This window comes from Microtus oregoni, unplaced genomic scaffold (genome assembly GCF_018167655.1).
Source record: "Microtus oregoni isolate MIOR12 unplaced genomic scaffold, Mior012 000009F_ref0000495, whole genome shotgun sequence".
Lineage (NCBI taxonomy): Eukaryota > Metazoa > Chordata > Mammalia > Rodentia > Cricetidae > Microtus > Microtus oregoni.
The window spans coordinates 38,365,523-38,509,701 of NW_024543068.1; the positions used below are offsets into that span (position 1 = coordinate 38,365,523).

The 144,179-nt window shown below is 42.9% G+C and overlaps 2 protein-coding genes across 3 annotated transcripts; both read left to right on the top strand.

Annotated features, from left to right (window-relative positions):
• The first annotated feature begins 30,009 nt into the window (after positions 1-30,009).
• On the top strand, positions 30,010-104,905 carry Baz1a (bromodomain adjacent to zinc finger domain 1A). Of its 2 annotated transcripts, none has more exons than XM_041658598.1 (27): positions 30,010-30,135; positions 30,515-30,657; positions 41,596-41,874; positions 54,520-54,663; positions 60,861-60,962; positions 64,994-65,081; positions 67,383-67,517; positions 69,935-70,034; positions 70,654-70,820; positions 71,356-71,451; positions 72,375-72,513; positions 73,660-73,806; positions 78,926-79,021; positions 79,143-79,367; positions 79,740-79,905; positions 80,088-80,195; positions 81,370-81,503; positions 82,980-83,579; positions 85,721-85,884; positions 87,382-87,533; positions 88,396-88,532; positions 93,848-94,095; positions 94,175-94,392; positions 96,743-97,209; positions 99,078-99,220; positions 103,247-103,334; positions 103,949-104,905. In XM_041658598.1, exons 2-27 carry the CDS (start codon positions 30,545-30,547, stop codon positions 104,143-104,145), a joined length of 4,653 nt encoding a protein of 1,550 aa, XP_041514532.1. In that variant the 5' UTR covers positions 30,010-30,135; positions 30,515-30,544; the 3' UTR covers positions 104,146-104,905. The 2 variants fall into 2 exon arrangements, with proteins under 2 accessions (XP_041514532.1, XP_041514533.1); XM_041658599.1 differs by having other exon boundaries at positions 30,055-30,109.
• Positions 104,906-115,589: 10,684 nt separating this feature from the next.
• Cfl2 (cofilin 2) lies at positions 115,590-119,624 on the top strand. The gene is made up of 4 exons (XM_041658779.1): positions 115,590-115,734; positions 116,636-116,943; positions 117,055-117,131; positions 117,223-119,624. The coding sequence occupies exons 1-4, from the start codon at positions 115,732-115,734 to the stop codon at positions 117,318-117,320; spliced, it is 486 nt and encodes a 161-aa protein (XP_041514713.1). The 5' UTR covers positions 115,590-115,731; the 3' UTR covers positions 117,321-119,624.
• Positions 119,625-144,179: the final 24,555 nt, after the last annotated feature.

Genomic DNA, 144,179 nt, shown 5'->3' on the forward strand with positions numbered 1-144,179 from the left:
AAAATTTAAATAACAATCACGGCATAAGCCACAGGAAAACACAAGGGAATTGAAAATAACCTTGACAGCTTCTAACTTAAAATAGAATTCCTTAGAAACGTATGAAGCCGTGCTGGAGAGACGCTCGGCAGTGAGGAGCACTTACTCTTGCAGAGGGTGAGAATTTGGTCCCTGATACCCCACAAGAGGTGGCTTACACCCACCTGCGACTCCAGCTCCAGGGCATCCAACACCCTCTCCTGAAGGCACCTGCACACCTGTGCACAGACACGTGAATACTCATTAAGAAAGATATGGGAAGCTTTACTAGTGGACACGATCAGAGTAGAGCTGGAATAGTAAAAGTTCACTACTCAGTATTTGGGGGGCCAGTGAGACGGCTCAGCAGACAAAGGTGCTTGCCGCCTAACCCCATAGCCTGGGTTGGATCCCGGGACAGTGGGAGGAAAAGACTGAATCCTACAAGTTTTTCTCGGACCTCCACGGGTGCACATGGCACTGGCCTCCCTCACAGTAAGTTAATTGAAGTGCAGTAAAGATAATGTACACCTATGGAGGCTTACTGCTGGTCACATATTTGTCCTTGAGGATCTAGTGGTCTAATGAGAGAAGCCACCAAGGAAATACGCAATGCAAATACGAAGTGACAGGTGCTGCCAGGTGAGCGCTGATCTATGAGCGCGTGAAGACAATGGCAAGGCTGATGAGAATTAATTCCGATCACTCCCACGAGTGTGTTAGGAACACAAATCTTCCCAGAGCACAGGGCACGTGTCTGAGAAGCTATGAAACAGTCGTTTCTCTGGCAAGCTTCTAGTTTAAGCCTTGCTTTATGGATGCATTAACCCTACTACCAAGAAAGCAGGGCTACAAGCCTGGGCTTCTGTCTGTGCTCCTCTGGTTTCACCAGGAGGGCGTTACTCCATGATTCAGGACAGGTGAGGCCCAATTTCGTGACCCCCGTGAATTCTTATAAAGGAAATGAGAAAAGCAGCATTGTTATTTTCCCAAGCGTCTGTCCCTTTGCACCGGGTGGGCTGGTATAGGCCTGTGATCCCAGCATTCTGGAGGCAAGGACAGTATTGCCTCAAGTTCGAGGCCAGCCTGGTTGTCTTAGTTGGAGTTAACTATTGCTATGATGAAGCCCCCTGGCCAAAAACAACTTGGAGAGGAAGGGGTTTATTTGGCTTAATATCCTGAATCACGTGCATCAAAGTCAAACCTTCAGGAACCTGGAGGCGGAGCTGGTGCAGAAGAAGGGTGTCATGGAGGGGTGCTGTTTACTGGCTTGTTCAACCTGCTTTCTCACAGAACCCACGACCAACACTTCAGGGGTGTCTGCACCCACCCAATCTATCACTGATTAAGAAAATGACCGCCTACATCCAAATTTTTGGGTTCCCTCCTCTCAGGCCATTCTAGCTTGTGTCAGGTTGACATAAAACTAGCCAGCACGCTGGTGTGTGCAGCAAGCACACTGAAGGCTAACACAGTGAAGATCCATCTGGAACGAACAAAAGCACTGGTCTGTTCAGAATATATGTCTATTCAATAAGGAATGCAACTGTGTAAGTTGTTTCAGAGAGGGCCGTTGTTACTGCCTGCCTCAGAATGTATTTAAACAGGGTCTCACATATATATATATACCTGGCTGACCTGACTCACTATGTAGACCAGGTTGGCCTTGAAGTTACAGAGATGAGTCTGCCTCGGCTTGTCCAGTGCCACCTCACTTTTTGACATCTAAAAATCACATGATGAGGCTGGGAATGACTCTCCTGTTACCAGGTTAATTGCGGGGCTGGGGACGGAGTTCAGTGGCAGAGGACTTGCGTAGCACATGCAAGGCCCTGAGTTTGACCCACAGGACCATGAAAAGAAAAAGAAAGAAAATGTGTTACCTGTATTTCTAAATAGTGCTCGAAAGAAAGGGACCAGCCAGTATGCCTGGGACTGCCTCTCGCAGGTAACAATAAACTTTTTCCCTTAAAGTAAACAATTAGCTGCATCAATAAATAGGTACCATTTAAATAAAATAAATACATCAGATAGCTAGAAGATAGTCAAGAGTTTATTATGAATAGTTAGGGTTATCTGGAATTTATTTTAATAATTAATTTAGGAACCCAAAATGGCCTCAAACTTGTGGTGATCATTCTGTCTCAAACTGCTGAGTCAAGTTGGGATTACAAACATGGGCCACCATACCTGGCATGAACTTTATAGAGTTATGATAAAGTTAATTTACTGGACCCGTAATTTTTTTCTTTATTTCTTCCTTCCTTTTCTTTCTTCTTTTTTTTTTCCTTCCTGAAATTCACTTTGTAGATGAGACTGGCCTTGAACTCACAGAGGTCTGCCTGCCTCTGTCTCTTCCTAATTAAAGGTGTGCACCACTCAGTCTGACACGGAACTGTAGCGGCGTAAACGAATGCAGACAGAGTGTAAATATATATATATATATATAGCTTTAATGTAGAAATAGACTTACAGAACCACCGTTCCCGCAGAGACCAGGAAAGCAGAAGCAAGCAGCTCGGAGCTTGCTCGCCAAATTTATAGGCAGACATTAGCCCGAGGCGAACACGCCCCTTAAGGGGCGGGACTTATCCCTACATCTCCCCTTTTTGTCTAAATAAGACAGAACTAAACCAAATACAACTACATACAATAACAACAAATAATAAATACAACAAACAATATTGAGAACAAAAGCTTTGCTAAACATTCTATCTCAAGAAGTCCAAATAATGTAAAGAGTAACTACAATTATATAATCTTCAACTCAGTCAAAGATCTGAGAAGGGAATAAACACTACTCAACAAATGAGATATATCCAAAATGTGCAACAATTGACAGAGACAACTGACTACCTGGGCAATCACCCAAAGTCTCGTTTGCAACGTTGAGTCAACCAATTTTGGCTAAGGCCTAACATAACTGACATACCATTATTAAAGGCAAGGAACTTTTCAAAACTATCTTACCCTGTCTTGGCAGGATATGACAGTCCTGTTTTATCCATTGATGCACGCTCTGTATCTGTGTCAGTGGTTGAGGTATGGGCATTTCTTTGCCCAAAGGCCAGTTCTGCCAAATAGAAAGGCTCCAGATGGAGTGTTTTTGATGCTCAACATTCTCTCGGGAATAGAGCGGTGTTGCCAGGAGCAATTGTGTCTCACTATCACGAAACTCTGAGTTAGATTAAAGGCCATTTTCTACAGCTCTTTGAAGAGGTTGAAGATTATCTATCTATACTGAGTATAATCTCTATATATCTAAAGAACCTGCTTAGTCTAATTATAAATGACAAACTTAGATGACAATTAGTCTATATAATTCTCAATATCTATCTAACTTAAAGACTAAGACAATAAACGACTGTGAAACAAATGAGGACAATGACCTCCAAATATAAACAATGTACAAATATACATTGCAGTAGGTAAATATATATCAATACACAAATATTATATAAGTATCTTAATCAGAGGTAGAAATGTACACTGCAATATGGTAAATATATACAATATATATATCAATACAATATATGTCAATACATAAAAATGTTTTAAACAGAGGTAGAAACATGCATGCGTACAATAGTCCATATAATTTAACTTTGTTTCATTATACAAGAATTGATACCAATATATTTGTCTAAAAGCAGTAACTCACAATTATAAATCTATTATCCCATCATTCCCTCTTTTTTTTTTTTTTTCAAAATGATCCTTGAGCTTATAAAATTCCTCTCCCAACCCTCAATCATATACTAATTATAATCAACCCCTAAATGATGTCCCTAAACCCAATGGCAAACTTTACTGGGAGAGGGGACGTCGTTCTCTAGAATTACTTCCAGCTGTCATAGGGGCGACGTTCTTTCTGGGGGATCCTGTGAAAGTAAAATGATGGTTAAATTTCAAGATAATGTCTTTTAAAATTGCAAATAGTCTCTGAGTATTTTCGTGCAGGTCTGGCCAAAATGTTGTATAAGATGTGCACCATTTCAGCTAACCAAGTTGGAACTGTCTTGTGCAGCTGGTACCCAAAGCAGGTCTTGTAGTAGCGCTATCAGTATCATGACGTCATATCAACCAGGTGGAGTTGTTGTTATGGGGCCCCATCTTCTTCCTGGAAACTTCAAATGTCACTTCAGGAAAAACTCATTGTTCATTATGAAAAACTTAAACATTAATCATATAGACTATATATATATATTCAATGAAAGACATGATAGATATATTCAATGAAAAGTATGATAGATATGAAGAGAAGCAAAGATGTTTTCTAAACTCATATTTCTTTCTGTCCCATATCATGGCTCTTGACATGAGACAGAAACTCCAGAAACTCTGGGTTTTTCTCTTACTAACAGGCTTGGAATTGGAGAGGGACTGAGCCAGAGTCCAACTTCAAAACCAGCTTTATAAATTTAGAAATATGGTTTAATATTACTTACACAACCCATTCAGTTGTCTTGATATTTCCTATTGGGCAGGTATTTTTCCATCTGTCAGTATCCAAACATCCAGGGTCCCTTGAATTTCTCAAAGATGAGTGTTTTCCTGTGGAGATAAGAACAGAACCCTGCCCCCAGTCTATATGTTTTTCTTACCACCTGTATGAATATCATCGTTGTGGATGAGTTGTCATTTCTCCTTTCCAAGAGGTTTCTCCTCTTCAAATCGAAACTTTATTAATTTTGATGGTATCCACAATTTTTCTTCTCCTGTGGAAACAAGAGCAAAACCCCTTCCCCAACGTAGCACATCTCCTGGCTTCCACTGAGAGGTCAGCACATCTTTGAAATAAATCGGTTGATTTAGTTCAGCAGACTTTTCCATTATCCAATGTCTTTCTGCTGCTGTCGTTCCTTTCTCATTAGCGTTAAGAAAATTCAAGGTTAGTAAAGCATTATGTAATCTATTTCTGGGGGTATTTTCAGTCCCTTTCTGTTTGTTCAGCATATCCTTTATAGTACGATTTGATCTTTCTATAACTGCCTGACCTGTAGGATTATTTGGTATACCTGTAATGTGTTTTATATTATAATAATCAAAAAAGCGTTTCATTTTCTTAGATACATATGCTGGACCATTATCTGTCTTTATTTGCGCAGGTATACCCATGATGGCCATAACTTCCAATAAATGTGTGATTACTGAATCAGCCTTTTCTGAGCTCAGGGCAGTAGCCCATTGAAAACCTGAATATGTGTCTATGGTGTGGTGTACATATTTTAATTTGCCAAATTCTGCAAAGTGGAACACATCCATCTGCCAGATTTCATTCCTTTGGGTGCCCTTTGGATTAGCCCCTGCAGGCAGTGGCGTTTGGTTATAGAAAGAGCAAGTAGGGCATTTCTTTACAATCTCCTTAGCTTGTTGCCATGTAATTGAAAACTCTTTCTTCAAACCTTTGCTATTAACATGATGTTTTTTATGAAATTCAGAGGCTTGTAGCACACTACCAATCAATAATTGATCAATTTCTGCATTACCTTGTGCTAGAGGACCTGGCAGACCCGTATGGGATCGGATGTGTGTTATGTACATAGGGCAAAGCCTGTTCCTGATCAAATCTTGAACCTGGAGGAACAATGAGGTTAGTTCAGTATCATCAGGTATAAATTCAGCAGTTTCAATATGTAAAATAACTCTTTCTGCGTATTGTGAATCTGTAACTATATTAATAGGTTCTTTAAAATCCCTTAGCACCATAAGAATGGCATATAATTCCGCCTTCTGGACAGAAGTATATGGACTTTGTTCCACCTTATCCAAGTCTTCTGATTTGTAACCTGCCTTCCCTGATTTATTGGCATCAGTATAGAATGTACGGGCTCCAGTTATTGGAGCATCACGGACGATTCGAGGAAGAATCCAAGAAGTTCTCTTTATGAAGTTAAGCCGTTTGCTTTTTGGATAGTTGTTATTAATGTCTCCCAAAAAATTAGCACAAGCTCTTTGCCATGGTTCATTATCTTCCCATAATTTCTTTAGTTCATCAGCAGTGAAAGGCACTATAATTTCTGCTGGGTCTATACCTGCTAGTTGACGAAGTCTCAGCTTGCCTTTTATAATTAACTCAGAGACTTTTTCCACATAAGTTTTCAGTTTCTTACTTGGTTTATGTGGTAAAAAGATCCATTCCAAAATAATATCATCTCTCTGCATTAAAATTCCTGTAGGAGAAATTTTTGATGGTAGTATGACGAGAATACAATCGAGCTCTGGATTCACCCTGTCCACATGTGCCTGTTGTAATTTTTCCTCAATCATTGTCAGTTCCTTTTCTGCTTCAGCTGTTAATTCTCTGGGACTGTTTAAATCCTTATCACCATCCAAGGTTTTGTTCAAATGAATTATTAGATCAGGTGTTATTCCAATAGCTGGTCGTAGACTGGAAATGTCTCCTAACAGTCTTTGAAAGTCATTAAGAGTCCGTAGGCGATCTCTCCTAATTTGTGCTTTTTGTGTCTTAATTTTTTGCAAACCTATTTTATAACCTAAATAATTAACAGAATCTCCCTTCTGAATCTTTTCAGGAGCTATTTGCAATCCCCATTTAGGTAAAAGTATCTTTATTTCTTCAAACAGTCTGTTCAAGGTATCCATGTTTGAATCGGATAACAAGATGTCGTCCATGTAATGGTATACTATAGATTTGGGAAATTTCTTGCGTATTATTTGCAATGGTTGGTTCACAAAATATTGGCACAGGGAGGGGCTATTTAACATACCCTGGGGGAGAACGGTCCAGTGGTACCTCCTCGAAGGTTGAGAATTGTTGTAAGTAGGCACTGTGAAGGCAAATTTTTCTCTATCTTCTTTTTGCAAAGGTATAGTGAAAAAACAATCCTTTAAATCAATAACTATGAGAGGCCATCCTTTTGGTAATAAAGAGGGCAAAGGAATTCCAGATTGCAGAGGGCCCATAGGTTGAATAACCTTGTTGATGGCCCTGAGATCTGTCACCATTCTCCATTTACCTGATTTTTTCTTAACCACAAATACAGGAGAATTCCAAGGGCTGGTAGATTCTTCTATATGTCCAGCATCTAATTGTTCTTGTACCAGCTGTTCTAAAGCCTGTAACTTTTCCTCAGCTAAAGGCCATTGCTTTGTCCATATTGGTTTCTCAGTCAACCATTTTAGAGGCAAGGCTGTTGGTATCTCTGAAGGGACATCAATTGCTTGTTCTTTTACAGCCCGAATGGCCGGTTTTCTCAGTTTGTAATATCTTTTAATATTATTCTCAGAAATATAGGCTCTAGATTTAGCAGGGATGTTAATTTCAGTATTCCATTGTTGTAATAGGTCACGACCCCATAAATTCATTGCAATATTGGCTACATATGGCTTTAATTTTCCTATTTGTCCCTCTGGCCCTATACATTCAACCCATCTCGTGCTCTGCCTTACTCGAGATAGGGTTCCAATTCCCAGGAGCTGAACATTTACATTCTGAAGAGGCCAATACGGATGCCAAGATTCTGGGGTAATGATACTTACATCAGCACCTGTGTCCAGCAGGCCAGTAATAAAAATGCCATTTACACACACTCTCAGTTTAGGTCTTTGATCATTTATAGAAGTTTGCCAAAACACACGTAACTTATCTTTCTGATCATTATTGCTTGTAACAGTAGGCATGGGGCTTCCTAATTGTCCTGATGAGGCACGTTCTCTGCAGAAACTGGATATGACTGAACCATGTTTGCCATGGGGGCCTGTGAGGCCCCCCCTCTCACGTTTCCCGGCTGTATCAGGTTGCCTTGTCTATCTCTTGTAGACCTGCATTCATTCGTCCAATGTCTGCCCTTTCCACATCTTCTACATAAACCTGAAGGCTGAGTCCTCCTATTTCTGTTATTTCTAGAAGATGCATTATTATTATTATTTCTGAAAGATGCATTATTATTATTATTATTATTATTATTTCTGAAAACCCGTTGTTTACAATTCCTTTTAATATGACCCATTTTTCCACAATTAAAACATTTGGTATTCTGGTGTCTCCTTTTACCATTGGAAATTGCTTCTTCTACCCATGCTTCAGTGCCATAATCAAATGTATCAACATTGAGTGTATGCAAGACCCATTCTTCCAACGGCGCTGATCTGAGCTTTAAAGGACCCAAAATCCTTTTGCATTCCACATTTGCATTTTCATAAGCCAAAGACTCAATCATTATACGTCTTGCTTCTGGGTCAGATATTCCTATTTGTACAGCCTTAGTTAATCTTTGTAAAAAGTCACTAAAGGGTTCTCTCTGACCCTGTTTAACTCTGACAAATGATTCCATTCTCTGTCCTGGGTCTTGTACCCTGTCCCAAGCCCTTAAGGCTGCTGTAGTACACATGGAGAGTGTGTTTTCATCCAAATTAGCTTGTTCCTGAGGATCGGAAAAGGGCCCTTCACCTAGAATTTGATCTAGGGAAATGTCAATTCCCTTCGCTTTTTCCTGCTGTTCTAAGAGTCTAGCCTCTTGCCTGAATAAGCATTTCCATTTCAATTGCGGTCCACTCTCGAGTACCGCAGAGCTCAGCTGGAGCCAGTCTGAGGGGGTTGCTCTGCTTGTCGTGGCCCAAGATCTTAGCATCTCTTTAACAAAAGAGGCTTGCATCCCAAAAGTCATGACAGCCTGTTTTATTTCCTTGAGATCATTCATACGCACAGGCTCCCATGTATCCTCCTTGATGACCCTAGGGTTTTTGGAACCAATCACCTTCTCTGTTGTTATTACTGGAAAGGCAGGTAGAGCTGTAGGTAGAGCTTTGTGGAAATTGTCCCGGAGAGACTTACCCACAGATGTAGTTAAAATTTGCCTTTCTACCCTTTGCTCTTCTTCATCAGAATTTAGAAATTCCTCAATCTTTTCAATTCTGTTCACCATTGCCTTCTGCAATGTCTGAAACTCCTGTCCAGAATTATGTTCCAAAGCCTTCATTGAGGATTCTAATGTATGAAGTTTGTCCGTTAGAGATAACATCTCATCTTTGGACATAATTTTTATGGCATAAACCGTGCCTTCTTGTATTGACAATCTTTCCGTCAATCTGTCATAAGCTTTAGACAAAATCCGATTGTCACATTCAGCAGTTTTGATTCTCTCAGTTAATGTTTCCTTTCCAACAGAAAGGGACTGAATCTTATGGTCCAGATCAGCTGTTCCCTCTTCCATACTAATGAATTTCTCCTTAACATCAGCCTGAAGAACTTCAACCTGATTCTTGAGAAGATTGTTATCAGCCTGGAGAACTTCAAACTGATTCTTGATAAGATTGTTATCAGCCTGGAGAACTTCAAACTGATTCTTGAGAAGATTGTTGTCATTCTCAATTGTTTTTAAGCGTTCAATCTCTACCTTAAGAATCCTGGATTCGTCTCGTAAAGACTTTATCATATTTCTATTATCAAACCATTTGGTGCCAATGAAAACTACGACTCCCAGAAGGATCCATATATGTGGGGTGATAGACACCTCTTGTAAAATCTCCCACATGGTACAATTAAAAAAATCATTAAATTCTTGAACAGTAATGTGTTCAGACATTTTATTTATAAAAGAAAATTTTTTTACCTGCAAAGATCGGTTCCTGCCAGTGGTGGTCTCTGTGTTTTTGGAGCCTGTCCTAGAACTAGCTCTTGTAGACCAGGCTGGCCTTGAACTCACAGAGATCCGCCTGTCTCTGCCTCCCAAGTGCTGGGATTGAAGGCGTGCACTACCAAGGCCTGGCAGGCCTCAAACTCACAGAGATCTGCCTGCCTCTGCTTCCCAAGTGCTGGGATTAAAGGCGTGCTCTACCACTGCCTGGCAGGCCTCAAACTTGTGATCCTCCTGCCTCTGCCTCCTTCAGCAAATCCTACCGGCGTGCGCCACCACAACCGGCCAAGTCACTTTGTAACAGACCAAATCTGACACTGTGGCAGCTTTTGTTGCAAAACCGCAAGTACTTGAGCTTCTGCTAATTCAGGCAGTGGGGTTCCGCTGCAAAACTTAGCCAAGGCAGGCAGAATGGGCCTGTGTCGCCGAGTGTGTCTCGGACTCGGCACTGGGGCCGGAGTCACGAACTGAAAAACAGCACCCGGGAGGGTGCTGTGTTAGCTAGCGGGCTACCCGCTTGAGTCGGGGGCAAAATAGCCCGACGTTGGACGCCAAAATGTAGCGGCGTAAACGAATGCAGACAGAGTGTAAATATATATATATATATATAGCTTTAATGTAGAAATAGACTTACAGAACCACCGTTCCCGCGGAGACCAGGAAAGCAGAAGCAAGCAGCTCGGAGCTTGCTCGCCAAATTTATAGGCAGACATTAGCCCGAGGCGAACACGCCCCTTAAGGGGCGGGACTTATCCCTACACGGAACCATACTTTATCAGAGGCGTAAATTTGAGTTGTATGGGAAACTGCCAGTGTCAGCCATAGAACCATAAAGGAAAAAGCAAAATGATGCTCGGTTGTGTTTGTGTGACCTCCAGTAGAGCAGAGGTGACACAGTGGCTGGGATTAGTGGGGGAGGGCACACTGTGTGGTTTGAATGAGGATGGCCCCCACAGGCTCATATGTTTGAATGCTTGGTACCCAGTCGGTAGAACTGTTTGGGAAGGATTAGAAGGTGTGGTCTTGTTGGAAGAGGTGTGCCACTGGGAGTGGACTCTAAGGATACAAAAGCTTGGGTCATTCCCAGTTTTTCTCCCAGCCTCATGCTTCTTGATCAGTTGTGAACTCTCAGCTACTGCGCCAGCATCATGCCTGCTGCCATGCTCCCCACTATGATAGTCATGGGGACTCTAACCCTCTGGAAGCAGAGCCCCAAAGTAAATGCTTTCTTTTACGAGCTGCTTAGGTCATGGTGTTTTGCCACAGCAATAAAAAAGTAACTAAGACCATCACCCAGTGAAGTATTTTCTTGTTGTTGTTTGTTTGTTTGTTTTGGAAAGCCTGAGCTACACGGGATTCCATTGCCAAAAGGTGCATGTATTAGCCTCTCTACTTAGGTCTATCATTCTGTTCTATTTCTACCCATTACATCACACTTAAGCACTAACTTAAGGTTGAGGCCATGGTTCTCAACCTTCCTAATGCTGTGGCTCTTCAGTACAGTTCCTCATGATGTGGTGACCCCCAATCATAAATTATTTTCCTTGCTACTTCACAACTGTAGTTTTGCTACTGGTATGAATCATAACGTAAATATCTGTGTTTTCCGGTGTGAAAGGGTCGTGACACACAGGTTGAGAACCACTGAACTAAATGTGCTCCCTAACACACATTTTCTCCTAATCATACTTCTTATAATCTTCTTCAATCTGGACTCAAGTGCCCAGGCTGGTCTCAGACCATGCTCCTCAGCCTCTGTCTCCTGTGTGCCAGGACTATAGGCCTGGCCTAGCAGCAGACTTTAAGTCCCAATAATCTGCCTTATGCAGTGTTATTTATAATACAATAATGAAACTTCTATGGAAATGAGACAGACACAGAGATGTAAACGATTTTCCTCAAATAGTGCCCTGGTGGTTGAGTGGCATGACCAGTGAGTCACAGTCCCCTTTGCTTCACAGTGCTGCCTCTTTTGTTTTTATCCTGGTGCCATTTCTGGTCCTCCTCTTTTGTTGCCCTGACTCATCTGTTTCCCCTCCTCCTTTCTAAGGGAAACAGAGTTCCTTTACTCGTCAGGGAAGAGAAGATGCGCTAAGCTCTGGCTCAGATTTTAGCTCACTAATTCATTGGCGAGGAGGGCGGGGTGTTTGACGGTCTGTACTTGAGAACGGACACCCCTCAGTCCAGCATGGTGACACACGCTTGCCGTGCAAGCACTTGGCAAGCTCCGGAGGGAGGATCATGAGTTTGCAGCCACACTTGGGCCAACCTAAGCAGTGGGACCTTAAAAGGGAGCGACGGTGGGAAGGCAGGGGAAGCAGAGAGCTGGCCCAGAGGGTAAAGGCTCTGTGTTGTCAAGCCTGACAGCCTAAGTTCAAACCTCAGGACCCACATGAAGGGAGGAGAGAACTGACTCTTGCGAGTTGTCCTCGGACCTCCACATGTGTGTCGTGGCACGAGCGTGCATGCACGCAAATGCATGTAATAAAAATGACAAAGATAAAAAATTCAAAGTTTTCACCCCAGACAGAACAAGGAATCTAATGTCTCTCCATAATTTCTTTGTGCTTGCTTCTCGTTGTTTTTCTACTGTTCTTTGGAAAGAATATCAGTGGGATCCAATAAAGACCTACTATAGTCGGGACTCTAAAGGGTCTTGCTTGCTGTTTTGAGACTCAAGTAGTCCAGGGTCTCATGTAGTCCTCAAACTTGACACGTAGCCAAGAATGATCCTGAACTCCTGATCCATCTGCCTTAAGCTCTCAAGGGATATGAATTCAGGTCCATCTCCCCACACGTCAGCCAAGTTCATTGTTTCAGCTTCTTCAACATAAACTTTGTTGTAGTCACGTTAGGATCTAACCAGAGCTTCACACGTTCTAGGCAAGAACTCTAAAATTAAGCCACGTCCCTGGCCCTATGGTAACTTTTTATTTTGACATGACTGTCGACGTCAATTGTGCAGAGCAGAGCTACATACCCTTCACCCAGGTACCCCCAACGATAACAGCTTGTGTCTATGTATGATACAATATAAAACTCAGCAAACAGACATGAATACACTCCATACAGTTATGCAGTTTTAAAAAGCATAAGTGTGTCGTGTGCATAAAATACACAACAGGGCTGGAGAGATGGCCCAGAAGTTAGGGCACTAGCTGCTCTTCCAGAGGACCTAGGTTCAATTCCCAGCACCCACATGGAAGCTCACAACTGTCTGTAACCCCAGGTCCAGGGGATCTAGCAACCTCAGACACACATGCGGGCAAAACACCAATGCACATAAAACAAAAGTAAACAAAAACCTAAAAATTTGCACAGCTTTAGCAGAAACGTGGATCCAAGCACCACAGGCTGGCACTTGCCTCTCTATCTCCTAGCAAATCCTCAAATCCTGGAAGCCACCAAACTGCTCTTCATCTCCTTAGTTTTACTATTTTAAGATTGTTATGCTAATAGGGTCACACAGGATGTAAACTTTCGAAGGTTTTCTTAACATAAATTAAGAGCACTTAAAGTTACTCCAGGCTGTTGTATAGATAAGTTTGTTCCTTTTTATTGCTAAATATTGTTTAATGATATACATGCACCACCGTCTGTTTTAATGCTTCACATATGAATTATTTCTGTGCTGGGCACTTGTAGCTTGCCTTTCTGTTGGGGGAGGAAAGGGTTCATTTGCCCTGTGCTTCCAGGTTATAATCCATCACTGGGAGAAATCAGGGCTTCTCCCACTTCCCCTTATTTCTCTTGTTCAGATAGTTTTCTTATACAGCGCAGGCCCACTGCTTAGGCATGGTACAGCCCACGGTGGGCTGAGCCCTTCCACATCAATTAGCAGTTGAGAAAATGCCTCACCAGCGTGCCCACAGGCTAGTCTGATGGGGCAATGCCAACAACTGAGGCTCCCTCAGATAGCTCTCAGCTGTGTCAAGTTGAAGCCAAACTAGGCGAGGAATTGAGAACAAAACTATGAACACTCATACATGGGTTTTTGCTCAGAATCAGATTTTTTTTAAAATCTCTCTTTTATAAGGACCCAGAAGTAAAATTACTCGAGAATATTTTTTAAATAATTTATTTATTTTTATTTTGTGTGCATCAGTGTTTTGCCTGTATGTGTATCTGTGTGAAGGTGTCAGATCTTGGAGTTACCAACAGTTGTGTGCCGCCATGTGGGTGCCGGGAATTGAACCCGTGGAAGAGCAGTCAGTGTTCTTAATTAACCACTGAGCCATCTCTCCAGTCCCCGCTAGAGAACATTTTTAAATATATATATATAAAATTTATTTAATATATTTATTTCATGTATATATATTTAATTTATTTAATATATATTTAATATATTTATTTAATATCTATTTGATTTATTTAATATATATTTAATATATTTATTTAATATATATTTAATTTATTTAATATATATATAAAACCACCCTAAGGATACAGTTCAATTGGTAGAGCATACAGGAAGCCAAGTGTTGAATCTCCAGCACCCATAAACTGGCGAGGTGGCACAAGCCTAAAGGTAGAGACAGGAGAATCAGGAATTCAAGGTCATCCTCCTCTAAGGAGTCTGAGGTCAGCCTGGAATAGAGAGCCTGACACACAACAAACAAACAATAATCAAAACAAAAGAAAATGCCCAGTCCAGAACCACCTTATAGTCTTTTTTTTTTCTTATATCACCTTATAGTCTTATCAGTAGTGTTTGAGTTTGTAGTAGGTGGCATTCGTGCTGGGGTTGGGGGCCATCTCTATTTAGTATTTTATTTTGATAGGTGTACCGTGATATCAGGTGGTGGAGTTTGTTCTTAGGTCTTTTGTCGGTTTTATATGAATAGTTTTCCAGCCTGCCCCGGAACTTTGTGTTACCCTTAAAAAGTGCTTTTAATCCTCGCACTCAGGAGGCAGAGGCAGGTGGAATTTTGTGAGTCCCAGGACAGCCAGTGTTACACAGCCTGACCCTGTCTCAATAAATAAATAACGAAATAATAATAAACAACAAAACAAAGGAAAAGAAACGCGTAACTACGCTGGAAAACAGCAAACCCTAAAATTTCTTTTCCGAAAGAACTTGCTTCCTGTTCCTCCAACAAGGTAGCTTGGGCGTCTGGCAGCTGGACAGTTTTCTTCCCAGCTGTTACACCCGGACCTGGGCTCCTCAATTTTCTCTTAATCTTGTGCCGTTGTCCTCTAGGCTTGGGGGACCTTTTTAGTTCTTTGGCGGGAAAAGGAGAGGGGAGTGGAGGAGTGTTTGGGAAATGTCTCTAGCAGAGGCACCGCCCTCTCCCGCCGTCCACCGAGCTGAATTCACCCTGGAGGATCTGCCGGGAAAGCGAGGCAATGCGGTCTGTGTACCCAGGAGGAAAGCAAGCACGCAGGACAGCTGTCTGGCGAGAAATGCTGCGCAGTTCTGCGTCACCGCGGGGCCGAGACTAGGTGGCAGTCCTCACAGAACAGGATGACATGAGATGGAAGGGTTCAGGCAGCAGGAAGCTCACGGGGGTCAGGGCAGGTGTACCCAGCACAGAAAGAGACGCACTACCGCCTCCTCGGTCTGGGCTCATTTTGAAGGCACTGTTCTTCTCTCGGCTTTCCAAAAGGTGACTGCTCTGATACAGAAAACCCATCTTGTAGTGAAACCTTTTTCAGCCTCCATTAATAACAGTAATACATTTCTTGGTTGACTGTTGGGGTTCCAGTCAGATGAACAGACCATTTATTCCCAATGAAAAACCCCTCCTCCTGGGGCTGGGGAGGTGGGTAATGAGCGTCAGTGGGTGATGAGCTTGCTATGCAAATGCGAGGCTGTGGTCTCCAGGGTCCACTGCAAGGCCGGCGGGGTAGCACCCATCTGGGATTCCATGATTTTGCCGTGCGATGAGAGGCTAGTCTGGCTTAGGCAGCAGTGAAGAGACCTCTCCAAACAGGTGGAAGGTGAAGGCCAGCGATCCCTGAGGCTGTCGTCTGACCTGCACATGTGACCTCTGTCCTAACTCCCGCCACACTTTATGCCTGCACAGGAAGGTTCTCCTCTTCCTCCCGTGCGCAGGAGTGAACAGAGGCTTTGGCCAAGTTGCTCAGGCTAGCCTTGAACTTGGAGACTTGCTACTCCAGCATCCAAGCAGGCGAATTACAGGTGTGTGTCACTGCACCTTACCCAACTTCTTGGTCTGTTTTAAGTGGCTATATCTCTTGTCTTTGAATTGCTTATTAGCTGTGTCTTGAGTAGTTATGGAAATAGCACTAAGAGTGAGACCAGATGTGAGTAAAACGTAGGCAAAGTTTTACATAGTCTTGCTTGATGTAATAGGTTAATGCTTTATTGTCTCTGTTTTCTTACAAACCAGAAATGATTCATCCTGGAGTTTTAATCCTCCCCTCCCCCCTTTTTTTTGTTTATTTGTTTTTGTTTTTTTGTTGTGTGGGGTTTTTTTTTGTTTGTTTGTTTGGTTTTATTGGGGGGGTAGGGCCTCAATGTATTTTAGGTAGCTTAGGCCAGCCTTGAATTTGTGGTCCTCTTGTCTCGGTCCCCAAACACTGGAATTACAGGCAGACTACTTTCTAGGGGCTGGCTTGGATTTTCATTCATTTTTCTTTCTTTCCTGGAGACGGGTCTCTCTGTATAACCCTAGCTGTCCTGGTACTTGCTTTGTAGAGTTATTCAAGGCTTTCCTAGAACTCAGAGACCTGCCTGCCTCAGCCTCCTGAGTGCTGGGATTAAAGGCGTGCGCCACCACCGCCCGGCTGTTTGAATAAATGAAATTCATTTCATTTAAAACATTTTTTACAATAAAATTCTATTAGAATTAGTGTATAAAAACTTAGGAAATTCTGGTTTCAGAGGGTGAGGCAGGAGAATAGCTGCGATTTTGAAGGCAGCCTAGTTTACACAGCCAATTCTAATCCAGACTTCGTGTCAAAGTACAAAACACGAGTCTGAGCCAGGCTGTGGTGGTGCACACCTTTAATCCCAGCACTTGGGAAGCAGAGGCAGGTGGATCTCTGTAAATTTGAGGTCAGCCTGGTCTACAAGAGCTAGTTCCAGGACAGACTCCAAAGTTGCAGAGAAACCCTGTGTCGGAAAAAACCAAAACCAAAACCAAAAAACGATGAATCTGGAATCTGTCTCCACTCCATAGGTGGTAGACTTTGGTCTCCAACACTTTACACTGATGGAAACCTCAACCCTGTCCTGCAGACCAAGTATGAGAACTTTCGCAGCAGCCTGTGGTTTCTCTAGCACGATAGCATCCTTAACTACCGCAGAGAGAGCTGGCAAATACAGGAGACTGACTACTCTTGTCTGATAAAACAGAACTTACCCCAAGCATAGAGGGGAAATGAAACTCTTCTCTATTTTTGAATTTCCCAGCTATGATCACCTAATGGTCAGCTGTTCCCGCCTCCCAGCCAAAGTAAGCCCTCCCCTTATACGCCTTACTTTTCCAGTGTTAGGGAGTGAACTCGGAGCCTCAAACATGCCGAGCAAGTGTTCTATGGCAGAGGTATGCCTCAGCCTCACGGCACTCACTGGTAGCCTCTGGAGAAGCATCAGTTAGCCCTACAACTTTTGTAGATAATGTTCTTTCTGGCCATGGCACATCCTGCTGCTACCAAAGGTTATTAGAACCCCAAAAGGCAGCTAGTTCTTTGTGGTTGTTACCCATTTTCCCTTGGAACCAAAGAACATGGTTCTTCTGGCTGGAGCTCTCCTGGGGAAGAGAGTAGCCAAAGAGAAGGAATCTTCTGATTTCTTGATGTATCAGCCCTGGCTGTCTGTCCTGGAACTCACTCTGTTCTGGCCTCGAACTCACAGAGATCCTCCTGCCTCTGCCTCCCAAGTGCTGGGATTACAGGGATGTGTCAACAAGCATGGTGTATGCAGTGCTGAGAACCAAACCCCAGGTTTTGGGTATGCTAGACAAGCCAACTTCACAGCCCAATGCACTTTGCTACTATTCTACAAAATGAGGATAATAATAATAATAATACAAGATGTTCAAGATACCTTTCATTTGAGTCATTGTGACATTGTTGTTCTTAAAGTTAGTACTGGCAAAGTGCTAAGTGATTTTTACATTTAATTTTTGTACCTTTTTTTTTGTAGTGCTGGGGGTTAAACTTGGGGCCCTCAGTATGTTATGCATGTGCTCTGCACTGAATCTCATCCCAAGCCCTTTTTATTTTGATTAAGAAATTATCTTATGCCAGGCAGTGGTGCACACCTTTAATCCCAGCTTTCAGGAGGCAGAGGCAGACGGATCCCTGAGTTTGAGGTCAGCCGGCTCTACAGGGTGAGTTCCAGGACAGCCAGGGTTACAGAGAAACCCCATCTCGAAAAAAACAAAATATAAATAAAAATGAAAAAGAAACTATTGTTCTATTAATAATATTGTTGTGTGTGGATGCCACAGTATACCATAGAGGTCCAAGGTCTCTTCCAATTTTATGTGGGCTTCAGGCATTGAACTCAGGTTACTAGGCTTGCATAGCAAATACCTTCACCTACCGAGCCATTTCATAGGCCCAGCCCTTGGTGGAGGCAGGACCTTTGTAGGCTAGGTTAACTTCAAACTCATGATCTGCCTGCCCAGCTTCCCCGAGTGCAGAGAACGCACTACTATGGTTGGCCATAGTTTGTGGGTTTGTTGTTACTATTTGTGAGGGCGGTTTTTGTTTGGTTTTGTTTTGAGGCAGGGTGTCCTGTAGAGAATATATAGAGCAGGCTGACCTTGAGACATCATGCATGGCCAGACTTTTTTAAAAAATATATATAAAATTATTTTTTAGAACTTTTCCCAATTTTTGGTTTGTCTTAAATTTGATTCCTTAGTTCTTCAAACCAAATGCTTAGCGTCATTTTCTGTGCAAATTCTCTAACTTCAAGGATGACATCACCAGGCGTGATGGCTCACACCTTTGGTTCCAGTACTGGGAGGCATCTCCAGGGAGGTCTCTGTGAGTTTAAGGTCAGCCATGTCTACATAGTGAGTTCATCCTAACCAAGGCTCTCTGTACATAGTGAGACCATGTCTCAAAACAAACAAAAGGCATCAGGAAGGCAGTTAGTTTATTGCGGGATGGGGGGTTAAAGGTTACTCTTTTAGAATATAAGTAGAGAGGTAAGCATATTTGCTGAGCAGAAGCCAATACCACCGCTACCAGAAAGTTCTAGAACACTCAATGTATTCATGGAGGAAGACTGAATTTAAATAATGAGGAAAGGAGTGTTTTCATGGCACCTTCCACCTTTCCACCCTGTTTCGCACACTAGCATCTATGCCGGTGGCTGAAAGGATGGCTCAAGACTCAGTTACAGGCTCACGCGAGCAGAACTGCTGCTGTAGACATCAGGAACATCCTAGCTCTTATCTGGGCCTGGTGGCACCAGCCTGCTGATCCCAGCACTGGGAAATAGAAACAGAAGGAGCAGGAGTTCAAGGCCAGCATAGGCCACAGGAGACACGGTCTCAAGAGCTCATCACCACCTGACACCTCTGAGTGCGTTTACATTTGCAATTTTACCTGCTCGGCAACAGACGGCAGCAAAGCAGCATTGTAGCATCCTTTGTTCAGTTATAAATGATTGATGTATCCTTTATCAAATGACTTACAACCCATAGAAATCAACATTCTGGAGACTCTGACATGAATCCATAGAACAAACTGGTCTGGTGGTATACCCCCGTAACTCATCTTCTTAGGAGACTGAGGCAGGAGGATCACAGGTTGGCGCCAATAATCTTGTGCAAAATGAGATAGGACAAAAGGAACGTGGAATGTTGTTCAGGGATAACTCGCTTGGCATTTCTGAGGCCTTGGTTCAACCCTCAGTACCAAAATGAATAAGCAAATTAATCAATTACTTAATTAAGAACTCACAGCACACACACACACACACACACACACACACACACATTCTCTCTTTATATAAATGTATATGTGTGCCTGATACTAACACAAACAAAACATAGTAAAAATTCAAACCAAGACTGCAGGAACTTATAAAGTTTAGAATACTTAGCAACAAAAAAAGGAATAAAGGGAGGACGGCTCAGTGGCTAAAGGCACTGGCTGTCAAGGCTGATGGCCTGAGTTCGATTCCCAGGACCCATCTAGTGGAAGGAGAGACATGACAGCTGCAAGCTGTCCTCCGACCACACACATGCTGGAATAAGACACAAAAAAGTAATAAGATTCCTCTAAAGGAATCAAAGTGAAGGACAAAAAGTATGCAAGGATAGGGGAGGCTTGGCTATGTTAATAGGTCAGAGGAAAGCAACAATAATAAGGGGATTAGAAGAAAAGACATCCAGGCATAAAGAAGGACCTAGGGTGGACAAAACATGCCAAAGGCATGTGTTCTCGCTTGCTGCCTGTTGCTGTGATAAATGCTATGCCCAAAAGCTGTTTACCGCCTTGCTTCTCTTGAATTGCTCAGTTGCTTTTCTTATGCAGTCCAGGCCCACCTGCCCACAGTGAATGGAGCCTCTGACATCAGTTTGCAGTCAAGAACTTGCTCTACAGACATGCCCGTAGGTCAGTCCCGTGGAGGGGTTCCTTGACAGAGCTGCCTTATTCCCAGATGTGTCAGGCCGACAGTTGAAGATATAACTCTGACAGCACATCTGAAATTCTTGGGTAGGAATCTGCATTGAAATCAGAGGTCGTGCAGCACAGCCCAAGCCCTGCAAATGAATCAGGAAGCAGACGACTGTTGAAGGTGAAGGAACTCCGGTTAGAACCTTCAGAAAAGTGGGGAAGAGGTTGTCTAGGAAACCTGTTGTGGGACCTCAACAGAGTCAATGTGGGGTGCCTCCAAAGACAAGAACAGGCTCAGTGAAGACCCCTGACTACACAGTAGCTTTTTGGTAATTTCTAGAAGCGATTATGAAGTTGAAGGACCCCATAGTTCTGCCATGAGATGATGGGCACTTGGGGACAGGGGGCAGGTGCTTCTTGGAGAGAGGAGAGAGTAGAAACAGACTTGATTAATGGGCAAATATGTAAATCTATCAACTCTGGCACATTCTGATTTCCCATTTCTGGAGACAATTTCCTAATCTGTAGTCTCAATTTTAATTTCTCTTTTGACTTCACATTTCCAACAATCTATAGAGCACCTCTGCTTTGATGAAGCATATGTTTTAATTGTTAAAAATCAATTTATTTTGGGGCTGGAGAGATGGCTCAGTGGTTAAGAGCATTGCCTGCTCTTCCAAAGGTCCTGAGTTCAATTCCCGGCAACCACATGGTGACTCACAACCATCTGTATGTAATGAGGCCTGGTGCCCTCTTCTGGCCTGCAGATATGCACACAGACAGAATATTGTATACATAATAAATAAATACATATTTTTTTTAAAAAAAATCAATTTATTTTATTACATTTATCTATTTGTGTGCATGTGTTCACACACACACACACATACATACGTACACTCATTCATGGACACGGTACACACATACATGATACTCATGTGGAGATCCAAGCACTTGGTGGTTTCCAAATTCTTGCACCATGTGAGCCCAGGAGTTGAACACAAGTGCCTTTACCCACAGAGCCATCTCACCGGTGAGCTTCCTGTCTTTAAAAACACATTATTTTCTTAATATCTTTTACATTTTTCAGGCAGTCTTACTTTCTTGCTCTGAGGCAGGTGGATCTTATGAATTTCAAGACCTGGTCTCAGAGCGCTGGATTGTAGGCAGGAGCACAGATAGATAGTACAGTATTTCCAACCGCTCCCATCCCTATCCGATTCCTGGTCCCCTCACCACTGCTAAAGCTGTTACCTATCCTAGACTCTTAGGCTTGAAACCTTGCCATCATCTCTAACCTCTCCTCCTTCTTTCTTAGAGTGCCATCACCTACACAGAGGTACTAGGATAAAGTTCAATTTACAAATGAGGCATAATAATAGATAAACAATAATATTTAAGGCACTACGTATAGTATTACACCATGGTAAATGCTATGCTATCTCTCTCCTAGAAAGAGTCAAGACAAATGCTATTGTATTTCAGTTGACAGCAGGTAGCTGGAGTCTTCGGGGTGTGAGCACAGAAGAGGGGGGCTGCAGGAGGGTCTTTTAGTGATTATGCTTCTGCCTCCACTTTGCCCATCAGTTTCCTTGCCTGGAGGCTCTGCCCGGTTCAGTACCTACTGCCCCAGGCTCATTTCAATAATTTCGTAAGTCTTCAGGATGCTATAGCAGGGTCCCCAAGAAAACAAGAAGACCCTAGAGGAGCTCAGGTTCCAGTGAGAATGGGCATAGCTACTGTACTCAGGGTGAAGTGGGGTGGGGGACATGGGGGTAGCGTAGGAGGGGTGGGAAGATTTGGGGGCGGCTTCCCTGAGGAATGATAAGGGAGGGGGTGGCAAACACTAGGGCTTAATGATCGGGTTCATAACAAGCAGAGCCTTTCAGGGAAAGGACTGGATCACTGAGACCAAGGCAGAGAAATCCCCTTCTGAAAATATTGGTTGAGAAGGGAAAGAGGAAGATGAGAGGCAACATATTTAGTCCTCCCCTCCCTTGTGAAATAGACCCACACTAGTTAGAGCCTCGGGCATAGATCCCTGGGGTGGAGAAGCTGCTATTTAGAGGAAGATGATTGATGGGAGCGCAGTCCCCAAGGGGGTCTGCGGGGACAGCATCTCACCAGGAAGATGTCTGTTTATAATCACTCTCTTACTGTATACAAGCCAATTTGCATATGTGTATGATTGCACAGGCTGAAGATTCATACACTGCAAAGCTTCCAAATCTAGGACTTGAGTCTGGACATGACTGCACAAGGGAAGAAAAGATCCCGCACCTGAATTTGTGAGATGGGGGACAGTCAAAGGCATATAAAAATGCCAACTGCTTGAGAGCTGTTTGTGTGACTGCATGCACAATATAAATTGCAATGGAAATCAGTTGGATGTTAAGGCTTACCTCCAGACTGTGACCTGGACATTGTAATGTTATATTGCTATCCTAACAGACTACCATAAACTAAGTCAAGTCAGGCCCCATCAGGTTAAACTAAATAAAGGTGTAGCCGGGGTGTGTACCCTTTGGACCCTTCCAGGGGCTACTCTTGCTCCTTCTAGCTGCTCGAGACAACCATAAGGGCTGGGGATGTAGCCCAGTTGTGGAGACCTTGACTAGAGATAACCACATTCCATGGCTTGTGACCCAGTTTCTTCATCCAAAACCGGCAATGTCACATGCCTCTGACTTTTGTGCAATCTTACAATACTCTTTCTAACCATAGTCAGGGACCGGGGCTGTCGCTCAGGGATGGAGCCCTTACCTACCATGTGTGGCTCTGGGTTCCCCCAAGTAGGGCACCGAAAAAAGAAAGACAGGAAGGAAGGAAGGAAGGAAGAAAAAAAGGCAAGAAAAGAAAAAAAAAGATTAAGCATACTTAGGAAATGCTGTCTACGTTTAAGAAGGCCTGTAATTAGGTTGGGTGCAATTGGGGAACACAGGGTAATCTGCCCATTTTAAGATCCTTGACCTTAGCCAGGCATAGTGTGGAATGGCTTTAATCCCAGCACTCGGGAAGCAGAAGCAGGTGGATCTCTGAGTTTGAGGCGAGCCTGGTCTACAAAGCAAGTTCCAGGACAGCTATGACTGTTACTCAGAGAAACTCTGTCTCAAAGAACCAAACCAAACCAAAAACCTTAACCTTAATTCCATTTGTGACCTTTTGAGTTTCTTGGCTAGGTAAAATAACATACGAACATGGGCATCTCTGGGGGTCTTTACTCCGCCAACCATGCCAGGACTGATTATGAGGTTCTTATTTTAAGAGGGCGGTTTGAAACAGGAGAAAGTATTTCACATTGGAAAGTTGGGAGCTGGAGCGATTTAATCAAACACATCTTTGCATCATTAAACAAATGTTCCAGAGCATACATAAAAGGAACGCACCTTAAAATAATATTCTACAACATACATATTGCAGGTAAACACTCATACATGTAAAACAACATAAATACATTTTTAAGTTAAAAATATTGGGAGGTTTGATATTCATACTCGAGTTGGGAAAGATACGTGATTATACAGGTAAAGTAGGTTCTATGGGCCAGGCGTGTGGGTGTGGTGTGTAAAGGCTATAAAACTGTAGAAAAATGGCCCACTGGTAGCTTGGGGTAAAACTTTCCTTTTCAGTCTGTCAAGAGACTACATAGCTGAAAATATAGCTGAAAAAAATGAATTTCGGCTCTGCTAAGGAAGGAATAAATGAGCATTTTGAACCACACGTTAGGATAATAGAAAGCACGGTGGCATCCCAGCTCCAGGTTCTAGACAAAGCACTGGTAACCAACACAAGGGAGAAAATGTTTTCATTTTACAGGAGTTTGAGGAGTTAGCATGCTTCAGAGGGAATTCCTAGGTTAGAATTTACAAGACTGTATTCCGGACTGGGTTCTGAATGCAAGTGATTTGTGTCTCTCCGGTCAGCATGTTGTCTCTGGATTTACGCCTTACCACATGAGTGGGTCTCTTTGTAACTGGCATGGTAACCAGTTCATGGTGACAAAATACTATCTCTTGACAATCATATTTCCAATGACAAAAGACAATTTGTAAGAAATACTATTCTAGGGGCTGGCAAGAGGGCTTAACGATTAAGAGCACTGGCTGCTCTACCAGAGAACCTGGGTTCGATTCCCAGCACCCACATGGCAGCTCACACCTGTCTGTAACTCCAGCTCCAGGGGATCTGACACCTTCATTCAGACGTACATGCAAGCAAAACACCAATGCACATAAAATAAGAATAAATAAATCTTTTTTTTTTAAGGAATACTACTTTAACTCTAAGTACTTTCAGAAATGTGCTCGAAGACAGTATTCTCCCACGGTGGGTTTGAGTATCTGCTATGTTCCAGGCACTGTGCTGAATATTTTTTATTTAAAACTTTTAAAAATAAATAACAAATGAATAGTAAGACTTTAAATGGTCCTTGCTGGTCGGCTGTCGTCTGAGCATAAAGGGGAAAATAGAAGAGGAACAGATACATCCTGGTATTTTCTACTCCGGTAGCAGATTAGTGAGCAAATGACATGTCGGAGACCAGTGAAACTTTAGGAAGGTAGTTTTGCCCTTGATAAAAGGGAACCCTGTTATTCGTGTTTTAAAACCACTGATTTATTAGGTGTCTGTCTGAGTCTTTAAAAGAACAATAGATGTATTTGGCTGAACATGGTCATTTGTCCTATGAGCTAGAATCAGCACGGGCATTCTAGGTGGGTTTTGGATCTGAATTCTATTTCCACATTAAGATGAAAACAGTTGTACCTCTGACTCTATTTGTATCACTATAATCAAATTAAATTTCTGTTTTGTACACCTGTCTGTCTAACCACTGACCCAACCGACAAATAAGTGTCCGACTCTTGTCCCAGAGAGGTATCTTTCTCCACCTGCATTCCATCTTTCTGTGTGTATTCCTCTCTGCACTGAGGCTACCCTGCACCTCTGCTAGCCGCCTCTTATCTTCCCAGAGACACCAGCATCCTTTCTTTTCTTCCAGATGTATTTTATCTTTTTCAGGTTTATTTTGTGTGTATGAGTGTTTCGCCCGAGTGTATGTATGTGTATCGTGTGAGTGCCCATGAAGGTCAGAAGAAGACATCAGGTCCCCTGGAACTATAGCTACGGAGAGTTGTGGGTCACAATGCGGGTACTGAAGACTGAACCCGAGTCCCCCTCTGTAAGAGCAGCAGTTGCCGTCTCTCTAGCCCTTAGATTTATTTTAATATCAAGCAAATATATGACTACTAAGCCACTCCACATACATTTTTACGTACCTTTTGTTCTTTGACTTCCTCGTTTTTCTAGTGTGTGAATACCAGCCATTGTACAGAGAGAGCACAATTTATGCAGTTGTCGACATTTTCATTGGGTTTAATATGCTATTCCTAACATTACCAAAGTAAATACTCATACTGAGAGGCCTGTGGGGTGTCGGCCTACACACAGAATTTCTGGCATGTGTGTAATCTCTTTGTCTCTCGTCCTCTGTAGAAGCATGCTGGTTTCTCTACAGTCTTATCAACATGGTGGTGAGCTTTGCTAACACGGAAGATGAACACTGCTGGCTTAGTGGAGTCACAACCTGCGTTTAAAAAGTCAGTTGTATTTCTCTTCTGTTTCTCTCAGGCAATTGTGATTATAAGAATTTTTCATTTATTAGAGAAATTAGTTTCTGTTCACAAGTCGCAAGTATTTTTTTCCAAATTTGACTTTGTGGTAGCTGCTGTCGTGCAGAATTTTGAATATTACTTTATGGAAACATATATTGTGAATTCTGTGCTTTCCGTTTGGCTTTTTTTTGTTTTTTTTTAGATTTATTTTATGTATATATGTTCTTGTCTACATGTACATCTGCTCACCAGAAAGAGGGCATTGGATCTCATGACAGTGATGAGACGGCTGGGAGCCACCATGTGGGTGCTGGGAATTGAACTCAGGACCTCTGGAAGAGCAGCCTGTTCTTTTAACCACTGAGCCATCTCTCCAGCCCTTTTTTGTTTTGTTTTGTTTTTAAGACAGGGTTTCTCTGTGTAGCCCTGGGTGTCCTAGAACTCGCACTGTGGACCAGGCTGACCTTGAACTCACAGAGCTCTACCTGCCCCTGCCTCCCTAGCGCTGGAACCAAAGGCGTGCACCACCACTGGGCTGAATAACAACTCTTAAGTACACAATAGGAGTAGGGATCGAGGTTTTGGAGTTAAGAACAGAATCGTGGCTTTTATATTTCCAGATTCACAGAGTGGTGTCCTACTTACATAGCCCCTCTGTGCTTCATGGCTTCACAGGTAAAATCTAAAAGACAAACTGTACTGAGTTTGAGATGAAAATTGCATGATTTGTTTAAAGCCCACAGGGCAAGCATTCACTAAATGGGAACTATTACTGTGTCGATGGTGGCCATAGACAGTTCTCCAGCTTTTACTCACATCCCACGCTTCCTAGTTCCAAGTAGAAGGAACTGGGTAACAACAAGGACCAGTATGTCTCATACACCTCACGGGCAGCTCTAACTGGCCTTGGAGGTCTAGAGCCACGGTTCCCACACCAGACCAAGGACCTCAGACCAGAGAAAAGAGCAGTGTGGAGCATAGCATAATCTATGGGTCACGTGCTATGAATTTGTCAGAAAGCCATTTAAAGCAAGGATGGGGGAGCATCGAGAGGCCAGAGATGGGGAAGAAATCAACTACAGTGGTGAACATGTTTCTTATGTTTATGAGGAGCCGTACACCCATGTAACCTTGCTAAGGTAAAGGGCACCATGGTCCTACGTTAGTCAGGGATGTTGATGGACTGTGGAGACAGGACCGAGGCTAGCTGTTTAAGATTATTATTCCACATATTATTGCCTCCTTCTCATAGCTCCATCTCCGTCTTTTTCTGTGTGTGTACTGCGGGGTTGAAATCCTCAATAACTCTCAAAATCAACTATTATTTCTGAAAATCAGCAAGACAGTTCAATGCATTTTTGTAGTTTAGGGATTTTTGAAGTTATGAAGATTTGTAACAGTATTTTAAAGAAAGTATAGCTGGGCAGTGGTGATGCATGCCTTTAATCCAAGCACTCAAGAGGCAGAGGCAAAGGTGAGTCTTTGTGAGTTCGAGGCCAGCCTGGTCTACAGTGCAAGTTCCAGGACAGACAAGGCAAAAAAAAAAAAAAGTAGATAAGAAAATTAGATATTATCATTACCAAATCTCACTGAAAATCTGTGGTTTAAAAAGATTGTCCAGGGCCTGAACTCTACTCCATGAAAATCTGAAGATTCCAATGCTTTTTTTTTATAGTTAATAAGTTTCTCACAAAACTACTTTTAATTAGATATGACAATCATCCTAGCTCCAGCTTTTAAAACTTCTATTTTTGAAAGTCTTATTTTGTCATAACTTGTCTAAAGTAGCATAGCTTCTCAAAATTGACGATTTACCAAACTACACCTTGGGAATGTTAGATTAATACATACCGGTGTTACTAGCATATTTATATCTTACAATAGAGTCTTCACCCAGATGGGTAGCTAATGGAGATGGGGGTGGGGAGGGGGGCTGCATCTTGGATAAACTGGAGTATCCAAGTTCTGTGGCCTTTCAAATCACAGCCTACAGATCCTCGATGAACAGAGGACCAGCAAGATCCTGGGTCGTCCTTCTGCATCTTAATTTTTCTGCTCCTCTTTTTGAATTGCCCTTCTTGTGATTATTAGGACTCACATAATTCTTATTGTTGTACTTGGATCTCTTCCTCCCAAGATTGTACGACTTTTTGGAGGTTGGAATACACTTGCTTTTCTCTTTTTTTAAAGACTTATTTTATGTGCATCAGTATTTTGCCTATATGTATGTCTGTGTGAGGGTGTGAGATTCCCCTGAAACTGGAGTTAGCTGGAACAGTTAGGAGCTGCCATGTGGATGCTGAGAAATGAACCCATGTCCTCTGGAAGAGCAGTGCTCTTAGCCTCTGAGCGATCTCTCTAGGCCTGGAAGACTCTTGCCTCTTACGTGAGCTAGTATTTTGTCTTGGTACATGAAAGGAGCTTTAAAAATGTATAATTTAACTATATTTAAAATGGTAATGATTTTAATTGTTTTCTTTTTTCCTGTTATTTTAGCTTTCGTGGCTTATTTTACAATATCTATGAAATATACAAAGTCCCATTTCATGGCAATATATTTTGATTTCTGAATATAGTAATGAGCTTCTTATTTTCAAAAGCCAGGAATTAGTAAGTTAAAAAGCAAGGTAGTAGTCATGGTGTCAAAATAAATAAATAAGTAATAATAATTAAGTAAGCTTTAGCACTAATTGTGTAGAATAACTTTAAGAGAAACACTGAGCTGGGCATAGTGGCATGTGGACATAGTGGTATGTCTTAAGTAAGTATTCGCCACTGGGAGCACTTCTAAGCTTCCATGACTTTGTTCATATACGAGTGTGCATGCATACATATTATTAATTTTTTAAAATTTCTTTTGTTTTTGTTTTATCAAGACTGGGTTTCTCTGTGTAGCCCTGGCTGTGTTGGAGCTTGCTCTGTAGACCATGCTGGCCTCGAACTCAGAGATTGCCTCCCTTATTAATGATTTTTAAGTGCCCAAAGAATACATCTTTCACCAACTTTTGTTTTGCTATCCGTATAATCAGCTAAAAGTAGCTTAAGAGAAGTTCAAAAGTGGTAACTAGCCTGGTGGTGGTGGTGGCGCCAAGTTTGAGGCTAGCCTGATCTACAGAGTGAGTACCAGGACAACCAGGACTACACAGAGCAACCCTGTCTCGAAAAATAAAAAAAAAAAAAACCCTGGTTAAGTAGACTTAAACAGATTATTTTTCCCTCAAAGTTATAGTTATAGACATTATAGTTTATAGAAGATCCCAGTTTCTGAAGTCATTTCACAGTATTAGTTAAAAAAGTAAAGTAACATTCTATTGAATAACAATTCTTCAGAACCATTTTGAGACTTCTTCTTACATGCTAATTTGCAAATAAGCAAATAGCAGAGTGGTAACAAAAAGACTATTAAAAATCATTTTGGATGATTTCTAATTTAAAATATTCTTTTCAATTCAAAAGCCCTAAGTCTCATAAACATTAAAATTGTTTGCATTAGTGAAAATTACTGATATGGGAAAATCGTTTTATGGGATTTCTTTTCAGGAGTAAATTCAACATCGTTAAGATTCTAATTGAACTAAACATTGATCTTAAATTACTTAGAGGTGTATATATCGTTTTTTAAAGTATGTGTTTAGTTTTAAATATGTGGGGGATCCTGTGTGATGACATTTCAAACTTTTGCCTTTTCCCTGAGCTATCGAAATCTTTGAACTGTTTTAAGTATTAAGACGAACTGGTGTCAAGAAAGGTACTTTCTTCAAGATGGATGTTTACGCATGCAAAATACTTGAAGAGTTTTAGCAATTTCGTTCCTTAATTCTTTTCCTTCGCTTCTTTTCTTCAAAAAGCACTTTAAATCGGAATTGGAATCCCTTTGAAGAGCTGAGCGCCGGTAGCACACTGGCAGAGAAGAGGGCTTTACTTTGTCAGCCATGTGTTTCGGGAGCGCTGGCGCTTTCCCTAGATCTTCTGGCTGATAATCTCAAACATGGAGGATGCTTCTGATTCTTCACGAGGGGTTGCTCCATTAATTAATAATGTAGCTCTCCCAGGCTCTCCGCCGTCTCTTCCTGTATCAGTGACAGGCTGTAAAAGTCATCCAGTAGCCAATAAAAAGGTAGAAGCGAGAAGCGCAAAGCTCCTCCCCGCGGCTCTTCCTCCTTCGGAGCCGAAAGTAGCTCAGAAACTTCCCAGGAGCGCGGAGAGGCGGGGAAGCGCCGGCGGGACGCGATCCCCCCTGCGCCGAGCCGGCCAGTGGCAGTGCGAGCGGCGGCGGCCGGGAGAGACTCCGGGGCGGGGCGGCCGGGCCCTCGTGGCGTTCCTCGTGGGAAGGTGCGGCGGCGGGCGGGCGCTCGCAGGTGAGGGGCACGCCGGCCGGGGTCCCGGGCACCCGGGAACAAAGCGCCGCGGCGCCCGGGGGGAATCCGTGGCCGCCCTGCTGCGGGGGTCGGCGCGGCGTCTAGCACATTGCGAGTCCCGGTGCGGCGGCGGCGGCCCGGAGCGGCGCTGGGGGAGGGGGCAGCCGCCCCATTGTGAGGCGCCCGCGGGGCGCGCCGGGGCCGCCCGGCTGACTGACTGACTGACTGACTCGGCACCCCGGCGGTGGCCGTGTTGGTGGTGGCGGCGGCGGCGGCGGCGGCTGGGAGGACCGGGGCGCGTCAGTCACACAAAAGGCAGCTCAGCTCACCCCGGCGCTCCCCACCTTACCGGCTTTCCTTTCCCTCCAATTTGCTCTAGGGACGCGGGGCGGACGCGCGCAGCCGGGAGATGCCGCTGCTCCACCGAAAGCCGTTCGTTAGGCAGAAGCCGCCGGGGGACCTGCGGCCGGACGAGGAAGTTTTCTACTGTAAAGTCACCAACGAGATCTTCCGCCACTACGAGTAAGGCCGGCGGCGGTGGCGGGGGCAGTGGGAGCTGGGCGCCGGGGCAGCGGGGACAGCCGCCCCCGCGCCCTTTTGTCTGTCTGTCTCTCCTCTCGTCTCTCCCGGAGGCTCGCGACCGGGTGACCGGGCCGCCCCTCCCCCGCGCGCCGTGACCGCGTGGGGCGGCGGGCGGCGGGGCCCGCGGAGGCCCGGGGACCGCTCGCAGTCGCCGCGTTCGCCGGGCGGGCGGGCGGGCGGAAACTCCCCGGCTCGCCCCTCCCCGCCCGCCGCGCTCGGCCGGCCGCACGCGCTCGCCGGTTCCGGGATCCCCGCCGGGTCAGCCGCTCTCCGCCGCCGTCCCGCAGCCGGGAGAGGGAATCCCTGACCCCGAGGGCAGGAAACAGCCGGCCCCGGGGACTGGCTACTCGCGGTCGCGCGTGGCTTCTGACATTTTTGGGGGGGAGGGGGAGTGGGGGCTGCCAGGGCGAAGGTGAGGGACCGGGGCCGGAGTGGAGGCTCGCTCCGCTGAGCAGCGAGGGACTCCTCAGCTGGCCGGGAGAACCGGGACCGGGGCTGGGGGCGTTGGGGCCACGGGTGTCCCGAGCGGCGGCCTCGCGTTCCGCGCCGCCTAGGCCTGGGAGTGTGCGACGCGAGCCGCGCTCTGTCACCGCCTCTTCTGGGTGACTAACTCCCGTCCCCGGGGAACTCGGCGTCTCCGCCCCCGGGAGACCGGCGAGGAAGAAGTCGGGCCGAGCGTGGGGGAAAGGAGTGGGAGGCTACTGGGGCCCCCCGGACGCCCCTCATTTTTTGCTTTCGTGTAGGCGAGCGCACGGCCGTGGGAGTTGGGGGGGTGGGGTTAGACAGACAAGTTCAACTCCAGCTCCACAGTCTGTCGCCTCTTTATCCCCCCCCCACTTCCCCGCGCATGTGGGCCGCCTGACGTGTGCCACTGCTTTTGTTTTGATAAGAACCCGAAGCTGCTGCTTGCAGATGTAGCTTCAGCTCCCGAATTTTCAGTTCGTTGCCGGGTAGAGCCAAGAGCTCCGCTCGCTCAGTGACACGAAGCCTTAAAGAAGTTGGTCTCAGCGATCCGGTTTCAAACAGGGACCCGAATTGATCAGTCACAGGAACAGTCTTATCCTCCACGCAGCCTCTCTTTGTGGCTTAGAAACCGTGTGTTAATAGCAACCAAATACGTGGTGTGTAGGAGGATTTCAGAGTGTGTGTGTGGGGGGGGGGGGTCTGGGGGGAGGAAGGCTTGATCCAGGGAGGTCTTCAGGCAAACCCTGCGGCTGCCTGAGAAAGTAGAGCGATAGGGAAAAGTCAGTTCCAAGTTACACCCCCTCCCTTCAGCTCCCTAGAAGGGGTTACAGGTAAAGGTGTTATCTGGAGGACTAGATGGTACTTTTCACCAAACAGTACCTTAAGTAGGAGTGCACATCTCCCTGAGCTCCTGTACGGACTTGTTTTATTACTTTGAGTGCACTCTTGTAACTTCGTAAGTGGATTTGAGTTGGCTAACTGTACAAGGTTATGTCTTCATATTTTCTTCTAAAGTCTAAGCTAAAGTCCTTAGTAGCATTTCTGATTGTTTTTTAACTTAAGAGTACCGGGAAACAACTTACATCCCAAACTCTTCTTCCCTCTGATATAAGCAGTCTTTCAAAAACGCCCTTTATGCAGTACCCAGGAGGCTGAACAGAAGGTTTGCAGGTCCAAGGCTAGCTTGGGCCACAGAGTGACTCCTGGGCCAGTCAGTCTGGGTTACAAAATTAGACCCAGACAACAAAAGAGGCAGCCCTCACTGTAGAGCACAAGGTAACTTTGACTTTTCTCATCTGTGAATTAAGCCCTCTTGGTGTACTTTTGGTTCCCGAAATGAATTATTCTAATCACGGAGAAATCTGAAATGCTGGAATGAAAATATTTGGCATCCCAACACAGAAAGTGAGCAATTGTATGTTTTGTAATCTTAGGATATTAAAATATTTAAAGATAGCTTAAAGCAAAGCAAACAAAAACAAAAATCTTTTCTCCTCTAGTGCTGAAGTATTTGAGGCTTTGGGAGTTACACTTTAAGAGAGATTATTAATTTGGTAGCAGAGATACTTGATCATTTGTCCTAAACAAAATTGCATCATCTCCTTAGATATCTAATCATTATTTTTAAATTGACTAAAATGGAAAGCTGCCGTTGTGTGGCGTATGCCTTTAATCCTAGTACTCAGGAGACAGAGGCAGGTGGATCTCTATGAGTTTGAGGCCAGCCTGGGTTACAAATCAAGTTCCCGGACAGCCGGGGTTGTTATACAGAGAAACCTAGTCTCGAAAAACCAAGAATATTTTTCAAGGAAAAAAAAATCATCTCTTACCCTCAAATGGTAAAAAGTCACCTTTCGTGAAATGCATTTAGTTTGGATGGTATATGACCTGGAGAAACTGAAGGAAGCCTGTTTGAACTAACATCTCAGATTAGTTTGTGTGGATTTGAAGGTTATCTTTTATAGTTTGAAAAAAACCTTGTATTTGTCTGAATATTTATCTATGCTCACCCAGTTCCTTCAGTTTTCTTCTTATTTCTTGAATGTAAATTTCTGCTGCACTTAGAGAGGTTTTTTTTTTTTTAAGAGCTTCCAGCCTTTCTCATTTCCTAACAAACGTTTTACTCGTTAGTAGTTTGTCAGGAACTTTTCATTGCTAAATAGTGTTCCGCTGGGTTGTTGTAGTCCACTTCCTCTTTTCTTTCCAAGCAGCTGTGGTCACCACCTCCTCCTGTATCCTGTGCTTGATTCCTTTAGTCTCCAAGACCCCATGTGTTCTCTAGGACAGACCATGACCAGAATGGGTCGTTTACAGTATAAATTCCTTTGTTGAAGTGGTTTGAACTGCGTGTTTCTGAACTAATTGCTAACTCTTGTTTGACCTGCTTTCTGGAAACCTATTACAAATAGCACATTAACTGTAGGCAAATATACACGTTAAAGTGCAAAATTTAGTTTCAAGTCAGGGAAAGATTTATACTGTAATTTTGATGGGAACACAATTTTTGCTTTGTGTTTTTTGTTTTTCGAGACAGGGTTTCTCTGTAGCTTTGGAGCCTGTTCTGGCACTGCCCCGTAGATCAGGCTGGCCTTGAACTCACAGAGATCCACCTGTCTCTGCCTCCCAAGTGCTGGAATTAAAGGCGGAGCCACTACTACCTGGTTAGTTGCTAAAAATAGTTGAATATTAGAAATTATACATCATATAATTTCCTAATGATTTGTTCTATTATCTACTGACTTAATGTCTTGAACTCTTTTTTTTTGGCTGCTTAGAATTGAAAGTTTACATTTAGAATGTAAAGTTTACTATTCTTTTCCACCTCAAACTAGTAGACAGTTCAGCTTGTTTCAGCCAGTGAAAAGGATTTGATAGCTTATAATACGTTTTGCTTTTGTTGTTCATCAATTCTTTGTTGTTAATTCAGCCCTTTTGTAAATGAGGAAAGGTGTCAGAGTATTGATTGCAGTTGTAATCACATATTCAGCCACTGATGGCACCAGAATTTTAGTTCATATTTTATGTGAGGAACTCTAGCTGTTGTCAGAGGCTGTAGACATATGCACAAAGAAGCTAGAATTACAAGCCGTGTTTCTGTAGATGGCACCACTTTCTTGTCTGTTCAGCACTGACCTTTCCTATGCCCCTCCGCGATTAAGCTCTTGGTAGTAGTGGGCAAATCAGAAGAATGCTGTCTGTTTATGAATGACAAGCTGGCCAGGAACTTGAGATCCTCTTGCGCTTGCGTGCTGAGATTACAGGCATGTGCCACCACACCTGGTGCCATCAGTTTACCGTGGGGTAAAATGCTTGTCATACCAGCCAGTTCTCACACCGATGACGGGACACGGGAAATCTAGCTGTAGTCGGTCTGGTGAGCACTCACTTTTCAAGGGAATGTGGATAATCTTTCGAGCCAGTGTCTTTAAATTAGGTGTATTTAGCTCCTGTTTAGGAATATGTTGGTTACATGTCGCTGACTGCTGAGTTCACGGGTCCTTTTTTCCTAGGGTACAGCAGAGATTCCTAAATGGTTCATATTTTTTCTTACTTTTTATTTATTTTATTTTTATTTATTTTGGTTTTTCTATGTAACAGGCTTGACTGCCCTGGAACTCTCTTTGTAGACCAGACTAGGCCTCCAAAAACTCACTGAGATCTGTCAGCCTCTGTCTCCTGGAGTGCTGGGATTAAAGGTTTGCCCCACTCCTCCTGGCTCCTCTGCCTCCTGGAGTGCTGGGATTAAAGGGCGCCCCACTACTGTTTTCAGCTTTCTTTCTTATGCTTAACACATCATGCTTTTTAATGTTAACACAGTTTTCTTCATTCAAAACATGTATATCAGTAGTACCCCAGAGCTTCATGGATTGAAATAATAATCCATTTTGTTGGTCTCTCTATTGTATGGATTCTCAGTTTGGTTTTGCTAGTTTCCTTTGGGCTCATGCACTTAACTCTGTCCAGTTAGAGGCAAAACTGATCTTAAATAGAATAAGAAATGAGCGCTGACACAAGTGTGGTACTCTGAAGAGATGTCTTTTCTCACCTGAAGAGGGTGTTCTGAGCTGCTCCAGAACAGAAAGAGAGAGAGAGACAGACCTGGGAGGTGGGGAATAGGAAGGAGAGGAGAGGCGGTCTCAATATATTCTTTGGCAACTCCTTGAAGGCAAGCACGGGGACAACAGAAATTTTAAAAAGAAAGAGCTTAAATCACTATAGTTAAGACAAGGGCAAGCAATAAAGTATGCCCACAAGTTCTTTAGGATGAATTTTAAAAAGTTTGAGAGTGGCCGGGCTGTGGTGCCCTTTACAGAGGCAGGCGGATCTCTGGGAATTCAAGGTCAGCCTGGTCTAGGGGAGCTAGTTCCAGGACAGACTATGGAGAAAACCTGTCTGGGGTGGGGGGGGGGGGGAGAGAGAGAGAGAGAGAGAGAGAGAGAGCGAGAGAGAGAGCACGTGTGTGTGTGTGTGTGTGTGTGTGTGTGTGTGTGTGTGTGTGTGTGTTGAGAGTGTAAGTATGTGTGATGAAAACAGTGGCCACCCTGGATTCAAGGTCTGATAAAACTTAGACTCCCTGTCTAAGAAAATCAGCAATCAGTGTTGGGCCTGAAGAGATTAGCAGTTAAGAGCATTGGCTCTTCTTCCGGAAGACCTGGGTGCAGTTCCCAGCACTCATGGTTGTTGGGAATCCAGTGCCCTCTTTTGGGCTTTGTGAGCACCAGAAACATACACAGTGCACCAACATACATGCAAGCAAAATATCCACACACATCCTAATAAATAAAGTCATATTTCAAAGGAGTCTGAGCACCTTTAGCTTTCTTCGCAAACAAATTGGGTTTAGGATATTTATTATAATCTGATGTTATCAATCAAAATACAGACAAAATTGGGCCAGCGAGATGGCTCAGCACTTGCAATGCAAACCAGACGACCTGAGTTGAATTTGATCCCCAGAACCCACAGTAGAAAGAGCTGACCTCTGCACATACTCACTGTGACACACTCGTGTGATTATACTCTCAACACATAACACACACAACCAAAACAGGGTTTCTCCGTAGCTTTGGAGTCTGTCCTGCAACTAGTTCTTGTAGACCATGCTGACATTGAACTCCCAGAGATCCGCCTGTCTCCATAAAGGCCTGCGCCACCACTGCCCAGCCACTCTCAAACTTTTTAAAATTCATCCTAAAGAACTTTATTGCTTGTCTTAACTATAGTGATTTCAGCTTTCTCTTTAAAATTTCTGTTGTTCCTGTGCTTGCCTTCAAGGAGCTGCCAGGAAGAACTTCCTCAGATTCTTAAGCTAGTTAAGTCCCGTTCCTCAATGCTGAACTTTGTTTAGGTGCTCCTCTGACACCGTCTTTTTTGCTGTTTTGGTGAACCTCTTAGGACAGAGGTTCTCAACCTGTGGGTCACGATGTGACCCCCATTGGGGTCAAACAACCCTTTCACAGGGGTAGCCTAAGACCATCAGAAAACACAGATATTTACATTACATTTGTAGTAGGATGATCAAAATGCACAAGCAAATGAATGTGGACCATTCGCTGAGAGTGTCTACTCGCGACAGTTTTCTTTGGGGACGCTTCAAAGATGCTGAGACCATTTGTCTCCCTAGTGAGAAGTGTGTAAGTCACATGTGTCTTAGGAAGCCAGCAGAGTGGAAACATCCTAGAGGAGGCTAATAAATGTTTGCTGGGAGTTGGGGAAGCCCTCAAGTAGGAGAATATCTAAATTGGACCCTGAGAGATGGAGCTCACAGGACATGAAGTGGAGCAGAAAGAGATTCTAGATAGAAGATACTGTAAAGAACACGTTTAAAGCGAGGGAAACTATTAAAAATCAACACTGAAGTATGAGTTCTGAGTTTCACTTAAAATTGGTCTTTGGTTTTTTGAGACGGGGTTTCTCTGTGTAGCCCTAGATGTCTTGGAACTAGCTCTCTAGACCAGGCAGGTCTTGAACTCACAGAGATCCTCCTGTCTCTGCCTCCTGAGTGCTGGGATTAAAGGCATATGTCACCACCTGGCTCACATCCAACATTTTAAGTAAGGACTTTGACCTCCAGCACCAGTCCGGGCATGTCTCATCTTTGTCAATTTCTCCTGAAGATTTTGATCTCTGATTTTGAAGCTCATGGCTATTTCTCAGCCTGTGCATATCATGGTCTATTTCAGGTTAGGAATTCCGTTTTTTAGTATATGGCTAATTATTTTTGTTTGGGCAAGGCAATTCTTGAGATCTTTGCTGTTGTCCTGGAGCTCACCACATTTTGTATCTGGCTAGAAGACTTTCAGCCCTTAAGTAAAGTGCGCTTTGTGTTCATCTGAATTGTATGTGATGTTCCCTAATTTTTAAATCCACCAGGCTTTCCATTTTCCTAATCCCTAACAAATTAAAAGCCTGTTGTTTCTTAGCACATTCACCAGAGCTGTAGATTTTAGAAACAAATTTTACCTTGTAGCCCAGAGTTTCTCCTTATGAAATGATGATGAAGAGGAAAAAATATGTTTTTGTGTGTGAGCAACCAGATAATGAATATTTTAGACTGTGTTGGTCATGGTGTCTCCCACACTCTATACCAATGAAGTGAGAAAGAAAGTGAATACCTCGGAGTGAGGATGTGATTGTGTGCCAGTGAAATCAAACCCAAGAGAAGGTTGCATTTGGCTTCTAGGCAGTAATATATCCCTATCCTAAAGAGGATTATTGAAGATTACAGTCATAAACAGATGTAATTTATGTTATCTTAAGTTATTCATATTAAATAATACTTTGCATTTTCTTTTTGCTCAAACTAGTAAAATTAGATGTTGAAGAGACAGTAACCCACCTTCTTAAATTTGGCATTAACAAACTTCATATTTAAATGTGTATGATGCAGAGTCAAGTATTAGCAGAAAGACAAAGTGGGCTAAAGTGAAGTTGTGCTGTTGTGGGATTCCCCTCTGTATGCTGTGAATACGACTGATCAATTAATAAAGAAAACTGGCTTGGCCTGATAGGGCAAAAGAATAGAGGTAGGCAGGGAAAACTAAACTGAATGCTGGGAGAAAGAAGGGTGGAGTCAGTGAGAAGCCTATAGCCCTACCAGAGACTGATGCCAGACCTTGAGCCAGTAAGCCACAGCCATGTGGCGATACACAGATTAATAGAAATGTGTTGAATTAATATATAAGAGTTAGCCACTAAGAAGCTAGAGCAATGGGCCAAGCAGTGATTTAATTAATACAGTTTCTGTGTGATTGTTTCGGTTCTGGGTGGCCGGGATGAAGAAGTGGAGAGCAGCGGGGACGACCAAGCGCCCTCCTCCAACAGTGTGCAGTAGATGGCTCTGTGCTTTTAGGGTAATGGGCTTTTCCTCTCTTGTGATAACTTAGCCACACAAGGCTATCAGTGTAACAAGAACTATCTAGAGACCAAAAGAGATATAAGAACATGAACGTTTTGCAGGAGATGAGGGGGACCTCATGGGAGGAGTAGGGCAGTTTGCTGTTTTGTCTCATTTTGTAGTTTACATTTCTATATTATTGTGTACACACATGAGCTTGGGTACCTCTGAGGAGTTTTATCAGTCACAAGGCAGCTTGTGAATTTAGTCTCTCTGTGCCATGTGGCTTCTGGGGATCAAATTTAGGTTCTCAGGGTGGTGACAGTTTGCTGAACTATCTCACTGGCATATACCCTATTTTTTCCACCTGGTAACTTGCTTGATGGCTACATATGGAACTTGTACCATTGCTCACTGAACATTTTAGACAGTGTTCAAGTCTAGTGTCTATGGAAACCTGATTTAAACTTAACTGTCACCCTGCAGTGATTTTACATGCCTTGTGGGCCCCAAGTACCCTGGAACTTAGCTGATACAGAAGCTGTTTCCTGGCCTTGTGGACCATTAAGCAGTTGAAACGATTTTATGTGTGTAGTAGGCTTAATACAAAATATTTAACATAAAAATGTAAATTATTTTAATGTTATTTATATCCATTTTATTCTGCATGCTTGAAAAAATAACTTATCTAAATCCTTGCCTCTTAGTTAATAAATTATTATGACACAAACTTAATTGCTTATTAAAAACAGGTTCCATCCCACCACCCCTACTGGTATTCTTTAACTTTATGCCTTCTTTAAGATCTAACCCTTAATACTACTTGAAAAAAGATGTTCTAGTATTTCCTACTCTATTTTGCCTTCCTCTGAAGGCTCTTGTTTGTCTCTTTTAAAAATAACCCCTCATTGCACCAAAACATAAAGGCTCTTCATATAGAGCCAGGGTCATCTGACTTGGCATATGTGTTTTCTTTTTTTTTTTTTTTAAGATTTTTATTTTTGGTTTTTTGAAATAGGGTTTCTCTGTGTAGCTTGGGCTGTCCTGAAACTTGCTATGTGTAGATCACGCTGTCTTTGAACTTAGATATCCACCTGCCTTTGCCTGGCTTTAAGATTTCTTTTTTAAATTATGTTTGTGGGGAGGGGGTCTATGCAAGTGAGCGCAGGAACCTAAGGCATATGATTCCTGGGAGCTAGAGTCGTGAGCTGCTGACATGGGTCCTGCAAGAACAGTGAGGGCTCTTAACCGCTGAGTCAGATTTCCAGCTCCTAGTATTGTCATCATCATATTCTTATTATTATTATAATAATTTCATTGTATTGTTATTGGTTTCTCTTGGTTTTATAGATTTCTTTTTTCTTTCTTAAAATTTTTGTTGCTCTCTTGATACACGTGCAAATGAAACGATCCTAATAAACATACCTCAAATGATCTTTGAAGATCTAGTGTCTATAGGGATAATCTGTTAAATAGACAAACTAGCCAAGAAGTAGACACAGGGAGAGCACCTTAACTACTTTGATGGGAGAAGGGTTCAGGAAGGTGTGAGTTAAAAGAATGACTTGCTCATAATAGTCACGTAATTATTGAAGGTAGACCAGCGTATGTTTTTACTCTGCAGAGCACAAAAGTTTACCATAGCCTCCATTTGGATATCCATTATTAACTTTTTGCCTATTTCTAATATTTTATATTTAGAAAAGCCTCCTTGTAAAATGATGCATGCATACATGCTTAAATAAAAATTCAAAAATATGGAAATGTTTTAGAATCATCCACACACAGTTTTCCCTTTCTTCCCAGTCTTTTGCTTAGGAACAGCTGCTTATGTTATGTCCATAAAGACACATTTTTATGGTTATAATATGTGTTGGGGCTTTTGTGTATTCAGTGAGTTTTTCTCTACCCAATCTCTCTTTGAAGTTTTTCTGTTTCCTAAGTTTCTTGCACTAAAACTAGGTAGACTTTAGAAAGTAAAGATTCATACTAAGGCCAGGCGATGTTGGCGCATGCCTTTAATCCCAGGCAGGCGGATCTCTGTGAATTCGAGACCAGCCTGGTCTACAAGAGCTGGTTCCAGGACAGGCTCCAAAACCACAGAGAAACCCTGTCTCGAAAAACCGGAAAAAAAAAAAAAAAGATTCATACTAAGAAGTTACTGCAGTTGCAAAAGGCACTGCATTTAGGATGGCCGTTTTATCCCTGTGCCTAGCTGTCACCCTAGGCTGTTTTTTCTGTATAGGACCTCAGGTAGCTAAGGCTAGCCTGGATCCTCCTGCGTTTCATTTACAGACGCATGACAGCATTCCTGGCACATTGCTTTATTTTTTAGACAGTTTTAAATTGTAGCTTAGACTGAACTGGAACTCACTTGGAGGCCTTGAAATTGTTGGAAATCTCCTCCTTCAGCCTCCTGAGTGCTGGAATGACTCATGAGTGAGCCCCGGGCCCGGCTTACAGCCCGATTTCTGGTTAGCATTCGAAAATCTCTGCTTCTGCAAGTTCTCCCCTCCTCGCCCTCTTTCCACCTTCCCTTCCTTTTTTCTGTATTGTTGCTGCTTCCCTTTTTCCATTTTGTTTTTCTGCAAAGGTAAAGTCATCACACACTGTAAATAGAACATAAGGGAAGACACAGACTTGAAGTAAGGTTGTTTGCCCCTGTTATTAAGAATTCTTTCACTGCTTATTGACTGACTTTTTATCATGTAATTCTCTTGTTAGGTAACTAGATTTATTAGTATTTCTACTATTAAGGTCTATTAAAATATCATGGCTAATTAATGTTAGTGTTTGTTGTGAGTTCTTTTCAACAAAATGCTTTAAAATTAAAAGGAAAAAGAAAAGTTGAATTTGCTTTCAGTTTGGTTCCAAATTTCAGAACTGGTACAGCTTGTTCAACTTCCCTGATAGCACATTTAAGCTGCTGTGTGAGCTTAAAGACCTTTTCTTAGTCTTGTATTATTAAGTAAGTTGATGAGGTGGCATAAGGGAAAAGGTCATAATGGTGTTGATTTTAATAATGTAAATTTTATGAAATGATAGGTAATGGGATTTTGTTTTTGTTTCTTAATCAGTGACTTTTTTGAACGAACCATTCTGTGCAACAGCCTTGTGTGGAGTTGTGCAGTGACGGGCAGACCTGGACTGACCTATCAGGAAGCACTTGAATCAGAAAAAAGAGCAAGACAGAATCTTCAGAGCTTCCCAGAGCCACTAATTATTCCAGTTTTATACTTGACCAACCTTACCCATCGCTCACGCTTACACGAGATTTGTGACGATATATTTGCATATATCAAGGACCGATATTTTGTTGAAGAAACTGTGGAAGTCATTAGGAACAATGGTACAAGGTAAAGTACTTTTAATTTTCCCTATTGATAAGCACAAATTGCTCAAAAGTTAAATTATCACCGGTGTGATGCTACATGCCTCTAATGTCAGCATTTAGAAAGTTAAGGCAGGAACATTATGGGTCTGAGTTAGCTTGGGCAGCATAACAAGCTTGTCTTAAAAACAACCCACCCCCACAGGTGAAATATGGAAATCTTTCTTTTGCGTTCTTTAGCTACCCTGTTAGCCTACAGATAGATTGTCCTGTGATAGTTACTTTTTACATATCTTTCCATGTGTGTGCCACCAAAAATATGTGTATGTCTATGTATTTGTACAAACATACATAGACACAGTACTCTTTTAATATAATAGGTAATATTTTTTAGGTTATATTGCTATGTAAACCACCTTCTCTTTAACTTAATATAAAGTAAACCCCATTATATGGACACTCCATATTTAAAAAGCCTTAAATAATGATATCCACCATAATCCTCATACTAAATAATAGTTTAAATATACTTGTATGTTTTGATGGTTTTCAATATTTTATTTAACAAAACTAGAACTGTGTTGTACATGCTCCACTTTTTTGTATGTTTCTGTCCCTTAAAAAAAAAAACAAATACATTTTCACATACCTTTATTGAGAACCTAGCACCCACAAAGCCCTTGGTTTGCTCCCCAGCACTCTGTAACTATTTGTGGTGGTGTGAGCCTATCATCTCTGTAGAGAAGGGAATCTTAAGAAGCCAGTGGTAGGCATATTTGAATTTTTTAATTACTATTTGTTTCTTTGTTTTATTTATTGTGCGTATGTGTGTGTATACATGTACACACCAGGTCCAAAGGCAATCTTTTGTGTTGGTTTGACTATAATACATGTCTTGAGGTTCAAACTCGGGTCCTCAGGCTTGGCAGCAGGTGCCTTTAGCCGCTGAGCCATCTCCCTGCCTCTCTGTTTTTTCTTTTCTAAAAATCAACCATAGTTCTCTATGGGGTGTGAAGTAACTGCTCTACTTTATATGCATGCTGTGCTCTTTCTTTGTGCCAGATGTTGATTTGGGCTATTGATGTAGCAGTGAACAGTTCCCCCATTCACCAGGCAAACGTGTATGTTGCTTCCCGAGGTGCCAGACATGGTCCCTGCCTTGGGGCCTTTGTACTCTTTCAACCTGAAAATTTCCCCATATTATCAAAATGGTGAACTCTACTTTTCTCCATGTTTTTCCTCACAATCACTCTCTTATTGGAGCCTTTTCTCTTTCCTCCTGAAATTCAGCAATTCTTTGTTCCAGCACTTTAGGATTTGGTCTTTTGGATGCTTGCCAAACCAAATGGTAGCTCAGCATTTAACCCAATTGTGTAGATACTTTGCTCCCCCTCTGTCTTTATTTTTCTTCCCTCCCCTCTCCTCTCTTATTCTCTCCTCTCTCCTTCTTTCTCTCCCCCTCTTTCTTTTGTTTGTTATGTTTGGAAGAGATATCTTAATTTCCAGCATGTTAAGTTTTTCGTTATATTGTTGTAAATGTGTTTGTTTCAGGTTTTGTTCATTCTTAAATGAGCCATATGGTTTCTGTCTTCTTTCTTTGAATAGGGCTACTGTTACTGTTCGAACCATTATAACTTGGAATCGGATTCCCTCTTGCATCCCTGAAAAACTTGAAAGCAGATGCTTAACTCCAGTGCAGTGAATCACAAGTCATACTCTCCTATTACTCTTTAAAAAAAAAAAAAGGAAGAAATATTGTGCATTAGGGCAGAGTCACAACTTCCTCAAATGAAGTAAAGAATAGCTGCCAGTGTGGCGTGATGGGACTCACTTGTAATCCCAGCCCTGAAAAGGCTGAGGCAGGGTGATCGGGTCAGAGCCATCCTGGGTGACATAGTGAGTCCCCGTCTAAATAAGTGAATGAAGAAATACTATAAAATTTAGACCAAACTGAGGGAAGGTGCCTAGAGTGAGCATGTACCCATGGAAATGCTAACTGAAGAACAGATTTATTTAAGAATAAGTTAATGATTCTAGTCTGCCGGAAAATACTTTTTGTGTTTAAGGTAGTACTCTAGAAGAACAGACAGTCCCAATCTTTGGACCACATACGTGAACTTAGAGATAACTGAAAATCCAAGATTGGGTAGAAGGTCATTGCTGGTGTTTGTCCATGTGCCTTACCTCTGACTAGAATGTACACACTAGTCAAGAACCATTGACCTAAATCTACTAAAATGAGAAGATTGGTGTTATGACCCTCTCACATTAGAGGATCATTTTTATTTTTGGTGCATGTAGAGTTGGCATCAAGTGTTCGCCTTACTTGTGTGTGTATGTGCATACTTGGGCAAGTGTGTGCTTGGTTATATGTGTCGGTGTGAGTGAGCAGAGGTTGATGTTGGGTATCTTTCTGAAGCTTTCTGGATGGTTAGACTGGATAGCCAGGGAACTCTGGGGATTGGTAAGTATCTGCCATCCCCAGCGCTAGGATTACAAATATATTGTTTTGTCTTTTCACTGGGTGCTGAGGATCAAACTGGTAAGCATTTTATTGACTGAGTTCATTTCCCCAACATACGTTTCTTTGAGACAAGCTCATAACTCAACTGTCTACTCAAACTTGAAATACAGCTGAAGATGACTTTAAAGTTGGAATCATCCTGCCTCATCTGAAGTGCTGAGAATAATGAGCATCCACCCCTCAGGGTTTTTTGTTTTGCCTTCTTGTTGTTTAGATTTCATATGTGCAAGTGTTTTACCTGCATGCATGTCGGTACTCCACTTGCATACCTGGTGCCTTTAGAAGTCAAAGGTGGTTTTGATCCCCTGGGACTGGAGTTAAGGATGGCTGTGAGCCACCATGTGGGTGCTGTGAATGAAACCTGGGTCCTCAGCAAGAGCATCAAAGGCTCTTAACCATCTCTCCAACTCCTAGCTTCCAGGCTTTTATTTGTAGGGTCTTTTTGAAGTAGATTCTTTGGGAGTTTTGTTTATTTGGTTTATAGGTTTATTGGTTTGGGGGTATTTGTTTAGGGGTGCAGGGTCAACTTCTAGTGGCTTTTTTCCAAGATGGCCTCACACTGCCCTCCAGCATCCTGTTAGGCTGGACTGGCTGATTATCAGCCTCCTGGTCTATCTGTCTGCAGCACTGGAACTGCGCATGACAGCATAACTGGTTTTTATTTTTAAAAAAATATTAGCATGGGCTGTAGGTCCTTACGTTTGCATGGCAGATATCCCACTGGCTGAGCTATCTCCCCAGCTCCTGAAGTTATTTTTGGTCACAGGGCTGGGTAGCTTTTGTCAATTTGTACATATAAATGTTTGAATGACTGCTACAATAAGTCTAAAGAAGATACATAAAAATAATTCCTGATTATAAGATTAGGGTTTGTGGATCACTAAAAGATACAAGCTGTTTTAAAAGGCATGTAGTTAAGGTGTTGTGGAAACTGAAAGATTAGAGTTCAGAGTAGATTAGAAAAAAATAGATTCTGACAACGCCGAGAAGGGGCCGTCAGTGAATGCCATGGGCTCACGTATTCTTCCACTGCATACACTGCCATGCGAGCTGAAACTGCATTTTCTTTTTTTTTTTTTTTTTTTTTTTTTGGTTTTTCGAGACAGGGTTTCTCTGTGGCTTTGGAGCCTGTCCTGGCACTAGCTCTGTAGACCAGGCTGGTCTCGAACTCACAGAGATCCGCCTGCCTCTGCCTCCCGAGTGCTGGGATTAAAGGCGTGTGCCACCACCGCCCGGCTGAAACTGCATTTTCTTTCAATAATGTCAGACCTTTAGCTGACTGGCAGACTTCCCAGCCTAAATAATATAGCAAATTTGGATTTGAACCAGAGTTGGATTGATATCTAGGGGTCTCTTAAATATGATCCCTATACTACTTGAAAGTTTTTAAAGAATTTTTTTAAAGAGATTTTACATACATGTTTGCTTGCATGTATGTATGTGTACTTTGTGTATGGGCCAGAAGAGAGTTTCAGATTCCTGGGGACTGGGCAGTTGTGAGCTGCGTGTGGGTTCTAGGATCTGGCTCCTACACGGGCAGTGTGCACTCTCAGTTGTATCTTTGGCCCCAAGGGAGTTAACTTTTAAAACAAATGTTATTTAGTTAAAAAAAGCATAAGCTGTTATATTTTAATATTCTTTTTCTAATTACTTTTGAAAATAAATAATTGTAGAATCCTTTTAACCTGGTGAGTATACTAATTTTAGTATCAAAATTTACAGGCTTCAGTTGGTATTGCTTGTCTGTAATTTTCATTATTTGAGAGACAGAGATGAGGGTCACTGCAAGACATCTTCTAGTGAGTTGTCATACTTCTTGTAGTTGAGCCCTGTCACAAACATGGAGGGACAGCAGAAGGTGAAGAGGCAATGACACCTGTGCTGCCTGCTTCACTTGGGCCCTTCTCTTCTCTGTGGTCGTGAAGACAGCAGTAGACTCCACAGCATATGTGGTACCAGCATCACCCCATTTGATGTTGATTGAATCTTATTTCTGGAAGATGGAGATAGCCTTCCCATTGATGATAGCCTGACTTTCTCAGCCCTGACAGTGCCAAGGATCATGAAGTGATGGGCAGTGAAGGGGGAGGGGAGGAGTAGTTGATGGCAGCAGTATCCACGTTGCCAGAATTGAAGCGCAGGTACCCAGTTCTGCCCAATCATTTCACCTTGACCTTAATCTTTGTGTCTCAGGGACAAGGCTGACTCTGGAACTGGGAGGAACAGAGAGCCGCCCCCCCCGCCCCAATATTGGTTCTGGGGATCAAGCTCAGGTTCCTGAGTTTGTACAATTACTTTGATAGCCTGAGTTTCTTTTTATATTATTATCTTTAATGCAAATGGTGAGTTGTCATTAAAATGTAGTCACATTGATTTAAACACATACATGCTTAATTCTTGTTTTTGGGACAGGGTTAACTAGGTCTCAAGGAGCCCAGATTGTCCTGTCTGGGATTACAGATGTATTTACTACTCTCGGTGTTTGCAGGCATGTCTGTTGAGGGTTGTTTTGATTGTTGGTTGATACAGGAAGAACCAGGCCATGTGGCTGGCACCATTCAGTGGTGGCCTGGGATTCCTGAACAAGACGAGCTTGCAAGCAAGGGAGGATGTTTTTCTCTTCTTTTGCTCCTGACTGTGGGTCTAATGTGACTGGCTGCCTGAGATCCTGTCTTTGGCTTCTCCAAAACAGTGAACCTAACTTAAGAATTGTGAAGGGGCTGGAGAGATGGCTCAGAGGTTAAGAGCATTTTGCCTGCTCTTCCAAAGGTCCTGAGCTCAATTCCCAGCAACCACATGGTGGCTCACAGCCATCTGTAATGAGATCTGGTGCCCTCTTCTGGCCTGCAGGGATACATGGAGGCAGAATACTGCATACATAATAAATAAATAAATCTTAAAAAAAAGAATTGTGAGTTAAGTGAGTCCCCTTCTCCACTCGGCTGGATTTTGGTCAGAGTGCCTGTCAGAGCAACATGGGTGAACTGTAGTAAGACTGACATGACCAGTTCCTGGCCAGGAAATGTCCTAAGCAGCACCTAAAATCCTTTCGTTCTTGTTTCTTGATGACGCTAAGATGATATGCTTTTGTTTGTTTGCCTGCTTTGTTTCTTGGGTTAGACTTGAACTCATGATCCTACTACTCCTTCAGTATCCTGAGTAGCTGGGCTTAGAGGCACGTAACAGTGCCTGATACAATATGTTTTAATTAAAAAAAAAAACTACTCAGGACAGTTGTTAGTTTTTACACTTATGTACTTACGTGGGAGGGGGTATGCCTCATGGAAATCAAAGGATGGCCATGGTTCTTTCCTTCCACCATGTAGATTCTGGGCATCAGACTCACATCACCAAGCTTGGTGGCAGGTGCCTGTACCTGCTGAGCCATTCTACCATAATAGCCTTTGTTTCTGGTTTTGTTTTGAGATAGATTCTTGTTTATTTTGCTTAGACTGGCCTCAACTTACTTTGCAACGCAGGCTGGCCTTGACTTTGGGGTTATTCAGAAAGTAACATGCATAATATCCATTGAAGGCGTAAGTCACAAACAATGCCACACCAGTTTGGAATTATGATTAATAGGGTGGTATTTATTTTAAGGGGGAAAAAACTTACAGATCACCGTCAGCCCTCTGCGCAACCAGGAAGGGAGTCTAGTCGCCTGTGGAGCAGAAAGTGAATAGAGAGAGGAGAGGGAAGTGGCCGCTTTTTTAAAGGGAGAGAGACCACGCCCCAATGGGCTGGTATCTCAGCGGCTATAGGCTGGAGGAGGGAGGACCTCCCGCAACAATCCATTATTTTTAATCCCTTATTAATTTCTTTTATGTGAAGTAAATACTTGTAATCAGAGTTAATATTTCTTACATTTATCATTAACATCTTAAAACTGCTGTTTTGAGATAAATACTTCACGTACAGTTGTAAGATAGTAAAGGTTTTCCCAATGATATTATCTTGCAAAATGCTGATAACAGTATCACATCTAGGATATTGACATTGTACTTTGGATACAGAACATTTCTGTCCCTGTAAGCACCAGCTCCCATGCTATTCATGAACACTACATCTGCTTCTCTTGTCCCCAGAGTGAGCAAGCAATAGATCTCTTGAGGTGCAGTTCTTAGATCACGATTGTTAAGGTAGTTTTCCATTTTCTGAAACAAATACGACTTGAAGTCTATACTGCCAATGATAATTATTTCATGATTCTCTAGCTTTTTTTGTTTGTTTTCTTTTTTCTAGACGGGGTTTCACTGTGTAGCTCTGGCTGTCCTGGCACTCACTCTGTAGACCAGGCTGACCTCAAACTCACGGAGATCTGCCTGCCTCTGCCTCCTGAGTGCTGGGGTTTAGGACATGCAACACCATCGCCCACCCTCTAGCTCTTTTTATACCTCAATCTTTGGATTCTTTGGAACTAAGAAATAGTAGCAATAGATTTGAAAGACAGAAGCTAAGTTTCTGAGGAATCTATTAGACTCTGATTTGGCATTTTGAGTAACGGTCATTGAGCCAAGCGAGGCCTAGCCATGATAAGCTTGGAAAGGAGTGGCGCCTGTGGTTTGGGTGTGACACATAGCTAACAGCAGCATCGACAATAGCTAATGCAGTTGCTATAGTTAATATGTATCACATTCTAGGCAGTGTCTCAATATACTGTACAGGTTTCCTTCCTCCCAATTCCTCTGTAAGGGAATTGCTGTTCTTTCTTTGGTTTTAAGTAGATGAGTACCTCAAATTCTTGCCGTCCATGGTTCCTGTTGCAGTCAGACCCTTCCCTCTGACAACTGTAAGATTATTTTTAGACTCTGCACCCATTTGGACCTCGGGGCTTAGTAGACCTGGCTTTTCCTGTCATGACCATCACCATCAGTATCAGTAATGCATGGGCTCTGCCGGTGCAGAGTGTCACTGTCAGAGTCCCCAGAAAGCTTCCTCATCGCCTTAGAAGACTGGGTAATGTGATTCCTGAATATGAGATTTAAGTCTGCAAACGTGAGTGAAAGCCAGGCAGTGGTGATGCACACCTTTAGTCCCAGCACTCAGAGGCAGAGGCAGGGGGATCTCTATGAGTGTGTTCTATAGCCATGATTGTTTCACAGAGAAACCTTGTCTCGAAGGGGAAAAAAAAAAAAGATAAGAAAGATCTGGCACTAGCTAGATCCTGCCTAAAAGAGAAAATAAATAAATAAATAAATATCTAACCTATTTGATTACTTTCATGTCTCCAATTTCCAGAGCCTTATCACTAAACTCCATCTACTAGACTACCTAGAAAGTTTTTAAATGTGATTTCCTGCAGTTTTTCCTCTTTAGAAACTTTGTCAGCCAATGTGAAAATCAGCATGTAGACATAAATTTATCTAGCATTTAGGTATTTAGACAGCATTTCGATTTGCTGACAGTGTAGGCATATTCATTGAAGACAATAACACAGGTTTCTTTTTGTTGTGTAAAACAAGCTTTACCATTTTAATCATTTTTGATTGTGAAATCCTGTGGCGTTCGCAGTGTTGTATAACTATCATCACTATTTCTAGAACATTTTCATCATTCCAAACAGAAACTCTGTACTCATTAGGCAATAACTTCCGATTCTGCCCTCCCCCAGCCCCTGGTAACCTTTATTCGACTTTGTCTGTATAAACTTAACTTATTCTGTATACTTCATAAAAGCAGTCTTGAGTCTTTGTCCTTTTGTGACTTATCACACTGAATATTTTCAGGGTCCATTCATATTGTAGAATTTATTGGAACATCATTCTTTCTGTGTTGTAATGTTCTGTTATGTTTATATAACCACAGTTTGTTTATCCATTAATCTGTGAGTGGACATGTTGGTTGATTCCATGTTTGGTCTATTAGAAAAATTGGTGTTCTAGTATCTAAATACTTGTTTTTATTTATTTTTTAGTTTTTGGTTTTTTGAGATAGGGTTTCTCAACAGCCCTGACTGTCCTGGAACTCACTTTGTAGACTAGGCTGGCCTTGAACTCACAGAGATCTGCCTGCCTCTGCCTCCCAAGTGCTGGCATTAAAAGCCTTTGCCACTACTGCCTGGTTTGTTTTTAATTTTTTTGTTAAAAGATTTTTAAGGTGGACTTGATGGGTTATATGATAACCCTATGTTTGACTCTTTGGGGAGATGGAAATGCTGTTTCTGTAGCACCGGTTCTTATTTCTCTACAGCCTTACCAATACTGTTAGTATCTATGATAAACACCACCTTCCTGGATATGTCTGTTTACTGCGATTTTGATTCTGTGTTTTATAGATGAGACAAGCATCTTTTTGTTTGTTTGTTTTAATATTTATTTGTTTATTTATACAGTATCCTGCCTGTAGGCCAGAAGAGGGCACCCAATCTCATTATAGGTGGTTGTGAGCCACCACGTGGTTGCTGGGAATTGAATTCAGGACCTCTGGAAGAGCAGTCAGTGCTCTTAACCGCTGAGCCATCTCTGCAGCCCTGGGTTTTTTGGTTTTTGTTTTGTTTTGTTTTGTTTTTCAAGACAGATTTTTTTGTAGTTTTGGAGCCTGTCCTAGAACTTGCTCTGTAGACCAAGCTGACCTCGAACTCACAGAGATTCCACCTGCCTCTGCCTCCGAGTACTGGGATTAAAGTTATGTGACACCACCGCCCTGCCGATATAAGCTCTTTTTATGCTCTTTGCCATTTATATCTTCTTTGGATAAGTCTTTACTCAGCTCTTCCAGTTTTTAAAAAATGCATTGCTTTTCTTTCAGTTGTAGAAATTCTTCATGTATTTACTGTATCTCAGGTTTTATAGAATGAGTTAGGAAGTATTCTCTGTTCTTCAGTTTTTAAAAAGATTTTTATGTTTATGTGTAATTTCCTGCATGTGTGCATACTTCATGCATTAGATACCCCAGGACTGGTGTTAAAAGCTGCAGTGTGGGTGCTGGAAACCGAACTCCAGTCCTCTGTAGAAGCAAGCAACGGCTCCTAATCATTGGCATTGTTCAGTAATTAAGACTTTAAGTATTTTAAAAGAATTATGTGTGGGGTTATGTGCATATGAGTACAGGTGCCAGAGGGGACCAGAGGTATTGGCTCTCCTTGGAACTGGAGTTACTGGCAGCTGTGACTTCCTGATGTGGGTGCTGGAACTGAACTCAGGATCTCTCTGCAAGAGCAATAAGTGGTCTTAATTGCTGAGCCATCTCAGCAATTAAAATATTAAAATTAAATACAGCAATTAAAATACAGCCATTTAAAAATATTATTTATTTTAGATTTATTTTTGTTACGTTAAATTATGCGTGTACATGTGGATTTGTGTACTTGACTGTGGGTGCCTGCAGAGGCCAGATGGGAGTCCACTAGAACTTGAATTACAGGCCCCTATGAGCCATCTGATGTCAGTGCTGGGAAATGAACTTGGGTCTACCGCAACAGCAGTGTTCAATGTAACTGAACCATCTCTCCTCAAATTTTATTTATTATTATTAATTATTGTTGTTGTTGTTATTATTATTATTTTGTGTGTGTGGTGTTTTTTTACACTTGTAGAGGTCAAAGGACAACTGAGTGGAATCTTCCAACTACCTTTCTGTAGGTTCCAGAGATGAGATTTGGGTTGCACACAGCATGTACACCTTTGCTCCTGAAGTGCCATGCTCATGAATAGCACGGTATCTAATGTGGGCTCGCCATTTTCTCAGATAAACCTCATTAGTGGGAATTCACATGATAAGGATATTTTAGTAAGGCCTACCTGGATTCCCTGAGTTATAGAAGAATGGTAGATGTAACCCCACCACTGCTTGCTCCTGCTTCTTAAATTACTATGTTCGGCAGGTCTAGTTTACCTGTTATTTTTTCATTTATTTATTTTATGTGTAGGGGTGTTTTGTCTGCATTTCTGTCTGTGTACCGTGTTACAGCTGGTTGTGAGCAGACCTGTGTGTCCTGGGAAGAAGAGTGAGTGCTCTAAACCACTGAGACATCTCCCAAATCCCAGCTGTTAGTCTTAGTAACTTGAATATATATTTCACTTTCATAAAATTAGTTCATTTGAAATGTGTATTGTTGAAATTTTTTTAAAGATTTATTATGTATACAGTGTTCTGCCTGCATGTACACCTACTGGCCAGAAGAGGGCATTAAGCCTCATAGATGGTTGTGAACCACCATGTGGTTATTGGAAATTGAACTCAAGTCCTCTGAAGTGCTAGCAGTCAGTGCTCTTAACCTCTGAGCCATCTCTCCAGCCCCCTGTTAAATGTTTTTTAAATATGCTGTTTTACAGCCATCACCACAGTCTAATTTTAGAAAATTCAACACCTAGAATGAAACCTGTACGCATTAGCACTCATTACCCTGTCCACTACAGCCCGCACTGACTTTTCTGGTATCCACCCCTCTGTTTACTGTCTCTGTGGGTTTTCTTATTCTGGAAACTAATATACAGGGAGTCCTACATTGTGTTGTATTTTATGCCTGGCCTTTTCTTTTAGCATAATGTTTTCAAGATTTGTCTGTACCGTATACACCAGTGTGCAGTTCCTTTTGAGACAGACTGTATGTATGGAACTCAGACTGGGATTAAACTTAAAGTTTCCTGTGCTTCTGCTTCCTAGTGATGGGATCATGGGCACATGCCTCCATGTCCACTTTGTCCCCCCTATAATACTCCATTATATTGGATATTTAACAACAAATTTTAGTTGTTTTGCAATTGATGGACATATGAATCATTTCTATTTTTGGATATTATGAATAGTGGACATGCGTGTACAAGTGCTTCTTTTTTATTTCTTTTTTTAAAGATTTTATTTATTTATTATGTATACAGTGTTCTGCCTGCAGGTAGACATGCAGGCCAGAAGAGGGCACCAGATCTCATTACAGATGGTTGTGAGCCACCACATGGTTGCTGGGAATTGAACTCAGGACCTCTGAAAGAGCAGCCAGTGCTCTTAACCACTGAGCCAACTCTCCAGCCCCTTTTTATTTCTCATGACATTGTGTATGTGTCTGTTTATGTCCATGTGTCCATGCCACAGTGCACATGTGGGTATTAATGGACAGCTTCCAGGAGTAGATACTCCATGCTATGTGTATGCGAGGTTGAATTCAGAAAGGGAGAACATTTCATTGAGTGAAGATATCTGACCACGAGGGAAAGGGTTTGTTTTTTCTAATGTGTGTGTAGTTTGGGGCGGGGGTACATAAGTGAGCAGTGGAAAGTAGATTGATTTCAAAACTCGAAATGAATTTGCAGCAAGAGGGATTTTGGAAAAAGCAAGTGAAATTTTTTTCTATCACTGTTAGTTGAGACGGTTCTCCAGATGAACAAATAGAATGACTATTGGGGGAGGGGGTATGGAGCGGGAGGAAGAATATTTAAGAGAGCTGGCTCTCTAGGTTCTGAAGGTGAAGTTTGCACAAATGGATCACCAGAGATCAGCACCGTAGCATTGCTCGGTCCATATCTGAAGGCTTCTGAAACAGGAGCCTGGCTGATGGCACAGCGCTCAGTCTGGAGCTGAATGCCTGCCTGAGAACGGTGGAGTGGGTGCTGCAGGTACCAGAGCCCAGGAAATCTCTGGAGTTCTCAAGGGAGAGAAGTTCTCAAGGGAAGAAGGTGAATTTACCTTCTCCTGCCTTTTGTTGAGTATAATATTCGCAGAAACTAGTTGGGTTTTGCTTCCAGCATGGATGACAACCTTCCCACCAATCCCACTGGCTCACACTTCTATCTTCTCTAGAAAGACCCTCAAAAACACACCCAGAAATCGTTCTTTTACTTGTTATTTGTAGTTCTTGGGGTTGAGTCCACGGGTTTGTGTATGCTGACAAGCACTCTACCAGCTGGCCACATCCCCAGCCCAGGAATCTTATCAACTGGATTTCAAAATTAGATGGCAAGTTTTCTTTTTAGTTAAATTATTTAGTCAAGCCATAGTCTTCAAAAACAGTCCCTATTGTAGTATATGAATGACATTTGGGTTATATTAATAGTAATATGTATCTCTTTTAAACTTTATTACAACATAAGCACATTACCCATCTGACATGAAATTAAATAAGTAAATACTGAGTTATTCAGAATAGCAGACTTCTGAGTGTTGTGTTATAAAATGTCAAGTGACTTGTATTTTGTGATTGTGTTCTTTTAGGCTGCAGTGTAGAATCTTGGAAGTCCTCCCTCCGTTACATCAAAATGGTTTTGCTAATGGGCACATGAGCAGTGTTGATGGAGAGACTATTATCATCAGTGACAGTGATGATTCAGAAACACAAAGCAGCTCTTTTCAACAGGGGTAAGTAGTTTGTGACTTAGTGGTCAGATTAGTGGTTGTCTATTGCAATGTTTCTCTTTCCTGCTTCTCCTTTTATAGTCATAACGTGTATGCCATCCATAAATAATACATTTCAACAACAGATGGTAGATGTTAAAATGTAAACCTGGTTAATTCTGCTTAGCTGCTTAAGAACAGTTTACTTCCTGGGTGTGACAGTCCATGCCCTTGGAAGTCCCGGCAGTTGGGAGGCAGAGGTAGGCAGATCTCTGAGTTTGAGACCAACTTGGACTGTATAGTGAGTAGTCAGCCAAGGGCTACATAATGAGACCTTGTCTTGGAAAACCAAAACAAACAAAGCAGTTTGTTTCTTGTACTGGAGATTGAACCTAGATCCTCATGGGTGCAGGCAAGCACTTTACCTATGCTTGAGATAGCTCTTCAGCAGCAGTTTTAAGTAAGCTTCATTCTTCTGTGTTCTGCTCTGTTCCTGCAACTCCAGGCAATCTCTTATTCTTCTATTGGTCCCGTTCTTTTACACTTTCCAGAATGTCGCCATTACTGACTGGCTTCTTTCACTTGAGCATATGCATTTGCATTTTTACTGTATCTCTTTGATAAGAGCTTGTTTCTTTTTTGCATGGATAATATTGTATTATCTTAAATTATTAAATGTATTTATTTAGTTTATTCATGAATTTTATATATACAACAACAACAACAAAAAAGAAATCTGATCGCCACTACAGATGGTTGTGAGCCACCATGTGGGTGCTGGGAACTGAACTCAGGACCTCTGGAAGAGCAGCCAGTGCCCCTATCCACTAAGCCATCTCTCCAGCCCACATTTATTTATTATGTTTATGTGTCGGTGCATGTGAGCTACAGCTCGCCTTCGGGGGTCATAGGATATACGGGAGCCAGGTTGTTCCCTTCCACCACATGGGTTCTGCGTGTGGAACTCAGATCACTAGGTCCTTGGGGGTGCCTTTACCTGAGTCATCTCATCAACTACTTGTCAGTTACCTGCTGAAGGACGTTTGTTGCTTTTGTGTGTTGGCAATTTCAAATAAAAACTGATGTGAACATACACAGCAGGCTTCTGTGTAGATGTAAGCTTTTTGCATATTTGGGTAAATATCAAGGAATATGAATGCTAGACCACATAAGAATGTGTTTAGGGTTTTTGTTACTTTTTTTTGAATCTTGTTTTGTAGGTACATATGGTATGCATGCATGTGTGTGCAGGTGTGTATTCACATGATACTCAGAGGCCAGAGGACAGCCTTAGGTCGCGTTCCTCTGCACATGCCATCTGCCTTATTTTTGCAGACAGGATTTCTCATTAGGACTTGGAGCTCATTGGGCTGGTTGGGCAGAAAGCCCTGGAGAGTTGCCCTGTCTCGCCTTTCCAGCTCTGTGACTACAGTTGCAGGCCTTTGAGCTTGTACAGCAAGCAGCTTACCCACTGAGCTAGCCCCATCTCCTGTATTTAGTTTCAACCATCTTCCAGTGCAGTTGTGCCTTTTTCTTTCCACCAGCAGCGAGTGAGGGCGTGTGCTCCTCAGGACTCTCACTGACCTGGGTCCTGACTGTTCTGAAGCTGGGTGGTAGTACCTCAATGCTGTCTCTATTTTCTCTTTCCTAAGCACAGCTGATGTAGAACATCTTTTCACATTTTCATCTATGTGATTTCTTTTGGAGAGGTATCTGGTCAGATCTTTTGCCCATATTTTAATTGAGTTGTACATTTTCTTGCTGTTGAGTTTTTAAGTTTGTGTATATTTTGGCTAACGTGTCTCTTATAAATATTTTTTTCTTTTGATACAATGTGTTTGCAGTTTTAGAAATTTTTTCTTTTGAGACAGGGCTCACACTGTGTAGCTCTGGCTGTCTTTCTCACCTTCTATGTTTATGTTCTCACTTAGCAGTTTGCAAGTGATTTTGTTGCATCTTTATCAGTCCTTAATATTTTCTCTTCTAAAATTATGCCCATCCATGTAAGTATAAAGCAATACTTGTGGTTTGATTTGAATTTCTTATTATTCTTGTTTTGTTTGTTTTGAGACAGGGTTTCTCTGTGTAACAGCTCTTACTGTCCTGGAACTAGCTCTTGTAAACCAGACTGGCCGCTAACTTAAAGAGATCCTCCTGCCTCTATCACCACTGCCCGGCTAATTTGAATTTCTAATGCCGAGGTTATGAGTATCCTCTTGTGTGTTTGTTGGTCACTTGGATGTCTTCTTTCTTTGGAGACGTGTCCATTTATAGCCTCTGCCCATTTGTTTGTTTATTTATTTTTGTTTTTTCCTTTCCTGACCCAGTTTTGGACATCTTAGCTTTGGACATCTTCATAATGTTTGACTCTCTTTGTTTGATTTTTAAGACAGGATCTCACTATGTAGCCCTGGCTGGACAGGAACTTGCAGAGATCCTCCTGCATCTGCCTACAAGTGCTGGAATTAAAAGTGTGTGCCTCCATGCACAGCTTATGCCATTATTAAATAGCCCAACGCTCTTACAGAATGGCTAATTTTTTTGTTCCAGAATTAGATCTTTATAAAGAACAAGAAAAAGTCATATTCTTGCTCAGATTTTGACCTTTAGAGATAGCATTTTTTTAAAGACAGGATCTCATAAAATCCAGAGTGGTCTCAAATTCTATATTGAAGTCAAGGATAGCTTTGAATTAATTATAGATCCTCCTGCCTTTACATCTGAAGTGCTGGATTTACAAATAGACATGCACCATTATGCCTAGCTCACAGCCTTTAATCGTCTTATAATTAAAACAAGATGGAGATAACACTAGCCTAGGCAAGAGGTAACACCATAGGTTAGAATTATTTAAATCTTAGGTATCTGTGAGCCTTTTTTATTAAAGTTAACTTCCTGGTTATTATTTATAGTAGTAAATAAACATTTGAACTGTGTTTTAGAAGTGGTGAGACCAATGTATGTAATTACTTGTTAGGCAGTGGGCCTAACCATTCTGTCTGTATCCAAATGCTGAAATTTATCTGTAACCACAAGCTCTCTGAAAACTGAACTAGGGAGACACTCTTGGCTAAGATATTAACAGTTAGCAATCTGAGTAAGGTGTGTCAAGTATGGGTGAGTTTGTTCTGTTGATTTTAAGATAGTGCTTCCTCTGTTCTGGGTGACAACTGCAGATTGAAACTTTCCTCTTCCCAGAATACTTGTTACCCTGTGCTTACTTCCTGCCTGGTCACCCCGTCTATACTTTCTGCTGGCTACTGGCCAATCAGTGTTTATTTAAAATATAAGTGATGGGGCACAAGACCATTATCCCACAGCATGTAATTTTCTCCTCCTCCTCCTCCTCCTCCTCCTCCTCCTCCTCCTCCTCCTCCTCTTCTTCTTCTTCTTCTTCTTCTTCTTCTTCTTCTAAGATATGTTAGTTCAAGCTACCTCAAACTTACTAACCAGTCTGGGTCCAAAGTTGGCATCCTCCTGCCTCTGTCTCTTGAGTACTGGAGTTATATGTATGATCTACCACACCTAACTTATTTCAAAATTTTACATTCACTGAATTCCTTTTATGTGATATAATCTAGCTGTCATGGTAACTGGACTGTTGTTAGGGTGATGAGGTTTTTAGAGAGAGAGAGGGGTGTGTGTGTGTGTCACTTTGCCTCCTGACAAAGTGATTGTCTATAGGTTCTCACTGCAGCAGGCTTCTAGTGAACCTAGCTTCATCTTTTTTGTTTTTGTTTTTGTTTTTCAAGACAGGGTTTCTCAGTATATAGCCTTGGTTGTCTTTGAATTAGCTCTGTAGACCAGGCTGTCGAACTCACAGAAACCCACTTTTCTCTGCCTCTCTAGTGCTGGGATTAATGGTATATACCACCACTGCCTGGCTAACTTGATGATTTCTTAAAAAACAAGTTTCATATTGAAAATGCAATACATTATTTCCAGTCTATTGAAATTTTAATTTTTCCTTTATCAACTATAAATAAATTGCTATTTGGTAGAATGTTTGTGTGTGAGAGAGAAACATTTATGTAACATATCTTGTTGTGAATAAATACAATAAACTTTCCCCAGTATCTGTGGAAGATTTCTTCCAGGAACTCACTACCACCCTTCTTGGCTGCACATGCTCAGTCAAACTCCTGATAGGAAGTGGCACAGTGTTGCATATGCATGTATTCATTTATAGATTTCTTATCGTTTCAAATGCTTTGAAAAGTAGGCATTATGCTGTAGTGTTTGGTACAGATGAACATCCCCAAACCCCAAATACTTGGGTCTTTTGAGACAGGGTCTCACTATGCAGCATAGAGCGCCTTAGGTTAGATCAGGCTGACCTCGAACTTATAATGCTCCATCTCAGCCTCCCAAGTACTGGGATTGCAGGAGTACTCCACCTCTGGCCCCACATACTTTGGAGTGGTTTATTGAATCCCCTGATGTAGTGGGCTGGCTAACTGGAGCAGTGATTTAACACCATAGGTATATCTGGTGTGAGTGTGTTACTGCACAAACAGATCTGCCCTCATCAGTTCTCAGATGGTTTTCCTTGCTGGTATTGAAGTGGCAGGTCAGCAGCTGTGATGGAGATGAAGTTCAAGGAAATCTCTCCTGTGTCGACCTAGGCATGGAGCAGCAAGAGAGGACAGCAATTAAAATGACAATAGCTCTGTATTCTCCTAGTTTGGTAGGGTAGTTCACATAATAGGAATCATTTTTGTTGGGCTTTGGAGATCATACTTCCTTAGAAAGAAGGAAGTTACGATTTTTACCTCAAAGGAAGTTTCTTGAAAGGCCTGCAGCAAAGCTCCATTAACACTATTGCCACCCTCTCTGGCTGAATGAGTCTCTTTCTCCTCATGGTCCTGCTTCTTGTGTTAAATGTGTACACTTTTACCTCAGGCTCTTCAGTTTCTTTCTTCCTCGGTTTCCCTGGAACTTGCTCCATATATACCTGGCTGGCCTCAAAGTCAGATTCGCCTACCTCTGCCTCCCAAGGGCTTAGATTAACGGTGTGGGCCACTACCTCCAGGCATATCTCCTGGATAAAAATGACTTTTGTTATTACAGTTAATATCTGGTTACTGCAGGCTTTCAACTGCTGAGTGAATGGTGAATGAGTAGATACACCTGTAACATTAGTGAGACGTTAGCTGGAGTGAGGATTGGCTGTACTGTTTGTCATTTGTAGACAAGTATTCTACCATTGACCTTTTTACTTTTATTTGGAGACAGGATTTCACTAAATTACCCAAAATGACCTTGACTCAATTTGTAACCTTAATCGTATGCCTTAGCCTCCTGAATAGCTGGGTTCATAGACTTAAACCACCAGGCCCAAGCTTGCTGCTATGAAGAAAGTTAAAAGCGATTTTAAGAAACCTATTTTTTTTCTTTTCTTTTGAAGTACCCAGGCTAGCTTGCAACTTTCTATGTAGCTAAGAATGATGTTGAATTTCTGATCCCTACACCTCCTAGTTCCCGAGTGCTGGGATTACAGACAGCATGCCCCTATGCCCACTTTCCCTTTATTTTTCCTCATTTCTTCCCCTCCAAGTTTTCTGACATAGAGACTGGGTATAGCTCAGTTGGTAGAATACTTACTTACTAGCATGCTTGTTCAGTTCCCAACCACACATAAACTGGAAGTGGTAGCACATGCCTGTGATCTAACGCTGGGCAGGTGAAAGCAAGGCCAGGAGTAAAGTTACTCTCAACTGTGGAATGAACTCAAAGCCAGCCCAAATCATCTGAGACCCTATCTATCTGTGTATGTATAGATAGAACATTTTTAAAAAATTGGATAGCATTTCACATTGTATTAGCCAAAACACTACAAGGCATGATTGAATCTTAGGTAGGCATTTTAATTATGCATTCAGTAAAATTCCCTTGAGTGAATAAAGTAGCTGGAAATTAATAAGTAGTATTTATTATTAGCTAATACAATGTGAAGCGCTATCTAACTTACAAAAATGTTAGTCCAAATAAAACCACATAAGATTGTATTATAGCTGGTGTAGAGTTTATCTCCAGTCACAGTACTTGGAGGCAGAGGCAGCTTGTTCTCTGTGAGTTCAAGGCCATCTAGAGTTATAGTGAGACCCTGCTTCAAAAGAAAAACGAAAAAGATTCTATTACTACAGTGTACAAAGAAATGAAGTCTTAAGAATCTCATGTTGGAAAATAACTGATTTGGGTCTGTCCCCTCTTCTTTTTAGGAAGAAAAAAGATGCAGTTGATCCCCTATTATTCAGGTACAAGGTGCAGCCCACTAAAAAGGAAGTGTATGAGCCTGCTATCGTAAAAGCAACGCAAATCAGGTAAAACTCAATGTTTCCTTTATAGGCATCTAAATGAGAAATAAGTAAACAAGTGGAGAATGTTGCAAATAATTGATGGTGTTTTTAAATTAAGTGTACGTTTATATATTTAAAGCAGTAATAAAATTATCCTGAGCCCCTGGTTTGAATTAGTAACTAAGTTCAAGTGGTTTCCAAGCTAATGAGTTAAGGACTTTGTTAGTAGGCTGTCTGTTACACGAAGTACGAGTGTACATCATATTCACTGTGTTCATCTCACTGTTCTTTCTCGCTGCCCACACTGGTCCCCTTCCTCTTCCCAAATATTCCCCTTTTACTTAAGTTTCAGTAATTCATGTTCCCATCTGTTAGTATTCAGCTGTCTGTACTGGCCCGACCTTGGGGTATACGTCCTCAGCTGGAGCCACTAAGAGCACCACCTGCACACATTCACTATGTTTCCTTTTAAAAGGGTCCCGCCCACCTGCCATCTCTCCCTCTTTCTGTCTGTCTGTCTCTCCCTCTTCTCTTCAGCCACTCCTGTCCCCAGAGGCCGGTCTCCCCTCTCCCCTCCCTCCCTTTTCCCATTCACTTTTCCCCAATAAAAAGCCCCTCCACCTGAGCTCTGTCGCATGGCATCTCTCTCTCTCATGCTGGTTTTTCTAAATTACACCACCGTTGATAGTATATACTGGCCCTTTCCCCCATGTTCACTAGTGTTTGTTTTGTTTTGGGGGGGATGTGGTGGTTGTTTTGGGGTGGGGAACAGGGTCCCACTGTGTAGTTCTGGCAGGCCTGAAACTCCTTATGGAAACCAGCCTGATCTTGCACGCAAACTCGGAGATCTGCCTGCCTGTGCTTAATGAGTATAGCACCACAACTGCTCGTGCATTCTGTTTTCAAACACTTACTTATAATTATGTGGGGGTATGTGCACATGACTGGGTGCTCATGGGTACCAGAGGTGTTATATCACCCTGAAACTGGAGTTACAGGCAGCTATGTGCCACTTGATCTGAGTACTGGGACCAAACCTTGGCCCCAGCAAAAACAGCACATTTCCTTAACCACTGAACCCTCTCTCCAGCCCGTTTTGCTTTGTTTTGCTTTCTTGATGGTAGCAATATTTTCTTGGATGAATAGAACCTTGATGTAGTTTTAATACGCATTGTCATGATGGCCAAGGATATTGAACATTTTTTCATGTTTATTGACCATTTGTATTTCTTCAAGAACTGTTTAATTCAGTGACTTGTGTATTATATATTGTATTTTTTAGTTTGTGTAGGGGTGTAGGTGTGGGGGTGTGTACTTGTGTGTATGTGGAGGCCAGATGTCAACTTAGAGTGTCATTCCTCAGTAGAGAAGATTGTAATTACAGCATTTCTTCCTTCCCCCTTCTCCCTCCAAACATACCTCCCGTACACCACTCTCCACTGTTCTTCAAATTAATGGTCTCTTTTTTCTACTAATTGTTATTCTACACATATATGTATATACCTGTATATTCCTAAATATAACTTTGTTGAATCCATATAATGTTACTTGTATGTATATGTTCAAGGCTGACGATTTGGCGTTGAACAACCAGTTGGTGTGTTCTTTCCTGATTTATTCAGCTGTCAGTAGTTCTTTATTACGTGTGTGTGTGTGTGTGTGTGTGTGTGTGCGCGCGCGCGCGCGCGCGCGCTAAAGTGCTTAGGCACTGAAGAAAGACCTGCTTGGGCAGGAGGATTCATGTCCCAAAGAGGACATACGGAGTCAGTGGGGGAAGAGAGGGAGGAGACAGGATGAATTGGGATGTCTGTGAGCAGCTTTAATTGAAAAGAGGCTACACTTTTTATACTGTATAGTTAAATAGGTTTAAAAGGGAGACAGGCTTGTGAGCTGGTGTGGCTTGAGGTCAGTAGTTGAGGAAGCTGGCCTTGACCTTGACAAAGAAAGGGCCACAAGTTCCTCTTGCTAGAGATGAGTGGAATGTCTGCCTTACCAAGCAGGTACTTTCCTCACGCCTCCAAGGGAATGGAGACACTATCCTACAGTTTCTTAGTCTTACTATATGGACCGCTCCCAAAAGGGAAGGTCCTTATGTCTCTTTCTTTTCCCTTCTGATTTCTGTGTATGTATTAACTGAATTCTTGCCTTTAATGGCCTCAGGCTCTGGATCTGAATTGTAGGCTTTTCATCCCTGAGATCAGATGCATCTAGTAAATCTCCAACATTCCTGTTCTTGGTGTAATTAGGAGGGTACAATGGAATTTCTGGTTCTGTGGGGTTGTTCTTTCCCCCAAAGAATTATTTTGTTTAGAGAGGCTACCATTGTACACATTTTTTATAATTTATTTTTAATTGCATTGGTGTTTTGACTGCATGTATGTCTGTTTGAGGGTGTCATATCTTGGAGTTACAGTTGTTAGCTGCCATATGGTCCAGAAGAGCAGTGTGCTCTTAACCCCGAGCCATCTCTCCAGCCCCCTTTGTACACATTTTTATTCTTTACCAAAGTCCCCACAAAATTTCTCAAAAGAAAAGCATTAATATTGAGAATGATTAAAAATGAAAGTGAAAAGGTGCTGGAGAAGTGTGGTCTGTGACGTTGAAATACTGGAGCTTTGTCAAGCAGCACTGCTTGCCTGCGCCTGCGCCTGCACCTGCGGCCTGTGCCACGTGGTTGTGTGGGGGGGGTCAGGGAGTGGTTCTTTCTTACCACCGTGTTGGTTCTGGGAATCAAACTTGGGTTGTTATGCTTTTACGTGATCCAAAGGAAAATTAAAATTGCTTGCTTGAAACTTAATTCTCTTTAATTTTTATCTCTCTAATTATTTGACTGTTGTATGAGGTTTAAATACAAAGGGCTTTAAATTTTGTTAGGATTGCTGTTCAGTTTTGCTTTATCCATGTGAATTATTGATTAGTTAATATTATGTCTTAACTAATCATTTTTCTTTTAATTTTTTGTCAGTTTTGATTTTTTTGTTTTGTTTTGTTTTTAGAGACAGGGTTTCTCTGTAGTTTTGAAGCGTGTTCTGGAACTCACTCTGTAGACCAGGCTGGCCTCCAACTCAGAGATCCACCTGTCTGCCTCCCGAATGCTAGGAGTAAAGGCGTGCGCCACCGTCACCCAGCTTCAATTTTATTTTTTTTTCTTTTCTTGTTGTTTTTTAAGGCATTTTAGTTTTTGTGCGTTGATATTTTGCCTGCATGTGTGTGTGAGGGTGCCAGATCCACTGGAACTGTAGTTACAGACAATTGTGTGCTGCTGTGTAGGTATTGGGAATTGAACCTAGAACCTCTGGAAGAGCAGTCAGTGCTCTTACAATCTTAATTTTTAAAATAATAAAATTTTCCTACTTTCTTGTGGTTTTTTTATTTTGATTTTTGTTTTGTCTTTTTTTTTTTCGAGATGGTTTCTCTGTAGCTTTGGAGCCTGTCCTGGAACTAGCCCTTGTAGACCAGGCTGGCCTCGAACTTACAGAGATCCGCCTGCCTCTGCCACTCAAGTTCTGGGATTAAAAGCATGCTCCACCACTGCCCGGCCTTATTTGTATTTTTAAACAACAAATACATACAATGTTTTTGTAGTAGGCTTTATAATTGATACGCTCAGGTTTTCTAAGTTCTGGCATATTCCCTGTCTACTAAGTTCCTTTAGAGGATGAGCATTCTCCCCTGTGTGAGTCCTTTCCTGGGTTTAAACGTCTTGTTTTAACTGGAAGTGAAGATGAGTGGACTTAGGGTGACGTGTGTGACTCCACAGTCCACACTGCAGCTTTCAGGACAAGGCTGTTCTCTTTCTTTTTCCTTTGCTTTGTTTTGTTTGATGTTTGGTTTTTCTTTTAAATTTGTTTTTTTTTTTTTGGAGGGTGGGGGAAGAGGTTGCAAAGATGAGGGCCAGTTTGAGGGACCAGGAGATACCTGGGATCGGAATGCACGGTGTGAAATCCACAAATAATCGGTAAAATATGGAAAAAAATTTAAGCCATATTTTAAATTTGTAGTGATTACGGAGTTCTAAATCACGTGTACTAATTCTACCCTTTTTCCTCCATCAGTCGGAGAAAACACCTATTTTCTCGTGATAAACTAAAGCTTTTTCTGAAGCAACACTGTGAACCACAAGATGGAATCATTAAAATTAAGGTAATGAAAATAGTGAAATTATTTATCAGGAAGAAATAAAAATAGCAATTGTATAGTGCTATAAATTCGTAATATTGCCAAAATGATATTTCAAAGATGGCTAAAATAGCTCTCATTTTATCTGAGGAACTAATTTTTAGTCCCTTTTAAGTGTATTTTTGTTGAATTAAGTTTTGTTTTTAGAATTTTTAGGTGGCTCAGTTACTACCACTTTTTAATTATATAGATGGTCAACCAAGACAGGTGAAAACAGGTGGAGAACTTGAAAAGTTGCATCATCAGTTAACTGCTTTCTAACGGCGTGAATCTGCCTTACAGAGAAAAGATGAATTCAGAATAATGCTAAATAAATGCTGACGTAAGAGAGCTAACCACAGGCGCCTAGACCAATAGTAAGCCAGTGTATATTAGATTAGAGGGAAAATAAAGCTGTGTGTACCAGAGACTCGCCTTAAACTTACTACCCTCCAGCCCTCTCTCCTCCTAAGTGCTGTGTTACAGGTGTGTCTCCATATGTGGAGTGGGGTTTGAATTTAGGGCTTCATATGTGCTGAGCAAGCACTTAGCAACTGAACTGCATCCACAGCCCTAACAATCAAGATTTTAGAGACCTTCTATTGTGCATTAAATAAAAAGTCAAAAATGGTAAAATTGATTTTTTAATGTGAACTATTTAAATCATCCTGCATTCAAGAAGAAACCACTCTGCTGCTCGTGTGGAGTGTGTGTTCTCAAAGGCAGGATGGCAGGGGTCCTAGTAGAGTCCAGTGTGAAATGTAATGGGCTGCTGAGTTATTAGAATGGTCAGAATCAACGGTTTTAGATGCTAAATCTTGTGTTCTACCAATAAAATAAACATTGTCTAGTAGAACTCTTCTTGCTTTGTTAATATCAACATTTTTGTAGCTTTGCTTTCCTGAAACTCTGTGAATGGCTTTTTTCTTTGAGGTAAAAAAAAATTATAATCTGTCCATTAAACCGAATTAAATCAGGCTGCTCAAGTTAAGAGCTCTGACTACTCTTCCAGAGGTCCTGAGTTCAATTCCCAGCAACCACATGGTGGCTCACAGCCCTCTGTAATGAGATCTGGTGCCCTCTTCTGTGGTACATGCACACATGCAGGCAGAACACTGTATACATAATAAATAAATCTTTAAAAAAAAAAACTTTACACTGGGCAATGGTGGCGTGCGTCTTTAATCCCAGCACTTGAGATGCAGACAGAGACAGAGAACTCTCTGGTCTACAGAGCAAGTTCCAAGACAGGCTCCAAAGCTACAGAAAACCCTGTGTCGAAAAACCAATACATACATACATGAATAAATAACTTAAGTCATTGTCCAGTCCTGAAAAAATAATCCAAATGTTCAGTAGTTGGAAGATGGCTGAGACAGATTTACTGTGAGCTAGGTGGAAGTAATCCTTCTGAGAAGACTGAGGCAGAGGAATTACACATGGGAGATTAATCTGGAATGTATCGAAGCATTATATTGTGTTTTATATGCTAAGCAAAAACAAAATACAGGGGTTTTTTAAATGTCAAGTGTATGACTTGAATATAGCCAGGCATGGTGGTGCATGCCTGTAATTTCAGCACTCGGGAGGGAGAGGCAGGCTAATGCCTGAATTCAAGACCAACCTCGTTTAAATAGCAAGTCAAGGCTAGTTAGAGGTCCGTAGTGAATAAAAACCAGAAAAACTGAGGCAAAGCAGATTCAAACAAAACAGTGCCCTATAGAGATGGTTCATTGTTAAGAGTTAATTACTGCTCTTGCAGAGGACCTGAGTTTAATTCCCAGAATGCACACTGGGTATTTACAACTCCAGCTCCAGGGGGATCCAGTGAGGTACCTGCCCTCAAAGGTACACTCACACACACACACACCAGTATTAAAAATTAATATAAAAGCCAGATTATATTGAAATAGTTTTTAGTATTGAAAAATCTGTAGAAACTTTATTGATATTTTCTGGTATGGTGGTTTGGTTTTGTTAGACTGAGTCTCAGGTAAGTGGACCTTACTCGACTCAGCCAAGAATGACCTTGAACTGATCCTCTTGTCCTACCTTGTAAATGCTGGGATTATAGGCATGTGTCACAGTATTCAGTTCATGGCGAACTTTCGTGTCCTTTCTGGTTGGTATCTCTCTGCTGAACTATTTAAAGTAAAAGAGACTACATAAATCAGCTACATAATGGCTTAATTTTTAACAGCATTAATAGTGGCCATATGACATTTGAGCATGCTGCATACAGTCCACTGATGTGTTGTTCCTATACCCTGTGTGTTTTTAATGAAGGCATCATCTCTTTCAACATACAACATAGCAGAGCAAGATTTTTCTTATTTCTTCCCTGATGATCCACCCACATTTATCTTCAGTCCTGCTAACAGACGAAGAGGAAGACCTCCCAAACGATTATCTCTTGGTCAGGTAGGTGAAAAAAGGCCAAACGACCCTTTAGCTGTTAATAAAGCAGCACTTACAATCAAAGACATGCTTGGTTCCTGTTACACCTAACTCTGTAAGATGACTGTTTACTTCCTACGAGAAAATTTGAATGGATGCCTTTTTTTTTGGTTTTTGGTTTTTCGAGACAGGGTTTCTTTGTGGCTTTGGAGCCTGTCCTGGAACTTGCTCTTGTAGACCAGGCTGGCCTCGAACTCACAGAGATCTGCCTGCCTCTGCCTCCCGAGTGCTGGGATTAAAGGTGTGCACCACCACCACCCGGCTGAATGTACGCTTTCTTGACAACTGCTCAGCATTTAAGATTTGTGAAGTTTCCAGTGTGGATTAAACATTCTCATACCAAGGTAGGAACAAGTATACAGGCAATTACTAGGGAAAAACAAATGTGATGAAAAACTCAGGAAATAAGCTGTAAGGTTGAAGTATCCAGAGCAATTCTGACTAGAGGACTTGAAGAAAGACTTGAAGGACACAGAAGAGTTCTCGGTGTGGGGTTTAGAATAAGAACGGCCCCTATAGGCTCGTGTATGTGAATGTTTAGTCCTCAGGAAGTGGTGACTAAGGCTTCCAAAGCCCAGGCCAGGTCCAGTGTCTGAGCCTGTGGATCTGAACATAGCTCTCAGCTACTTCTCCAGACTCTGCCTGCTTGCTGCCATGTTTCCTGCCTAGAACAGTGACTACGACACTCAGCATAGGGCAGAAGGGTGGGAAGGGTACTTGAGGTATGAACACAGTTATGAGACACTCAGGGCTTTTCATTTGCAGTCTTTGTAGTTCATGTAGCATGGCAGTCTGTAAATACACAGAGAGATAAAATGGGCAGTGAGGCAGAATATGTATTTTTGAGGCTGCAATTTGTAAATAGAATGGTTCTAGTATCCAGTTTGCTTCTGTAGTTACTGAAAATAGACTTTAACTATTAAGAGGTAGCCTAAATCCAAGCAAATAGCAATTTACTGCTGTTTCAAGGTATGTAATGAGAGACCTAGAATGCAAGGTAAATCTTCTCTAAGAAATTTCAGAGTGGAAAGGGAAGGTCAGTGTAAGATGAAAAATGTGACTTCCCAACTTGCCTTTATTCCTTTCAGCAATAAGAATTTTCCTTTGTCAGGTCACTGTCATTTCCCAACCCTGGAAGTGTCTGAGAGCAAGCAAACTAATGTGTGCAGCTCTCAGCAGTGGGAGGAACGCTCTTGGATTCTCCTGGTCCTGGGCTGCTGACTAGAGGCTGTGATGAAGTAGTGCTTCCGCTGCCTCTGATGCTCATCTGAGGAACACGGAAGTGTAGCTACCCTTGTCACTCTTCCCGTACTTTCTCTGTCCTTGGGGGTGAAAACTTTCTTCAGATAATCTTCAACATAGTGACCAGTTAGTTACTTTTATTTCCCAACTCTGGTTCAGTTGTAATTATCTTTCTCAGCTGTTTGCAATTTCCGCTTTGGGATTTAGCCCAATTTTGAGATTTGAAAGGTATCTCTTAGAATATTGAACTTTAGCTGTTAAAACAGTTCTTGTATTTTACTTCTTAAGATCTGACTTCCTAGATAATATAGCCATGAGGAAAGGGACCAGGTCTGTCTTGTTTATCACTGTGATTTAGCACTGGCCTAATGCATAGCAGATACTCAAATATTAAAATGAATTGTATGCTTTGTTAGATTATAGTATAAAGCAATACATGCATATTAAGGAGATGGGTGTGGTACAAAGGAGAGAGGCAGGATGATCATAGCAAGTCCAAGGCAGCTCGGCTTGTATAGAAAGTTCCAGGCCAGCAAAGGAGCTACAGAGCAAGAATCCTGTTCCAAAATGAAATAAAAATTTGGTATTGCTTAATATTGACCAATCGTTCTGATATGTCTTTCATATTTAATGTTTGTATCATCTAGTTTATAAAGTAATCTTAAGAATGTTTCATATGGCTCTTGAAATATATATTTTCAGTTATTTTTCTAATTCATGTAAGTTTTGGAATTGACCCATGTTGTAGATATTACTACGATTAGAATTATTAAATGTGCATTTATAGCAGATTCAGAACTCATTTTAGTATTTTGAAAAGGTATAACTGGCCAGGTGGTAGCAGCACACACATTTAATCCCAGCACTTGGGAGGTAGAAGTAGGTGAATCTGCGAGTTCCAGGATAGTCAGGGTTGTTACACAGAAAAACCCTGTCTCAAAAAAAAAAAAAAACAAGAAAGAAAGAAAGGAAAGGTATGTTTTGTTTTGTTTTGTTTGTTGCTGTGCTGACCATCGATGCGAGGGTTTGGGTCGCTATGTGTTAGGCAGGACTCTACCACTGTGGTACACCCACAAGTCCTGGTGGGGGCTTTTGGGAGAATGTGTGATTTACCACTTGTTTCTTGGTTTATTTTTTAGGAAGACTACATTGTTAGTAAACAGACTATTACAGGTTGTCGGAACAAAGCCACTAAAGAAAGAGACAAGCTTTTGAAACAAGAAGAAATGAAGGCACTAGGTGAGTTTTAACATTCTCCTAAACCCTATTTAAGGACAAGAAAGAATGTTTATTTCTCTGGGCCCAAGTGAGGAATATTTCTGAATGATATATCTATCTTTTTTTTTTTTTAGTTTTAGAATTATAAGCTTCCTCCCTCCAGATAACTGCCATTTTTTTTCTAAATGAGACTTATCATCTCTTCAAATATACCGTATTCCCAAGTAGACTGCTTAAAGCTAAGTTGAGCTGAAGTGATTTCAGGATTTAGAAGCTGTTGGAGGTCATTATATCTGAGTTCTCTATATATAGCCTTTACAAAACTGCCTCCCATGAGAGTTCTAGATGAATCCATTGGGATTGGGGGGGGGGGGTGTGGTTCCATATCCTAACAAGTGGATTATTTGATTGTCGTTCTTTGTATGTGTTCTAGTGTCTTTGCTTTCAAAGGCAGGATACGTTTGTTCTGGTGTGGGTAGCTTATTGTTTAATCCATTATCTACTAGCTTTCTAGTTCTTCAAGAACTTGAGTCTCCACTAATTTCATTTAACCTAAAACCTAAATTAGATTTAAATAAAAAAAAAAGGCCGAATGTCTGTTTTTGTCTGTATACAGTTTTAAATTTGACCTTCCCCACAGCTTTTGAAAAGGCTAAACTAAAGCGAGAAAAAGCAGACGCTTTGGAAGCAAGAAAAAAAGAAAAGGAAGATAAGGAGAAAAAGAGGGAAGAACTGAAGAAAATTGTAGAAGAAGAGCGACTAAAGAAAAAAGAAGAAAAGGAGCGACTTAAAATAGAGAGAGAAAAGGTATTCACTGGCGTCTGCATAAGATGTAATTCTTATCCGTAATATAAATTTGCATATTTAAGTGCATGGCTGATTTTTTAAATTAAATGTTTTTACCGTCTTCATTCACATTTCTTCTGAGTCTGTGCATAGAACACTGATTTAAAAAGTTGTTTCTGTCTCTTTTGCATCAGAAAATGTAACGACTGTTTTAAGGGTCACACATTCCTGTCTCCTTGGCTCTTCAGTCATCTGTGTGTGATTACAGCTCCAGAGGATTTTGTTTGCTTGTTTTTGAGACATGTAGCCTAGGCTAGCCCCACATTTGCTCAGTGCCAAGGACAACCTTGAATTCCTGCCAGTACCCCCAGGTACTGGAATTACAAATGCATGCTACCAAGCCTTGTTTTATGTGGTGTTGAGGATCCAGCCCAGGATGTGTGACTACTGGGCAACTACTAGCCGAACTCCCAGCTTCAGTGTCTATTAGCTGTTCTCGGGTCCTGTTGATACTAATAAATGTCTTCTAATAATTTCTATTAACCTTTTTTGTTAGGAAAGAGAGAAATTGCGTGAAGAAAAGAGAAAATATATGGAGTACTTAAAGCAGTGGAGCAAACCCAGAGAAGATATGGAATGTGATGACCTTAAGGTATGAGTGTGCGGTGTCCGACACAGATGTGTTTAGTTTGTTCTGTGCGGCTTTGCTGCCAAAATGCTTAGTTGAGCTGAGCATGGTGATGCATTTAACCCAGCAATGGGGAGGCAGAGGCAGGTGGGTGCATTTCTGTGAGTTTGGGGCCAGCCTGGTCTACATACTGAAACACTATCTCAGAAAGAAAATTTTTGGTGGATTATTTTTTTCTTCAGTGCGATGGGTGTCACTGTGTAGTCCCGGCAGCCTGGGGCTCCCCTCCATCTGTGTCACTCTAGTGTAAGTGGACCCCCAGCTGAGACATACTTTTTCCTCATATTTAACTGAAGTGAAGCAGCCTGTTGTACAGATGTTCACTCTTAGCTTTCCAGGGTTGCTGTTTTTATAGCATGAGTTCACAGTGGTGGCTGATCTACCGAAACAACTGGTCAGTCTTTGTGATATCTGACATACAATAACTGCTGTAGCCAGGCATGCATTTAGGTTTATTAGGGAGTAAGAGAATAATAATTATTTTTTTTTCGGAAATAATCTAAAAGTATCTAAAAATTCTCATTCACTTCAGTTTGTACAGAAGCATTCTAAGTCAGTGGGTAGTCAGTTGTCCTCTGTATTACAAGGTTCGCATTGGCGATACCTGCACAGTTAGTCTGTCTTCAAACCTGAGCGTGATGGAAGATCTTTTTAATAGGAGACTTGGTAGGAGACACTTCCACCCACGGCTGTTTCTTTCAGTAGAGGAAATGCCCTTTCCTCCTAGTTCCTTCCTATGGACTGTGGTTTAGTGTGGTAAACACCGGGGGTGAGGGCCACTAGTGCAGGCGGGACAGCTTTACTAGGTCAAGAGTGTGTTAGGCTGTGCACCCCTTTAGCTTTCTTGCACCTGGTTCGAATATTACAAGGACTGTTTAACCTTGCAGGAACTTCCGGAACCAACTCCAGTGAAAACTAGACTACCTCCTGAGATCTTTGGTGATGCGCTGATGGTTCTGGAGTTCCTTCATGCATTTGGGGAACTCTTTGATCTTCAAGATGAGTTTCCTGAGGGAGTATCCTTAGGCAAGTACTCAATCACCTGTTGCGGCACTACAGTTTACCCTGCCATTTAGAGACTCCCATGTGATCGCAGTGAGAGTACCTAGAAGTGGGGCCATGAAGGCTTGACTAGCTAGTTGTTAAGATGCCATGTGTGCAGACTTTCTTCATGGACCTCCCACTAGGAAACACAAGCCGCTAGCTAGGCTGAGAACCACTATAGACTGCCTAGAGCTCAAGGGCTGGAGAGTAGACCGCTTCTGAGTAAGGACTGGCATGTGAGAGTTTAAAGACAGATATTGTCTGCTTCTAATTTAGGACTGATTTACCTGTGTGTTTAAAAGCACTATATAAACATTTATAATAGAGTTCAATATAAAAAGGGGGTTGAATCAAATTTTAAATTTTTATCTAATAAATTTTTCTAAGGTGCATGTAGAAAGCCTCCAAGATGGAATTGCATTATCATTCTTACTTTAATAAGAGTACATTGACCAATTGGGTTTTCAGATTCTTCAGTTTCTCTTTATGGGCTAAGTTTAAGGCATGAAGCATTATGCCTTATGAATCAAGAGCATTTTAGGTAAAATAAATTAGAGAAGAAACATTTAATACCTACACAATATTAGGATTAAAACAATAATGGTAATTACCTCTCCTGTACACTGTTGGGTAAACAAAATCCCACATAGCTCTCATGAACAGTGGGACCAATTTGCTTTATTTATATTTGTTAATTTTGATTTTGAGACAGTATTACTGTATAGCTCTGGCTGGCTCAGAGCTTCCTGTGTACTCAGGTAGAACAATCTGCCTTCATCTGTGGCAGTCCTGCCCCTACCTCCAAACGTTAGCAACATATATCACCACATCCGTTGAAAATTGTATGTTTTTACATGTAGTTGAGGTTGTGCTTCGGCTTTAAATTAGATGATATATTGGTCCAGATGTTATATTTTGGGTTTCTTAGCACACCGACTTTGACTTATTTTTCTGTGTTGAAATCATAATTTATTTTGGTTTAGATAATAGGTGGATCTACTCTCATAAGCAAACACGTAGGAGAACACTTGCATAGGCTGATGTTGGTTGATTGTTTATTATTTTCCAGTGGAGTTGTTTTTCAGTCATGACAGAACTTTAAATTCCTTTTAAACGTTTTATTCGCAGAAGTGTTAGAGGAAGCTCTTGTAGGAAATGACAGTGAAGGCCCACTGTGTGAATTGCTTTTTTTCTTCCTGACTGCAATCTTCCAGGCCATGGCTGAAGAAGAGGAGGAAGTAGCCAAAGAGCAGATAACTGATGCTGACACCAAAGGTCAGAGTTCAGAATCATTGCTCATTGAACTGGTAGCGTTGTAGTAAAACTGGATGTGATGATTATTAGATCGCGATTATTAGGAAATACAGGAATTCAGTTTATCTGATGCTAAGTCATATTATGCTAACAATGTATTATCAGTTGTCTCTAAAACTTAACATTGGTGCAACCTGCTTCTGACAGCCTCTGAGGCACTTTCCCTGAGTTGTCTTCCTTTTTGTTTCGTCTCATCACATTTCCCCTTGGAACTTTGAAGCATCTCACTGACTTATGCTCCCATTACTACTTTCAACTATAGCACTATTGCTAATTTTATTTATTGTAAATCTGACGCTTTTTACACTGACATTTGGAGGAAAAGTTTCTACCTTGATAGTTTGAATAGAAATTTTGTTCTTTAAACTCTATGCTTTTAAATACCCAAGGTCCATATATAGTGTGTTAACATAGCAAAGCTTTCTTGTAGGAAACCTTTGGAAAACATCTAGACATGCTCAGAAGTCCTAAGTACTGGATTGGTCCGGCTGTCTAGTCCACTTCCATTCTCAGATGCACACTTCCTTTTACTTTGTTAATAAACTGTCTATTTCTACCACTTAAACAGTGTGTGTGGATACGATTACCTAGTCTCACACCGCCTCACAGTGGGCATGGGAGAGCACACCCACAGTGCCAGCATTTGGGAGGTAGAGGCAAGAGGATCAGAAGCTGCTCAGGGTCATCCTCAGCAACACACCGAACTCAATACTGATTTGCCTCCCTGAGTAATATTCTGTGGATTCTGCCACACACGAGATTATGGACTAGGAGCTTGGTTAAATAATGCTTCAGCCTGCTTTGCAAACATCTTCATTAGGAAGTCATCGTGGGAGGTATCTCAACAGCAGAGCGTTGGTGCACAAAGATGAGACTTCCTCCAGTCCGGTAGATTTTTTTTGTCCCTGGATAGATAGTTTGAGTTCTGTGCCTATTGAATGGATCAAGAAGATATTGGTAAATACGTACCAATGTCGTCTGCCTCTGCCTTTATGGTGTGGGTTGAACTGAAATGTATTCTCCAGCTTAAGGCTAACCACCGTCTGTTCCATATCAAGGTAGTTTTAACAGTTCCATTTTCTTCCTAGGTAATAAAGTCAATCAAATGAGAATAGTCAGATAGCCATGGTGTTGTATTAGCCAGTAACATTTTATGGTTGTTGGTAACACAATACATAAAGCTGTGTTTAGTCCAGCTTTTAAGAGAGCTGTTGTTTTGCCCTTTTGGAAGCTCTAGGGCAAAAATAAAAGTGGGTCTGGCATGATAGTTTAGGTAAGTTTAGCTAGCTAAGATGAGCTTGGTTAGATAAAAACACTTGCTGTGCAGGCCTGATGAGCAGCATTGGACCCCTAGGACCCATGGAATAAACAGAACCATCATCTAAAGAAGTTTTCCTCTGACCTCTACATGCGTACCTGCACTCTTACACACACACACACACACACACACGTAATAATAAGTAAAAAATTTTTTCAAAAAGGAAGTAGAATGAAAAAGAAATGGTATGGAAAAAAAATCTGTTAATGTGAGGAAAAAATAGAAAGCTGGTGTTTGTGTTGCCAGTTTTTTCTATTAAGGATTTGCTTGGTCTGAGATATATATTAGACAGTATATGAATAGGCAAGAGGGAGGAATTGGGTTAGTTTGTTGTTGTTCTATTTTTATTTTATTTATTTTATTTTATGTGCATTGGTATTTTGCCATAGGTGTCAGTTACCCCCGAACAGGAGTTACAGGGAGTTGTGAGCTGTCAATGTGGGTGCTGGGAATTGAATCCTGGTCCTCTGGAAGAGCAGCCAGTGCTCTTTACTGTGAGCCATCTCTCCAACCCCTGGTCTATACTTTCCTATAGCTCTCTTCCTATACAGAACAATCTCAGATACAAAAATACAATACAGAATTGATTTTGGGGTAAATGCTTGATACAAAATAAAGGTTCCATTTGAAAATAAATGTTGGAAATTGGAAAACAGCATGGTATTTCCCCCCCCCCATCTTCCCCACTGCTGTTATTACTAGTCAAGATATACGGTTCAGCGATGGCAGCTGTCCCTCCCATCTCAATAACAGAAAAGCTTTCTACAGACTTTCTGAAAACAGTGGAATAGAATTAATTTCTACTTTGACTGATCTTACCAAGAAGGTATTTCCTGCAGGGAATACCTGAAGGTATTTCTGATAAACATGAAATTAAGCAGAAAAAAAAATAGAGTCTTACATAGTGGTGAGAAAACTCAAATTCAGTAAGATTATTTACTGCTAATCACAGATACAGTGGGTGGTGCAAGTCATTGTGTTACTTTATACTCAAAGCATTTCCCATGCATGCAAAGAAACAGAGATGTAACTAAAAGACACATGGCTAATAAGGATGTTATGGACAAGTTCAGGCAGTCTGATCTATAACCCCATGATAACTGTATTATATTATCTCAAAACAGATAGCAAAGTTAAAAGACTAATCATTTGTCCTCTTAGTATTTCCCATAGCTAACTTCATTAGCCCTTGGGATCCTTGTTTTTATATCAAATCTCTAAAAATTTGTGCACTAACCATATCAGTTCCTATATCTCTGCCTTTACCTTTGTTGCTGTTGCTGCTCTTCTGAGATAGAATCTCTTGTAACCCATGTTGGCCTTGAACTTGTTATGTAGTAGAGGTTGACCTGCTCTACAGTGTTACGTGCTAGGATCACAGTCATGTTCTACCATGGCCAGTTTGTTGTCTTTGGTATATATACACACACACACATACACATACACACACATACATTCTTTGGAGGACAAGAGCATCCTCATTAAATAGAAAAGTTGTGGTTTTTTTTTTCCTGGGATATCATTACTACTGAGTGTTGGAATAGTATGTGCCTTTTTCTACAACTGTCTAGTAAGGGGCTGAAGAGATGGCTCAGAGGTTAAGAGCATTGACTGTTCTCCCACCACATGTTGACTTCTAACCGTGTGTAATGAAATCTGGTGCCCTCTTCTGGCCTGCAGGCACACATGCCATTAGAACAAGAACACTATATACTAAATAAATTTTTAAAACATGATCTGGTAAAGCTAGATGTGGTGGCATAAGCCTTAAATCCCAGCTCTTGGGAGGCAAGAGATGGGAGGATCTCTGTGAATTCAAGGTCGGCCTGGTCTACAGAGCTCAGTGCTAGGACTATGTAGACAGACCCTGTCATAAACTGCCATTCCTCCCTCCCAATCAAATAAGTATAACTACTTCATACGGTTATTCTGGATACAGTTCAGCCAGGTGATACTGAAAAAATTCTAAAGAGGTGCTTGGAATTCTCTAGAATGCAGTATAGTACAATTTAAGAATACATGTTGTTGAGCTGGAAAAGATGGCTCAGCAGCTAAGAGCACTGGCTGCTCTTGCAAAAGACCCTGGTCTGAATCCCATCACCCACATAGAGGCTAACAATTGTCTGTAACTCCAATTCTAGGGGATTTGGCCCTCCTCTTCTGACTTCCTTCAGCACTTGTACATACATGGTACACAGGTGTACACTAAGGTGAACATACGTTCATAAATTTTTAAATGTAAATGCATATTTTTAACATTTTTAATGTAATACATTAAAAACAATCATTCTGTTAATGGTTCATTTCTTAAGGCCTCTGTAGCCTTTGTTCTGATTTCCTCTAGATAAATGGTAGATGTTGGACATGATTAATACCTTCTGAGAAGGAGATCTAGCACACTTGTGTGACTCTGTCTAGTAGTGTGGGTTATCATAGTGCCTACTAGTGTTAAATTTGTTGTGGCTATATATATGTATATATATGTGTGTGTATATATATATATGTGTGTATATATGTATGTGAAATTCTAGGTCTTGTATTTCCCTGGTAGGAAAAATACATTGTCTGTCATTTGGGTCTGGTAGGTGTGAGCTGGGCATTTGCAGTAATTTAATCTGGAAACTCTGTGTGGTCCTGTTTATGCTTTGTATCTTAACTTCACCAGTAACTGTGATCAGATTTGACCCCAGAGTTGCCTTTTTTTTTTTTTTTTGGAAACATTGGCCACTTTTCATTCTCTAATGTTCATTTAATCAATCTTGAAATTTTGCTAAGTGAGTCACATGTTAGAATATTCTGGAAGCACAGATTAGCTTTTGTGTCATGGTGGAGTGCAGGAGAGGTGACAGGATGGATGGGCAGAGTTCTCACCTCATCTCATTTTAACAAGACTTCTTATGTGGAGCTTCTAATAAATATTTCATTAGAAAACTTAGGAATTGCTTCTCTAGACTTGCCCTCAGATTTACTGGCTTGTCTGAAGGATGTGCATTGCTTACTGGCAGTGCTAAGACCAGAATATGGCCTGCCGCTTAGAACAGCTTGTGAACACTGTTCAGGAATACAGCAGGCAAGCTGGTTTATTTGGTCTTGTCTCAGCAAGCATGAGGGGTATAGTTGGCACTTGAATTCTTTATCTGTGTACTATAATTGGCAAGAATTGTTTATATGATGCTTATGTATTTGTACCAGTTCTACTGTAACTTAAGCAGTTTTCAAGGCTAAAGTAATTCTTTAGAGAATACAGAGAAATCGTCCCCATGTTTCTTAGATTGACAGTAAGGAAATTTTAATGAAAAGGATGAATAATTGATAGCAGTCCTGGCTTTTAAAGTTCTTTTGGCAGTTTTTTCTAAGCCTATTTTGTGATGATTACAAGCTATGTTTTGTTATGATTCAATCTTAAGATGTTTATAAGATTGGGTTTCTTTACTCAACTTTCAAAGTAGACTTTCTAAAGTTACATTGAAAAAGAGGTTTATTTTAATTCTAAAATACATTTGCCATTTTTGGAATATGAAAGTGCATCTTGTTGGTATTTTGGAAATTGTCTCTGTGTGCTCTCTAAGGAAATGTTAGTGTAAAGTCTGTGTTCCAGGATCTGTTGTAGGTGGAGCCCGAGAGGACGGGAATGATGCTGTGGTGGGCGTTGGCTCTGCTGAGGTCCCTCAATGTTAAGCTGTTTGCTGTTTCTTTCATCGTTTTAAAGGGCATTCTTCCCAAATATTTTTGCACTAGAATAAAGTATTTATTTCCTTAAAGATTTATCAGAGGCTTTGGATGAAGATGTAGACCCCACAAAATCTGCACTGTCTGCAGTTGCATCTTTGGCCGCTGCATGGCCACAGTTACACCAGGGTATGTGTGGGCTTTATTTTATTTTTGTTTGGCATTTTATTTTAATTTATAAAGGTATATTTACATTGCTGAATGTTCATTGTTTATTTTCTAAATGATTGTTTCATTTTTAACAATATAGGCTGCAGTTTGAAAAGCTTGGATCTTGATAGCTGCACTCTTTCTGAAATCCTCAGACTGCACATCTTAGCTTCGGGTGCTGATGTAACATCAGCAAATGCAAAGTACCGCTATCAGAAACGAGGGGGGTTTGATGCCACAGATGATGCCTGCATGGAGCTGAGATTGAGCAATCCTAGTCTGGTGAAGAAACTGTCCAGCACTTCTGTGTATGATTTGACACCAGGTAAGCTGCAAGTTGGAATTTTTCTAACCTGGTTTCTTCCTACCCAGCTCTTTTATCCAGAGAACTAACAAGCCAACAAGAAATTCCGGGTATAGATCAGTCATTCAAGAAAATAAGAAAAAACAGTCCATTGTTGGTAGGATCCTTTGGTTTGGGTTTGTTTGTTTATTTTGAGGCAGGATCTCACTAGTAGCCCTGGCTGACCTTGAATTCACAAAGATCTGCCTGCCTCTGCCTCCCAGATGTTGGCATTAAACAAATGTGCCACCACATCTGCTACTCCTTGTTCTTTATTAGGAGCACAAGGTAGAAATTGTCAAACACTGTTTTTTTTCTTCTCATTGATAACACAGCATTTATCTATTTTGGCAGGAGAAAAAATGAAGATACTTCATGCTCTTTGTGGGAAGCTACTGACCCTAGTTTCTACTAGGGATTTCATTGAAGATTACGTTGATGTATTACGGCAGGCCAAGCAGGAATTCCGAGAGCTCAAGGCAGAACAACACCGCAAAGAGCGAGAAGCCACAGCTGCTCGGTAAGCAGTGCCCACTCACTGGCGTGTTGAGAGCTTGTGGGGTGTTCTCAGAGCGTGGGCGTAGGTTTCCCCAGCATAGTGTGTAAAAGCATTTGGAGCACTTTGTATAGCTTAGTAAAGACACGATGCTAAGTGAAACGTATCTTTGTCATGTGGACTGTGATCTTTTATTTGACTTTCAGAATACGTAGAAGGAAAGAAGAAAAACTTAAGGAACAAGAACAGAAAATGAAAGAGAAGCAAGAGAAACTGAAGGAGGATGAACAGCGGAATTCAGCTGCAGGTCTAGGGTATGGCTTAGTTTCATGCACGTGACTATCTATTCACCTCATATACAATAAAAGTAAAGAATAAGAATAAAAATCAGACACTTGAAACTCTAAAATGCTTTCAGAGTTTAGAAATTTAATTTTTTGTAATTATGTTAAAAAGCTTATGAAATTTATGTAGAGACTCCTATCAGGAATACATGGGTTAATTTTTTTAAAATATTTGTTTATTTTTTTGTTATGTATACAATATTCTGTCTGTGTGTATGTCTGCAGGCCAGAAGAGGGCACCAGGCCTCATTACATACAGATGGTTGTGAGTCACCATGTGTTACTGGGGGAAGGGCAGTGGAGTTTGTTTTCTCCTTCCAGCTTTATGTGGATTCTGGGGCTCCAGCTCAGCTCATCAAGCTTACATGGCAAGCATCTTTACCCCTGAGCTGTCTTGTCAGCTCCTTTCTGTTTTCTGTACTCATCCCGCCCCCCTTATATGCCTTTTCCCTGTTTCTTCAGTGAAAACAAAAGTAAGCCTGCAAAACCTCACTTTGTATGTAGAAACAAAAATGATAGCATGTACTTTGAGAGTCTTGCTGTTTACGCTGACTGGCCTGATGCTCCCTGTGGCCCAGGCTGACCTCAGACTCGGGAGTACTAGAATTACAGTATACACCATTGCGTCCAGTTTAAATTGTGGAATTTACTCTGAAGTTCATATATTTTAGTTTAAATTGAGCAACATAATGGAATAAATGGGTTATGTTCATTCCACCCACATACTGTAACTGCAGTATGGTGTTCCTTCCCAGGTGTATGGCTCCCTATATTTTCCTACCCTGAACCATATCATCACCTAGCCTGCCTCCTGAGTGGTTAAAGGGACTTTTCTACATCATCCGCGTTCCCAGCTGCCTCAGCAGCACTAGCCACTCTTGCAGAGAGGACACAGCTTTCATCCCCAGCAGCCATTTGGTACTGCAGGCAGTCAATACGGTCTGTAACTCCAGTTCCTAGGGATCCAGCCCCTGTTGGCCTCCACAGGTGGCAGGAGCATACATGGTGCATGTACATACATGCATGCAGAACACGTGCAACTCTACTTTTCTCCACTGCTCTAGGACCAAGCAGGGTTTTTCTCTCCTTTTTCTCATCCATATCTTAAGACACTTTACTTTAAACTCATTCTTTTTCCTTTCAGGGAGGAAGGAAGGGAAGATTTTGACACTAGTATGGAGAGCAAAGAAATAGATGGGAAAGATCTGGACCCTGACGTGGTTACTGAGGATGAAGATGACCCAGGATCACTGAAAAGGAGCAGAAGACGTACAGAAGGTCATTTACTGTTTCTTAGCTAGGTCTCAATTCAGCTTACACTCACTGTGTAGCCAGAACTGACCTTGCCTCTAAATGGTGGGATTCTAAGAATATGCTGCATGAATATCTGTGTGTTGTCTAAACATCAGCCTTACAGCTCATGGTGAGCCATAAAAATGACCAGTTTGTTATAGAATGTTATAAAAACACTGTTGTATTTCTGGGATTGTTTTGTATTTCATCAAGACATCATAGTACTCCTCACTACATAGTACATAACCCAGACTTGCCTGGAACTTACTTTCTTTTTCTTTTTCTTCTCCTTTTCCTTCAAGACACCATTTCTCTATATAGCCCTGGCCATCCCGGAACTTGCTCTGTAGACCAGGCTGGCCTCGAACTCTGAGATTCTCACCTGACTCAACCTCCCAAGTGCAGGGATTGAACCACTATGCCTATCATATATAGATCAGTGTTTCCTAACTTCGAATGTTATTTGAGGGGGTGGGGACAGTTTGAGACAGGTCTCACTCTGTAGCTCTGGCTGACTTGGAACTCACTGTAGACTAGGCTAGCCTCACCTGTCTCTGCCTTCTGAGTAACTTTAAATTTTAGTTAGCAAGTTTTTTTTCTTAAATATTTATTTATTTATTATGTATACAATATGCTGTCTGTGTGTATGCCTGAAGGCCAGAAGAGGGCACCAGACCTCATTGCAGATGGTTGTGAGCCACCATGTGGTTGCTGGGAATTGAACTCAGGACCCCTTGAAGAGCAGGCAGTGCTCTTAACCGCCGAGCCATCTCTCCAGCCCCATAGTTAGCAAGTTTTATTATCTGGTTTTACTAGTTTTTCTCTATAATATATTAAAGCAATGGGCAGGCCTACACACAAAGATCTCTTGTGTTTTCACATAACTTGTTCTGTGCATGCCGGAGAGGAGGAAACCTAGTGTGTCTTATTCTTAGGACACCAGTTCTGGTCAGTAAGGCCCCAGCTTCAAATACAGCTGCAGTAAGAGGTTGGGCTTCAGTATGTGAATCAGTCCATAGCACACTAAATGGTGGCTAGCTTTGTATCTTTGTGTTCCATCTTTCTTCTTCTTCTTCTTCTTCTTCTTCTTCTTCTTCTTCTTCTTCTCCTTCTTCCTTCTTCCTTCTTCCTTCTTTCTTCTTCTTCATTGTTGTTGTTTTGAGATTGGGTTTCTCTGTGTAACCCTGGCTGTCCTGGAATTTACTTTGTAGATCAGACTAACCTTAAATGCAGAGATTCACCTGCCTCTGTCTCCCAAGTGGCTGTTACCTGGCATGTTTCATATTTCTCTAGTGAAAATATGAAATATAATGAGGCAAATGCCTTTAAGAGTTCAGGCAAATGGATCTCTGTGAGCTCCAGGCCAGTGAGGTCTATATAATGGGGCCCTGTCTCAAACAATAATAACAACAAAACCCAAAAAAATAAAATATAATGATGATGTATTTTATTTCAACACAGGGAAAGTGGGTCAAAGTGGCGTTAAGCAGTGTATGAAGCAGGAAGAGATGAGCTGCTATACAAAGCAGGAGCCTCCTCCTGCTGACGCAGAAGCAGCTGTGCGGCAAGAGCACCAACGGAAAGAGAAGGAACTCCTAGACAAGATCCAGAGTGCCATCGCCTGTACTAATATCTTCCCTTTGGGGCGAGACCGCCTGTATAGGCGATACTGGATTTTCCCTTCTATTCCCGGTTTGTTCATAGAAGAGGATTTTTCAGGTCTTACTGAAGACATGCTGTTGCCTAGACCTTCATCGTTTCGTCATAATGCACAGTCTCACGATCCTCAGGTTTCTATTAAAGCTGAAGAGTCCTTCATGTCCGAATCTACCTCCAGCCTTGACCAAGGTCCATTCGATGATTCTATGCTATTGCCAAAACCAGTGCATAAGCCAAATCGGTGGTGCTTCTACAGTTCCCGGGAGCAGCTGGACCAGCTTATTGACGCTCTCAACTCCAGAGGACACAGGGAAAGTGCCTTAAAAGACACCCTTCTGCAGGAGAAGAGCAGGATATGTGCTCAGCTGGCCCACTTTTCTGAAGAGAAATTTCATTTTTCAGGTAAATTTTTATTTTGCTTTTTGAGTCAGGGTCTCCCTACATGTCCCAAGCTCTTCTGGAACTTGTAGAACAGCATGACTAAAACCCAAGAGATCCTGATGCCTCTGCCTCCCAAGTGCTGGAATTAAAGGCGCATACCACCATGCCTGGCTTTCAGGTAAAATTTCAGTGAAAACTATTGTGGGTTTTATTTTTATTTTTCTCTTCCTCTAATCCTAATCATTGAGGATTAAATCTATTTCAAGCTGTTACATACATATTAAGATAATGTTAGCTTTTTATTTGACCTTCTCCTAGTTTGCAAATGAGTGTGGGCTTATATTTCTTCATACAGCAAAGGCTTACAAAGTGTGTTTGTTGTCTGGTTCATGAGGAACCATCCACAGTGTGAGCAGGTCTTCTCGTTCTCTGTCAGAGACTGACTATTTGGCATTGCTATGGCAAAATTCTGCACCAAACAACCGGAGGGAAAACAGCGTGAGGCTGGGGGTTGGCAGGAGTGACTGAGCATCACCATTCCCCAAACTCCACTTCATGTTTAGCTGTGCGTTTCTGCATCTGCTCCCATCAGCTGCCCCAGGAAGCCTCTCTTCTGACTGGACAAGGCACTGATCTATGAGTATAGCAAAATAATATTAGGAATCATTTCATTGACTTTTTGCCACTCATGTTTAGCTCTATCCTAGGTCTCTGGGCCATCCAGCTTTTGGTTCCTGACCCTCCAGACAGTGTCAGGCATGGTGACGACCTCTCCTGGAGCCAGGCCATTTTTATATTTTTCAACAGATCAGACACTCACCAATTGAAAGGATATAGTTTAGTGGTTGTCAGTATATTGCACGGGTATGGACAGTCATCCTCACAGGACATCTTAAAACATTTTTGTTGCCTCAAACAAGAATCTGGGCCAGGGAGTTAGTTCAGCAGCTAAAAGAGCATAGCTTGTGATCCCAGTGGCCTGGGTTCAGTTCCCTGACCCTCACTAAAAGCCAGGTGAGTGAGTCTGCTGTACCTCTCCTGTAGCGAGGTGAGGGGCAGGACAGGACCGTCAGCCGCTCGTTCACACACACAGTGCAGTGACAGATCACACACACACCGTCTAAGTTACCCATTTCTGGATAGGTGTTTTTGTTTGTTTCTAGACTGTCTTGGGAAATGCTGCTGTTGTAAATATTTACACGTTTTTGTGGCAATGGGGGTTTTCCTTTGTGAAGTATATACCTAGGGGTAAATTACTTTTCATGTAATAACTTTAATACTCCAGGAACTACTAGTTTGTTTCCCAAAGCAGCTACATGTTTATTTTCCCGCCCATGGTGTATGAAGGTTCTAGTTTCTCCACTTACCAGTAAATTAACTAGTTTTCTATTTCAGCCTTCGTTCAGGGTGTGAAGTCCCACTGAGGATCCATTTCTATAATTTCCTTAAATGTCTGTGGAATATTTTATCCATTTTGTAAATGGATTATTTGTCTTTTTACATGTATTATATGTCTATTTCTATTTGTGTGTATTTTTACGATAAGAGTTCTTTGTTCCGGATACAAGGCTGACTAGTATCAGTTTGATACAAGCTGGAGTCATCTGGGAAGAAAGCCATAACTGAGAAAATGCCTCCATGAGATTGGCCTGTAAGGAAGTCTGTAGGGCTTTTGATTGATGATTGATAGATATGGGAGGGCCCATCTCACTGCAGGAGGTGCCATGGCTAGGCAGGGGATCTTGGAGGATTTAAGGAATAGGTTAAGGAATCACGAGGAGTAAGCCAACAAGCAGCACTCTTCCATGGCTTCTGCTTCAGTTCCTACCTTCAGGTTCCTTCCTTGGGTTCCTGACCTGACTTCCTTCAGTGATGAACTGTGATTAAGCTGAAATAAACCCTTTCCTCTCCAAGCTGCTGCTGGCCATGATGTTTTATAACAGCAACAGAAACCTCAAGACAAAGACCTTTACCAAATTTATGGTTGTAACTGTTTAAGATTTATGGTGCTTTCATATTGATTATCTCAAAATCATGTCATGTAATGTGTTTATGGTTGTAACTATTGACTTATAATTCTTTTATTTCAGTTATCTCAGAATCATGTCATGTTATGTTTTTATGTAGAAAATCTTAATGTAAGAGATATTTGGTTATTTCAGACAAACCTCAAGCTGATAGCAAGCCTGTTTCTTCTCGGGGACGATCTTCCAATGTATGTGACACATCACAGATGTCTGCAGAGAGGCAGCTTGAGCTGAGGCTCAGAGACTTTCTTTTGGACATTGAAGACAGAATCTATCAAGGGACATTAGGAGCAATCAAGGTTTGTCCCTCCTAGTGTTTATAGCTTAGCTGGTATATGTAAATATTTCTGAATGTTTTATATTATCATCAGATGTTGAATTATATAAGGATATTATCTTCCTTAACCAACTCCTGCCTTCTCTGCTTAATCATATTGGTGGATGTCCCCTAAACCCCCACTAACAGGGTCTCATACATATTAGGTAACAACTCCAGTAAAGTGTATCTCCAGGTGTTGGTTTCTGTATCTTTGAGACATGGCCTAACACTATGTCCTTGATTGCCTGGAACTCTCCAACTGCTGGGACTTGCAGGCTCGCACCATCCTTCGTGTTACATATGCTGTGTTCGTGCTTTTGCCATCATTTGTCACTTTTACTATGGCCAACTTAGTCATTTATAAAGGGGCTGGATAGATGGCTCAGCACTGGCTGTTCTTCTAGAAGCCCCAGTTTAACTAGTGGTAGCTCACAGCCTTCTGTAACTCCAGTCTGAGAGGATCTCACTCTCTCCTGGCCACCATGGCCACTGGACACTTAGTGGTGCATAGACTTATATGCAGACGGAACATTTGTACATTTTTGGTTTTGTTTTTGTTTTTTGAGACAGAATTTCTCTGTGTAGCTTTGGAGAGAACCTGTCCTGGAACTCACTCTGTAGGCCAGGCTGGCCTCGAACTCAGGATCTGCCTGCCTCTGTCTCCTGAGTGTTTGGGTTAAAGGCGTGTGCACCACTGCCCAGCTTAAATTTAAATTTTTAGGCCGAGTGGTGGTGGCTCACGCCTTTGGAGTTCGAGGCCAGCCTGGTCTAGAAGAGCTAGTTCCAGGACAGGAACCAAAAGCTACAGAGAAATCCTGTCTCGAAAATAAAAACAAAACAAAATAAATTTTTAGAAAATTGTGTAAAGCTGGGTGTGGTAGCAATGGCTTTTAATTCCAGCACTTGGGAGGCTGAGGCAGGTGATTCTTGTGAGCTTGAGGCCAGCCTGGTCTACAAAGTGAGCTCCAGGACAAACGGGACCTACATGGAGAGAGCCTATTTCAAAAAAAAAACAAAACAAATTTAGCATGATGGCTCACACCTGTAATCCCAGTCCTTTAGAAGTTGAAGCAGGAGGATCACCATGAGTTCAAAGCCAGCTTGGGCTGGCTACACTGTAAGACTGACTCACTTTCTCTCTTTCTCTCTCTCTCTCTTTCTCACACACAATATAATTTTTAAAAATAGACTACTAAAGCTTTCATCTACAAATTATATTAATTTCATTTCATAATTTAGCAACTTTTTTCATTATTTATTTTAGGTTTTGAGTTTATTCTTGTTATTTAATCCTAACTTCCTGCCAGTCTTTCTGCCACAGCCTCCTGAGTGCAGTAACTGTAATTTTTTAGGTGCCTTTTGATTCATTGTTTCTAGGATGTACATGAATTAATCTTACTTTTGTACTCTAAGTGCATACGTCTTAGAGTAATGTATTCCCATATTTCAGGGTTAATAAGTTTGGGTTTCGTTACAGGTTACAGATCGGCACGTCTGGAGATCGGCCTTAGAGAATGGACGGTATGAGCTGTTAAGTGAGGAAAGCAAGGAGAATGGAGTGATTAAAACTGTGAATGAAGACGTCGAGGAGATGGAAATTGAGCAAGCAAAGGTCCTAGTGAGAGACAGGTACAGAAGCTCCTGCTCACCTCTGCAGTCTGCTATTCACTCACTTGTAATAGTTCTTTGAGATTGGGAAACTTTTCTCTTTTTTTTTTTTTTTTTTTTTTTTTTGATAGGGTTTCTCTGTGTAACAGTTCGGGCTGGCCTCAAACTCACTGACATCCACCTGCCTCTGCCTCCCAAGTGCTAGGATTCCATGAGTGTGCCTTGCTAATTCCAGCTCTCCCTCCCCTCTTACATAGGTGTTGATACACTTGTGGGGTCTGGGGAGGTGGCTCAGTGGATAAAGCACTTGCCATACAAGTTAGGACCAAAGTTTTGAACAACCAGAACGTATATAGAGCTAGGCACATGCTCCTAGTGCTGTCACTGGCAAAATGGGAGGCAGAGACGGAATTCCTGGGAGTGCATAGCAGCCAGCCTGGCATCTGCAGTGGCAAACAAACCCTGGCTTGAAGGTAGAAGGCAACAACTGACACCTGAGGCTGTCCTCTCCTTCACTTAGGTGAGGGGCATGAGTGCGCACACACACATGCGCACACGCACACACAGCAACTGACACCTGAGGGGGTCCTCTCCACTTAGGTGAGGGGCATGAGTGCGCACACACACATGCGCACACGCACACACAACAACTGACACCTGAGGCTGTCCTCTCCCTCACTTAGGTGAGGGGCATGAGCGCGCACACACACATGTACACACACATGCGCACACACACGTGCACACACACATGCGCACACGCACACACACATGCGCACATGTACACATACATGCGCACACACACACACTTTGGAAGGATGAGTAGGTCCAAGTTTCACCTGATTGTGATTTTCAGTACCATAAACTATTGTTATTTTAATTGTAGACTTTTGGGGATTAAAACAGAAACTCCAAGTACCAGCAGTACACCGCAGTCAGTGAGCAATGTGGTTCATTATCTGGCTATGGCCCTCTTTCAGATAGAACAGGGCATCGAGCGGCGTTTCCTCAAAGCTCCACTTGGTGAGTATCTTGTTATTGATTTAAATCTATATCATTTGAAGATTTGGTTTAAAAATAAGTATTACCCAAGAAATGTCCAGTCAGAAATATAAAGTGTTAGGACTATAGATGAGAATTTGTTCTGCCATTTGTTGTGTGTGTGTGTTGCTGGGGATTGTACCCAGGACCTCATGCATGCCAGGAAAACACTCACTGAGCAGCAGTTTGTGTCTACCAGTTTGGCTATTCATGCAATTATGCAATTTTTTTTTGTTGTTTTGTTTTATTTTTGAGACAGGGTTTCTCTGTAGCTTTGGAGCTTGTCCTGGAACTAGCTCTTGTAGACCAGGCTGGTCTTGAACTCACAGAGATCCACTTGTCTCTGCTGGGATTAAAGGTGTGCACCACCACCACCACCTGGTGCAATTATGCAATTTAATAGGCTTTTTAGGGCCAACCTAAGAACCTAATTATTATGTCTTCAGAAAATATGAATTTTAAATTCATCTTCATCAGACTTTAATAAATCGTCATGTTAAAAAGATATGATAGCACACGCCTTTAATCTCAGTGCTAGCGAGGCAGGCAGGTGGGTCTCTGAGTTTAAGGCCAGCCTGGTCTACACATAGTCAGTTCTAGGCCAGTCAGGGCTGCATAGTGAGACTTTCTCTTTAATTTTTTTTCAAGAAATTTATATTTCATTGGGATTATAGAGATTTAAAAAAATTCCTTTCTGGTCTCATTGGAAAGAGCAACCTAAATAAACTGAATTTGTTAAATAATTAATATTAATGTGATAAATGTGAGGAGTATTAGAAATGAAATGTCAGAGCTATAGAGATGACTCATTGGTTAAGAGCACCCAGATTTGGTTCCAGGCACCAACATAGCAGCTCACAGCTGCCTGTAACTCCATATCCAGGGTATCCAGCACCCTCTGCTGGTCCCTGTGGGCACCAGGAGTACATGTGGCACACAGACAGACGGACAGACATATAAAAATAAATAAGAATTTAAGTTTCTTTAAATAAGTGATTCTTTCCTAAAGCTGCAACCTTTTAATACAGTTCCTCATGTCGTGATGAGGAACCATAAAATTATTTTTGTTACTACTTCATAACTATGATTTTGTTACTGTTATGAATTGTAAATACCTGTACTTGCCAATAGTCTTAGGCAACCCCTCTGAAAGGTCATTCGACCCCAAAGAGGCTGCAGCCCACAGGTTGAGAACCATTGCTACAGACAGTACCATCCAATTTCAGAATGTGAATTTGTTCACACAATGTCCTTAGATCGAATAATTCATAGCTAATACCTCAGTGTTATAAAGCTATTGATAGTTGTGTTATAACTTAAGAAATCCTATCACACTGACAGTACAGTTGTAAAGCCTGATGTCACGGCATGCTTGGTTTTGGTGGGGTTTGGTTTGAGGACTGAGTGTTGGGCTCCACACATGCTCCCATGAGCTGTATCTTCTGCAGCCCTCTTCTTACTTTCTGTTTTAAGACAGGGTCTCACTAAGTTTCTCAGGATGATCCTGAACTCTTGTGTAGCGCGGGCAGGCCTTGAACTTGGTGTCCCTCCTGCCTTAATTACCCTCCTCTACACTGGTATTACAGGCCTGTACCATCAGACCAAAAGTTCCTCATGTTCCTTTGAATGGACTGATCAAAAAAGAAAGCTCAGACGCTACCCCCAGTGTATTCAGAACACTTGAAAGATGAGGAGATGGACTCTCACTGCTGAACTATATATTATTGATGGGTTCGGGGAGAACTAAAATAATGGCCTTCAGCTGTGTGCCCACCAGGCTCCGGTGGGTTGTTCGAACCCAGTGGTCATACAGATGTCCCAAGTTAGATTAAATGGATCACAAAGCTAAGCCAAAAGTCATGAGCCTGGGAAAGAAACTGGTGGAGGGGAGAGGTGTTGATGGGGATGGAAGGGAGTTAGGAGGGGTTTGGAGGAAGGTGGGGACACAGCTGGGTGGTTGACTGTTAGCCTGTATGCTCAGAGCTTACTGGCTTTTCTAGTAGGGTCTTAGAAGATAAGAATGCTGAGACTGGGGCTGGAGAGATGGCTCAGAGGTTAAGAGCATTGCCTGCTCTTCCAAAGGTCCTGAGTTCAATTCCCAGCAACCACATGGTGGCTCACAACCATCTGTAATGGGGTCTGGTACCCTCTTCTGGCCTGCAGGCATACACACAGACAGAATATTGTATACATAATAAATAAATAAAATATATATAAAAAAAAGAATGCTGAGACTGGCAGACAGTGGAGCCTTGGCTGAGATTTCAGACGGAAGATTCTCTGGACACTGGGATAGGGGGTCGTTTGTGTGGCATATTGGACTAAGTCTGTGTGTGCTGATCAACTGAGCCTGGAAAGTCAACTAATTAATAGGACACCAGCACCACTGAGGTGAAGATGTCTCCATGCCAGCGGGACAGCAGAATCTCAGAACCTGCACACACAGGCTGTGTCTCGAGCTGACAACAGAACTTGGCAATGTGTAAAGTCTCATGGTACTGGTTTTGAAGGCTTGAGGGAGCCCATGGAGAGTGGCTGAGGCCTAGCATCGTGTGGTAAGGTTGCCTGGGAAGCGGCCAGGAGAGATCAGCCTCAGTTACTGTGGAGACCCCAGATACTGGAGATGGCAGGGCCATGGCATATCCATCAAGGACAACAGCAGGTGTGGAAAAGGAGTTCAGGAGACTCCTCACCAACCCGGAGATCCCACCCATTGCCTCGGAAGTTGTTAGATTCCTTGTATCCCATAAAAGGTTTTGTCACTCTCTGAACTAAGACAGAGATTTAAGAGAAGCCTCTAATCTTCTTGAGGCTAGCCTTGAAAACCTCCAAGGAAAAAGCTGCTTGTACGTTCAGAGGAGAAATGAGATCTAGTTGTTTAGTTTACCTGTAGCAATTTCTGGAGTTTATCAGACCAGACAAGCAGAAGAGAAGCAAGACGTATTTTGCCCTTGGTAGCCATATATCCTAGAGAACCAGTGAGCTGTACTTGGCTTGTTGAAGCTTGTTGTGGTAAAGGAAGCAAATTTGTGTGCAGCTGTGATCCAGCGCTTACGTGGAGGCCGCCCTAGGGTATGTGGGAGCCTGAGACTCCCATGGGCCACAGGAGGCCCTGTCTCAACAAAGGGCTGGGGTGGGGGTTTGGATCTCTGGCACTCATGTAAAAGCAGGATAGTGGTGGGCCAACAATCTCAGTGCTGAACAGACATAGATGTCTCAATTTTACGATATAGCCAAAGGTGACCCTGAGCTTCTGACCCTCCACTTTGTTCCCCTAGAACTGGGATTACACTGACAAAACCGGGGGTGGATGGCTCATGCCTCTAAATATGAGGCCAGCCTGAGCTACCTTATCTTAAAACTTTCACAAACCCATGAATCCTTCACACTGCTTTCCAAGACTAAAACCTTCTCATAATTGACCTTTCATCCACTCTAACATGTTGGCCATTCTTCAACCTTATTTCTTACCATTACCAAATAAGGATTTGTGTCCAAATTTGTCCAGAAAGATTTCTTCATGATCTTTTAGCTATCAGTGCTTGTGGGTCCTTCCTTGGAGGTCCTGTTCATTCATGCCCAGAGCTTTTCATGAAGCCTTTTAACAGAGTCAAGATAAACACAGAGTGAGCGAGCAGAGATAAAGCCAGTGTGCTAGTTAGTAAATCACACACTCCAAAGGTAGAGATGAGCTGAAATTGGAATTCAGAATTTAACTAGTTTATATACTGTTGATAAAAGTACCTTGGGGTATGAGCTAGTTCGGGATTAGCGTAGTTTTGTAGTGTGTGTGAAATCCTTGGTCTAATCTCCAACAACACTAGATACATGGAAAGATGAAGGTGGGAAAATAGTGTCCACTTACATCCTAAATGTATTTGCCCTTAATGCCCTCTTCATTTTCTCTAGCTCTGAAGACTCATTTGAAGTTCTCTTTAGTTCTTATTTCTTTGTTGTTTTGGTTATGCTGGGGATCAAACCTCAGATCTGTGCATGGGATGCACATGCTCCGTCACTGAACTGCACTTCTCCTGTTTCCAAGTGAGCAGAGCAAATGTAGAAAAATAAGAACTCAAGTGGGGAGGGTTCTGAGAAAGGAATGCCCAATTTAAACTCTTACATAAAACATACTAAACATAGTTTTTCATATTTTATTTGGTTTCATTATTAGTCTCATTCTTATAGTTTTCACAATATTTTATTTCCACAATAAAACCATGCAAGTTTTTGGTTTGGTGGTGTATGGATGTGTGTTGTTTGGGGTGGAAAACCAGGACTGCAGTGCAAAGCAAGCATTCTACTTCGGAGCTGTTCACTCAAACCTTTCGTGGGGTTTGGTTTTCTTTATGTTTAGTTTTGTTCGCTTTAATTAGTATTATTGTTGCGGGGTGCACTTACACCTGTGTGCACCCCAGCATAGTATAGAGGTCAGAGGATACTCTCCATTGGTCCTTCCTTCCACTTGGGGTCTCAGGATCCAACTTAGGTCATCAGGCGTCCATGGCAGGCACATTTACCTGCTGAGCCCTCTTGCTGGCTTGGATTTTTATTTACTTATTTTTTTGTTTTGTTTTGTTTCTTTGGTTGATTTAGTTTGGGGGCATTTTTGTTTTGTTTTTGAGATAGTACCCCAGAATGGCCTTGAACTTAAAATGTCGCCCAGGCTGTCCTGTGGTTGAACCCTTGCCTCAGTCTCTTGAGTGCAGGACTAATATCAGTGTTGGTGTGGTGAACTCTCAGCAGTCTGCACAGTGGTCTTTAGTATATTAGAACACACTGAGCCGATACCCTCAGTTTCAGAACATAGACCATCAGCTCAAAAGAAACCTCATGTGTTCATACTGAAATGAGAACACATGAGGTTCAGTCATTCTTCTGGCAATGAGAAAGTACATACTTGATCCAAAGGAAGGGTAACTTAATCAGTTTTAAATTAGATCAAGATTCAATACAAAGACTAGATTGGGAACACATTGCCTAAATTCTTTTCTCTTTTAACTATTATAATCTTCAAGCCTTCAGTTTGGATTTAAGTAATTCCTTATGTCATTAAAAATGTGACTCCACAGATGGAACATTAGGTGTGGGGAGTTTGAGGGTGAGGCAGTCTTGTTCCATTGCAACCCAGACTGACCTGGAACTCATTGCATAGTCCAGACTGGAATCACAGAGAATTTTAGTTTTCAATATTAAGCATAATCTTTTTGACAAACATAAGAAACATGAAATTAAAAAAGGAATTCCAGGAGACACTTGTATTTGCCCAGGAACCTCAGTCACTTTTCCTCTCTTTTAAGATGGCAGTGACAGCGGACGTTCTTATAAAACTGTCCTGGACCGTTGGAGAGAGTCCCTCCTTTCCTCTGCAAGTCTATCCCAAGTCTTTCTTCATTTATCAACCTTGGATCGCAGTGTGATGTGGTCTAAATCTATACTGAACGCGCGTTGCAAGATCTGCCGGAAGAAGGGTGATGCTGAGAACATGGTCCTCTGTGATGGCTGTGACCGCGGCCATCACACCTACTGCGTCCGGCCGAAACTTAAGGTATTTACCTTCCTCGGTTGCCCACATCGGAACTGAGGTCTCGACCAGTAGATGATGGTCATCTCTGTGATTTGTTCAGGCCATTCCTGAAGGAGATTGGTTTTGTCCAGAATGCCGACCAAAGCAGCGCTCCAGGAGACTTTCCTCTAGGCAGAGACCGTCTCTGGAAAGTGATGAAGAGATGGAAGAGAGCATGGAAGGTGACGACGAAGTTGATGATGAAGAAGGCGAGAGTGAGGAGGAAGAGTATGAGGTAGAACAAGATGAAGAGGACTCCGAAGAGGAGGAAGAACTCAGGTGAGTCCAGTTTGCCATGTGAGGGTGGTCTAGCCTATGACTCTCAAACCCACACACAATACTTGGGGACATAACTGTTCGAAAAATAACATATCTGAAACTGCTTGTGCTTTTCATGTATTGTACATAACTCGGAGTATTTCCACGGTGGGTATTTCTGATCTAAGCAGACCACACTGTATTCTTGTGCTCCTGCCCCATTATCGTTAACAACTCGGGCCGCTGCACGGCTTTTGCAGTGGACTTTTCCTGCTGTGGTAACACTGGGGTGGTCTCCCTTTCTCTTTTCCCCTCAAGCAGTCTCACATTGTTGCTCAGGTAGACTCGAACTTGAAGTAATCCTGCCTTGGCCTCCTGAGTGCTCAGATTACAGACATGCACAATCATACCTGCTGCATAGATATATCTAGTAGGCAGATGTTTGTATCCACTGGCTCTCCATCAGTAGTCCTAAATAGAGTCACAACAAGAGAAAGTCATACTGTATTCTTTGTTCTTGTTCTTAGCTCGCCCTCCATTCTAAACGTTTGTACCAATCCCATGGAATCAAGAGGCTGAGTATGGCAAGGTGCCTGAGAGCTGTCCAGTTCAGAAAGGCCATTCATTGTCACAGGAGAATAATTAATAGAATCCCCCCTTTTATTATTATTAAGGTTTTTTTCTCTTTTATTATTTGAGAATTTCATACATATGTGTTCATCAAATCAACTACAATTTTATTTTTTGTCTTTCAAGATAGGATTTTTCTGTAGCTCTGGCTGTCCTGAAATTCTCTCTGTAGATCAGGCTGGCCTCGAACTCACAGAGATCCGCCTGCCTCTGCCCCGAGTGCTGGGATTAAAAGATGTGTGCAGCCATTGCCTAGCTTGTTTTTTGGGAGTTTTTTTTTTTTTAAGAGTGTCAGCTAGTAGAGACCATCTACCATATAAAGCTTTTGAAGACAATATCATATTAAACTTAGCAATAAAGAATCTGGGGAGCCTAGAAAGATGGCTGTTGTTTGATTTTCTTTTACTCTAGCCCCACATTGGAAATGTTGTTTCCAAAATGTTGTTTGTTTTTACTCTTAACTCTTTGCTCTTTTGGGGGCTCACAACCCAGCTCCCAAACAAATCACACACATGGAGACTTATTCTTTCTTATAAATTGCCTGGCCTCAGCTTGGCTTGTTTCTAGCTTGTTTCTAGCCAGGCTTTCTTATCTTAAATTAGCCCATCTATCTTTTGCCTCTGAGCGTTTTTCTTTTCTTCTATATATTTTGCTTTCTCTCTTCCTCCGTGGGTGGCTGGCACCTGACATCCTCTTCGCCTTGTTCTCTTGCTCCTTTTTCTGTTCCCAGATTTCTCCTCCTATTTATTCTGTCTTCCAGCCCCGCCTGTCCTTGCTCCTGCCTCGCTATTGACTGTTCATCTCTTTATTAGACCATCAGGTGTTTCAGGCAGGCAAAGAATCTCAGCTTCACAGAATTAAACAAATGCAGCATAAACAAAAGCAACACATCTTTACATCATTAAACAAATGGTCCACAGCGTAAACAAATGTAACACATCTTAAAATAATTTCCCATAACACCCACACAGCAGGGTGCCCTGGGATCGGAGTGTGGAGAAGGAAGGTCCCAGAGGCTTACTGGCTAGCTAGTCTAGTCTCATTAGCCAGTCCCAGCTTTAGTGAGAGACCCTGTCTCAAAACGTAAGACACCCAGTGTTGATCTCTGGCCTCCACATGTCCATGCAGGTCTGTGCAGCTGAACTGCATATAAACACATGAACTACATCCGCTCAGAAAATCAGCTGGTCAGTCATTTCGGAAATTCTTACCAATGTTGCAGGTTAAATAGAAGTATGTAAAGAGACCAGTTCAGTCTAGTTTTGTATTTGCAGTCAGAATCAGAAGGTAATAAAGAGGTTCTTGGCTTGGTCTTCATGAACCACAGGTTTGAGGCCTACTTCAGTGTCAGCCACTGGCAGAACCATCAGCCGCTTCTGTGTTGACGGTGATGACATGGAGGAAAAAAAAACAATGCAAGTCTTCCATGTTCAAGAGCATTGGCCCGGTCTGTTTGCCAATATCCTAAGGATGTTATTAGTTTATCACAATTCAGGACTTGATTTTCATGATGATGTCCTAGTTAGTCACCTGAAAAATAAGTGTTCTCCACTGTTTGAGAGAAGTACATGGAAACACAGTTTAGATTTCCATGAAAACTTGTCTCTAAACAGAAGAACTGATTCTAGGATAAGGTTCAGTTATATGCCAGAGTAATTTATCTATAGCCCTGAGTACAAGGAACCATACACATGCTCATCATAGTCTGTACAATAATCGTGTTTTCCAACAATTTTTGTAGCCCACCCAAACGAGGAAGACCACAAGTCAGATTGCCAATTAAGACAAGAGGGAGACTTAGCTCTTCTTTCTCAAGTCGCAGCCAGCGACAAGACCCCGGGCGGTACCCCTCAAGGGGTCAGCAGAGCACACCCAGAACCACTGCTTCTAAGACTGCTGGCAGGAACCTAAGGAAGATCAGATCTGCTCCTCCTACAGAAACTCGTTCGTTAAGAAATGCTAGTCGTTCGACTCGCCAGAGTCCTGGTGCACTGCAAGCGGATATGCTTGTGGAACTGCTGAGTCCTCGTGGAAAACGCAGAGTACGGAAGAGTGCCGATAGCACCCCAGAACACAGCCCCAGCATCGCCAACTTCAGAGTCGGCACCTCGAGATCAAGCGTACACTTGATACCTTTAAATACCGACGCAGGGCTTTCTCTCCAAGACAGTGATTCTAAGAGAAGAGGCAGGAAGAGACAGTCTACAGGTATGAAGTTCAGCTTACACTCAAGATGGCTGAGTCGTGGTCAGGTTTTAAAAGCTGTTCCTATGATACACAAAGCATCCTGATCTAAAGTGGATGTCATTGAAGAGGCCGCTATTGCTGAGTACAGGCGAAGCACACTAGAGGTCTCTGTTGGCATGGGGCATTGTATGTACTCAGTTTGAAAAGTGTGTGTGAGACCGGGTGGTGGTGGTGCACGCCTTTAATCCCAGCACTCGGAAGGCAGAGGCAGGCGGATCTCTGTGAGTTTGAGGCCAGCCTGGTCTACAAGAGCTAGTTCCAGGACAGGCTCCAAAACTACAGAGAAACCCTGTCTCGGAAAAAAAAAAAAGAAAGAAAAGTGTGTGTGTAGGTCAGAGGAGGCATAAACCACTATACCTGGCTTTTATATGAGTGCTTGGGATCAAACAGATCCTCATGTTTGCAAGGCAGGCACTTTACTGGAGAGCTCTCTTTAGCCTTTAGTATTTCATAAAAACAAAAATATATACAGGTGCCTGCTGAGGTCAGAGAGTCTTGGATCCCCTGGAACTGAAATTACAGGCAGTTGTGAGTCATCTGATAACGGGTGTTGAGAACCAGACCCAGGTCCTCTGGAGGGTAGTTAGCGCTCTTAGCCAGCAGGCCATCTCTCTGGTCCTAGGAGTCCTTGGAGGGGAGTTGTTTGTTTTTCTTTTTTGAGGCAGGGTTTCTTTGTGTAGCCCTGGCTGTTCTGGAATTAGTTCCATAGTCCAAGTTGGCCTTGAACTCACAGAGATCCACCTGTGTTTGCCTCCCAAGTGCTGGGTTTAAAGGTGTGCAACCACCACCACCTCACCCTAGTATTCCATTTTTAATGGAGGAAATTAGTTTTTGAACACACAGTATAACAAAACACTTTTCAGAGCTAGGGTCATACCCTAGTGGTGAAATACTTGCCTCATGCATTTCATTTTCTTTTTCCTTCCTCAGAACACAGGAATCACCACTAAACAAGAATATTACATTATTTGATGAGATTACCCTTTGTAGCTGGGTATTGTACCACACACCTTTAATCCCAGCACTCAGGAAGCAGAAGCAGGTGGCTCTCTGAATTTGAGGTCAGCTTGGTCTACATAGTGAGCTCCAGGACATTCAGGGCTACCTAGAGAGACCCTGTTTCACAAAACAACAAAGATTACCCTTTGAAATACTAGACTGTAATGGTGCAGTAGTATTTTCATGAACTGGTCACTTAGATTTTTATTACAAATTTTGTTTATAGTAATCTTTACATCATCATCTTTTAGCGTAGTGCTGGCTGGTTGGTACTAGCCAGGTTCCATCTCCAGTCCCTGTTTGGTTCATTGACTTGTGGGTTGGTTGGTTGGTTGGTTGGTTAATTGAGATAATGTTACACTGTGCACGACTGCAAACTCAGTGCTTCCTGAGCCTCCCAGGCTGAGTACAACCAAGATGGAAGAGCCATAAGATACGATTACCAATAGAAACCTCAGACCTAGCCGGGCAGTGGTGGCTCACACCTTTAATCCCAGCACTCAGGACGCAGAGGCAGGAGGATCTCTTTGAGTTCAAGGACAGCCTGGACTACTACAAGAGCTAGTTCCAGGACAGGCTCCAAAGTTACAGAGAAACCCTGCCTGTGGGGGAGGAGGGGCTCAGACCTCCAGGCAACTAGACACATGCACCTGTGCACATCCATGCAGGCATGTGTACATACATTTACAACATATACATGTGAAAAGCAAAAATCTCAGTGTAAAGTGTCTATTTTCTATTGAAATTTGACTTTTATGTCTGTTAGCAGCTTAACTTACAATCGCTATTTTGCTTTGATGCTGTCTAAATGTCTTGTCCTGCTCACCCAGAGTCGTCTCCTATGCCACTGAACCGAAGAAGTTCTGGCCGACAGGGCGGCGTTCATGAGTTGTCCGCCTTTGAACAGCTTGTTGTGGAACTGGTGCGGCACGATGACAGCTGGCCCTTTCTGAAACTTGTTTCTAAAATCCAGGTAACACTACAACTAGACCTTATAAAATATATTCATATATTACATGATTTACATTTATATCATATCTGTATGGAAAATTTGAAATTATCAAAACACCTGATCCTTCCCAAAAGCCCATAGCTGGAACGTTGCTTTCAATGCGGAACAGAACTGAGGCTTCAGAGCATTGCCTTTAGCCCTCCTGTCCGTGTCACTATTTGGGGTTTTTTAGACAAGGTCTCATAAGGCCAGGCTGGTCTCAGATGCTTATGATTTATGCACTTTTAGTTTTTATGAGTGTTTGTATGCATGTGTACCATGTGTGAGCAGTGCCTAAAAAGGCCAGAAGAGGGCATCAGACCCCCTGGAACTTGATTGTGAACCACCATGTGGGTGCTGAGAACTTGAACCCAGATCCTCTGCAAGAGCAGTAAATACTCTTAACCACTGAGCTGTCTCTCCAGCCCCGTAGCTCATTCTTTTAATGATGACACTTTCCTAAAATAATTTTTTGCTTTATATAACTATTCATTGAATGAATCCAATTAAATATCATTAATGGTATTTCCCTTATATGTTAAAAATTAGTAATCAGACTACAACATGCGCCGGGCAGTGGTGGCGCACGCCTTTAATCCCAGCACTTGGGAGGCAGAGGCAGGCGGATCTCCGTGAGTTTGAGGCCAGCCTGGTCTACAGAGCTAGTTCCAGGACAGGCACCAAAAAGCTACAGAGAAACCTTGTCTTGAAAAAAAAACAAAAACAAAAAATACAACAGACTACAACATGCTTTAGAATTGTTTTAGAGGGCATATTAAAGCATACCTGGGAGGCAGAGGCAGGCAGATCTCTTGAGTTTGAGGCCAGCCCGGTCTACATAGTGAGTTCCAGAACAGCCAGAGCTATATGGCTCAAAAAAAAGAAAGAAAGAGAGAGAGAGAGAGAGAGAGAGAGAGAGAGAGAGAGAAACATTGGGTCCCACCTCAGATATCTTTTTTTTTTTTTTAACTTAAATGGTCTGGGCTGATTCCTAGCTATTGGTTTGCATCTTGACAAGTCCCCAAGGTGAAGGTGTGGCCCTGGTCTGCAGATCACACCCAGGAGGACTAACTAGGGCGTGAATGAGATGGTCTGTGGACACACAGAAAGAATGTGACAACAGGGTAACGGTACAGTTCTCTAGTAGAAATTACAGTAGCAGGGCCTGAGGGATGGCTCAGCAGGTGAGAGCTCTTCCAGAGGACCCGTATAACAGCTTACAACCATCTGTAACTTCAGTTCCCAGGATCCAACTCCCTCCTTCTGGCCTCCACAGGCACCAGGAATGCACATGGTATACACACATACACACACAAGGAAACACACACACATAATATAAAAATAATATCCCTAGGAAAGTGGGCTCACTTTAAAGCATGCTAAAGAGACAGGCAGAATAGTTATTTCAAAACAAAACAAAAAGCACATTTTGTTTATTAGATTTTGTCATTTCACTTTTTGTATGAGTGTTTTGCCTGCATGTTTGTGCATGCAATGCACGTTTGTGTGTGTATCATGTGTGTACTTGGTACTCACAGAGGTCAGAAGAGGACATTGGATCTCTTGGAACTGAAGTTATAGATGGTTATGAACCATCACGTGGGTAGAGAGAACTGAGCCCAGGTCCTCTTGAGAAGCAACAAGTGCTCTGAACCTTTAAGCCATCTCTCCAGTCTCAGAACAATTAGTTCTTTAGTGAGATGGCATGCTTTCCCTTCCCAGAATCCCTACTCCTAACGCAATGGCTTATGGGCAGCAGTCATGTAAGGGTCGTAAGCTTTCTGCATGCACTTTCCTTTCCTTCTCTCTCTTTTCTAAGCATGCTTTCCTTGGCACATTCTGGGCTGCTGGGCTGCCATATGTCTGACCTCCATGCTTTTTTTTTTAATTTATTTATTAAGGATTTCTGCCTCCTCCCCGCAACCGCTTCCCATTTCCCTCCCCCTCCCCCAATCAAGTCCCCCTCCCTCATCTGCTCGAAGAGCAATCAGGGGTAATAATATCTTAGCCAAAGTGACTGAACTAGCCCAGATTGAATGCTGTGTCTCCAACCAGGCCAGAAAGACTACTCTCTTAGAAAGTGTCGGAGTAGAGAAAGGGGAGGAACAGGACGGAGTAAATTCTTGCACTTCTGGGTTACGGCCCATACCGCCAACAAGCCAGGACCCACTCCTCCTCAATAAGCCAACCAAAGGAGTCAAACTAATAGTGAAAGGCAGAAAGAAAGAGACTTATTCACTATGGCCATATGAAGAAGAGGGACAAAGAGACCCAGCAGCTCCTACAAGTCTGCCTTCAAGGGTCCACATAGTGTTTATCTAGAAAACAAGGGGCAGGCAAAACTAAAGAGTGGGGCACGGTGTGGTCCTTGCCCACCATTGTCTCAGCTATAGGTCTGTCCTGCAAGGTCTTCTAGAAAATTATAAACTTTTTCCCTGAGATAAGTTCCATGTCTTCATGTTCCAGGTCAGATTACTGGCAAAATTATAATTCAATGGTCTGATAGCACAAGAGGGCCACCCTGACTCTCTCTTTAGAATGCATGTATTCCTGATGGACCAGTTACATTATCATGTGTCATCAAAACTCCCTGAGGGAGAACCCTGGAAACCCTGGAGATGGTTTGGTGTAGTGGAATTCAGCCACGTAGCCATGTAACTGTAATTAGGCTATATGAGTTCTTTGGTCTGAGCTTCTTCCTCTATAAACCACAAATAAAAATCACAAGAATCAGAAAAAAAAATAATATCCCGGTGGTGGGGACACAGAGGCAGGTGGATCTCTGAGTTCAAGGACAGCCTAGTCTGTGAGCAAGGTCCAGGACAGCCAGAGCTCCACCGAGAAATCCTGTCATGGGTGGCGGGGGAGGGGATGTCCAAATAAATGAATAAATCTTCTTTCCAAAGGCAGAGCTAGAGAGATGGCTAGGCATTTAAGAGTCTTGCTGCTCTTCAGAGAGTGAAAGAACAGCTCCCGGTGCCTAACTACAGCTCCAGGGAATCGGTGCCTTCTGACCTCTCGTACATAAGCATACTCAGGCACACAGGTAGACATAATGAAGTGAAATTCTAAAAGTTTAATAGCATTTTAGAAGCAGGAAAAGAAGGATGTTGGTTGAGCATTTTCAGGGGCAAGAGTAGCTGGAATAAAATGTTATATGGGACTGTTATATATTAGGACTTGCCACTGAAAATGACATGATTTCAGTGCAGAGACATATTCAGTACAAGACTGTACACAGTGAAATTTAATAAGATCCAGAGTGATGCATGCTTGGGATGCTAAGGTGGGACAGTTGGGGTTGTAGGAAACTCAGAAGGAGAAATCGGGGTTTGGGCATGCTCACATTTCCCGATAAAGGGTTTGTAGATAAAGGCCGAGAGACGACGGTGTGGGGAATGGACAGTGTCGTTGATGTAGAGGTTGGGACACCATCATATAGTCAAGACTTCTTGTCGCTGTGGAGCAGAGGTTTCTGAATGAAGAAATGATCAGGGGCTGGAGAGGTAGTTCCAAGGTTAAGAGCACCCGCTGTGCAAACGTGAGGGCCAGAGTTCAGATCTCAGTACCGAGTTGGGCCTTGCACACATGCCTTTATCTCCAGCTCCAAGAAGAGCAGAGACAGATGAGCCAGGTGCTGGTGGTGTGTGCCATTAATCCCAGCACTCAGAGGCACTGGACCTGGACTACAGAGTTCCAGATAGCCGAGGCTGTTATATAGAGAAACCCTGCCTCGCAGGAGAAAAAGAAAGAAAAGAAAATATTATGGTCATTTATTATCAGTTTATAGGGAAAATCATGACTAAAACTTGTTTCTTTTCATAATAAAGTACATTTATGATGGTATCAAACAAACTTCTACATCGTCGTAATTACTCAAAGTTTGACATATCTTCAATGGAATAGTATTCATAAATTGAATTGATTGCTTTTCAGGTATCAAATTCATTTAACCATCATTATGTCCAGTAATCTTTTTATACTGTGAAATACTGAATTGTTTTTCAGGTCCCAGACTACTATGACATCATTAAGAAGCCCATTGCCTTAAATATAATTCGAGAAAAAGTAAATAAATGTGAATATAAATTAGCATGTGAGTAGCTTATATTTTGCTTTTATTGTTTTTTTGTTTTGTTTTTGTTTTTGTTTTTTTTTTTTTTTTTGATTTTCGAGACAGGGTTTCTCTGTAGTTTTTGGTGCCTGTCCTGGAACTAGCTCTTGTAGACCAGGCTGGCCTTGAACTCACAGAGATCCTCCTGCCTCTGCCTCCCTAGTGCTGGGATTAAAGGCATGCGCCACCACCGCCCGGCTTGCTTTTATTGTTTTTAAGAGATGATGCTGTTTCTTTTGTTTTCGGTGTCCATTAGTATGACTGGGTGGCTGGCGGCCCATGCAGCCCCTCGCATGCTTGTTTGTGCACTCTGAAATGAGAGGTGGTTGGGCTACGTGGGTAGACATTCATAGAGTCTTATCTTAATGGGAGGACTGGCGTTAGCCAAGAGCTCTGTAATACATAATGCATATATAAGCTGGAATTCCCCCAAGACAACTTTAAAATATTTATAACTGAACAGTTTTGAGCCCAAGTTCTGCTACCTTTTCTAAGGCTCTTTCCCAGCTTCCATTGTCTTATTGTTGTCTAGCATACAAAGTTTGTTTCTGATGTCTGTGGTTTCATTCTAATCTTGCTTGTTCCTCTCTCTCCAGCGGAGTTTATTGATGATATCGAGTTAATGTTTTCGAACTGCTTTGAGTACAACCCTCGGAACACGAGTGAAGCCAAAGCTGGAACTCGGCTTCAAGCATTTTTTCATATTCAAGCTCAAAAGCTTGGACTCCATGTCTCGCCCAGTAATGTGGACCAGGGTAGCACGCCACTAGCTGCAAAGAAGTCACGGGTCTAGTTTTGTCCTTCTGAAGGCTATATGTGAAGAAAAACAGGAATCGTTCATAAAAATGAACATTAAATCATGCTCTAAAGCAGATGTGTGTTTAAAGCAATAACAGCTGGTCAACCACAGCCAGGCGTGGCCTGCACTGTCTTCTCAGTTTTCATACTAAGCACTCAGGAGAATGTAGGAAAGAGTTCCTTTGCTACAGTTTTTGTTCAGTATCTACTAAGTTTAATAGATGTTTTGGATACAGTACTGGTTTACAGAAGTTTTGTACATTTTGAGATCATTCATGTGTTCAGGTAATTTGGAAAATATTTTTTCATCTATGATTTATTTTGTCATTGACCTTTTAGGAGTTACGATTTTAAAGAGGATTTATCTGCACAGATGAGTCTTCCAAGAGCACAGTGTAGAGAAAGTATATGTCTTAAGACTTGTTTAATGAGCACATTGTTTCAACACTACACATGAATGGATCCAATTTTCTATCCCTACTTGCTGTAGCCAGTGCTGACTGAATTTATTAACTAGATATTTATTTAGCATTCAAAGTCATTTGTGAATTTGTTTTGTATTTATAAAATTTATACTTGGAAAATGTTCTTTAATTTTTTAAAACATTTTACTATGTTTTTGTTTTATCTCTCAAACATTTTTAATGATTTAAAAATAAAAATGTCCCCCTCTCTCCTCCCTAGCAGTTCCCCGGTTTTACAGATAAGTTTCTGTGTACAACTTTTCTAAGTGTACAAATAAAATGATACATTTTTTCACACTTTTTGAATTCTGAAGTTTTTTTCAAGTTGAAATCAGACTTTTAGACATTAATAAATACAGATCATAGAAACCATGCATACAGTGTTTTCGTTGTCTGGGTGAGAGATGTCTCTAGCTGGTAGAAGTAATATTCTTGTGCATACTCTGATTAAGAGGAAGGAAGCCTGTTGAATCCTGGGATTGCAGGCACAATCTGTGCCTGACTGCAACTAAATTCTTGGTTTCTGTGGTCTGGGTGGCACAGGCTGTAATTGGAGCCCTTGCTATGCTGAAGCAAGAGAGGATCATAGTTCAGTGCCAACCTGGGCCACACAGTGAGAACCTGTCTGTGGTCGTTTGATGCAAATATTCCCATAGTCTCTGTGTTTCAATACTAGGTCCCCAGTTGGTGGCGCTGTATGGGGAAGCTTAAGAAAGGTGGCCTTAGCCAGGTGGATGGTGGTGGTGGAAGCCTTTAGTCCCAGATTTAGGAAACAAAGGCAGTTGAATTTCTGAGTTCAAGGCCAGCCTGGTCTATAGAGTGAGTTCAGGACAGCCCAGGCTACACAGAGAAGCCCTGTCTCAAAGAAAAGGAAAGGAGAGGGGAGGGGAGGGGAGAAAAGGGGAAAGGAAAGGAAAAGAATGTGGCCTTGATGGAGGAAGTATATCACTAGGGGGTGGGGCTTTGAGATCTTAGGGCTTTACCTTACTCTGTTCTCTGCTTCGCGTGCCTGCTGTGAATGCTCACCTTCCAGTGCCTGTTGCCAAAATTCACAGCCACTGTGGGTCCCTGTGGAGCCGTAAGTCTAAAACTCCCACATAAGTTGCTTTGGCTGTGGTGTTTAATCATAGCAATAGAAAAGAATCACTAGTAAACTTGTCTTTTTAATTGCTTGATTGCAATTGCAAAGAGTGTTGGATGAGAAAGAAGCCCGCACATCCCGCTGTGTGCCTGGCCCCTTAATGTCAAAACGTACAATGTTTGCACCTAACAGCTGCAATGTGCCTTAAATAAACCAATTCTGGAAGACCTTTTTTTTTTTTCAGATGAGGTTAAAATTAAAACTCAGGTCAACTTTTTTAAGTCAAGAAGATGTGACTATGCAGGGTTTATTATTTTATGTGTATGGATATTAGGCTTGTACACCCTGTCTGTGCATAGTACCTGTGGAGACCAGAGAGGACATCTTAGAACTTGAGTTACAGACAGTGTGAGCCACTATGTGGATGCTGGAATTGAACCTGGCTCCTCTGGAAAAGCAGAGAGTGCTCTTAACCTCTGAGCCATCTCTTCAGCCCCGCAGTTTTGTTTTTGTGGACAGCATAAAAGGTCAAGGTGTGTGTGTGTGTGTGTGTGTCCACTCTCATCGAATAATGAGCTACCACACTTTCTAGAAAGTTACAAAACATATAGTCATGATCTGGTTTTTCATTTTGTGCCCCCCTTCTTCAAGCTCTGAAGACTAAGCTTGGGCCTTCCACATGCTAGGCACACATCACTGAGTTCCAGCCTAGACCGGATACCTTGTGAACAGGTCGTTTGTAGGGGTAATGTCTGACTCTCTTCTACCCTACGGGTGGTAGGTGTCAAGCTCAGATCGCCAAGCTCAGAGGAAGGTGCCTTTAAACACTGAGCCATCTTGCTGGCCCTTTTTCTGTAAGACTGAATAGTATCCGTGTGTGTGTGTGTGTGTGTACACGCACGTGCGCGCACATGTCCTTAGGCACGTGGAGGTCAGAGGTTGACACCAGGGGCTTCTTCATCCTTCACCTTATTTTCCTTTGGATAAGTTCTCACACTGACCCTGGAGAGCACCCGTTTGACTAGCCTGAGTGGCCAGTGAGTTCCAGGATCTGCCCAGCCCTGCTTCCCTACACTGAGCTTACAGGTAAACATTGGAGTCCAAACCCAGGTCCAGGTCTTCATGTTAGCACAGCAAGCGTTTTACCAGCTGAGCCATCTCTCCAGCCCTAGAAATCTTTTAATAAATCCCAAATACTTCCTTTAATATTTCATAAAAGAGAATGGACTCCGTCGTTCAATTTGGGTTAGAACAATTCCTTGGGGTTAGAGAGACAGCTCAGTGCTTAACAGCACTTGCTGGAAAAACACTTAATATACATTCAATTAAAATGGTGTAGGCCTGGATGGCCTGGGACTCAAAAATGCAACTAACTGGGCAGTGGTGGCACATGCCTTTAATCCCAACACTCAGGAGGCAGAGGCAAGTGGATCTCTGAGTTCAAAGCCAGCCTGGTCTACAGAGTAACTTTCAGGACAGCCAGAGCTACCACACAAAAACTGCCTGGGGAAAAAAGAGAGAGAGACCTGCCTCTGCCTCCCGAGTGTTGAGAGTAAGGGCATGTACCACACCTGCCTTTAAATCTTTAAGAGGAGGAAGAGGAGGGAAAGGAGAAAGTATGATTTCACACAGCTGGCACAATCTCACCTTGAGAAGGGCTTCCCTAGCACAAAGACGTTCAAAGGATTTGGCCAGTCATGCAATTTTTTTTTAGCGTCCTTATGATAAATCATCAAAAACTTGTTCTCGAGTGAGGCAGTGTCTCACTCTGGAGGCAGAGGGAGGCAGATCTCTGTGAGTTCAAGGCCAGCCTGATATATATATATATATATATATATATATATATATATATATATATATATATATATACAGTGAGTTCCAGGACAGCCAAGTAGAGGTTCCGGTCAGCAAGCACTAAATAATGATACCCTAACTGTGTTAGCTGAGGTTGTAGAATGAGTACCTAAGGACCTAGGCTCAGTCTACCAACACGATAAAAGTCCATGTCTTGTCAGCCAGGGCGGCTCATACCTCTAACTCCACGACGCAAGAGGCTGAGGCAGGAAGACTGTTGAGAGTTTGAGCCAACCTGGGCTACTTGCTGAATCACAAACTGACCTGGGCTACACTGTGAGATCCTTTCTTTAACTTAATTAAATTTAATGGGTGTTTGTCGTCTTAAGAACCTACTGAGTGCTGGACACTTCATGACTTCTCAAGCCCTAGAACTAGACTGGACAGAGCCGTCCTCTCTCTGTGTTGGTTTCCCCAAGTGACTTGCCTTTCCTCTGGAGCAAACAGAAAAATCATTCGATTTCAAGTGTAAAACAGATCAAGTTCCTGTGATGACCAACAGATGTCGCTGTGTGTGCTTCCCTTAAAATTTAAAGCCAGGGCGTGAGAGCCGGCTGGGGTTAAAGGCAAGTAAAGCCTTCCTGAGGACCAGAGCTCAGTTTATGCCACCCGCCTAGAACTGCTCACAACACGCAGTCATTTCAGCTCCACGGAATCCAACTCCCTCTCCTGACCTTTGTGACTCCCCGTGTGCATACACATAAGTAAAAATAAAATACAGTTTTAGAAAAGATTTAAACACTCGAAGCACAGGGAACAGCTTAATAAGGGGCCCAAAGCAGCTTGACATTGCTATACATAGCCCAGGCTTCCATGGAACAGGGGATCCTCCTGCCTCGGCCTGATCATTGCTGGATTACAGGCATGCACCACCACACCCAGCACCCAGTACACTTTTTTTTTTAATTTGCATTAAAAGGAAGTTAACCGTCAATGCCCTGCCCACTCCTGTAATCCCGGCACTCAGGAGGCAGGGGCAGGAGTATCACCTTAAGCATGAGTCCAGTCTGGTCTACAAAGTGAGTTCCAGGCCAGTATGTGCCTGGGAGGTGGAGATAGGAGGATCATAAAGCCAGCCCATGCGGTGATACTCTTCCAGAAAACAACAGCAGTCGGTGCTGGTGGTGCAGGCCTTTAATCTAGCACTCAGGAAGCAAAAGCAGACGGCCTCCTCCCTGGGGACCAGCTCCCATACTATCAGAAGGAGCAGCCAAAGGAAGAAAGCAAGCAGCAGTCCTAGCCAGATGTGCTGCAGCCACAATCCAGATGTGATGCTACCAACAGCAATGACCAAAATGACAAGCTATCCCAAAAGGTGTGGTAGTGACACTTACATCCTGGGAAATTTAGGACTCGGTCTATAGAGTGTGCATAACTCGTGAGGCTCTGGACCCAGGAGAGCCGACTACAGCCACTTTTCCTACACCAGTATGATCCCCAACTGCACTTTAAATGCTTATCCATATACCCACAGGCAAGGTAGCTCTCACCTCTCATTAAAGAAGCTTGTTTACATCACACTACACAAAGCCACAACCTGTCACAGTCCAGAGAACAACTGGCTGAGGGGGGCCAATTGATACATTAAACATAAAACCCCGATGCTTAGGAGTTCAAGGCCAGCCTGGTCTACAGAGCAAGTTCCAGGACAGGCTCCAAAGTTACAGAGAAACCCTGTCTCAAAAAAACAAAAAACCCTATACTTAAGACTCAGGAAGTGTCGATGGAGAACGGGGGAGATTGCAAAAAACAGAGAACCAGGATGGGACTCTGCTGTACAACAGCGTCGTCTGTATTTGACATGGAAACTGCACCCAAGAAATCCCAATAGAGTTGTTAAGCAAGACCCAAAAGATGACAATGCCAGTTGGCATAGCAACATAGATGGGGGGATTCCCAGTCTCGAGCCCAAGAAGAACTACAGGCTGCTGAGAGGGAGAGTAGCCAACCCCATGAAGTCAGCTGAAACACATATGAGCTCATGAATGATCTCAGCAGACTGTGCATAGATAGATAGATAGATAGATAGATAGATAGACAGACACATGGATATATATGCAATAATTATACCTAAAAAGAAGTCATGGATTATAGAAGGAGTTGAGGAAACACAGGAAAAACTGGAGGGAAGAGAGGAAGGAAAAATGAGGTAAATACAATTCTCATATATGAAATACTAACAAAGCCGGGCGGTGGTGGCGCACGCCTTTAATCCCAGCACTCGGGAGGCAGAGGCAGGAGGATCTCTGTGAGTTCGAGGCCAGCCTGGTCTACAAGAGCTAGTTCCAGGACAGGCTCCAAAACCACAGAGAAACCCTGTCTCGAAAAACCAAAAAAAAAAAAAAGAATGAAATACTAACAAAAAAGAACAAACGTGAACAACAAAAAATAAAACAATTAGAGCCAGGCGGTGGTGGCTCACGCCTTTAATCCCGGCACTCGGAAGGCAGAGGCAGGCGGATCTTGTGAATTCGAGGCCAGTCTGGTCTACAAGAGCTAGTTCCAGGACAGGCTCCAAAGCTACAGAGAAACCCTGTCTTGAAAAAACAGAAAACAAACAAACAAACAAAAAACCCAATTAGATACTATATCACAACCACCAGAATGACTAAAAAAGACACAGACCATCATGTTGGTAAGGACTGGAGAAATTTAGACTCTAATCCTATTTTGTGGGTAGGATTATAAAATGGTACAAATTTTTACCTTGTTTTAAGACTAATATGTTACATTTGTGTGTATATGAGCGTCTGTAATATACTGGAGGTTAGGTGCCTGCAGAATCTAGAAGAGGTTCCGGTCCTCTGGAAGAGCAGTCTATGCTTTTAACGGCTGAGCCGCCTCTCCCAGCCCTGGCACAGGTTTCTCAACGCCTACACTGCCAGAAGACCGTGGAGGAGGTGACATGTGTTTCTACACTCAAGGCTGAAGTTACCAGAGCACACACAGCAGGCATCGTGTGCTCCAGTCTGAGGCTGTGACTCACTCTCTGAGCCACAACACTCACCGTGGGTCTTACACATCTCACTGCTGGGCCTTTCTAATTTGGGAGCCTGACCTCACGGCCCAGGAACTCAGCAGTCTGAGTCACATGAAGGCTGACAGAAGGAGCACTGGTGGGATCCCTGTCGCGTGCGCCGTCCTGATTGCACCGTGGTCACAGTTGTGTGACACCGCCACCATCAGATTTTAGAAGATTTTTGCCTCCCCAAGGGAGGGAATCCCCATACTTGTTTTGGTCCCTCCACATTCTCTCTTCCCCACCCCAGACAAGCTCGAGGCTTCTCTGCAGGCTTTCTGGTTCTGGATTCACTGTGTAATACGTGGGTCTTGGGGAACTGGCTTTTTTCACTTTGAATAGCGCTCTTAGGTTCATCCAGGTTGCAACAATGTATTCTGTGGTGTGGGGACACCTCCTTCATCCATTTACCAGTCAGGACATTTCAGTTGCTTGCAGTCTGGGGCTGTTATGAATAATGTTTCCATGAATTTTCACATTCAGGTTTTTGTGTGAACATATGCTTTAATGTCTTTGGGATATGCACATAGGAATGGATTTACTTGGTTTTAGGGAAGCTTAACATTTTCGAGGACTTGGTGCATTGCTTTAATTCCAGCATTGAGGAAGCAGAGACAGGAGGAGCTCTGTGAGCTCAAGGGCAGTCTGATGAACACAGCAACTTCCAGGCCAGTCACAGCTACGTGGCCAGGCTCTGTTTCAGCTACGTGGCCAGGCTCTGTTTCAAAAACTTTTTTTTAAAAAACTCAAACTACTTTTCAAAATGGTTTTACCAAAGCTGGGCATTGCCATGCATGGTCCCAGGATGTAGAAGGCAAAGACAAGAAGATCAGGGTGTTTCAGGCCGGTCTCAGCAAACTAGTGAGGACAAGACCAGCCTGAACTACAGGAGACCTTGTCTCAAAAAACAAAACTGAGCCGGGCAGTGGTGGTGCACTGTTAAATCCCAGCACTCAGGAGCCAGAGGCAGTCAGATCTCTGTAAATTCAAGGTCAGCCTGGTCTACATAGTGGGTTCCAGGACAGCCAAGGCTACACAGAGAAACCCTGTTTTGAAAAACAAAGACAAAACAAAAATGCTGGGATCATGGGCATAAGTCATCATGCCCCGCAGTCCTCTTTAAAAACAAAACAACTTTTTAGATTTGTGTGTTTCACTTGCATGTACGTATGTGTGCATCTGTGCCGGTGCCCAAAGTCAGAAGAGGGTGTTACAGATAGTTGTGAATCACCATATGGCTGCTGGGAATTGAACCTGGGTCTGCACGAGCAGCAAACGCTCTTAACTGCTGAGCCATCTATCCCGCACATCCCCTACCCCACCACCCTTTTTTTGAAGCAGGGTCTCATGTAGCTCAGGATAGCCTTAACCTCTCTACAGAGCTGAGGATGACCTTGATCATCAGATGTTCCTGCCTCCCAAAGACTGGGATTGGAGTTATATGTCACCCTACTTGGTTCATATGATACTGGGGATCACACCACGGCTTTGTATCTACTAAGCAAGCATTCTACCAAATGAGCTATATCTCCAGCCCTGCCCCAGCTTGCCTGTCCTGGAACTAGCTCTTAAAGACCAGGTTGGCCTCGAACTCACAGAGATCTGCCTGCCTCTGCCTCCTGAGTACCCCGCTTCCCTCTTTATAGCACTGAAATAGTTTAAATTTATTATATTTCGGTTGTGAGCCTAGCCTGTAACGGCTGAGCCATCTCTCTAGCCCATCAGCATCTCCTGAGCATTTACTATGAGCCAGGCTCCAGAAAGTCAAAGATAAGAAGGATTAAAATCCATAAGCAGCTTACAATCAGCGGGGCAGCAGAATCTGTAACAAGTTAGTGTAATGTAAAAGATATGTGGAGTCAAAGATGAAGTCAGGGAAATTAGAATCGTAGAGAATGAGAGACAGGAACATCTGAGAAGAAGGGAACAGGCTGGCATATGGTTAATGTCACAGTAGGAGGGTCACTGATGTCTTTGGAAGCCCAGCTTCTGCAGCAGCAGCCCTGGTCTGTCTAGGGCTATTTAAGCCTTTCAGGATAGGACAGAAGGGGAGAGGGGAGGAAGGGCTGAAAACCAGAGACCCACTCTGGTGTGTTGGCACTCATTGTAAATCTGGGAGGTAGAGGCAAGAGGCTCTCTGTGAGTTCAAGGCCAGCTGTTCTACAGAGTGAGTTCCAGGACAGCCAGGACTGCTACACAGAGAAACCCTGTCTCAAAAAATCAAAAGGGGGGGCACTATTAGAAGGAAGGATGTCATCTTAAAAGAGAAGAGGGGGAAAGAGTGGTAATGGGAAGAGGAAAGAAGACAGCAAAGATAAAGAAGGCAGAGGGGAATGATAACAATGTATGATATGTATCAAGTGTCATAAAAAACCCATCACGTAATAGGCTAACAATTGGTAAAAACAGGACAGATTTATTAACGCCCACCTTTAATCCCAGCACTCAGGAAGCAGAGGCAGGCAGATCTCTATAGGTCAGCCTGGTCTACAGGGCAAATTCAGGTCAGTCGGTACATATATAGTGAAACCCTGTCTCAAAAAATTAATGTTTTTGGGGGGCTGGAGAGATGGCTCAGCAGTTAAGAGCACAGACAGCTTCTTCCAGAGGACCTGAGTTCAGCTCCCAGCACCCACATGGCAGCTCACAGTTATCTGTAACTCCAAGATCTGACACAGACATGTAGGCAAAGCAGCAATGCACATAAAATTAAAAATAAATAAGTTATTTTAAAAAAGTAATATATTTTAAAAGAAGAAGCTGCATTGGGCTGGCAATACAGACTTTGCCAGAATAGGCTGTCTGTGTCTTTTCTAGGTGAGGAAAGAATTTCTGCTCTTTGTTTATTTGATGCCAGCTGTCACACATGGGACTTCGTTATACAATTCCTGAAAGCAAGCACTATTTCTTAAGAAGAACCACAAAAGGGTGCTGTCATGAGTCTTCATTTTCTAACACCTGCTCCTGTGTGTTATATAAAAAGACCTGGGTGGCGGTGGCTATAGTTGGAGTTTCTTTGAACAACCAGCCCCCAAATAATGACATGGAGACTTCTTATTATGAAAGCTTGACCTTAGCTTAGGCTTGTTCCCAACTAGCTCTGATAACTTAAATTAACCCGTTTATAACAATCTATGTTCTGCCACGTGGCTCGTTACCTCTTCTCCATCCTGTAGGTCACACTGTCTCTGAGTCTCACTGGCTTGATCCTGTGCACCTCAGATTCTTCCCAAGTTCCTCTCTCCCCCAGAAAGTCCGGCCTCTCACGCCTGCCCAGCTATTGGCCATCCGGCTCTTTAGTAAACAAATCAGAAGGTGGTTTAAGCAGAGACACACCTTCGCACTGTACAATTATCTCACAACAGGTGGCCGATCTCTGTGAGCTCTAGGTCAGCCTGCTCTACAGAGTGAGTTCCAAGCTAGGCAGAGCTACACAGAAAAAACCTGTCTCAAAACAAACAAATATAAAAAAAATTAAAGAAATGTATATGGGGGGGCTGGAGAGATGGCTCAGTGGTTAAGAGCACTGATTGCTCTTCCAGAGGACCTGGGTTCAATTCCCAGCACCCACATGGCAGCTCACAGCTGTCTGAAAATGCAGTTCCACGAGATCTGACACCTTCACACCAATGCACATAAAAAAAAGCTAATAAATCAAAAAAAGAAATGTATATGGTTTAAAAATAAAAATAAAAGGATGGGCTGGAAAGAGCATTCAGCACTTGAGAGCACTTTCTGCTCTAAGGAGAGGACCCAAGTCTGGTTCCAAGCATGTACACCAGGCAGCCCATAACTGTCTGCAACTCTAGTTCCAGGGATCACACTTCTTCTGGCCCCAAAAGGCCCCTGCACACACATGGCAGGACTTCACATAGATATACAGACATACACACGAGTAAAAATAAAAATTAAAAAAGTATTTTTAAATATTTATTTCTATGTGTGTGCGCGCATGTGTGTATAGGTATGCACACATGTACAGGTTCTTGCAGAGGCCAGAAGAGGGAGTCAGAGTCCCTGGAGCTGAAGTCAGGGGTGATGGCGAGCTGCCTGATCTGGGGTAGGGAACTACCAAGCCTGGCCACTGACTTCAACTCCCAGGACCCACATGGTGGTGCAGAAATGCCTCCGGCAGGGTCTTTTTGACTTCCCCAAGTGTGCACAGCAGATGTGCCCCCCCACACACACACAGATTTCAACACAATTCCAAATCAGACACTTCAGGCCTTTCTGCCTCCACAGCTGTAAAACAGGTATTTTTCTAGTCCTTTCCAAAAACCCCCATTTACAGGGGAAGAGAAATATCGCCCTAGTAGCTTCTGGTTTTACTCGGATTAGGGATGCTGTCCAAGGCATCTCCAGGGCATTCTGAAAATGCGGTCTTGGTGTCTCTATGCCTGTCCCTTTTCTCAAGGGATTACAGGTGTGAGCCAACATTCCTGCTTATCGTTCCCCCTTTGCTTGGTAGTTCAGTAACTACTTTGCTTGGTAGAAGTAATATTTTTAGTGTTTATTCTCATTTCAGTGCGAGGAGGGCTGGTGGTGTGCACCCGTAATCCCAGCTCTAGCGGGATGGAGGCGTGGCAAGCAGTTCAAGGTCATCTGCCTCGGGATTCCGGGCCGGCCAAGGCTACAAATGAGGTCCTGTCTCAAATCAAAGACCCGAAGAAGAGAAAGCTTTAAACGCGTCACACCAAACTGGGGGTCTTCCAAAAATGACCCGAAATTACAGTCCCGTCCCTTCCCAAGGAAAACGCAGGTGGAGGAAGCAAAGCGCTCTACCCGACCACCGCACCCCGCTTCCTCACTCCCCAACCCCGGAGCGGCGCCCCGAGTGCGCGAACCGCTCGAGCGGGAGCCTCCTGGCCCCGGCTGGCCGCTGCGGCCGTCGCAGCCCGCGCGCACGGGTTCCCGCCGTCACCGTGCTTTCCGGCCGGCAGCCCTGGCGCTCCGGGGTCAGGCGGAGGACACGGGCGGGCGCGCGGGGGGCGGGGGCGGGGCCGGAGCACGTGACCGCCGCGCCCGCCCTGCGGCCCCCGAGCCCGCCGCTCCCGGCGTGCCCCGCACTCTCGGCTGCCCGCCGCCCGCCCCTCCTTCCTCTCGTCCCAGTGCCACCGAGCCGGAGCCCGAGCCGCCGCCGCCGCAGCCTCAGCCGCGGGCACTATGGTAAGGTGGGCGGGGGAGGCTGGGCGCGGCGGGACCCCCGCGCGGCCGCCATCTTACCCTGCCCGGGGCCTGGGCGGTGGGCGCTCCCGCGCTCTGGTCCCCCGCGGCTCGAGGGCCTGCGGCGGGCGGGCGGGCAGGCGGTTCCGGGCCCGCGGCCGCTCGGACTCCTAGGGCGGGTGGGAGGGCCGGGTCTGGCCGGGCGCGAGGGGAGTACCCCGGCCACAGCCCGCGTGCCGCCTGATGGGTCTCGGGCGCGCGCCGTCGGGGCGGCCGGGAGACCCGGGGCGAGGGTCTCGGAGGCCGGCCGGGGAGCCGTTGTGCGGAGACGGAGCAGGTGGCAAAGCCGGGTTAAGCCGCCCTCTCGCCGGACCCGTTACTCCGCCAGCGGCTGCCAATGGGCGGTGGGGCGTTTTGCCGTAGCCGCGGGCGGCTGGAGTTTACGCTTGAATCTCTTTCCTTATGAGGAAGCAGCAGTGGCTAAGATGACTTTAAAGAAAAAAAAAAATAGTAGAAGCATTAACTGAAATCCCGAAGTGTTTTTTTTTTTTTGAAGGCCTGCAGAGTTGACACAATACAGAAGGTATTTTTGCGGCTGCTCCTGAAACTCTGACATCACCCAGTGAAATAGGAAACATTTCAGGCATGGGTCAACTCGTATTTGTCCCTTCCCACCTTCCATTTGCCTTTTTCTTCGTGCTCCGTAAAGAAGGATGAATGGGCAATATGAGTTAGGGATTTTAGCTCTGTCTTCTTCTGATGCGGAAACGGGACTGATCTAAGAGGATTGCTCACGTTGTTTGGTGCAGTTTTTTATAGTCATTCCAAGCCCTGTTAGTCAAACAATAATTCTGGTTAAAACCCAAGAGCTCGTTCTAAATTCCCGTCGTTGGTTTATTTTCAGGCATCTGGAGTCACGGTGAATGACGAAGTCATCAAAGTCTTTAATGATATGAAAGTAAGAAAGTCTTCTACACAAGAGGAGATCAAAAAGAGAAAGAAAGCGGTTCTCTTCTGCCTGAGCGATGACAAAAGACAGATAATTGTAGAGGAAGCAAAGCAGATCTTGGTGGGTGACATTGGTGACACTGTAGAGGACCCCTACACATCTTTTGTGAAGTTGCTACCTCTGAATGATTGCCGATATGCTTTGTACGATGCCACATACGAAACAAAAGAGTCTAAGAAAGAAGACCTAGTATTTATATTCTGGTGTGTAAAAACAAAAGAAAAACGTGCTTTTAAAAATGCAAGGATTATTATTATCATAGTCAGTTTTTGCCTTTGTTTCTCTTTTGAAATTCAACGTTTTCTCCCCTGTAGGGCTCCTGAGAGTGCACCGCTAAAAAGCAAGATGATTTATGCTAGCTCTAAAGATGCCATTAAAAAGAAATTTACAGGTATAAACATTGACTGTTTTGTGCGGAAGAAAAGGGGTTCTTTCTTAGTCGAAATAAAGTTAATGGATGTGGCTTTTTTTCTGTTTTTTAGGTATTAAACATGAGTGGCAAGTGAATGGCTTGGACGATATTAAGGAGCCGCTCGACACTGGGAGAGAAACTGGGAGGCAGTGTCGTGGTTTCCCTTGAGGGAAAGCCACTATAAAGCAATAGCCAAGTGCCATTCGATGTTAAGGGGCTTCCATTTCTCCAGCTCAGTCCACTGGAATCTATTGGGTTTTGGTTTTTGTTTATTCCCTTTGCACTGGGCCCTTTCAACACAGTGAATGAATGAATGAATTTAAGAAGCCTGTCAGTGATTGCCATTAGGCTGTTTAATATGGTTACTTTTATGTAGAACCCAAGGAATGCCTTCCCCGTCTTATTTTAGCCAAAACAACTGGTTCCATGCCTTCCTCGCAGTGAGCACTACAATGGCTGTGTTGTCAATGTGAATAGCGTAGAGTACTACAAAGGGTAAGCTAATTGAATGCCTTGAAAGTATTATCCACTGGTCATATGGCGAACCTTTCTTCAGTATTATTTATAGTTGCACTTGACTACAGTTCCCCGAGGCTGGAGCGTTTGTGCCCTCACCTGCCTCGGCCAGCCTGTTTCTGTGACCTGGCAGCACAGATTTAACACTATGCGTTAAGAGCACTTTTTTTTTTTTAAATACGTTTAATCCCTTAAAAAGAATGCCAATTAAGTTTCATTACCTGTCATTGATTTGTCCTAATACCTCAGTGTTCATTCCTCTTACCTGCATATTTTCTTCAAAGAAATAGCTATGTTGATGTCTTTGGTCTCCCATTGAGTATACACTACTGAATAAATGTAGGAGTTTTATGTTTACCGTATGAGTCTTGAAACACTACAGATATTTTAAGTATCAGTCATGATGGCAATTTCTGTATAAAAGAGCCTTAAATGGAACATTGTTTTGAGATCAAATTCCCTACCCTCACAAAAGTGGCCACGTCGCAATAAAAACTGTGGCATATTACAGAACGTTGCCTTGTTTTCCTTGGAAAATTTGCACATTGTCATGTGAAATTTTAGGGTAAACAGCGATTAAGCTAACACTCATGTCTCTTTTTTCCAAATTGTTGAATTTCTTTGGGTCAAAAATATCTTAAAATCACTTATATACATACAATCATTAAAGAATGGTACTTTTATAAATATGTTTATTTATTTCTTTATGTTATAATACGGAGATCAGATTTTTTTTGCACTTTGGCATACTCCAGTATCTTATTTCTCTAGAAAAATTAGGATATTAATTCATAGTTATATTACAAATAATTTTTTTGAGAAGTAGAAATAGGATTTTTTTATTACTTGGTCATAATGAAAATAATTTGTAAAGTGTCATTCAAAGGTTTAGTGATCCTTATGTTAGGAGTGTTTATTTCAGCTATGAGTCCTTCATATCTTTTCCATTTTGAATTGGAAAAAATTTGGTGTAGCAGTCTTAAACATTAGTAATGGGATTTGACTGTGGTCCAGAGCATTCTCCTTATAGAGAATTTGATCTGCTCCGTGTGCGCACTTTGCTATTAGCCAGAGCTATTTATGGCAAACACATGCTTTTGTATCTTGTCATAGTCATCCCCAGATGGCAGAACTGGACTGGATTCTACCGGTATGCAGACAGGCGTGCTGGTGAGCAGTCGGTTGTGGCTCTGAACTTTAGTGCTCTTATCAGAATATAGGAAATGAAAATAGCCTTTTTTTGAATGTGTAGAAGTAATTTGAGTATAACTAGATTTTTTTTCTACCTTTTTGAAAGTTTTTTTCAGATGAGAACTTTAAAACATAGATGTTAAGTGTCTAGGCTTCCATTTAAACTGTGCAAGTGACTTGGGATCTTCTTAGCACTTAGCAATTTTATTCCAGCCTTCCAGCTGTCCCTGTGAGTTGTTCCAGACCTTTCCGTGGCTTTTTGGTAAGGTTACTAATAAGCCAAGCATGAAAATGGTAATGTGTACTAATTTTATGTTTAATTGATCTTTGCACCAAAGGACTTTTCACCAAATTATTTTGTTCTTTCAAAAGTTAAGAGATTTCTTTAAAAGTAAAGGAATGACCTTTTTTTCTTATAGTTGGTTTCTCAGTTTCCTTATATAGTTTCTAAAAATAATTTCAGAGATTAAATATTGCTTTAAACTATGATACTTTGACTTTGTTAGATTGGCAAATATATTAACATAGTTAAATTAATCTTTAAAGTGCACATAAGTGCCTAGAGCCAAAAAAATAACAATTTAATTTAATTAATGATCTTATGTTGGGAATAATTTACATCTTATTTACAATCATTTACAGTGAAACAATGTTCCAGTTAGCTTTAAAAGGTATATGGTGCTAATTAGTAAAATATTGAAGGCAATATTTTACTGCTAGCTTGCAAAATTCTAAGTGTTTTAAAAAATAAAATACATGAAAATATTTAAGGCTGTTGAGATGTGTTTACTTCCATTTTATAACTTTGAAAGTTGGAAAATTAAGATTGTAGATTAAAGTGGCAACATCTGCAGCATTTTTCAAGATTTTAGTTAATAAGCTTTCATTTAGAAATCCTGTTTTCAGACCAGAGAAATGGCTTAACAGATAAAACCACTAGCCACTTAAAAGTATAGAACTGACCCTGCAGAGTTGTCTTCTGACCCCTCCACACTTACAAGTAGCACATACGCATGCATGCACACACGTGTAATAGAGACATAATAATAATAACATAACTTTTTAGAAATTCCATTTTCAGAATTAAGCTTAATGACACATATCTGAAATCCCAGAACTCAAGAGGTTTTAGAAACAGAATCAGCACTTCAAGGTCATTTCCAGCTATGTAGTGAATTCAAGCCAGCCTGGGCTACATGACATTTTGACATTTAAAACTGGGGGAGGGGAGGATATCACTGAGTTTTACAGCAATTTTAACATTTTCAGAGAAATAAAACAGTTGGCATTTGTCCTAAGCTGACTTTGAGCTGTTGTTTTCCATCACTAAAACAGTATGGCCAGCATTATATATTTAATGTGCCTTTTAGCAGCTTACTAAGAGCCTCTTAGGCTTGAGATTCTCCGATACAGGTCCTTTGTAGGAGCTAATTTATGGGGTTTTTTTAAAGACATTTTTTTATATTTTATGTGTATGGATGTTTTACTTGCATGTATGTCTGTGTGTAATGTTCCTGGGACCTGCAGAGGTTAGAAGACCACCCCACCGATCCTGTAGAACTGGAGCTGCCATGTAAGTGCTGGGTCCCAAGAACAAGCACTCTAAACTGCTGGACCTCCTTTCTAGCCCTATACGGTCTTTGTAAAGTGGGTTTTCATTAAGAAGTAATCTCAGCTGTGGTAAACAAATGAGAGGTTTCCCTCTTGTAAAATGGTGCATGCCTAATCCCAGCACGGGAACGAGGCTAGCCTCAGTTACGGAAAACAAGTAACAACAACAAAAAACCAAAACTTTAGGTTTGTCCTCTGACTTCTACATACACTGTAGGTAGGTAGGTAGGTAAATGGGGAGGAGACTTCTTAGGTCCTATCCTTTTTTTCAAATTTAGTAATAGGATATATAAAAAAAAAAAATCACCAGGCAGTGGTAGCGCACACTTTTAATCCCAGCACTTGAGAGGCAGAAGCAGGCGGATCTCTGTGAGTTCGAAGTCAACCTGGTCTACCAGAGCTAGTTCCAGGACAGACTCCAAAACTACAAAGAAACACTTTTGAAAAACAAAAATGGCATGGACATCTACAATGAATATAAAAGCTACTAAAAGACTGGTGTCTGGTGCAAACCTATAATCTCAACATTCGGGAGATTGAGACAGGAGAATCAATCAGTGCAAGTTCCAGGCCAAAACTACAAAACCACCCTGTGAGGACCTCTAAATGCAATTGTTGCTTTTCAGATTATGTCTGTTCAAGATTTTTAGTTTTGCCTTGTTTGTTTGAGATAGTGTCTGCCTATATCACCCTGGCTAGCCTGAAACTTACTGTGTAGACCAGGCTGGCCTCAAACTCAGAGCTCTGCTTGTCTCTGCTTGGGTGCAGGGATTAAAATATGCCACATCACACTGGGTGAGTTTCAGGTTTTTTGAGCCATAATGTAGGGAAAGGTAATATCTACCATATCTGGCATCTGAGGATCAAATGTAGCAATACTTAGGGCTTTGCAGTGGTGGGAACCAAACCTGGGTATTGTGCTGCCTGACAGTCCTGGAAATGTTTTGTAAATGTAAAAGATTTACTTATTATGTATACAGTGTTGTGGCCAGAAAAGGGCACCAAATCTCATTACGGATGGTTGTGAGCCACTATATGGTGGCTGGGAATTGAACTCGAGACCTCTGGAAGAGCAGCCAGTGCTCTTAACCTCTGAATCACCCCTCCAGCCCTAGACCATTTACCTTGAAGGATGTATTTTGATTTTATGTGTCTGAATGTCTGCACATATGGATGTGTACCATGTGTATGCCCTGTGTCCAGGGAAACAGCATAGGAGTAATAGGTGGTTGTGAGCCACACTGTGGTGCTGGGAACCGAACCCAAGTCCTCTCTTACCAGATGAGCCATCTCTCCAGCCTCACGACTTGTCTTTAATGGTCAAGCAGATATAAAAGAGACAAGAAGCCTGGTGTAGTAGCACACACTTATATCCCCAGCACTTGGGAAGCTAAGGTGGGAAGTAGGCTGGTTTTTGAAGGTCATTGATTCTATTTTTCTAACATTGCACTTCAGCTCATAACTTTAAGTGCGAATTAGCTGTATCGTATAATGCTAGGGTGACCCTGCCTGCTGTGCACACACGTAAAAGTCAGGCCCAGCCACGTACACCTGTATCCCAAGTGCTGCGTAGATGGAGACAGTCCAGCTTAGCCCAGTCTGAAAGCTCCAGGTTCAGTCAGAAACCCTCCTCAAAAGCTAAGGCAGGGAAGCAGTTGAATACCTGGATGTTGACCTCTGGCCTCCACAGAAATGGACACATACACACCACGTGTACACACAAACAAGTATACAGTATAGTTAATTTAGCTTCTCTATTAATGGCTATAACTGGGGGGGGGGCGGTTTCAAGACAGGAATTCTCTGTGTAGCTTTGGAACTTGTCCTGGAACTCACTTTTGTAGACCAGGTTGGCTTCGAATTCACGGTGATCTGCCTGCCTCTGCCTCAGAAGTGCTGGAATTAAAGGTGAGCATTACCACCACCCAGCAATGTTCATAACTTTTTAACAGTTTGGGTGTCTTTGATGTGTGAGTACTGGGATCTGGCCTTTTTGGGGGGAGAGGGCACTTTTCCAGACAGGGTTTCTCTATATAGCTCTTACTGTTCTGGAACTCACTCTGTAGACCAGGCTGGCCTTACAATCACAGGGATCTGCTTGCCTCTGCCTCCTGAATTCTGGAATTAAAGGCATGCACCACCACTGCCTGGGTCTGGCCTTTTGCCTCCAAGTAATTTTGAAGTAAAAAGAAAAATATGCTATCCATGGTGTTGACATCTATGACTATGATTTTTTTTGAGACAAGAATCTCAAGTAGCCCAGGTTAGCCTTGAACTCAGTATATGTAGGAAAGTGCCCTTGAATTCCTGATCCTCCTGCCTCTGCCTCATAAATGCTGGAATTATGGGTATGTAGCACCAAACCTGGTTTATTTGTTTTGAGAGACAATCTCTGTATGTAGCTCAGGATATCCTTGAATTAGTCATTTTCCTCAGCTTCCCAAACACTGGGATTACCAGCATGTTCCACTGTAGCAGGCTACCCCTACCAGTTTTGAGAAAGGATGTTGTAGTTTATAGTACTTGTGCATCTGTTGCCTGGGTTGTTGCATACAGACCTTTAATTTTTTTGTTCATTGAAACAAAGTCTCATGATGTACCTTTGGCAGGCCTTGGAACTGGACAGCATGAGGCCAGCCTGTGCTACATGAGACTGTATCTTAAATAAATAAAAAAGAAAAGATTATCGAAAAATAGATACAATATAATTCTGAATGTGATAGTATGTACCTGTACTCCCAGCACTTTGATAGGCAGACGCAAAAGGGTCACCACAAATTTAAGGTCAGTTATGGCTAGTTATGTATTAAGACAATGTCTTAAAAATCTAAAAGTAGCTGGGGACTGAGCCCGATTGATAGAGTACTTGCCTAGCAGGCACAAACCCATGGACTCCAATCCATGGATGCATATCCATGATCCCAACACTTAAGAGAGAGGAGACAGGAAAGTCAGAAATTCCAGGCCATCCTGAGGTACATAGTGAATACCAGGCTAGCCTAGGCTACATAAAAGATCTTTCAGAACAAAAGGCTAAAAATAAGATAGGCTATTCAGTAAAACAGACCTTTAAAAATTACTTTAAAAACAGATTGCAGTCTCAGCAGGTAGAGGCCCACAGAACAAAACTGACTCCTGCAAGTCGTCCTTTGACTCCATAAATGTTATTGTGACTGAAGGAAAGTGGCTCCCTGCTGCTGCCTGAGGATCCAGATGTGGAACTTTCAACCACCTCTCCAGCACCATGTCTGCCTGCATGCCATCATGCTTTCCACCATGCCAATAAAGGACTAAACCTCTGAACTGTAAGCCAGACCCAGTTAAACGTTTTCCCTTATAAGAGTTGCCAGGGACTGGGGTATTGCTGTGATAGGCCTGACCATGCTACTACTGTTTGGAGAAATGTGGACTTTGGGACTTCAGATTAGAAAACTCAGAGTACTTTAAGTGAGACTTCATGTCCATACTAGCAGGAGCGTGGAAGACCGTGCTGCTGAGAGGTTTCGGAGGAGGAGAATAGTACTCTGTGGCCTAGAGACTATTCTTGTGATATTTTGGTGAAGAATGTGGCTGGGTTTTGCCCTTGTCTGAAATATGCCTGATGCTAAATTGAAGAGTTCTGGATTAATTGCTTTGGCAGAGGAAGTTTCAAAACGGCCTAATATTGACTCTGCCATGTGGTTATTGGTGTTCACTCTTATGAAGATCTATAATGAAAAGATGGAAGCTGAGTAAGGAAAATGCAAAACCTGCAGTTCAAGGAGAAAAGGGGCACCAGGAAATGGAATGAAACTAAATCCTGCGTTCAAGGAGATGGATTAAGAAAGGCCTGTTACTAAGTGGAGTAAAAGGAGCGGTGACCTCAGGATGAGACCCCACACAGCTAAATTTCAAATCTGTGAAAAGGAATTACAGAAAAATTTAGGGTTAGGTGTGGTGGTATACATCCTTAATCCCAGCACTCCAGTGGCAGAGCAGGCAGATCTCGAAATTCGAGGCCAATTTGGGTCTACAGATAATTTCAGGACAGCTAAACTTAAGCAGTCAAGGAAATCATTAGGGAAAAAAAAGCTGGTGAAAACATATATGAACGAGGGGCCCATGTTCCAGCCCCAGCAAGTAGCAGCACCTGTCATCTTCAGCCACATGGTTCTGGCTTTAGAGTCAAGGACAGAAGAAAGGGGTTATGGAATCTAATTCTGACACTAAGGGAAGCCACTGAGGCCTGGCTTGTCAGGGGTGTCCTTACATGTTACCCCAAAATGTTGGAGGTCCCAGAACCATGGGATGCCTGTCTATGTGGAAGCTCTGCCTCAGCTCCCACACCTCCCCTTCCAGACCCCGCCCCTCAGAAAGCCCGACAAGGGTCAGCTTCTCTCCAGAGCTGATGAAGAGTATAGGGTGTTTAAGACCTGGTCACCAGCCGGGCAGTGGTGGCGCATGCCTTTAATCCCAGCACTCGGGAGGCAGAGGCAGGTGGATCTCTGTGAATTCGAGACCAGCCTGGTCTACAGAGCTAGTTCCAGGACAGGCTCCAAAACCACAGAGAAACCCTGTCTCAAAAAAAAAAAAAAGACCTGGTCACCAGACCTGCAGTGTGATCCCTCTCCTGCCTTTCTGAAAGTCACCTAGGAGTGCTCTGTTTTGCTTTGTTTGTTTATTAAACCTGGACTTATTAATTTGGTCTGATTTGGCTTATTGCATCAGCAGAGGAAACTCAATAGGCAGGGATCCAATGCCTATCAGCTTAGTGCCAAATACCTGCTAACCAGGAATGGAACCAGCCTAGAGAGAGAAGTGTGTTGCAGTCAACAAAGCTGAAAGGAGCTGGAGATCTGAAGGGTGCTTTGACAACAGTTACAGAGGTGCAGAGTTTGCTAGCTGGTTTTCAGTCCTGCTTTGGTCCAGTGTCACCTCGCTATGATCCCTTCTGGAATGGAACTATATCCTGTGCCATTTGTATGTTGGAAATATGTGGTCTACCTTACATTTTAATGTTACAGGGGATTACAGCTAAGTGAACGCATGAATCTCAGAAGAGACTTTTAACTTTGGACTTTTAAACATTGTTGAATGTGACAGACTATGGGGACCTTTGAAGTTGGACTGAATGCAATTTTGCATTATGACGTGGTTACCAGCTGTGGCAGCAGGAAGGCCCAGGCCCCACCCCAGCTGACCCACTCAGCTACCATCCATCCCAGATCCAGTTCCTTGAGTCAGTCCACCCCAACATTTATGCTATGAGCTGCCGGAGCACGTGAAGGAGCTGGTCCTGCAGAACCAGAGCCGCAGTATCACCATGACTGGGCCACAGCACGATACCGGAGAGGAATCCTAGTGTTGGACCGGTATCAATGGGGTGTTAGCAACCAGCAGGGCACTGGTGGCACATGGGAAACAGAGGCAGGCGGATCTCTATGGGTTTGACGCCAGCCTGGTCTACAGAGTGAGTTCCTGGACAGCTGGGTCTACATAGAGAAACCCTGTCTTGAAACCCCACCCCACCCCCCCCAAAAACCAGCACCTTTGAACTAGACCAGTGAGTTAATGCAGCGAACATTTGCATGTAAAGCTGTTTGGGCAAAAAAGAATACTGTGGCACACTGCAGCTCCAGGGCCACTGTGATGAACAGACATGACGGAGAGGTGGGACAGATGGAGAAAGAGAACAATGCATGTGTGGTGGAGAGAAGTGCAACTAGACGTGCAACAGCTGTGACAGATGCAAGAAAGGGCTGCAGCTGATGGAGGAACAATAGGGTCGGCAAGGTGATGCGCAGCAGCCTCGCTTGTGCAGACCAAGTCTCTGAATAAGCTGCCCAGCTACACAATCTCCCTGGCTCTGAACAATGACAGGATGCTCAAAAAGAAGAATTGTTCATCTGGATTGGACCTCCTCAGAGGCCATGCTGGTCTGTGGCCATGCTTGGGCAGAGGGCCATGTTGTTGTCTGCAGGCAGTACTGCCACCAGAGATCCAGTGGAGGTCCTTGGCACATGCTGATGTTGGAGACCATGTGGATGCTCATGGTCCCTGCTGTTGCCAGAAACCACATAGAAGCCCAGGATCCGTGCTCTGGCTGACAGTAAAGGGCATCGGCGACTGCCAATGCATAGTTGAGAAAGGAACACAGACTTCTGTGACAATCCTCGCTTCCATCCCACCCCTCCCCACCAAAGTAACAGTCTAAAAGAGAAGTCATCAAAGAGAATTCTTACTAGCCCTGTAGATCAGGCTGGCCTCGAACTCAGAGATCCGCCTCTGCCTCCCGAGTGCTGGGATTAAAAGCATGTGCCACCACCACCTGACATCAAAGAGAATTCTTAAAAATTGTGGTAAGAATACTTAATTGTAGCTTTCCACAATTGACTTCTAGCAGGGGTACCGGTGGAGAAGGACCCAGTTTTCTTCAGGGGCCTGGCCACTGGGAATTTGACCATGTTCCAATGAGTATCTGAACAAAACAAAATGGACTTTTTCTTATTTGGGAGGATGGGAGGCCACAAGAGTCAGGAAGTGGACATGAGAGGACTCGTAAATAATTGTGGTCAGAGTGTATGATATGAAATTCCCAAATAATCAAAAAATATATTGGAAAAAAATGAAAATGTTGATGTTCAACTTTGAAACTACTACATTTTCAATAATATACCCATTGAGTATTTGCTGCTTTAGAGTTTTCTTTATTATGAAGCTGACTTAGTAGAGTCTCATTCCATGTTTTTGTTTTGGGTTTTTTCTTTTTTGTTGTTGTGTTACTGCAGGGTTGGGGATGGAACCTAGAGCTTCACCCACGGTAAGCGAGCACGCTAGCATCACCTAGAGCTTCACCTACGGTAAGCGAGCACGCTAGCATCACCTAGAGCTTCACCCACGGTAAGCAAGCACGCTAGCATCACCTAGAACTTTACCCATGGTAAGCAAGCACGCTAGCATCACCTAAAACTTCACCCATGGTAAGTGAGCACTCTAGCATCACCTAGAACTTCACCCACGGTAAACAAGCACGCTAGCATCACCTAGAACTTTACCCATGGTAAGCAAGCATGCTAGCATCACCTAAAACTTCACCCATGGTAAGCGAGCACTATAGCATCACCTAGAGCTTCACCCATGGTAAGCAAGCACGCTAGCATCACCTAGAACTTTACCCTTGGTAAGCAAGCACGCTAGCATCACCTAGAACTTCACCCATGATAAGCAAGCACTCTAGCATCACCTAGAGCTTCACCCACGGTAAGCAAGCACTCTAGTATCAAGGCACAGACCCAAAAGTCCTTTATGATGATATACCAAGGTAGTTTTATTCTTTAATAAAAGACTGGGGGGGGGGGGGCTGGAGAGATGGCTCAATGGTTAAGATCATTACCTCATCTTCCAAAGGTCCTGAGCTCAATTCCCAGCAACCACATGGTGGCTCACAACCATCTGTAATGAGATCTGGTGCCCTCTTCTGGCCTGCAGGGATACATGGAGGCAGAACACTGCATACATAATAAATAAATAAATCTTTTAAAATAAAATTTTTAAAAATCCCAGAATATTTTGTCTATAGAATAATATTTTGAGGAGGCAGTGTCTCACTATATAGACTTGGATGGCCTGGAACTCACTCTGTAGTACCGGCTGGCCTTAAATTCACAGAGATCCACCTGATTCTGCTTTCCCAAGTGCCAGGACTAAAGAACGTATACCACCACACCAGATATCTATAGAAATTTTAAATTAAAAAATTATAGATAGTTAAGTAGATAGTAGTAGTGGTAAAAGAAGGCAAGAGTAACTATTAAAATTGAATGTTTTGTGTAGATGTTTTTACTTCTAAGAATTTTTATAATAAAAAAATGAATAAAGTAGATATCAAGAGAAAGATTATTACCAGAGACGATGGTAAGTGAGTGAGTCAATTCATCAGAAAGAAAAGTGACCAGCAGCCCGTGACGACACATGACTTTAGTGCCAGCACTCAGGAGGCAGAGGCAGGCAGATCTCTGTGAGTTTGAGGCCAACCTGGTCTATCTACTTAGTGAGTTTCAGGCCAGCCAAAGCTACATACTGAGAACCTGTCTCAAAAAAAATAACCAAATATTTATCAGCCAAATAAGAATTTCAAATTACTGTAGGGAAGCACAACTAAAGGAAGGGAGGATCTCATTTATAGTCAGAGTGCCATGGAACATGAGGTTTAAAACACCAGGGCCAGCAAGCCACTGAGATAGATGACATACGTTTGATCCCCAGAACCTACATGATGGAAGGCGAGGACCATCTTCCACAAACTGTCTTCTGGGCTACCGTGTATGAACCATGGCATGCTTGGGCATGTGCACTCACGTCCACACACACTAGCTGGGAGTCACAGCACCTGTGCTTTAGCGACTGTGGCGGGAAGACTGATAGCTCAAGGCCTGCATGGGCTACATAGCAAGAGTTGTAGCCCCGTGGTAGAGGATGTAATGAGCGTGCGCAGGGACTGGTCTTTTGTTTTTAAATGCTTTTTAAATTATATTTATTTGGAAGGGACATTCTTGTGCCATGGTGCGCATGTGGAGGTCAGAGGACAACTTGCAGGATTTGGTGCTCTACTTCTACCGGCTGGGTCCCTAGAAGGAACTTGGTCATCAGGCTTGGAGGCAGGTGCCTTTCCTGCTCTATCATCCTGCCAGCCCTAAAGGTGTAGCCGAGGCAGCCCTTGAACTTATGATTCTCCTACCTCTGCCTCCTCAGCTTCACAACTGCTAATGTTTTATTTTGTTGTTGTTTTCCATACAGGATGTTTCTGTGTAGATGTGACCACCTGGAGCTTACTCTGCAGACCAGGATGGCCTCCAGCTCAGAGATCCTCCTGCCTCTGCCTCCCTAGTTCTGGATTAAAAGCCACTCCCTCCCGGCCCTACAACTGTCAATTTTTTTGAAATATTTATTTATTTATTATGTATACAATATTTTGTCTGTGTGTATGCCTGCAGGCCAGAAGAGGGCACCAGACCTCATTACACATGGTTGTGAGCCACCATGTGGTTGCTGGGAATTGAACTCAGGACCTTTGGAAGAGCAGGCAATGCTCTTAACCACCGAGCCATCTCTCCAGCCCCAACTGTCAATTTTTAATGTGTCATTTTATTTTGTGTGTGTGTGTGTTCTGGAGGGAGAAGTCTAACCAGAGACAACTTCCCACCTTGTTGAGGAAGGGCTCTCTTCTCTGCCTTGCTGCTTACTCTAGACTACCTGGCCCACAAGCTTCCCTGCGAGTCTCCTGTCACCCTCTCCCATCTCACGGCAGGAGTGCTATGCTTACAAATTCTAGTCACAGCTGGCTTTTTGTGGCTTCCAGGGATTTAGCTCAAATCCCTAGGTCTCTCTGAGCCATTTTGCTTTCCCAAGCACCAGTTTTGATTCCTGACGTAGCAGGGTTTAGAGAATCCTAGGTGGTAAAATGAGTGTGGTAGAGCCTGGTCTAAATAGCAAACCTTTGTTGTGTGATGTTTTACTCTTTTCAGTGTGTGTGTGTGTGTGTGTGTGAGAGAGAGAGAGAGAGAGAGAGAGAGAGAGAGACAGACAGACAGAGAGACAGAGACAGAGACAGAGAGAGAGAGAGTGGTTGATTTTGGTTTCCTGAGACAGGATCTCATATAGCTCAGGCTGTCACCGAACTGGATATGTAGCCAAGGATGGTCTTGAATTCCTGATCCTCCTGCCTCCACTCTCCTAGTAGTAGCATGACAGGCTTGTTGCCACAAATATTGCCATAAATATCTGAAACTACAATTTTTTCCTGTATTTTTGTGCTTCCTACTTTTATAGCATTGGGCAGTGATAATATGCATGAATTGTTTCACAAAATAACTTCCAATGTATTGAAACTCTACGTTCCTTCTATTATTTTTGTGATTAAATTTAATAGATACTAATTTTTTCTCGAATTAAACCACCTCTATTTTTGTATTTGCTAAAAAATTGAAAATGAAATAGGATGTCTGTGTTTTGCATTAAGCCGACGCACTCTACAAATGATAGAAAAGTAATTTTTATTATTTTGGCTCAAATACTTCAGGCCTAATTGTAACTTCTTAGTTTTCAATTAGCATAAGAGAGTGTTTGTTTTTTGTGAGCTACTCCAAGAGAGTTTGTTAATCCCCGGGTTTATGGCAATGTAAGATTTCCGCCTACTGTGGAGAAACTCGATCCCGCTCAGCAGTGGATCACACTGGAAGCCTCGCGTCTCTGCTCCATAATTACTCGGACCAGTGCGATCAGCAAACACGTGTGCCGCTCTCATTCCCAGGAACTTTGAAGTTTTTATGAGTGTGCCTTTTCTTGGTAGGCTGTGCTAGCCCAACGACAGCCTACAACACAACTGAGAAGGAGGAACTCTGGAACTGGGATGGGCGGGGAGGAAGCCTTACAGAAGTGGTCCTCCCGCTGGGCTGTGAGGATGACAGTGTTTGGAGAAGGAAAAGCTGGCTGTGGCACAGCCCCTGCCAAGCAGCACGGTCCCTGGAGTTAGAGGGGAGCCCTGGGATAAGGGTGGGAGAGGAGGTGTGAGCCAGGTCCTTGAGGCTGGTGTCACAAGGTCGAATGTGGACCCGGAGTAGCTGAAGAGCCTCTTCCTTTCCCAGCAGAGCCGTGGCTGTCTCTGAAGCGCACTGGTTGATAATGGTGGGAATGTCTGGAAGAAGAAAACAGAGGGCACAGAGAACACCAAGGACACACGGCCTTTGAAACATAGCAAGACCGTTTGCACATATGAATTCAAAGGGAAGCGATCACAGGGCCTACACAAGACTGGGTCTGAAGAGGTCCTTGTGCTGAGGGAGGAGGTGGACTCAAGTCCACAGCCCTAACTGAAAGCTGTCTCCAACTGATAACCACTTGCAAATGAAAACTGAGTTTTCTCCAATGGAGCCTCGCTGGATACACAAGCTGCTCTTAAGGCCAGGCCCCACGCTGGCTAGTGCACAACACAAAACAAGCTCAAGGTATTTTTGGAGGGTTAATGTTGTCTTATAGTGCTTTGCTGAGTATTTTCTTTTTTCTTACCCTACAAGTCTTTTGCTTATATATTATGGTTTCCAATTGTGTGTTTTTATGGGACTTCTGTGTTTACCAACCAGTGTGTGTGGCTCTGGGGCTCTATGGTTTTTTGTGTTTTTTCATTGACTCTTTGTTTGTCTATTTGTTTGTTTTGTCCTATTCAGGTTTATTTATCTTTATCTTATTATTACTTTTTTCTTTCTTTCTTTTTTTTTCTTCTTTTTTTTTTTTTTTTGATTTTTTCAAGACAGGATTTTTCTGTAGCTTTGGAGCCTGTCCTGGAACTAGCTCTTGTAGACTAGGTTGGCCTCGAATTCACAGGCCTGCCTCTGCCTCCTGAGTGCTGGAATTAAAGGCGTGCGCCACCTCCGGTTGTGACTTTCAAACCGATGATTTATTTGGGGATGGAAAGATGGCTAAATGCTTAGGAGCATGTACCATTCTCGGTCCCCATCACCCACATGAGTCAGCTCACAACCACCTCTACATCCTGCTCCAAGAAAATCAAATGACTCTTCATGCACCTGAACTCACTCACACACACACATTTATAAAAATAGGAAGAGTAAATATTTTTATAAAGTTTATTTATATGTATGAGTGCTTTGCCTGCATGTATGTCTGTGTACCACACTCATGCAAAGCCTATGAGTGCCAGAGAGGATGTCAAATCCCTGGGATTAGAGTTACAGACCGTCATGAGCCACTTAAAGGGTGCTGGCAGTTAAACCTGGGTCCTCTAGAAGAGCAGCCGGGATCTTAACCACTGAACTATCTCTCCAGCCCCCAAAGTAAATCTTATTTTAAAATAATGATGAGAAGATAAAGAAATAAAGAAAAGAAAAGAAAAAAAATGATGATTAGGCATGGTGGTTCACACCTTTAATCCAGCAAGGGAAACTGAGGCAGGAGGTTGTCTGGGAGTTCAAGATGAGCCTGATGATCTACACAGTCATTTCTAGATCAGGCAGGGCTGTATAATGAGATCCTGTCTCCAAAAGAAGGAAAAAAAAAGATTATTGGTCTAGTATTTTTAATATTTTTAGAATATATCCACGTGTGTTTGATTAAGTTTATAAAATTTTTATAGTGTGTAATTTATGTATGTGTGTGTATACATGTGGACTTGTATGCCACACATGTGGATGCCCACAGAGGCCAGACAAAGGGATTAGATTCCCTGGGCTGCAGTCACAGACTGTTGTGAGTTGCCTAACGCAGCTGCTAGGACCCAAACTCGGGTCCTCTGGAAGAGACGGACACGCTGCCCACCAGTGCTGGTATACGCCTTTAATCCCAGCACTCAGGAGGCAGAGGCAGGCGGATTTCTGTGAGTTTGAGGCCAGCCTGGTCTACAAGAGCTAGTTCCAGGACAGGCTCCAAAACCACAGAGAAACCCTGTCTCGAAAAACCAAAAAAAAAAAAACAAAAACAAAAAACAAAAACAAAAACCAAGAGGTCACTAGAGAAAACATGCCTCACTCCTTGCTAGTGATAAATAAACCCAGAATTTTCAGGTTATCTGAGCAACTACTCTTAATTTAAAAAGCTTTAAACCCCCATTAGCCAGGCATAGTGATGCACACATTTGATTCCAACACTCAGGAGGCAGAGGCAGATGGATCTTTGTGAATTCCAGGCTAGTCTGGTCTACAGAGTGAGTTCCAGGACAACCAGGGATATAGTGAGACCCTGTCTTAAATAAACAAACAAAACTCTTACTAGTAAATCAAAGCTATTTAAGCATAATCTCTTAGTTCTTTTCACCAAGAGTATCTAGAGTCAAGGGTCCCTCTTTTTTCCCTCATAATCAAATTTCTTAATCTGTCTTTTATTGGCAAGTAGATGCAGTTTTCTGAAAGGCTTTCCAGTCATCAGGAAGCATTTGTTGAGTGTCTATTTGTAGAACACTATTCAGGCTATCCCCAGAAACCCTCAAGGGCACTTTTATAATCCAGCTAGAGACAAAGTAGACCTGAGAACTGATGAGCATCCAGTGACGAGCAGCTGAATAGCTCATGGGAAGAAAGGAGAGCGAGCCAACAAAACACTGCCAGAACTGAATTATAACTGTGCTCAGAAAGAACACATGTAAACCTGAATGATCCCTCGAAACACAGTATGTGCAGTGAAGTTCTGATAGGCTTGCTCCACACTAAGTATATCTCATCCAGGTCAAGAATAAAAGGGCCATCTTGAAAAACCAAAAAAAAAAAAAAAAAAAAAAGAATAAAAGGGCCAGCCAGGCAGGGGTAGTGCACACCTTTAATCTTAGCTCTGGGGAGGCAGAGGCAGAAGGATCGCTGTGAGTTCCAGGCCAGCCTGCTCTACAGAGAAATTCCAGGCCTGTCAGAGCTATTACACAGAGAAACCCTGTCTAAAAGAAAAAGGAAGGGCTGGAGAGATGGCTCAGAGGTTAAGAGCACTGACTGCTCTTCCAGAGGTCCTGAGTTCAATTCCCAGCAACCACATGGTGGCTCACAACCATCTATAATGAGATCTGGTGCCCTCTTCTGGCATGTAAGTATACATGGAAGGATTGTATATTGTATACATAATAAATAAATAAATCTTTAAAAAAAATAAATAAAAGAAAAAAGAAAGAAAGATGCCAGGTGGTGGAGCACTCCTTTAATCCCAGCACTCGGGAGGCAGAGGCAGGCAGATCAATGTGAGTTCGAGGCCAGCCTGGTCTACAAGAGCTAGTTCCAGGACAGGCTCCACGGCTACAGACAAACCCTTTCTCAGAAAACAAAAAACAAACAAACAAACAAAAAAAAAACCCAAAACCTAAAAAGAACAAAACCCAGGCTGTGAACAACTGAATGCTCAGAGTGGATGATCCAGTCAGGCTTTTATTTTGTCCCTTATATCAAAATTTGTAAACTTATTTGTATAAAAGCAAATATAAAAAAAAAGTTTCTGGGGGCTCGAGAGACAATTCAGCTCTTAACAAGCACTGGCTGCTCCAAGAGATGTGACCTGCCCTGTCAAGCTTTGAAAATAATTGTGTGATAAGGATAACTCTCCACCTACCCGGCTCTTATAACTGTAGATTGATTTCTTTTGTAAATGTTCTAAGCACATTTATAACCCTGAGAAGAGCATTTGGGAAATAACAGCATATAGTGAAGTCAAGGGACAACAGCTAGGTGCCTACCAAAAAACATATGAGAACAGTGAGGGACAGACGGGCCATCAGCAATAGAAGTCTCAAAAGACAGGATTGTCACCGAGGTGGAAGGGCACAGGCCGGGCTTCTTCCAGAGAGAACAGACGCGGCAGACGTGCCACACATGAGGACAAAATAGAATCTAAATTTGGCCCTACGATCAGGAGGCTTTCCTGTGGCATTTCAGCAGAGAATAGGTGCCAGCTTCAAACGGCTTAAAGGCTGAGCAAGAAATAGAGGCTAGGGATGTAGCTTAGTGGTAGTGGCTGTCTAGTTCTTGGGACTTGGGACTAATTTGAAAGACCATACACAGAGTATAGTACCTCCCAAACATCCGTGACGCAGCCCTTATTCTCCAGCGTGTCATAAACTAACAACAGGAAGGGCTTGGTGGCACCTGCCAGTAATTCCAGCGCTTGAGAGGTGGAAACACGGGAAGTTAGAGCTCAGATTCATCCTCTGCTGCAAGGGACCCAAAGTAATTAAAAATAAGGACTGAGGGCCTGGTGGTGGCGCAGACCTTTAATCCCAGCACTCTGGAGGCAGAGGCAGGCGGATCTCTGTGAGTTCGAGGCCAGCCTGGTCTACAAATGCTAGTTCCAGGACAGGCTCCAAAGCAGCAGAGAAATCCTGCTCAAAAAACCAAATAAATAAGTAAAATAAGGACTGAGGATGTAGTTGGTAGCGCGCTTGCCTGGCATTCGGGACTCAGTCCCTAGTACTGAACTGGGCTTGGTGTGAAGCGTGCCTGTATCCCGGCGCTCGGCACTAATGAGGTGGCTACAGTAATGTCAGAAGTTCAAGGTCATCCTCACCAGCTAGTTCAAAACTAACTTGGGCTCCCTAAGACAGACTGACAACAGGGTGCTCCTCCACGTGACCAGTTCCCAGCTTTAGCCATGTGCCACCCACCCTGAGAGCTGGGAAACGATCGCTAGCCACCCAGATCCGCGGGTGCTGTGTTTGGATGCCAGGTAGCTAAAGGTTCCCCATGCTTAGGCTTCGTTTCATACGGAAGGAAGGGGCCTGGAGGCTGGAGACAAGAGTCCGGTTACTGTCTCTTCCAGTCTAATCCTCTGAATACCTCCTAGTACTTTTCTTTTTTATTTCCCTTTGTTGGGAGCTCTGAACCCCCCAGATCCCGAATTTCTGGTAAACAACTTGTAATGCTTGCAGCTGCTCTGAGCACGAGATCCTCAGGAGTTCCTGATGGCAGGAGAGTGGTTTCTGGTGGGTTTGGCTGGGGCGTGGCTATCAGCTAAGGATCCCTATGTAAGCGGCTCTGGTACACAATAAGGGGCATTCCTGACTCAAGGATTTGGCCTCAAGGATGACCTTTGTCTCTGTCTGGAGCCTTTGTCTGTTTCAATCTCCAGCTCCTTGCCTGGTTCACTAACTGTTTAGAGCTCTGGTTGTCCTGGAACTCACTCTGTAGACCACGCTGGCCTTGAACTCACAGGGATCCATCTGCCTCTGCTTCCTGAGTGCTGGAATTAAAGGTGTGCGACCACCACCCAGCTGGCTGAGAAGAATTCTAACCAAAGGGAGAAAGCACATTTGTCTAGATGAGGCCAGTCCACAGGGAGGATCAGCAGCCGATGTGTGAAGACAGAAGTGACTGTGGCCTTCCCTGCCAGGTGCAAATGTTGGCAATCTTCCCTTACAGCCCGTTTTTAACTGTTAGCTAGGGTGCCAAGCGGACACCTTGAAAATAGGGCTCCATTGACGAGGGGCAGAAGGGTCGCCATCAGAATGAATTCCAGAACAATCTGGCCTTGATGCCAGTTGTCCGCAGAGTCCAGACAGCTGCCTACTGGAGATAAAGACAAGATGTAGTATCATGTTTACTACTAAACCCAAATCAATCCAAATTAAAGCTAAGCATACGCCTATAACCAATCTCCCCACAACTGCCCTTTTTTTTTCTTTTTGCAGAGAAAGTTACTTTAGTGTGTTATGGAGGGGAAAGGAGGGAAAAGAGGGAAAAAAGAGAGAGAGGCATGTATATAGAGGCATAAAGGGGGGAGGAGAGAGAGAGAGAGAGAGAGAACAAGTTATCTCTTCAGGAGAGAGATGGAAAGAGAGTCCCCCTCCCCGTTTTTTTTAAGACAGGGTCTCACTTTGTCCCCGGCTGACCTGAAACTCTGTAGGCCAGAGTGACCTTGAGTTCAGAGACCCACCTGCCTCTGGCTCCTGAATGTTGGGATTACAGGTGTGGGCCACATACCCAGCACCAGTCCCATCCTTAAGACGGCTCCACACAATGGTTCAGTCACAAAGCTCCATCAACAAGGCAAACCCTTAGTTCTGAGATGGGGCCTCTGCACCACTCTTCCTGTTCCTGTTTACCCATCCCCTACCCCAAGGCAAACCATACTCATCAAAGAGATAGGGCTTCTGTCATCTCATAGAAATGGTTCTGTGACCCAGCACTTGGGAGGCAGAGGCAGGTGGATCTCTGTGAGTTCAAGGCCAGCCTGGTTAACAGCACGGATTACAGGACAGGCTCCAAAGTGACAGAGAAACCCCATCTCGAAAGACCAAAAAAAAAAAAAAATTACAACAAAATCCCCACTCGACCCCCTCCCATCACCCAGTATCTACCAGCTGATATTCGGTTACTAGAGTAGAAACAGGCTTTAACAAAACCCTAATGCGCAACGAACCGTGATTAAAAGCCTGGCGAATACTAAAAGCAACGCATTCAGGAGGCTGCAGGAGCAGAGGGTGTGTCCTTACTTGAGTGGGTGGATGCTGAGGAGTAACCAGAGCTGTGACTTCCCTTGATCTGAGAGGCAAACTCTTTGCGGTTCTACGCTGGTGGCAGACTTGCTTTTACTTTCAAGTCTATTGTGGACCCGCTCTGGATTAGGAGTGACCACCAGAGCAGCGCATGCACTAAAGCTGGAACTGTTCAGAGAAGATTCTCATGCCTCTGCTCAAGAATGGCAGGCAAACCCATTGAGTGGTCTTTAGTTTTTCTAGATGGTGTGTTCGAAAGCCTAGAATAGAGCCTAACGACCCTCCAGGAGCCATGTGCCACTTCCCATCTCTCATGACAGCCCACGGGGCAAACGGGCTGTTTCTGTGGGGAGAGACGGAGCCCACGCCCACTCTGAGGTGTCCATCCATCCAGCAAACAGTGCTCTGGGCAAGCTGCTGAGGTGTCCGAGAGGGGCCTGATTCGAGGCTTGCCCTTAGCAAGCGACATCACCAACCAGCCGGTCCACCATCCAACTGTTCATGGAGCTTTCAAATAGACACTGATCTCAGTGGCTTCCCTGGATGGTTACACCTCCGAGGCTTCTAAATATAAAATGATACACTCCACTCATCAGAGAACGAGTGTGCGCATGCGCACACTTGGTCCCGAGTCAGTCATTCTCCCCAGCCTTTCTGCAACTGTTCATTCTGAAAATTTTCAATTATGTAAAAAACATTAGCAGGGCGATGATGGTGCTCGCCTTTAATCCCAGCACTCAGTAGGCAGAGGCAGGAGGATCTCTGTGAGTTTGAGGCCAGCCTGGTCTACAAGAGCGAGTTCCAGAACAGGCTCCAAAGCTACGGAGAAACCCTGTCTTGGAAAAAATTTTTTTTAAAAGACAGGGTTTCTCAGGAGCCATTTCTAGAACTCACTTTGTACATCAGACTGGCCTTGAACTCACAGAGATCTGCCTGCCTCTGCCTCCCAAGTGCTGGGATTAAAAGTGGGCATGACCATCATCTGGGGAGATGTGCCACTCTTACAGAGAACCAGAATTCAGTCCCTGGCACTCACACAGGCTTGCCCTTTAAACCTAGCTTCGGGTTTAAATCTAATTCCCCTCTTCTGGCTTCCATGGTCACCTGGAGTAAGTGTACACCCCCATGCACATAATTTAAAATAATATATTTTTATGGTTTTTATTGAGCTATACATTTTTCTCTGTTCCCGTCCTTTCCTCCGCCTCCCCTTCTACCCTCTCCCAAGATCCCCACACTCCCAATTTACTCAGGAGATCTTGTCTTTTTCTCCTTCCTATGTAGAACCAAGTATATCTCTCTTAGGGTTCTCTTTGTTATCCAGTCTGAAAAATAATATATTTTAAGAAAGTATTAACAAATGTTTGACAGGCATGGCGGCACTTGCTGTAATCCCAGTACTCAGGTGGGTCACTGTAGGTTTAAGGTCAGTCTTGTCAATACAGAGACTTTCAGGACATCCAGGGCTACATAGAAACCTGCTCCAAAAAAGTTTTGAAAAGTGTGTGTGTGTGTGTGTGTGTGTGTGTGTGTGTGTGTGTGTAGGCGCATATGTGCATATTATAGGTTGGGGGCCTGTGCCTTGGCTTTCACAAAGATCAGAGAACTTTTTGGCATTGATTCTCTCTTTTGTCCTATACATGGATCCCTGGGATCAAAATCAGTTTATCAGGTTTGTATCATCAAGCAGCAAACACCTTTACTCAGTGAGCCATCTTTTTTGTTTTTCCCATTTTAGATTTATTTTGTGAGTGTGAGTATAAATCTATTTTTTGTTTGTTTGTTTTTGTTTTTCGAGACAGGGTTTAGCTGTAGCTATCAAGCCTGTCCTGGAACTAGCTCTTGTAGACCAGGCTGGCCTCGAACTCACAGGGATCTGCCTGCCTCTGCCTCCTGAGTGCTGGGATTAAAGGCGTGCGCCACCACCGCCCGGCAAGTGTAAATCTATTTTATATGTGTATTTTGCCTGAGTACATGTATGGATGGATGGATGGATGGATGGATGGATGGATATGCTTCGTTACTCATGCAATGCCTATAGAGGCCAGCAGAGGGCATTGGAGCTCCTGGAACTGAGTTACAGTTGTGTGCTTGCTCTGTGGGTGCTAGGAACCAAACCTGGGTCTTCTAGAATAGTCAGTGCTCTTAACCTCCAAGTCATCTCTGTAGGCCCCCAATTGAGCCATTTTGTCAGCTCCTAAAAGATTGGTTTTTAGCTGGGAGATGGTAGCTCACACTTTTGATCCCAACACTCGGGGGTCAGAGGCGTGAGAAGGGGGATTCTCTGTGAGTTCAAAGCCCGTCTGGTCTATAGAGCAAGTTCCAGGACAGCTAGGGTTGTTACACGAGAAACCCTGTCTCAAAAAACAAAACAACAACAACAAAAAGGATTTACTAATAGATTTGCTTAGACGACATTAAATCACACAAAGTAGAATTGAACTAAGGCAGTGCTGCTTCCAAAATACTACAAAGATAAGTAGTTAGTATGTTAACCGGGCCTGTCAGAGCCAAGGGAAATTCAGGACTCTAGGATGTAAATGTCTGCTCAACAGGATTGGCCAGGCTTAAGCTCTGTTCCCAAAACAAAAGAGACAACCCTGCTTTACAACCCATTTCTCTATCAGAGAATTTACCTCTGTGAGCAATTTAAGGCAGCAGGGCACAGAGACAGTCATTAAGTCTCGGCCTACAATAAAGCCCCCCCCCTCCAGTATTTTCCTTAAGAAAAGCATAATTTGGGAGCTAGAAAGATGGTTCAGCAGTTAAGAGCACCGGTTGCTCTTCCAGAAGAGCTGGGTTTGGTTTTCAGTACCCGGTGACTCACAACCCCCTGTAGCTCCAGTTCTAGGGGAATCAAGCTCCTGTTCTGCCTTCTGTGGGTATAAGGCACACCTAGTGCACAGACATACATGCAAGCAAAACACTCACACATGAAAAGTAAAATAATTTTTAAAAACAAAAAGTAAGAAAAGCTTAATTCTGTCAGGTGGGTAACAGCTATTCAAAGTACAACAAACAGCATTGTTTACTTAAAATAATTCTAGGAACATGTAATACTTGTGCTGTATAAATCTCCTGTCTGCCAAAGCAGCCAGACTAGCAATTTCCTGTCTCTGTTTAAATTGTTCACAGAGTGAGCCGGGTGGTGGCACACGCCTTTAATCCCAGCAGAGACAGGCAGATCTCTGTGAGTTCAAGGCCAGCCTGGTTTATAGAGCGAGTTCCAAGACAAGTTCCAAAGCCACAGAAACAAACGAACAAACAAAAAAATGGTTCAAAGAGTGACCTGGAGTCAGGATTCAAAAGAAACTTTAAGATGACAATGTTTGTGGAATGCATAAAGGCAAAGTGTTGATAAAATAGTAGAATCTAGAATCTATTCATGGCTGGCTCCTCCATGAGCGTTAGCCAAAGCCGGATGTGCACGCACTACAAAGCTTTTCCCTCTACTGACCTTCCAAGGTGAGGCGTGATTTCTCACCTGGATGGCATAGTCGTAATAATCCTAGAACAACCGAGGAGGGGAGCTCACTGGCCAGCCAATCTAGCTGAATAAAAGAGCGATCCTGACTCAAAACAGAAGAAGGTAGAGGGGCCAGTGAGCCGGCTCAGAAGACAAGAGCACCTGCCAGCAGGACTCAGGAGCTGAGCCCAGGTCCCGGGACCCACAAGGTGGAAGGAGAGAGTGGATTCTCACAAGTTGTTCTCTGACCCTTCACCCCGCGAGGGGTCCACAGCCACGGTCTCTGCAGTGAGCTCTTCTCCTCAGGGTGAGATAATTCATGACTAAGAAACCAATCCCTGGCCCTCCACCGTGCCTTCAATTCCTCATGGAAACGGGGTGTGCTACGGCTAAGGAAAGGGGGAGCAAGGAGTGCGACTCAGCCTCCGATTAACGGGAGAGAGCTGTTCACTGGAAGCGTTTTATTTAAAGTAGAATGGACTGTTCCGGTTCCTCCAGGCCCTGGCTTTCCAGTGGGGGTGGGGTGGAGATTTGAACAGCTGCACATTGCCAACATAGTATTCCCTACATGGTGTCAAGTGGCTGGGAATGGAGTTCCAGCCACTCGGGAAGACTTACTCAGCCCCTTAGTCACCAGCTGGCCAGAGGCAACAATGAGAAGCTTTTGTTTGTGTCTCTGTGTGGAGGGTACCAGGGACAAGGAGCAACAGAGACCCATATACTGCCATGCTGGTCCTCATTGAACGCCTTTTTTACTTAAATTATTTTTTACTTAAAATTTTCTTTTCATAATTAACCCTTTCAAAACAAATTATACAAGACAGAGCAGCTGGTTGAGGGTTGTTATTATTGCCATTGTCTTTTTTTTACATTTTTTTCTTAAAAAAACTTTTCATAAAATATATTTTGATCATATTTACCTTCTCTCAGCTCCTCTCAGATCCTCCCTACCTCCCTACCCATCCAACTGTATGTTTTATCTATCTATCTATCTATCTATCTATCTACCTATCTATATAAATTCTTGTTTGGGCAGTGGTGGTGCACACCTTAAATCCCAGCACTTGGGAGGCAGAGACAGGTGAATCTCTATGAGTTTGAGACCAGCCTGGTCTACAAGAGCTAGTTCCATGACAGGCATCAAAGCTGCAGAGAAATCCTGTCTCGAAAAACCAAAAGAAAAAAGAAAAAAAAAAAGTCACACATGGATTAATTCTAACTGTAAAATATTTTTAAATTACAGAAATTTACACAACCAGTCTTCCATTACTGCCCTCATTCAACCTCCCTCTCCCATGACTCTGCCCTACATAAATAAAACCCCACGGCCACCGGCTTTGGCGCTTTGGGCAGAAGGCAGATGAGTCACTGTGAAACCCGTGTGGACATAGCCCTGGGAGTGCTGAGGAACAGGGGCAGAGAGTCTGAATATAGATGAGGATGGTTCCTGGTAATCCCTGAGATTGCTTCTCCCTGCCCTTGCCACAGGCCAGCTGCTCTCCCTCAGACAACGGTAAGTAGGCACCGTCCCAGAGTCGTGACCTGGGACCGAGCGTGCGGAATACGAGCACGCCACCTTGGGACTCCAGCCACTATTAGCTCTCCGTCCTCCTCCATGCGGGCTTTGCTGCAGCAGAAGCAAGTGCAGATTTATTCCTAAAGAAGCTCTAACTAAACCGGGCTGTGGTGGCCCGTGCCTTAATACCAGGACTTGGAAGCAGTGGCAAGTGGACCTCTGAGTTCAAGGACAGCCTGGTCTACAGAGGGAGTTCCACGACAGCTAGGGCTACACAGAGAAACCCTGGGGGTGGGGAGAAATTCTAGTTCTCTATTATGTTTGCAGAGAAAATGATAATCCCACGATACCCTGTTATAAAAGGTAAAAAGGGGTGTGTGCTCAGAGCATGGCAGGACACAATTTACCTAGTAGCACCTTAACTAGAGGAACAGGGAAATACACAGATGATGCAGAATTTCTGTTCAGAAAGGAGTATTAAGAACTCAGAAATCCTGTTAACTGTGCGTATGTTATTGCCTGGAAACCTGCACAGCTAAGTAACTGATTCAAAGAACATGTTACATTACTGAGGGATGCTTATTCCTCAGGAGAATTGCATTTTTTAAAAACTAGATTTGTTTTTGAGATAGAATCTTTCTGTGTAACCCTTACTGTCTCAGAAGCCCTGGGAACCTGCTTCATAAACAAAACTGGCCTCTAACTCACAGATAACCTCCTGCCTCTGCCTCCTGAGAACTGGATTAAAGGTATGTGCTACCACGCTCAGTGTTAAAAAGTAGACTTTTTTTTTTTTTTTGGTTTTTCAAGACAGGGTTTCTCTGTAGCTTTGGAGCCTATCCTGGAACTAGGCTGGCCTTGAACTCACAGAGATCCGCCTGCCTCTGCCTCCCGAGTGCTGAGATTAAAGGCATGCACCACCACCGCCTGGCATAAAAAAAGTAGACTTTTTAGACTGCACTTTTAGGTTGATGGCAATACCGAGCTGTGGGAACAGAGACACCTCATATAGCACTACCCCACACAGCAACATTCTACACCACACTGGAGCAGTGTTCCATTCTGCGGATCTACTATGGTGGGTCCCTGTCACTCAACACTCAGAGCTCACAATGGAGATCATCTTTACTAGTACAATCTTAACTTTGACAAATACGTCCGCCATTATATGTAATAGGAAATAATCCCAAACCGGGCGGTGGTGGCGCACACCTTTAATCCCAGCACTCGGGAAGCAGAGGCAGGCGGATCTCTGTGAGTTCGAGACCAGCCTGGTCTACAAGAGCTAGTTCCAGGACAGGCTCCAAAACCACAGAGAAACCCTGTCTCGAAAAACCAAAAAAAAAAAAGGAAATAATCCCAGCACCCAGGATGCAGAGGCATGTGGAGGGTTTGGGTTATAGAGTGAGACCTTGTCTCAAAAGGAGAGAGATAGACAGACAGAGAGATAGATAGACAGACAGATATTTAATTGTCTGCTGGTTGTTTTCAAATAAACATTCAAGTTTTTCTCCTCAAATTGTATTTGATGATTAGATAGATAGACAAGACAGATAGACAGACAAACAGATCTGCCCTTGGCTCTGTCTTCTCGCCATCACCCCCTTCTGAAGCCCTGGCAATTCCAATCTTGTCTACTAGCTCCACGGTTTTCCCATTTCCTAAGGTGTAGTTGGAATCATGGAGCCTGTAGCCTTGCCTTCTTTTATAATAGGTATTTCAGGTGCCTTTCATCTCTTCATGGCTTCATATCGCATCTCTTTTTAGTGCTGAATT

Excerpts from the sequence above, each read along its gene's own strand:
- Baz1a (XM_041658598.1), top strand. The coding sequence starts at position 30,545 with ATGCCGCTGCTCCACCGAAAGCCGTTCGTTAGGCAGAAGCCGCCGGGG. Across the intron at positions 60,963-64,993 it reads GTAAAAGCAACGCAAATCAG|TCGGAGAAAACACCTATTTT; the intron begins GTAAAACTCAAT and ends TTCCTCCATCAG. Across the intron at positions 94,393-96,742 it reads GAAGAGGAGGAAGAACTCAG|CCCACCCAAACGAGGAAGAC; the intron begins GTGAGTCCAGTT and ends CAATTTTTGTAG.
- Cfl2 (XM_041658779.1), top strand. Across the intron at positions 116,944-117,054 it reads GACCTAGTATTTATATTCTG|GGCTCCTGAGAGTGCACCGC; the intron begins GTGTGTAAAAAC and ends TCTCCCCTGTAG. Across the intron at positions 117,132-117,222 it reads CATTAAAAAGAAATTTACAG|GTATTAAACATGAGTGGCAA; the intron begins GTATAAACATTG and ends TCTGTTTTTTAG.